This window comes from Saccoglossus kowalevskii, chromosome 17, assembly GCF_978046115.1.
Source record: "Saccoglossus kowalevskii chromosome 17, keSacKowa6.1, whole genome shotgun sequence".
NCBI lineage: Eukaryota > Metazoa > Hemichordata > Enteropneusta > Harrimaniidae > Saccoglossus > Saccoglossus kowalevskii.
This window is the reverse complement of record NC_140657.1, coordinates 1907729-2051907: the sequence shown is the minus strand read 5'-3', so window position 1 is coordinate 2051907 and position 144179 is coordinate 1907729. Positions and strand designations below refer to the sequence as shown.

Genomic DNA, 144179 nt, shown 5'->3' with positions numbered 1-144179 from the left:
TGGCAAAGTATTGCAAAGTATAGGAAAAGTACGGCAATGTAGTGGTAAAGGACGGCAAAGTAGTGGCTAAGTATGGCAAAGTAGTGGCAAAGTATAGCAAAGTAGTGGCAAAGTACGGCAAAGTAGTGGCAAAGTACGGCAAAGTAGTGGCAAATACTGAAAAGTAGTGGCAAACTGGTGGCAAAGTACTGCAAAGTAGTGGCAAAGTACGGCAGAGTACGGCAAAGTAGTGGCAAAGTACGGCAAAGTAGAGGCAAAGTAGTGGCAAAGTACGACAAAGTAGTGGCAAAGTACGACAAAGTAGTGGCAAAGTACGACAAAGTAGCGTCAAAGTACTGCAAAGTAGTGGCAAAGTCGTGGCAAAGTAGAGGCAAAGTACTGTAAAGTAGTGGCAAATTATTGGCAAAGTAGTGGCAAAGTAGGGCAAAGTAGTGGCAAAGTAGTGGCAAAGTATGGCAAAGTACGACAAAGTAGTGGCAAAGTACGACAAAGTAGTGGCAAAGTACGGCAAAGTATTGGCAAAGTACTGTAAAGTAGTGGCAAATTATTGGCAAAGTAGTGGCAAAGTACAGCAAAGTAGTGGCAAATACTGCTAAGTAGTGGCAAACTGGTGGCAAAGTACTGCAAAGAACTGGCAAAGTACGGCAGAGTACTGCAAAGTAGTGGCAAAGTACGGCAAAGTAGAGGCAAAGTAGTGGCAATGTACGGCAAAGCAGTGGCAAAGTACGGCAAAGTAGTGGCAAAGTACGGCAAAGTAGTGGCAAAGTACGGTAAAGTTGTGGCAAAGTACGGCAAAGTAGTGACAAAGTATGGCGAAGCAGTGGCAAAGTACGGCAAAGTAGTGGCAACGTACGGCAAAGTAGTGGCAAATACTGCAAAGTAGTGGCAAACTGGTGGCAAAGTAGTGGCAGAGTACGGCAGAGTACTGCAAAGTAGTGGCAAAGTACGGCAAAGTAGAGGCAAAGTAGTGGCAATGTACGGCAAAGTAGTGGCAAAGTACGGCAATGTAGAGGCAAAGTACGCAAAGTAGAGGCAAAGTAGTGGCAATGTACGGCAAAGTAGTGGCAAAGTACTGCAAAGTACGGCAAAGTAGTGGCAAAGTACTGCAAAGTCGTGGCAAAGTAGAGGCAAAGTACTGTAAAGTAGTGGCAAATTATTGGCAAAGTAGCGACAAAGTACTGCAAAGTAGTGGCAACGTGCTGCAAAGTAGTGGCAAGGTACGTCAAAGTAGTGGCAAAGTACTGTAAAGTAGTGGCAAAGTAGTGGCAAAGTACTGCAAAGTAGTGGCAAAGCACGGCAAAGTACGGCAAAGTGGTGGCAAAGCACGGCAAAGTAGTGGCAAAGTACATCGAAGTAGTGGCAAAGTACGGCAAAGTAGTGGCAAATACTGCAAAGTAGTGGCAAACTGGTGGCAAAGTAATGTAAAGTAGTGGAAAAGTACGGCAAAGTAGAGGCAAAGTAGTGGCAAAATACGGCAAAGTAGTGGCAAAGTACTGCAAAGTAGTGGCAAAGTCGTGGCAAAGTACTGCAAAGTAGTGGCAAAGCACGGCAAAGTACGGCAAAGTGGTGGCAAAGCACGGCAAAGTAGTGACAAAGTATATCGAAGTAGTGTCAAAGTACGGCAAAGTAGTGGCAAAGTACGACAAAGTAGTGGCAAAGTACGCAAAGTAGAGGCAAAGTAGTGGCAATGTACGGCAAAGTAGTGGCAAAGTACGGCAAAGTAGTGGCAAAGTACTGCAAAGCCATGGAAAAGTCTGGCAAAGTAGTGGCAAAGTACGGCAAAGTGGTGGCAATGTACGGCAAAGTAGTGGCAAAGTACGACAAAGTAGTGGCAAAGTACGACAAAGTAGTGGCAAAGTATGGCAAAGTAGTGGCAAAGTACTGCAATGTACGGCAAAGTAGTGGCAAAGTACTGTAAAGTAGTGGCAAATTATTGGCAAAGTAGTGGCAAAGTAGGGCAAAGTAGTATCAAATACTGCAAAGTAGTGGCAAACTGGTGGCAAAGTACTGCAAAGTAGTGGCAAAGTACGGCAGAGTACTGCAAAGTAGTGGCAAAGTACGGCAAAGTAGAGGCAAAGTAGTGGCAAAGTACGGCAAAGTAGTGGCAAAGTACTGCAAAGTAGTGGCAACGTGCTGCAAAGTAGTGGCAAGATACGTCAAAGTAGTGGCAAAGTACTGCAAAGTAGTGGCAAAGTCGTGGCAAAGTACTGCAAAGTAGTGGCAAAGCACGGCAAAGTACGGCAAAGTGGTGGCAAAGCACGGCAAAGTAGTGACAAAGTATATCGAAGTAGTGTCAAAGTACGGCAAAGTAGTGGCAAAGTATGACAAAGTAGTGGCAAAGTACGCAAAGTAGAGGCAAAGTAGTGGCAATGTACGGCAAAGTAGTGGCAAAGTACTGCAAAGTACGGCAAAGTAGTGGCAAAGTACTGCAAAGTCGTGGCAAAGTAGAGGCAAAGTACTGTAAAGTAGTGGCAAATTATTGGCAAAGTAGCGACAAAGTACTGCAAAGTAGTGGCAACGTGCTGCAAAGTAGTGGCAAGGTACGTCAAAGTAGTGGCAAAGTACTGTAAAGTAGTGGCAAAGTAGTGGCAAAGTACTGCAAAGTAGTGGCAAAGCACGGCAAAGTACGGCAAAGTGGTGGCAAAGCACGGCAAAGTAGTGGCAAAGTACATCGAAGTAGTGGCAAAGTACGGCAAAGTAGTGGCAAATACTGCAAAGTAGTGGCAAACTGGTGGCAAAGTAATGTAAAGTAGTGGAAAAGTACGGCAAAGTAGAGGCAAAGTAGTGGCAAAATACGGCAAAGTAGTGGCAAAGTACTGCAAAGTAGTGGCAAAGTCGTGGCAAAGTACTGCAAAGTAGTGGCAAAGCACGGCAAAGTACGGCAAAGTGGTGGCAAAGCACGGCAAAGTAGTGACAAAGTATATCGAAGTAGTGTCAAAGTACGGCAAAGTAGTGGCAAAGTACGACAAAGTAGTGGCAAAGTACGCAAAGTAGAGGCAAAGTAGTGGCAATGTACGGCAAAGTAGTGGCAAAGTACGGCAAAGTAGTGGCAAAGTACTGCAAAGCCATGGAAAAGTCTGGCAAAGTAGTGGCAAAGTACGGCAAAGTGGTGGCAATGTACGGCAAAGTAGTGGCAAAGTACGACAAAGTAGTGGCAAAGTACGACAAAGTAGTGGCAAAGTATGGCAAAGTAGTGGCAAAGTACTGCAATGTACGGCAAAGTAGTGGCAAAGTACTGTAAAGTAGTGGCAAATTATTGGCAAAGTAGTGGCAAAGTAGGGCAAAGTAGTATCAAATACTGCAAAGTAGTGGCAAACTGGTGGCAAAGTACTGCAAAGTAGTGGCAAAGTACGGCAGAGTACTGCAAAGTAGTGGCAAAGTACGGCAAAGTAGAGGCAAAGTAGTGGCAAAGTACGGCAAAGTAGTGGCAAAGTACTGCAAAGTAGTGGCAAAGTACGGCAAAGTAGTGGCAAAGTATGGCAAAGTAGTGGCAAAGTACAACAAAGTAGTGGCAAAGTACGACAAAGTAGTGGCAAAGTACGGCAAAGTAGGGTCAAAGTACTGCAAAGTAGTGGCAAAGTCGTGGCAAAGTACTGTAAAGTAGTGGCAAATTATTGGCAAAGTAGTGGCAAAGTAGGGCAAAGTAGTGGCAAAGTAGTGGCAAAGTACGGCAAAGTAGGGGCAAAGTACGGAAAAGTAGTGACAAAGTACGGCAGAGTACTGCAAACTAGTGGCAAAGTACGGCAAAGTAGTTGCAAAGTACGGCAAAGTAGTGGCAAAGTACAGCAAAGTACGGAATAGTAGTGGCAAAGAACGGTAAAGTAGTGGCAAAGTATGGCAAAGTAGTGGCAAAGTACGGTAAAGTAGCGGCAAGGTACGGCAAAGTAGCGGCAAATACTGCAAAGTAGTGGCATACTGGTGGCAAAGTAGTGGCAAAATACGGCAGAGTACTGCAAAGTAGTGGCAAAGTACGGCAAAGTAGAGGCAAAGTAGTGGCAATGTACGGCAAAGTACGGCAAAGTAGTGGCAAAGTACTGCAAAGTAGTGGCAAAGTATGGCAAAGTAGTGGCAAAGTACGGCAAAGTGGTGGCAAAGTACGGCAAAGTAGTGGCAAAGTACGACAAAGTAGTGGCAAAGTACGACAAAGTAGTGGCAAAGTACGTCAAAGTAGTGGCAAAGTACTGCAAAGTCGTGGCAAAGCAGCGACAAAGTACTGCAAAGTAGTGGCAACGTGCTGCAAAGTAGTGGCAAGGTATGTCAAGGTAGTGGCAAAGTACTGCAAAGTAGTGGTAAAGTCGTGGCAAAGTAGTGGCAAAGTACTGCAAAGTAGTGGCAAAGCACGGCAAAGTGGTGGCAAAGCATGGCAAAGTAGTGGCAAAGTATATCGAAGTAATGGCAAAGTACGGCAAAATAGTGGCAAAGTACGACAAAGTAGTGGCAAATACTGCAAAGTAGTGGCAAACTGGTGGCAAAGTGCAGCAAAGTAGTGGCAAAGTACGGCAAAGTAGAGGCAAAGTAGTGGCAATGTACGGCAAAGTAGTGGCAAAGTACTGCAAAGTAGTGGCAAAGTATGGCAAAGTAGTGGCAAAGTACGGCAAAGTGGTGGCAAAGTACGGCAAAGTAGTGGCAAAGTACGACAAAGTAATGGCTAAGTACGACAAAGTAGTGGCAAAGTACGGCAAAGTAGTGGCAAAGTACTGTAAAGTAGTGGCAAATTATTGGCAAAGTAGTGGCAAAATACGGCAAAGTAGTGGCAAATACTGCAAAGTAGTGGCAAACTGGTGGCAAAGTACTGCAAAGTACGGCAGAGTACTGCAAAGTAGTGGCAAAGTACGGCAAAGTAGAGGCAAAGTAGTGGCAATGTACGGCAAAGCAGTGGCAAAGTACGGCAAAGTAGTGGCAAAGTACGGCAAAGTAGTGGCAAAGTACGGCAAAGTGGTGGCAAAGTACGGCAAAGTAGTGGCAAAGTATGACAAAGTTGTGGCAAAGTACGACAAAGTAGTGGCATAGTACGGCAAAGTAGTGGCAAATACTGCAAAGTAGTGGCAAACTGGTGGCAAAGTAGTGGCAGAGTATGGCAGAGTACTGCAAAGTAGTGGCAAAGTACGGCAAAGTAGAGGCAAAGTAGTGGCAATGTACGGCAAAGTAGTAGCAAAGTACGGCAAAGTAGTGGCAAAGTACGGCAAAGTACTGGCAAAGTACGGCAAAGTGGTGGCAAAGTAGTGGCAAAGTATGACAAAGTAGTGGCAAAGTACGACAAAGTAGTGGCAAAGTACGACAAAGTAGTGGCAAAGTACTGCAATGTAGTGGCAAAGTACTGCAAAGTACAGCAAAGTAGTGGCAAAGTACTGCAAAGTAGTGGCAAAGTAATGCAAAGTACGGCAAAGCAGTGGCAAAGTACTGCAAAGTCGTGGCAAAGTAGTGGCAAAGTACTGTAAAGTAGTGGCAAATTATTGGCAAAGTACTGACAAAGTACTACAAAGTAGTGGCAACGTGCTGCAAAGTAGTGGCAAGATACGTCAAAGTAGTGGCAAAGTACTGCAAAGTAGTGGCAAAGTAGTGGCAAAGTAGTGGCAAAGTACTGCAAAGTAGTGGCAAAGCACAGCAAAGTACGGCAAAGTGGTGGCAAAGCACGGCAAAGTAGTGGCAAAGTACGGCAAAGTAGTGGCAAAGTACTGCAAAGTACGGCAAAGTAGTGTCAAAGTACTGCAAAGTAGTGGCAAATTCGTTGCAAAGTAGTGGAAAAGTAGTGGCAAAGTACTGTAAAGTACTGGCAAATTATTGGCAAAGTAGAGGCAAAGTGGGGCAAAGCAGTATCAAATACTGCAAAGTAGTGGCAAACTGGTGGCAAAGTACTGCAAAGTAGTGGCAAAGTACGGCAGAGTACTGCAAAGTAGTGGCAAAGTACGGCAAAGTAGAGGCAAAGTAGTGGCAAAGTACGGCAAAGTGGTGGCAAAGTGTGGCAAAGTAGTGGCAAAGTACGACAAAGTAGTGGCAAAGTACGACAAAGTAGTGGCAAAGTACGACAAAGTAGTGTCAAAGTACTGCAAAGTAGTGGCAAAGTCGTGGCAAAGTACTGTAAAGTAGAGGCAAATTATTGGCAAAGTAGTGGCAAAGTACGGCAAAGTAGTGGCAAAGTATGGCAAAGTAGTGGCAAAGTACAACAAAGTAGTGGCAAAGTACGACAAAGTAGTGGCAAAGTACGGCAAAGTAGTGTCAAAGTACTGCAAAGTAGTGGCAAAGTCGTGGCAAAGTACTGTAAAGTAGTGGCAAATTATTGGCAAAGTAGTGGCAAAGTAGGGCAAAGTAGTGGCAAAGTAGTGGCAAAGTACGGCAAAGTAGGGGCAAAGTACGGAAAAGTAGTGACAAAGTACGGCAGAGTACTGCAAACTAGTGGCAAAGTACGGCAAAGTAGTGTCAAAGTACGACAAAGTAGATGCAAAGTACGGCAAAGTAGTGGCAAAGTACAGCAAAGTACGGAAAAGTAGTGGCAAAGTACGGTAAAGTTGTTGCAAAGTATGGCAAAGTAGTGGCAAAGTACGGTAAAGTAGCGGCAAGGTACGGCAAAGTAGCGGCAAATACTGCAACGTAGAGGCATACTGGTGGCAAAGTAGTGGCAAAATACGGCAGAGTACTGCAAAGTAGTGGCAAAGTACGGCAAAGTAGAGGCAAAGTAGTGGCAATGTACGGCAAAGTACGGCAAAGTAGTGGCAAAGTACTGCAAAGTAGTGGCAAAGTATGGCAAAGTAGTGGCAAAGTACGGCAAAGTGGTGGCAAAGTACGGCAAAGTAGTGGCAAAGTATGACAAAGTAGTGGCAAAGTACGACAAAGTAGTGGCAAAGTACGGCAAAGTAGTGGCAAAGTACTGCAAAGTCGTGGCAAAGTAGCGACAAAGTACTGGCAACGTGCTGCAAAGTAGTGGCAAGGTATGTCAAGGTAGTGGCAAAGTACTGCAAAGTAGTGGTAAAGTCGTGGCAAAGTAGTGGCAAAGTACTGCAAAGTAGTGGCAAAGCACGGCAAAGTGGTGGCAAAGCATGGCAAAGTAGTGGCAAAGTATATCGAAGTAATGGCAAAGTACGGCAAAATAGTGGCAAAGTACGACAAAGTAGTGGCAAATACTGCAAAGTAGTGGCAAACTGGTGGCAAAGTGCAGCAAAGTAGTGGCAAAGTACGGCAAAGTAGAGGCAAAGTAGTGGCAATGTACGACAAAGTAGTGGCAAAGTATGACAAAGTAGTGGCAAAGTACGACAAAGTACTGTAAAGTAGAGGCAAATTATTGGCAAAGTAGTGGCAAAGTATGGCAAAGTAGTGGCAAAGTATGGCAAAGTAGTGGCAATGTACAACAAAGTAGTGGCAAAGTACGACAAAGTAGTGGCAAAGTACGGCAAAGTAGTGTCAAAGTACTGCAAAGTAGTGGCAAAGTCGTGGCAAAGTACTGTAAAGTAGTGGCAATTTATTGGCAAAGTAGTGGCAAAGTAGGGCAAAGTAGTGGCAAAGTAGTGGCAAAGTACGGCAAAATAGGGGCAAAGTACGGAAAAGTAGTGACAAAGTACGGCAGAGTACTGCAAACTAGTGGCAAAGTACGGCAAAGTAGTGTCAAAGTACGACAAAGTAGATGCAAAGTACGGCAAAGTAGTGGCAAAGTACAGCAAAGTACGGAAAAGTAGTGGCAAAGTACGGTAAAGTTGTTGCAAAGTATGGCAAAGTAGTGGCAAAGTACGGTAAAGTAGCGGCAAGGTACGGCAAAGTAGCGGCAAATACTGCAAAGTAGAGGCATACTGGTGGCAAAGTAGTGGCAAAATACGGCAGAGTACTGCAAAGTAGTGGCAAAGTACGGCAAAGTAGAGGCAAAGTAGTGGCAATGTACGGCAAAGTACGGCAAAGTAGTGGCAAAGTACTGCAAAGTAGTGGCAAAGTATGGCAAAGTAGTGGCAAAGTACGGCAAAGTGGTGGCAAAGTACGGCAAAGTAGTGGCAAAGTATGACAAAGTAGTGGCAAAGTACGACAAAGTAGTGGCAAAGTACGGCAAAGTAGTGGCAAAGTACTGCAAAGTCGTGGCAAAGTAGCGACAAAGTACTGCAAAGTAGTGGCAACGTGCTGCAAAGTAGTGGCAAGGTATGTCAAGGTAGTGGCAAAGTACTGCAAAGTAGTGGTAAAGTCGTGGCAAAGTAGTGGCAAAGTACTGCAAAGTAGTGGCAAAGCACGGCAAAGTGGTGGCAAAGCATGGCAAAGTAGTGGCAAAGTATATCGAAGTAATGGCAAAGTACGGCAAAATAGTGGCAAAGTACGACAAAGTAGTGGCAAATACTGCAAAGTAGTGGCAAACTGGTGGCAAAGTGCAGCAAAGTAGTGGCAAAGTACGGCAAAGTAGAGGCAAAGTAGTGGCAATGTACGACAAAGTAGTGGCAAAGTACGACAAAGTAGTGGCAAAGTACGACAAAGTAGTGTCAAAGTACTGCAAAGTAGTGGCAAAGTCGTGGCAAAGTACTGTAAAGTAGAGGCAAATTATTGGCAAAGTAGTGGCAAAGTACGGCAAAGTAGTGGCAAAGTATGGCAAAGTAGTGGCAAAGTACAACAAAGTAGTGGCAAAGTACGACAAAGTAGTGGCAAAGTACGGCAAAGTAGTGTCAAAGTAGTGCAAAGTAGTGGCAAAGTCGTGGCAAAGTACTGTAAAGTAGTGGCAATTTATTGGCAAAGTAGTGGCAAAGTAGGGCAAAGTAGTGGCAAAGTAGTGGCAAAGTACGGCAAAATAGGGGCAAAGTACGGAAAAGTAGTGACAAAGTACGGCAGAGTACTGCAAACTAGTGGCAAAGTACGGCAAAGTAGTGTCAAAGTACGACAAAGTAGATGCAAAGTACGGCAAAGTAGTGGCAAAGTACAGCAAAGTACGGAAAAGTAGTGGCAAAGTATGGTAAAGTAGTGGCAAAGTATGGCAAAGTAGTGGCAAAGTACGGTAAAGTAGCGGCAAGGTACGGCAAAGTAGCGGCAAATACTGCAAAGTAGAGGCATACTGGTGGCAAAGTAGTGGCAAAATACGGCAGAGTACTGCAAAGTAGTGGCAAAGTACGGCAAAGTAGAGGCAAAGTAGTGGCAATGTACGGCAAAGTACGGCAAAGTAGTGGCAAAGTACTGCAAAGTAGTGGCAAAGTATGGCAAAGTAGTGGCAAAGTACGGCAAAGTGTTGGCAAAGTACGGCAAAGTAGTGGCAAAGTATGACAAAGTAGTGGCAAAGTACGACAAAGTAGTGGCAAAGTACGGCAAAGTAGTGGCAAAGTACTGCAAAGTCGTGGCAAAGCACGGCAAAGTGGTGGCAAAGCATGGCAAAGTAGTGGCAAAGTATATCGAAGTAATGGCAAAGTACGGCAAAATAGTGGCAAAGTACGACAAAGTAGTGGCAAATACTGCAAAGTAGTGGCAAACTGTGGCAAAGTGCAGCAAAGTAGTGGCAAAGTACGGCAAAGTAGAGGCAAAGTAGTGGCAATGTACGGCAAAGTAGTGGCAAAGTACGGCAAAGTAGTGGCAAAGTACTGCAAAGTAGTGGCAAAGTATGGCAAAGTAGTGGCAAAGTACGGCAAAGTGGTGGCAAAGTACGGCAAAGTAGTGGCAAAGTACGACAAAGTAGTGGCAAAGTACGGCAAAGTAGTGGCGAAGAACTGTAAAGTAGTGGCAAATTATTGGCAAAGTAGTGGCAAAGTACGGCAAAGTAGTGGCAAATACTGCAAAGTAGTGGCAAACTGGTGGCAAAGTACTGCAAAGTACTGGCAAAGTACGACAGAATACTGCAAAGTAGTGGCAAAGTACGGCAAAGTAGAGGAAAAGTAGTGGCAATGTACGGCAAAGCAGTGGCAAAGTACGGCAAAGTAGTGGCAAAGTATGGCAAAGTAGTGGCAAAGTACGGCAAAGTGGTGGCAAAGTACGGCAAAGTAGTGGCAAAGTATGACAAAGTTGTGGCAAAGTACGACAAAGTAGTGGCAAAGTACGGCAAAGTAGTGGCAAATACTGCAAAGTAGTGGCAAACTGGTGGCAAAGTAGGGGCAGAGTACGGCAGAGTACTGCAAAGTAGTGGCAAAGTACGGCAAAGTAGAGGCAAAGTAGTGGCAATGTACGGCAAAGTAGTAGCAAAGTACGGCAAAGTAGTGGCAAAGTACAGCAAAGTAGTGGCAAAGTACGGCAAAGTGGTGGCAAAGTAGTGGCAAAGTATGACAAAGTAGTGGCAAAGTACGGCAAAATAGGGGCAAAGTACGGAAAAGTAGTGACAAAGTACGGCAGAGTACTGCAAACTAGTGGCAAAGTACGGCAAAGTAGTGTCAAAGTACGACAAAGTAGATGCAAAGTACGGCAAAGTAGTGGCAAAGTACAGCAAAGTACGGAAAAGTAGTGGCAAAGTACGGTAAAGTTGTTGCAAAGTATGGCAAAGTAGTGGCAAAGTACGGTAAAGTAGCGGCAAGGTACGGCAAAGTAGCGGCAAATACTGCAAAGTAGAGGCATACTGGTGGCAAAGTAGTGGCAAAATACGGCAGAGTACTGCAAAGTAGTGGCAAAGTACGGCAAAGTAGAGGCAAAGTAGTGGCAATGTACGGCAAAGTACGGCAAAGTAGTGGCAAAGTACTGCAAAGTAGTGGCAAAGTATGGCAAAGTAGTGGCAAAGTACGGCAAAGTGGTGGCAAAGTACGGCAAAGTAGTGGCAAAGTATGACAAAGTAGTGGCAAAGTACGACAAAGTAGTGGCAAAGTACGGCAAAGTAGTGGCAAAGTACTGCAAAGTCGTGGCAAAGTAGCGACAAAGTACTGCAAAGTAGTGGCAACGTGCTGCAAAGTAGTGGCAAGGTATGTCAAGGTAGTGGCAAAGTACTGCAAAGTAGTGGTAAAGTCGTGGCAAAGTAGTGGCAAAGTACTGCAAAGTAGTGGCAAAGAACGGCAAAGTGGTGGCAAAGCATGGCAAAGTAGTGGCAAAGTATATCGAAGTAATGGCAAAGTACGGCAAAATAGTGGCAAAGTACGACAAAGTAGTGGCAAATACTGCAAAGTAGTGGCAAACTGGTGGCAAAGTGCAGCAAAGTAGTGGCAAAGTACGGCAAAGTAGAGGCAAAGTAGTGGCAATGTACGACAAAGTAGTGGCAAAGTACGACAAAGTAGTGGCAAAGTACGACAAAGTAGTGTCAAAGTACTGCAAAGTAGTGGCAAAGTCGTGGCAAAGTACTGTAAAGTAGAGGCAAATTATTGGCAAAGTAGTGGCAAAGTACGGCAAAGTAGTGGCAAAGTATGGCAAAGTAGTGGCAAAGTACAACAAAGTAGTGGCAAAGTACGACAAAGTAGTGGCAAAGTACGGCAAAGTAGTGTCAAAGTACTGCAAAGTAGTGGCAAAGTCGTGGCAAAGTACTGTAAAGTAGTGGCAATTTATTGGCAAAGTAGTGGCAAAGTAGGGCAAAGTAGTGGCAAAGTAGTGGCAAAGTACGGCAAAATAGGGGCAAAGTACGGAAAAGTAGTGACAAAGTACGGCAGAGTACTGCAAACTAGTGGCAAAGTACGGCAAAGTAGTGTCAAAGTACGACAAAGTAGATGCAAAGTACGGCAAAGTAGTGGCAAAGTACAGCAAAGTACGGAAAAGTAGTGGCAAAGTATGGTAAAGTAGTGGCAAAGTATGGCAAAGTAGTGGCAAAGTACGGTAAAGTAGCGGCAAGGTACGGCAAAGTAGCGGCAAATACTGCAAAGTAGAGGCATACTGGTGGCAAAGTAGTGGCAAAATACGGCAGAGTACTGCAAAGTAGTGGCAAAGTACGGCAAAGTAGAGGCAAAGTAGTGGCAATGTACGGCAAAGTACGGCAAAGTAGTGGCAAAGTACTGCAAAGTAGTGGCAAAGTATGGCAAAGTAGTGGCAAAGTACGGCAAAGTGGTGGCAAAGTACGGCAAAGTAGTGGCAAAGTATGACAAAGTAGTGGCAAAGTACGACAAAGTAGTGGCAAAGTACGGCAAAGTAGTGGCAAAGTACTGCAAAGTCGTGGCAAAGCACGGCAAAGTGGTGGCAAAGCATGGCAAAGTAGTGGCAAAGTATATCGAAGTAATGGCAAAGTACGGCAAAATAGTGGCAAAGTACGACAAAGTAGTGGCAAATACTGCAAAGTAGTGGCAAACTGGTGGCAAAGTGCAGCAAAGTAGTGGCAAAGTACGGCAAAGTAGAGGCAAAGTAGTGGCAATGTACGGCAAAGTAGTGGCAAAGTACGGCAAAGTAGTGGCAAAGTACTGCAAAGTAGTGGCAAAGTATGGCAAAGTAGTGGCAAAGTACGGCAAAGTGGTGGCAAAGTACGGCAAAGTAGTGGCAAAGTACGACAAAGTAGTGGCAAAGTACGGCAAAGTAGTGGCGAAGTACTGTAAAGTAGTGGCAAATTATTGGCAAAGTAGTGGCAAAGTACGGCAAAGTAGTGGCAAATACTGCAAAGTAGTGGCAAACTGGTGGCAAAGTACTGCAAAGTACTGGCAAAGTACGACAGAATACTGCAAAGTAGTGGCAAAGTACGGCAAAGTAGAGGCAAAGTAGTGGCAATGTACGGCAAAGCAGTGGCAAAGTACGGCAAAGTAGTGGCAAAGTACGGCAAAGTAGTGGCAAAGTACGGCAAAGTGGTGGCAAAGTACGGCAAAGTAGTGGCAAAGTATGACAAAGTTGTGGCAAAGTACGACAAAGTAGTGGCAAAGTACGGCAAAGTAGTGGCAAATACTGCAAAGTAGTGGCAAACTGGTGGCAAAGTAGGGGCAGAGTACGGCAGAGTACTGCAAAGTAGTGGCAAAGTACGGCAAAGTAGAGGCAAAGTAGTGGCAATGTACGGCAAAGTAGTAGCAAAGTACGGCAAAGTAGTGGCAAAGTACAGCAAAGTAGTGGCAAAGTACGGCAAAGTGGTGGCAAAGTAGTGGCAAAGTATGACAAAGTAGTGGCAAAGTACGACAAAGTAGTGGCAAAGTACGACAAAGTAGTGGCAAAGTACTGCAATGTAGTGGCAAAGTACTGCAAAGTACAGCAAAGTAGTGGCAAAGTACTGCAAAGTAGTGGCAAAGTACTGCAACGTACGGCAAAGCAGTGGCAAAGTACTGCAAAGTAGTGGCAAAGTACTGTAAAGTAGTGGCAAATTATTGGCAAAGTACTGACAAAGTACTACAAAGTAGTGGCAACGTGCTGCAAAGTAGTGGCAAGATACGTCAAAGTAGTGGCAAAGTACTGCAAAGTAGTGGCAAAGTCGTGGCAAAGTAGTGGCAAAGTACTGCAAAGTAGTGGCAAAGCACAGCAAAGTACGGCAAAGTGGTGGCAAAGCACGGCAAAGTAGTGGCAAAGTACGGCAAAGTAGTGGCAAAGTACTGCAAAGTACGGCAAAGTAGTGTCAAAGTACTGCAAAGTAGTGGCAAAGTCGTGGCAAAGTAGTGGAAAAGTAGTGGCAAAGTACTGTAAAGTAGTGGCAAATTATTGGCAAAGTAGAGGCAAAGTGGGGCAAAGCAGTATCAAATACTGCAAAGTAGTGGCAAACTGGTGGCAAAGTACTGCAAAGTAGTGGCAAAGTACGGCAGAGTACTGCAAAGTAGTGGCAAAGTACGGCAAAGTAGAGGCAAAGTAGTGGCAAAGTACGGCAAAGTGGTGGCAAAGTGTGGCAAAGTAGTGGCAAAGTACGACAAAGTAGTGGCAAAGTACGACAAAGTAGTGGCAAAGTCGTGGCAAAGTACTGTAAAGTAGAGGCAAATTATTGGCAAAGTAGTGGCAAAGTAGGGGAAAGTAGTGGCAAAGTAGTGGCAAAGTACGGCAAAGTAGGGGCAAAGTACGGAAAAGTAGTGACAAATTACGGCAGAGTACTGCAAACCAGTGGCAAAGTACGGCAAAGTAGTGTCAAAGTACGACAAAGTAGTTGCAAAGTACGGCAAAGTAGTGGCAAAGTAGTGGCAAAGTACGGCAAAGTACGGAAAAGTAGTGGCAAAGTACGGTAAAGTAGTAGCAAAGTACGGCAAAGTAGTGGCAAAGTACCGTAAAATAGCGGCAAGGTACGGCAAAGTAGCGGCAAATACTGCAAAGTAGTGGCATTCTGGTGGCAAAGTACTGGCAAAATACGGCAGAGTACTGCAAAGTACTGGCAAAGTACGGCAAAGTAGAGGCAAAGTAGTGGCAATGTACGGCAAAGTACGGCAAAGTAGTGGCAAAGTACTGCAAAGTAGTGACAAAGTATGGCACAGTAGTGGCAAAGTACGGCAAAGTGGTGGCAAAGTACGGCAAAGTAGTGGCAAAGTACGACAAAGTAGTGGCAAAGTACTACAAAGTAGTGGCAAAGTACGGCAAAGTAGTGGCAAAGTACTGCAAAGTCGTGGCAAAGTAGTGGCAAAGTACTGTAAAGAGTGGCAAATTATTGGCAAAGTAGCGACAAAGTACTGCAAAGTAGTAGCAACGTGCTGCAAAGTAGTGGCAAGGTATGTCAAAGTAGTGGCAAAGTACTGCAAAGTAGTGGTAAAGTCGTGGCAAAGTAGTGGCAAAGTACTGCAAAGTAGTGGCAAAGCACGGCAAAGTGGTGGCAAAGCACGGCAAAGTAGTGGCAAAGTATATCGAAGTAATGGCAAAGTACGGCAAAATAGTGGCAAAATACGACAAATTAGTGGCAAATACTGCAAAGTAGTGGCAAACTGGTGGCAAAGAACAGCAAAGTAGTGGCAAAGTACGGCAAAGTAGAGGCAAAGTAGTGGCAATGTACGGCAAAGTAGTGGCAAAGTACGGCAAAGTAGTGGCAAAGTACTGCAAAGTAATGGCAAAGTATGGCAAAGTAGTGGCAAAGTACGGCAAAGTGGTGGCAAAGTATGGCAAAGTAGTGGCAATGTACGGCAAAGCAGTGCCAAAGTACGGCAAAGTGGTGGCAAAGTACTGCAAAGTACGGCAAAGTAGTGGCAAAGTAGTGGCAAAGTAGTGGCAAAGTAGTGGCAAAGTACGGTAAAGTAGTGGGAAAGTATGGCAAAGTAGTGACAAAGTATGGCGAAGCAGTGGCAAAGCACGGAAAAGTAGTGGCAATGTACAGCAAAGTAGTGGCAAATACTGCAAAGTAGTGGCAAACTGGTGGCAAAGTAGTGGCAGAGTACGGCAGAGTACTGCAAAGTAGTGGCAAAGTACGGCAAAGTAGAGGCAAAGTAGTGGCAATGTATGGCAAAGTAGTGGCAAAGTACGGCAAAGTAGTGGCAAAGTACGGCAAAGTAGTGGCAAAGTACGGCAAAGTGGTGGCAAAGTAGTGGCAAAGTATGACAAAGTAGTGGCAAAGTACGACAAAGTAGTGGCAAAGTACGACATAGTAGTGGCAAAGTACGGCAATGTAGTGGCAAAGTACTGCAAAGTACGGCAAATTAGTGGCAAAGTAGTGGCAAAGTACTGTAAAGTAGTGGCAAATTATTGGCAAAGTAGTGACAAAGTACTGCAAAGTAGTGGCAACGTGCTGCAAAGTAGTGGCAAGGTACGTCAAAGTAGTGGCAAAGTACTGCAAAGTAGTGGCAAAGCACGGCAAAGTAGTGGCAAAGTATTGCAAAGTAGTGGCAAAGTACGGCAAAGTGGTGGCAAAGTACGGCAAAGTAGTGGCAAAGTATGACAAAGTAGTGGCAAAGTACGACAAAGTAGTGGCAAAGTACGGCAAAGTAGTGGCAAAGTACTGCAAAGTCGTGGCAAAGCACGGCAAAGTGGTGGCAAAGCATGGCAAAGTAGTGGCAAAGTATATCGAAGTAATGGCAAAGTACGGCAAAATAGTGGCAAAGTACGACAAAGTAGTGGCAAATACTGCAAAGTAGTGGCAAACTGGTGGCAAAGTGCAGCAAAGTAGTGGCAAAGTACGGCAAAGTAGAGGCAAAGTAGTGGCAATGTACGGCAAAGTAGTGGCAAAGTACGGCAAAGTAGTGGCAAAGTACTGCAAAGTAGTGGCAAAGTATGGCAAAGTAGTGGCAAAGTACGGCAAAGTGGTGGCAAAGTACGGCAAAGTAGTGGCAAAGTACGACAAAGTAGTGGCAAAGTACGGCAAAGTAGTGGCGAAGTACTGTAAAGTAGTGGCAAATTATTGGCAAAGTAGTGGCAAAGTACGGCAAAGTAGTGGCAAATACTGCAAAGTAGTGGCAAACTGGTGGCAAAGTACTGCAAAGTACTGGCAAAGTACGACAGAATACTGCAAAGTAGTGGCAAAGTACGGCAAAGTAGAGGCAAAGTAGTGGCAATGTACGGCAAAGCAGTGGCAAAGTACGGCAAAGTAGTGGCAAAGTACGGCAAAGTAGTGGCAAAGTACGGCAAAGTGGTGGCAAAGTACGGCAAAGTAGTGGCAAAGTATGACAAAGTTGTGGCAAAGTACGACAAAGTAGTGGCAAAGTACGGCAAAGTAGTGGCAAATACTGCAAAGTAGTGGCAAACTGGTGGCAAAGTAGGGGCAGAGTACGGCAGAGTACTGCAAAGTAGTGGCAAAGTACGGCAAAGTAGAGGCAAAGTAGTGGCAATGTACGGCAAAGTAGTAGCAAAGTACGGCAAAGTAGTGGCAAAGTACAGCAAAGTAGTGGCAAAGTACGGCAAAGTGGTGGCAAAGTAGTGGCAAAGTATGACAAAGTAGTGGCAAAGTACGACAAAGTAGTGGCAAAGTACGACAAAGTAGTGGCAAAGTACTGCAATGTAGTGGCAAAGTACTGCAAAGTACAGCAAAGTAGTGGCAAAGTACTGCAAAGTAGTGGCAAAGTACTGCAACGTACGGCAAAGCAGTGGCAAAGTACTGCAAAGTAGTGGCAAAGTACTGTAAAGTAGTGGCAAATTATTGGCAAAGTACTGACAAAGTACTACAAAGTAGTGGCAACGTGCTGCAAAGTAGTGGCAAGATACGTCAAAGTAGTGGCAAAGTACTGCAAAGTAGTGGCAAAGTCGTGGCAAAGTAGTGGCAAAGTACTGCAAAGTAGTGGCAAAGCACAGCAAAGTACGGCAAAGTGGTGGCAAAGCACGGCAAAGTAGTGGCAAAGTACGGCAAAGTAGTGGCAAAGTACTGCAAAGTACGGCAAAGTAGTGTCAAAGTACTGCAAAGTAGTGGCAAAGTCGTGGCAAAGTAGTGGAAAAGTAGTGGCAAAGTACTGTAAAGTAGTGGCAAATTATTGGCAAAGTAGAGGCAAAGTGGGGCAAAGCAGTATCAAATACTGCAAAGTAGTGGCAAACTGGTGGCAAAGTACTGCAAAGTAGTGGCAAAGTACGGCAGAGTACTGCAAAGTAGTGGCAAAGTACGGCAAAGTAGAGGCAAAGTAGTGGCAAAGTACGGCAAAGTGGTGGCAAAGTGTGGCAAAGTAGTGGCAAAGTACGACAAAGTAGTGGCAAAGTACGACAAAGTAGTGGCAAAGTCGTGGCAAAGTACTGTAAAGTAGAGGCAAATTATTGGCAAAGTAGTGGCAAAGTAGGGGAAAGTAGTGGCAAAGTAGTGGCAAAGTACGGCAAAGTAGGGGCAAAGTACGGAAAAGTAGTGACAAATTACGGCAGAGTACTGCAAACCAGTGGCAAAGTACGGCAAAGTAGTGTCAAAGTACGACAAAGTAGTTGCAAAGTACGGCAAAGTAGTGGCAAAGTAGTGGCAAAGTACGGCAAAGTACGGAAAAGTAGTGGCAAAGTACGGTAAAGTAGTAGCAAAGTACGGCAAAGTAGTGGCAAAGTACCGTAAAATAGCGGCAAGGTACGGCAAAGTAGCGGCAAATACTGCAAAGTAGTGGCATTCTGGTGGCAAAGTACTGGCAAAATACGGCAGAGTACTGCAAAGTACTGGCAAAGTACGGCAAAGTAGAGGCAAAGTAGTGGCAATGTACGGCAAAGTACGGCAAAGTAGTGGCAAAGTACTGCAAAGTAGTGACAAAGTATGGCACAGTAGTGGCAAAGTACGGCAAAGTGGTGGCAAAGTACGGCAAAGTAGTGGCAAAGTACGACAAAGTAGTGGCAAAGTACTACAAAGTAGTGGCAAAGTACGGCAAAGTAGTGGCAAAGTACTGCAAAGTCGTGGCAAAGTAGTGGCAAAGTACTGTAAAGAGTGGCAAATTATTGGCAAAGTAGCGACAAAGTACTGCAAAGTAGTAGCAACGTGCTGCAAAGTAGTGGCAAGGTATGTCAAAGTAGTGGCAAAGTACTGCAAAGTAGTGGTAAAGTCGTGGCAAAGTAGTGGCAAAGTACTGCAAAGTAGTGGCAAAGCACGGCAAAGTGGTGGCAAAGCACGGCAAAGTAGTGGCAAAGTATATCGAAGTAATGGCAAAGTACGGCAAAATAGTGGCAAAATACGACAAATTAGTGGCAAATACTGCAAAGTAGTGGCAAACTGGTGGCAAAGAACAGCAAAGTAGTGGCAAAGTACGGCAAAGTAGAGGCAAAGTAGTGGCAATGTACGGCAAAGTAGTGGCAAAGTACGGCAAAGTAGTGGCAAAGTACTGCAAAGTAATGGCAAAGTATGGCAAAGTAGTGGCAAAGTACGGCAAAGTGGTGGCAAAGTATGGCAAAGTAGTGGCAATGTACGGCAAAGCAGTGCCAAAGTACGGCAAAGTGGTGGCAAAGTACTGCAAAGTACGGCAAAGTAGTGGCAAAGTAGTGGCAAAGTAGTGGCAAAGTAGTGGCAAAGTACGGTAAAGTAGTGGGAAAGTATGGCAAAGTAGTGACAAAGTATGGCGAAGCAGTGGCAAAGCACGGAAAAGTAGTGGCAATGTACAGCAAAGTAGTGGCAAATACTGCAAAGTAGTGGCAAACTGGTGGCAAAGTAGTGGCAGAGTACGGCAGAGTACTGCAAAGTAGTGGCAAAGTACGGCAAAGTAGAGGCAAAGTAGTGGCAATGTATGGCAAAGTAGTGGCAAAGTACGGCAAAGTAGTGGCAAAGTACGGCAAAGTAGTGGCAAAGTACGGCAAAGTGGTGGCAAAGTAGTGGCAAAGTATGACAAAGTAGTGGCAAAGTACGACAAAGTAGTGGCAAAGTACGACATAGTAGTGGCAAAGTACGGCAATGTAGTGGCAAAGTACTGCAAAGTACGGCAAATTAGTGGCAAAGTAGTGGCAAAGTACTGTAAAGTAGTGGCAAATTATTGGCAAAGTAGTGACAAAGTACTGCAAAGTAGTGGCAACGTGCTGCAAAGTAGTGGCAAGGTACGTCAAAGTAGTGGCAAAGTACTGCAAAGTAGTGGCAAAGCACGGCAAAGTAGTGGCAAAGTATTGCAAAGTATAGGAAAAGTACGGCAATGTAGTGGTAAAGGACGGCAAAGTAGTGGCTAAGTATGGCAAAGTAGTGGCAAAGTATAGCAAAGTAGTGGCAAAGTACGGCAAAGTAGTGGCAAAGTACGGCAAAGTAGTGGCAAATACTGAAAAGTAGTGGCAAACTGGTGGCAAAGTACTGCAAAGTAGTGGCAAAGTACGGCAGAGTACGGCAAAGTAGTGGCAAAGTACGGCAAAGTAGAGGCAAAGTAGTGGCAAAGTACGACAAAGTAGTGGCAAAGTACGACAAAGTAGTGACAAAGTACGGCAAAGTAGCGTCAAAGTACTGCAAAGTAGTGGCAAAGTCGTGGCAAAGTAGAGGCAAAGTACTGTAAAGTAGTGGCAAATTATTGGCAAAGTAGTGGCAAAGTAGGGCAAAGTAGTGGCAAAGTAGTGGCAAAGTATGGCAAAGTACGACAAAGTAGTGGCAAAGTACGACAAAGTAGTGGCAAAGTACGGCAAAGTATTGGCAAAGTACTGTAAAGTAGTGGCAAATTATTGGCAAAGTAGTGGCAAAGTACAGCAAAGTAGTGGCAAATACTGCTAAGTAGTGGCAAACTGGTGGCAAAGTACTGCAAAGAACTGGCAAAGTACGGCAGAGTACTGCAAAGTAGTGGCAAAGTACGGCAAAGTAGAGGCAAAGTAGTGGCAATGTACGGCAAAGCAGTGGCAAAGTACGGCAAAGTAGTGGCAAAGTACGGCAAAGTAGTGGCAAAGTACGGTAAAGTTGTGGCAAAGTACGGCAAAGTAGTGACAAAGTATGGCGAAGCAGTGGCAAAGTACGGCAAAGTAGTGGCAACGTACGGCAAAGTAGTGGCAAATACTGCAAAGTAGTGGCAAACTGGTGGCAAAGTAGTGGCAGAGTACGGCAGAGTACTGCAAAGTAGTGGCAAAGTACGGCAAAGTAGAGGCAAAGTAGTGGCAATGTACGGCAAAGTAGTGGCAAAGTACGGCAATGTAGAGGCAAAGTACGGCAAAGTAGTGGCAAAGTACGGCAAAGTGGTGGCAAAGTAGTGGCAAAGTATGACAAAGTAGTGGCAAAGTACGACAAAGTAGTGGCAAAGTCAGACAAAGTAGTGGCAAAGTACGGCAATGTAGTGGCAAAGTACTGCAAAGTATGGCAAGGTAGTGGCAAAGTAGTGGCAAAGTACGGTAAAGTAGTGGCAAGGTACGGCAAAGTAGCAGCAAATACTGCAAAGTAGTGGCAAAGTAGTGTCAAAGTACTGTAAAGTAGTGGCAAATTATTGGCAAAGTAGTGGCAAAGTAGTGGCAAAGTACGGCAAAGTAGGGGCAAAGTACGGCAAAGTAGTGACAAAGTACGGCAGAGTACTGCAAACTAGTGGCAAAGTACGGCAAAGTAGTGTCAAAGTACGACAAAGTAGTTGCAAAGTACGGCAAAGTAGTGGCAAAGTAGTGGCAAAGTACGGCAAAGTACGGAAAAGTAGTGGCAAAGTACGGTAAAGTAGTGGCAAGGTACGGCAAAGTAGCAGCAAATACTGCAAAGTAGTGGCATACTGGTGGCAAAGTACTGGCAAAATACGGCAAAGTACTGCAAAGTAGTGGCAAAGTACAGCAAAGTAGAGGCTATGTACGGCAAAGTATGGCAAAGTAGTGGCAAAGTACTGCAAAGTAGTGGCAAAGTATGGCAAAGTAGTGACAAAGTACGGCAAAGTGATGGAAAAGTACGGCAAAGTAGTGGCAAAGTACTGCAAAGTACGGCAAAGTAGTGGCAAAGTACTGCAAAGTCGTGGCAAAGTAGAGGCAAAGTACTGTAAAGTAGTGGCAAATTATTGGCAAAATAGCGACAAAGTACTGCAAAGTAGTGGCAACGTGCTGCAAAGTAGTGGCAAGGTACGTCAAAGTAGTGGCAAAGTACTGTAAAGTAGGTCAAAGTAGTGGCAAAGTAGTGGCAAAGTACTGCAAAGTAGTGGCAAAGCACGGCAAAGTACGGCAAAGTGGTGGCAAATCACGGCAAAGTAGTGGCAAAGTATATCGAAGTAGTGGCAAAGTACGGCAAAGTAGTGGCAAAGTACGACAAAGTAGTGGCAAAGTACGGCAAAGTAGAGGCAAAGTAGTGGCAATGTACGGCAAAGTAGTGGCAAAGTACGGCAAAGTAGTGGCAAATTATTGGCAAAGTAGTGACAAAGTACTGCAAAGTAGTGGCAACGTGCTGCAAAGTAGTGGCAAGGTACGTCAAAGTAGTGGCAAAGTACTGCAAAGTAGTGGCAAAGCACGGCAAAGTAGTGGCAAAGTATTGCAAAGTATAGGAAAAGTACGGCAATGTAGTGGTAAAGGACGGCAAAGTAGTGGCTAAGTATGGCAAAGTAGTGGCAAAGTATAGCAAAGTAGTGGCAAAGTACGGCAAAGTAGTGGCAAAGTACGGCAAAGTAGTGGCAAATACTGAAAAGTAGTGGCAAACTGGTGGCAAAGTACTGCAAAGTAGTGGCAAAGTACGGCAGAGTACGGCAAAGTAGTGGCAAAGTACGGCAAAGTAGAGGCAAAGTAGTGGCAAAGTACGACAAAGTAGTGGCAAAGTACGACAAAGTAGTGGCAAAGTACGGCAAAGTAGCGTCAAAGTACTGCAAAGTAGTGGCAAAGTCGTGGCAAAGTAGAGGCAAAGTACTGTAAAGTAGTGGCAAATTATTGGCAAAGTAGTGGCAAAGTAGGGCAAAGTAGTGGCAAAGTAGTGGCAAAGTATGGCAAAGTACGACAAAGTAGTGGCAAAGTACGACAAAGTAGTGGCAAAGTACGGCAAAGTATTGGCAAAGTACTGTAAAGTAGTGGCAAATTATTGGCAAAGTAGTGGCAAAGTACAGCAAAGTAGTGGCAAATACTGCTAAGTAGTGGCAAACTGGTGGCAAAGTACTGCAAAGAACTGGCAAAGTACGGCAGAGTACTGCAAAGTAGTGGCAAAGTACGGCAAAGTAGAGGCAAAGTAGTGGCAATGTACGGCAAAGCAGTGGCAAAGTACGGCAAAGTAGTGGCAAAGTACGGCAAAGTAGTGGCAAAGTACGGTAAAGTTGTGGCAAAGTACGGCAAAGTAGTGACAAAGTATGGCGAAGCAGTGGCAAAGTACGGCAAAGTAGTGGCAACGTACGGCAAAGTAGTGGCAAATACTGCAAAGTAGTGGCAAACTGGTGGCAAAGTAGTGGCAGAGTACGGCAGAGTACTGCAAAGTAGTGGCAAAGTACGGCAAAGTAGAGGCAAAGTAGTGGCAATGTACGGCAAAGTAGTGGCAAAGTACGGCAATGTAGAGGCAAAGTACGGCAAAGTAGTGGCAAAGTACGGCAAAGTGGTGGCAAAGTAGTGGCAAAGTATGACAAAGTAGTGGCAAAGTACGACAAAGTAGTGGCAAAGTCAGACAAAGTAGTGGCAAAGTACGGCAATGTAGTGGCAAAGTACTGCAAAGTATGGCAAGGTAGTGGCAAAGTACTGCAAAGTAGTGGCAAAGTATTGCAAGTAGTGGCAATGTACGGCAAAGTAGTGGCAAAGTATAGCAAAGTAGTGGAAGTAGTGGCAAACTGGAGGCAAAGTACTGCAAAGTAGTGGCAAAGTACGGCAGAGTACTGCAAAGTAGTGGCAAAGTATGGCAAAGTAGAGGCAAAGTAGTGGCAAAGTATGGCAAAGTAGTGGCAAAGTACGACAAAGTAGTGGCAAATACTGCAAAGTAGTGGCAAACTGGTGGCAAAGTACGGCAAAGTAGTGGCAAAGTACGACAAAGTAGTGGCAAAGTATGGCAAAGTAGTGTCAAAGTACTGTAAAGTAGTGGCAAATTATTGGCAAAGTAGTGGCAAAGTAGTGGCAAAGTACGGCAAAGTAGGGGCAAAGTACGGCAAAGTAGTGACAAAGTACGGCAGAGTACTGCAAACTAGTGGCAAAGTACGGCAAAGTAGTGTCAAAGTACGACAAAGTAGTTGCAAAGTACGGCAAAGTAGTGGCAAAGTAGTGGCAAAGTACGGCAAAGTACGGAAAAGTAGTGGCAAAGTACGGTAAAGTAGTGGCAAGGTACGGCAAAGTAGCAGCAAATACTGCAAAGTAGTGGCATACTGGTGGCAAAGTACTGGCAAAATACGGCAAAGTACTGCAAAGTAGTGGCAAAGTACAGCAAAGTAGAGGCTATGTACGGCAAAGTATGGCAAAGTAGTGGCAAAGTACTGCAAAGTAGTGGCAAAGTATGGCAAAGTAGTGACAAAGTACGGCAAAGTGATGGAAAAGTACGGCAAAGTAGTGGCAAAGTACTGCAAAGTACGGCAAAGTAGTGGCAAAGTACTGCAAAGTCGTGGCAAAGTAGAGGCAAAGTACTGTAAAGTAGTGGCAAATTATTGGCAAAATAGCGACAAAGTACTGCAAAGTAGTGGCAACGTGCTGCAAAGTAGTGGCAAGGTACGTCAAAGTAGTGGCAAAGTACTGTAAAGTAGGTCAAAGTAGTGGCAAAGTAGTGGCAAAGTACTGCAAAGTAGTGGCAAAGCACGGCAAAGTACGGCAAAGTGGTGGCAAATCACGGCAAAGTAGTGGCAAAGTATATCGAAGTAGTGGCAAAGTACGGCAAAGTAGTGGCAAAGTACGACAAAGTAGTGGCAAAGTACGGCAAAGTAGAGGCAAAGTAGTGGCAATGTACGGCAAAGTAGTGGCAAAGTACGGCAAAGTAGTGGCAAAGTACTGCAAAGCCATGGCAAGTATGGCAAAGTAGTGGCAAAGTACGGCAAAGTGGTGGCAAAGTATGGCAAAGTAGTGGCAAAGTACAACAAAGTAGTGGCAAAGTACGACAAAGAAGTGGCAAAGTACGGCAAAGTAGTGGCAAAGTACTGTAAAGTACGGCAAAGTAGTGTCAAAGTACTGCAAAGTAGTGGCAAAGTCGTGGCAAAGTAGTGGCCAAGTAGTGGCAAAGTACTGTAAAGTAGTGGCAAATTATTGGCAAAGTAGTGGCAAAGTAGGGCAAAGTAGTGGCAAAGTAGTGGCAAAGTACGGCAAAGTAGGGGCAAAGTACGGCAAAGTAGTGACAAAGTACGGCAGAGTACTGCAAACTAGTGGCAAAGTACGGCAAAGTAGTGGCAAAGTACGGCAAAGTAGGGGCAAAGTACGGCAAAGTAGTGACAAAGTACGGCAGAGTACTGCAAACTAGTGGCAAAGTACGGCAAAGTAGTGTCAAAGTACGACAAAGTAGTTGCAAAGTACGGCAAAGTAGTGGCAAAGTAGTGGCAAAGTACGGCAAAGTACGGAAAAGTAGTGGCAAAGTACGGTAAAGTAGTGGCAAGGTACGGCAAAGTAGCAGCAAATACTGCAAAGTAGTGGCATACTGGTGGCAAAGTACTGGCAAAATACGGCAAAGTACTGCAAAGTAGTGGCAAAGTACAGCAAAGTAGAGGCTATGTACGGCAAAGTATGGCAAAGTAGTGGCAAAGTACTGCAAAGTAGTGGCAAAGTATGGCAAAGTAGTGGCAAAGTACGGCAAAGTGATGGAAAAGTACGGCAAAGTAGTGGCAAAGTACTGCAAAGTACGGCAAAGTAGTGGCAAAGTACTGCAAAGTCGTGGCAAAGTAGAGGCAAAGTACTGTAAAGTAGTGGCAAATTATTGGCAAAATAGCGACAAAGTACTGCAAAGTAGTGGCAACGTGCTGCAAAGTAGTGGCAAGGTACGTCAAAGTAGTGGCAAAGTACTGTAAAGTAGGTCAAAGTAGTGGCAAAGTAGTGGCAAAGTACTGCAAAGTAGTGGCAAAGCACGGCAAAGTACGGCAAAGTGGTGGCAAATCACGGCAAAGTAGTGGCAAAGTATATCGAAGTAGTGGCAAAGTACGGCAAAGTAGTGACAAAGTACGACAAAGTAGTGGCAAAGTACGGCAAAGTAGAGGCAAAGTAGTGGCAATGTACGGCAAAGTAGTGGCAAAGTACGGCAAAGTAGTGGCAAAGTACTGCAAAGCCATGGCAAGTATGGCAAAGTAGTGGCAAAGTACGGCAAAGTGGTGGCAAAGTATGGCAAAGTAGTGGCAAAGTACAACAAAGTAGTGGCAAAGTACGACAAAGAAGTGGCAAAGTACGGCAAAGTAGTGGCAAAGTACTGTAAAGTACGGCAAAGTAGTGTCAAAGTACTGCAAAGTAGTGGCAAAGTCGTGGCAAAGTAGTGGCCAAGTAGTGGCAAAGTACTGTAAAGTAGTGGCAAATTATTGGCAAAGTAGTGGCAAAGTAGGGCAAAGTAGTGGCAAAGTAGTGGCAAAGTACGGCAAAGTAGGGGCAAAGTACGGAAAAGTAGTGACAAAGTACGGCAGAGTACTGCAAACTAGTGGCAAAGTACGGCAAAGTAGTGTCAAAGTACGACAAAGTAGTTGCAAAGTACGGCAAAGTAGTGGCAAGGTAGTGGCAAAGTACGGCAAAGTACGGAAAAGTAGTGGCAAAGTACGGTAAAGTAGTGGCAAAGTACGGCAAAATAGTGGAAAAGTACGGTAAAGTAGCAGCAATGTACGGCAAAGTAGCGGCAAATACTGCAAAGTAGTGGCATACTGGTGGCAAAGTACTGGCAAAATACGGCAGAGTACTGCAAAGTAGTGGCAACGTACGGCAAAGTAGAGGCAAAGTAGTGGCAATGTACGGCAAAGTACTGCAAAGTAGTGGCAAAGTATGGCAAAGTAGTGGCAAAGTACGGCAAAGTGGTGGCAAAGTACGGCAAAGTAGTGGCAAAGTACGACAAAGTAGTTGCAAAGTACGACAAAGTAGTGGCAAAGTACGGCAAAGTAGTGGCAAAGTACTGTAAAGAGTGGCAAATTATTGGCAAAGTAGCGACAAAGTACTGCAAAGTAGTGGCAACGTGCTGCAAAGTAGTGGCAAGGTATGTCAAAGTAGTGGCAAAGTACTGCAAAGTAGTGGTAAAGTCGTGGCAAAGTAGTGGCAAAGTACTGCAAAGGAGTGGCAAAGCACGGCAAAATACGGCAAAGTTGTGGCAAAGCACGGCAAAGTAGTGGCAAAGTATATCGAAGTAATGGCAAAGTACGGCAAAATAGTGGCAAAGTACGGCAAAGTAGAGGCAAAGTAGTGGCAATGTACGGCAAAGTAGTGGCAAGGTACGGCAAAGTAGTGGCAAAGTACTGCAAAGTAGTGGCAAAGTATGGCAAAGTAGTGGCAAAGTACGGCAAAGTGGTGGCAAAGTACGGCAAAGTAGTGGCAAAGTACGACAAAGTAGTGGCAAAGTACGACAAAGTAGTGGCAAAGTACGGCAAAGTACGGCAAAGTAGTGGCAAAGTACTGCAAAGTCGTGGCAAAGTAGTGGCAAAGTAGTGGCAAAGTACTGTAAAGTAGTGGCAAATTATTGGCAAAGTAGTGGCAAAGTACGGCAAAGTAGTGGCAAATACTGAAAAGTAGTGGCAAACTGGTGGCAAAATACTGCAAAGTAGTTGCAAAGTACGGCAAAGTAGTGGCAAAGTAGTGGCAAAGTACGGCAAAGTACGGAAAAGTAGTGGCAAAGTACGGTAAAGTAGTGGCAAGGTACGGCAAAGTAGCAGCAAATACTGCAAAGTAGTGGCATACTGGTGGCAAAGTACTGGCAAAATACGGCAAAGTACTGCAAAGTAGTGGCAAAGTACAGCAAAGTAGAGGCTATGTACGGCAAAGTATGGCAAAGTAGTGGCAAAGTACTGCAAAGTAGTGGCAAAGTATGGCAAAGTAGTGGCAAAGTACGGCAAAGTGATGGAAAAGTACGGCAAAGTAGTGGCAAAGTACTGCAAAGTACGGCAAAGTAGTGGCAAAGTACTGCAAAGTCGTGGCAAAGTAGAGGCAAAGTACTGTAAAGTAGTGGCAAATTATTGGCAAAATAGCGACAAAGTACTGCAAAGTAGTGGCAACGTGCTGCAAAGTAGTGGCAAGGTACGTCAAAGTAGTGGCAAAGTACTGTAAAGTAGGTCAAAGTAGTGGCAAAGTAGTGGCAAAGTACTGCAAAGTAGTGGCAAAGCACGGCAAAGTACGGCAAAGTGGTGGCAAATCACGGCAAAGTAGTGGCAAAGTATATCGAAGTAGTGGCAAAGTACGGCAAAGTAGTGACAAAGTACGACAAAGTAGTGGCAAAGTACGGCAAAGTAGAGGCAAAGTAGTGGCAATGTACGGCAAAGTAGTGGCAAAGTACGGCAAAGTAGTGGCAAAGTACTGCAAAGCCATGGCAAGTATGGCAAAGTAGTGGCAAAGTACGGCAAAGTGGTGGCAAAGTATGGCAAAGTAGTGGCAAAGTACAACAAAGTAGTGGCAAAGTACGACAAAGAAGTGGCAAAGTACGGCAAAGTAGTGGCAAAGTACTGTAAAGTACGGCAAAGTAGTGTCAAAGTACTGCAAAGTAGTGGCAAAGTCGTGGCAAAGTAGTGGCCAAGTAGTGGCAAAGTACTGTAAAGTAGTGGCAAATTATTGGCAAAGTAGTGGCAAAGTAGGGCAAAGTAGTGGCAAAGTAGTGGCAAAGTACGGCAAAGTAGGGGCAAAGTACGGAAAAGTAGTGACAAAGTACGGCAGAGTACTGCAAACTAGTGGCAAAGTACGGCAAAGTAGTGTCAAAGTACGACAAAGTAGTTGCAAAGTACGGCAAAGTAGTGGCAAGGTAGTGGCAAAGTACGGCAAAGTACGGAAAAGTAGTGGCAAAGTACGGTAAAGTAGTGGCAAAGTACGGCAAAATAGTGGAAAAGTACGGTAAAGTAGCAGCAATGTACGGCAAAGTAGCGGCAAATACTGCAAAGTAGTGGCATACTGGTGGCAAAGTACTGGCAAAATACGGCAGAGTACTGCAAAGTAGTGGCAACGTACGGCAAAGTAGAGGCAAAGTAGTGGCAATGTACGGCAAAGTACTGCAAAGTAGTGGCAAAGTATGGCAAAGTAGTGGCAAAGTACGGCAAAGTGGTGGCAAAGTACCGCAAAGTAGTGGCAAAGTACGACAAAGTAGTTGCAAAGTACGACAAAGTAGTGGCAAAGTACGGCAAAGTAGTGGCAAAGTACTGTAAAGAGTGGCAAATTATTGGCAAAGTAGCGACAAAGTACTGCAAAGTAGTGGCAACGTGCTGCAAAGTAGTGGCAAGGTATGTCAAAGTAGTGGCAAAGTACTGCAAAGTAGTGGTAAAGTCGTGGCAAAGTAGTGGCAAAGTACTGCAAAGGAGTGGCAAAGCACGGCAAAGTACGGCAAAGTTGTGGCAAAGCACGGCAAAGTAGTGGCAAAGTATATCGAAGTAATGGCAAAGTACGGCAAAATAGTGGCAAAGTACGGCAAAGTAGAGGCAAAGTAGTGGCAATGTACGGCAAAGTAGTGGCAAGGTACGGCAAAGTAGTGGCAAAGTACTGCAAAGTAGTGGCAAAGTATGGCAAAGTAGTGGCAAAGTACGGCAAAGTGGTGGCAAAGTACGGCAAAGTAGTGGCAAAGTACGACAAAGTAGTGGCAAAGTACGACAAAGTAGTGGCAAAGTACGGCAAAGTACTGCAAAGTACGGCAAAGTAGTGGCAAAGTACTGCAAAGTCGTGGCAAAGTAGTGGCAAAGTACTGTAAAGTAGTGGCAAATTATTGGCAAAGTAGCGACAAAGTACTGCAAAGTAGTGGCAACGTGCTGCAAATTAGTGGCAAGGTACGTCAAAGTAGTGGCAAAGTACTGCAAAGTGGTGGCAAAGTACGGCAAAGTAGTGGCAAAGTATGACAAAGTAGTGACAAAGTACGGCAGAGTAGGGGCAAAGTACGGCAAAGTAGTGACAAAGTACGGCAGAGTACTGCAAACTACTGGCAAAGTACGGCAAAGTAGTGTCAAAGTACGACAAAGTAGTTGCAAAGTACGGCAAAGTAGTGGCAAAGTAGTGGCAAAGTACGGCAAAGTACGGAAAAGTAGTGGCAAAGTACGGTAAAGTAGTGGCAAGGTACGGCAAAGTAGCAGCAAATACTGCAAAGTAGTGGCATACTGGTGGCAAAGTACTGGCAAAATACGGCAAAGTACTGCAAAGTAGTGGCAAAGTACAGCAAAGTAGAGGCTATGTACGGCAAAGTATGGCAAAGTAGTGGCAAAGTACTGCAAAGTAGTGGCAAAGTATGGCAAAGTAGTGGCAAAGTACGGCAAAGTGATGGAAAAGTACGGCAAAGTAGTTGCAAAGTACTGCAAAGTACGGCAAAGTAGTGGCAAAGTACTGCAAAGTCGTGGCAAAGTAGAGGCAAAGTACTGTAAAGTAGTGGCAAATTATTGGCAAAATAGCGACAAAGTACTGCAAAGTAGTGGCAACGTGCTGCAAAGTAGTGGCAAGGTACGTCAAAGTAGTGGCAAAGTACTGTAAAGTAGGTCAAAGTAGTGGCAAAGTAGTGGCAAAGTACTGCAAAGTAGTGGCAAAGCACGGCAAAGTACGGCAAAGTGGTGGCAAATCACGGCAAAGTAGTGGCAAAGTATATCGAAGTAGTGGCAAAGTACGGCAAAGTAGTGGCAAAGTACGACAAAGTAGTGGCAAAGTACGGCAAAGTAGAGGCAAAGTAGTGGCAATGTACGGCAAAGTAGTGGCAAAGTACGGCAAAGTAGTGGCAAAGTACTGCAAAGCCATGGCAAGTATGGCAAAGTAGTGGCAAAGTACGGCAAAGTGGTGGCAAAGTATGGCAAAGTAGTGGCAAAGTACAACAAAGTAGTGGCAAAGTACGACAAAGAAGTGGCAAAGTACGGCAAAGTAGTGGCAAAGTACTGTAAAGTACGGCAAAGTAGTGTCAAAGTACTGCAAAGTAGTGGCAAAGTCGTGGCAAAGTAGTGGCCAAGTAGTGGCAAAGTACTGTAAAGTAGTGGCAAATTATTGGCAAAGTAGTGGCAAAGTAGGGCAAAGTAGTGGCAAAGTAGTGGCAAAGTACGGCAAAGTAGGGGCAAAGTACGGAAAAGTAGTGACAAAGTACGGCAGAGTACTGCAAACTAGTGGCAAAGTACGGCAAAGTAGTGTCAAAGTACGACAAAGTAGTTGCAAAGTACGGCAAAGTAGTGGCAAGGTAGTGGCAAAGTACGGCAAAGTACGGAAAAGTAGTGGCAAAGTACGGTAAAGTAGTGGCAAAGTACGGCAAAATAGTGGAAAAGTACGGTAAAGTAGCAGCAATGTACGGCAAAGTAGCGGCAAATACTGCAAAGTAGTGGCATACTGGTGGCAAAGTACTGGCAAAATACGGCAGAGTACTGCAAAGTAGTGGCAACGTACGGCAAAGTAGAGGCAAAGTAGTGGCAATGTACGGCAAAGTACTGCAAAGTAGTGGCAAAGTATGGCAAAGTAGTGGCAAAGTACGGCAAAGTGGTGGCAAAGTACGGCAAAGTAGTGGCAAAGTACGACAAAGTAGTTGCAAAGTACGACAAAGTAGTGGCAAAGTACGGCAAAGTAGTGGCAAAGTACTGTAAAGAGTGGCAAATTATTGGCAAAGTAGCGACAAAGTACTGCAAAGTAGTGGCAACGTGCTGCAAAGTAGTGGCAAGGTATGTCAAAGTAGTGGCAAAGTACTGCAAAGTAGTGGTAAAGTCGTGGCAAAGTAGTGGCAAAGTACTGCAAAGGAGTGGCAAAGCACGGCAAAGTACGGCAAAGTTGTGGCAAAGCACGGCAAAGTAGTGGCAAAGTATATCGAAGTAATGGCAAAGTACGGCAAAATAGTGGCAAAGTACGGCAAAGTAGAGGCAAAGTAGTGGCAATGTACGGCAAAGTAGTGGCAAGGTACGGCAAAGTAGTGGCAAAGTACTGCAAAGTAGTGGAAAAGTATGGCAAAGTAGTGGCAAAGTACGGCAAAGTGGTGGCAAAGTACGGCAAAGTAGTGGCAAAGTACGACAAAGTAGTGGCAAAGTACGACAAAGTAGTGGCAAAGTACGGCAAAGTACTGCAAAGTACGGCAAAGTAGTGGCAAAGTACTGCAAAGTCGTGGCAAAGTAGTGGCAAAGTACTGTAAAGTAGTGGCAAATTATTGGCAAAGTAGCGACAAAGTACTGCAAAGTAGTGGCAACGTGCTGCAAATTAGTGGCAAGGTACGTCAAAGTAGTGGCAAAGTACTGCAAAGTGGTGGCAAAGTACGGCAAAGTAGTGGCAAAGTATGACAAAGTAGTGGCAAAGTACGACAAAGTAGTGGCAAAGTATGGCAAAGTAGTGGCAAAGTACTGCAAAGTACGGCAAAGTAGTGGCAAAGTACTGCAAAGTCGTGGCAAAGTAGTGGCAAAGTACTGTAAAGTAGTGGCAAATTATTGGCAAAGTAGCGACAAAGTACTGCAAAGTAGTGGCAACGTGCTTCAAAGTAGTGGCACGGTACGTCAAAGTAGTGGCAAAGTACTGCAAAGTAGTGGCAAAGTCGTGGCAAAGTATTGGCAAAGTACTGCAAAGTAGTGGTAAAGCACGGCAAAGTACGGCAAAGTGGTGACAAAGCACGGCAAAGTAGTGGCAAAGTATATCGAAGTAGTGGCAAAGTACGACAAAGTAGTGGCAAAGTACGACAAAGTAGTGGCAAATACTGCAAAGTAGTGGCAAACTGGTGGCAAAGTACTGCAAAGTAGTGGCAAAGTACGGCAAAGTAGAGGCAAAGTAGTGGCAATGTACGGCAAAGTAGTGGCAAAGTACGGCAAAGTAGTGGCAAAGAACGACAAAGTAGTGGCAAAGTACGACAAAGTAGTGGCAAAGTACGGCAAAGTAGTGTCAAAGTACTGCAAAGTTGTGGCAAAGTACTGTAAAGTAGTGGCAAATTATTGGCAAAGTAGTGGCAAAGTAGGGCAAAGTAGTATCAAATACTGCAAAGTAGTGGCAAACTGGTGGCAAAGTACTGCAAAGTAGTGGCGAAGTACGGCAGAGTACTGCAAAGTAGTGGCAAAGTACGGCAAAGTAGAGGCAAAGTAGTGGCAAAGTATGGCAAAGTAGTGGCAAAGTACTGTAAAGTAGTGGCAAAGTAGCGGCAAAGTACGGCAAAGTAGTGGCAAAGTACGACAAAGTAGTGGAAAAGTACAACAAAGTAGTGGCAAAGTACGGCAAAGTAGTGGCAAAGTACTGCAAAGTACGGCAAAGTAGTGTAAAATTACTGCAAAGTAGTGGCAAAGTCGTGGCAAAGTAGTGGCAAAGTACTGTAAAGTAGTGGCAAATTATTGGCAAAGTAGTGGCAAAGTACGGCAAAGTAGTGGCAAATACTGAAAAGTAGTGGCAAACTGGTGGCAAAATGCTGCAAAGTAGTGGCAAAGTACGGCTAAGTAGTGGCAAAGTATGACAAAGTAGTGGCAAAGTACGACAAAGTCGTGGCAAAGTACGGCAATGTAGTGGCAAAGTACTGCAAAGTACGGCAAAGTAGTGGCAAAGTACTGCAACGTAGTGGCTAAGTAGTTGCAATGTACGGCAAAGCAGTGGCAAAGTAGTGGCAAAGTACGGCAAAGTAGTGGCAAAGTACGGCAATGTGGTGGCAAAGTACAGCAAAGTAGTGGCAAAGTATGACAAAGTAGTGGCAAAGTATGACAAAGTAGTGGCAAAGTACGGCAAAGTAGTGGCAAAGTACGGCAAAGTAGTGGCAAAGTACGGCAAAGTAGTGGCAAATACTGCAAAGCAGTGGCAAACTGGTGGCAAAGTACTGCAAAGTAGTGGCAAAGTACGGCAGAGTACTGCAAAGTAGTGGCAAAGTACGGCAAAGTGGTGGCAAAGTACGGCAAAGTAGTGGCAAAGTATGACAAAGTAGTGGCAAAGTACGACAAAGTAGTGGCAAAGTACGGCAAAGTAGTGGCAAAGTACTGCAAAGTAAGGCAAAGTAGTGGCAAAGTACTGCAAAGTCGTGGCAAAGTAGTGGCAAAGTACTGTAAAGTAGTGGCAAATTATTGGCAAAGTAGCGACAAAGTACTGCAAAGTAGTGGCAACGTGCTGCAAAGTAGTGGCAAGGTACGTCAAAGTAGTGGCAAAGTACTGCAAAGTAGTAGCAAAGTCGTGGCAAAGTAGTGGCAAAGTACTGCAAAGTAGTGGTAAAGCACGGCAAAGTACGGCAAAGTGGTGACAAAGCACGGCAAAGTAGTGGCAAAGTATATCGAAGTAGTGGCAAAGTACGACAAAGTAGTGGCAAAGTACGACAAAGTAGTGGCAAATACTGCAAAGTAGTGGCAAACTGGTGGCAAAGTACTGCAAAGTAGTGGCAAAGTACGGCAAAGTAGAGGCAAAGTAGTGGCAATGTACGGCAAAGTAGTTGCAAAGTATGGCAAAGTAGTGGCAAAGTACTGCAAAGTAGTGGCAAAGTATGGCAAAGTACGGCAAAGTGGTGGCATAGTACGGCAAAGTAGTGGCAAAGTACGGCAAAGTAGTGTCAAAGTACTGCAAAGTTGTGGCAAAGTACTGTAAAGTAGTGGCAAATTATTGGCAAAGTAGTGGCAAAGTAGGGCAAAGTAGTATCAAATACTGCAAAGTAGTGGCAAACTGGTGGCAAAGTACTGCAAAGTAGTGGCGAAGTACGGCAGAGTACTGCAAAGTAGTGGCAAAGTACGGCAAAGTAGAGGCAAAGTAGTGGCAAAGTATGGCAAAGTAGTGGCAAAGTACTGTAAAGTAGTGGCAAAGTAGCGGCAAAGTACGGCAAAGTAGTGGCAAAGTACGACAAAGTAGTGGAAAAGTACAACAAAGTAGTGGCAAAGTACGGCAAAGTAGTGGCAAAGTACTGCAAAGTACGGCAAAGTAGTGTAAAATTACTGCAAAGTAGTGGCAAAGTCGTGGCAAAGTAGTGGCAAAGTACTGTAAAGTAGTGGCAAATTATTGGCAAAGTAGTGGCAAAGTACGGCAAAGTAGTGGCAAATACTGAAAAGTAGTGGCAAACTGGTGGCAAAATACTGCAAAGTAGTGGCAAAGTACGGCTAAGTAGTGGCAAAGTATGACAAAGTAGTGGCAAAGTACGACAAAGTCGTGGCAAAGTACGGCAATGTAGTGGCAAAGTACTGCAAAGTACGGCAAAGTAGTGGCAAAGTACTGCAACGTAGTGGCTAAGTAGTTGCAATGTACGGCAAAGCAGTGGCAAAGTAGTGGCAAAGTACGGCAAAGTAGTGGCAAAGTACGGCAATGTGGTGGCAAAGTACAGCAAAGTAGTGGCAAAGTATGACAAAGTAGTGGCAAAGTATGACAAAGTAGTGGCAAAGTACGGCAAAGTAGTGGCAAAGTACGGCAAAGTAGTGGCAAAGTACGGCAAAGTAGTGGCAAATACTGCAAAGCAGTGGCAAACTGGTGGCAAAGTACTGCAAAGTAGTGGCAAAGTACGGCAGAGTACTGCAAAGTAGTGGCAAAGTACGGCAAAGTGGTGGCAAAGTACGGCAAAGTAGTGGCAAAGTATGACAAAGTAGTGGCAAAGTACGACAAAGTAGTGGCAAAGTACGGCAAAGTAGTGGCAAAGTACTGCAAAGTAAGGCAAAGTAGTGGCAAAGTACTGCAAAGTCGTGGCAAAGTAGTGGCAAAGTACTGTAAAGTAGTGGCAAATTATTGGCAAAGTAGCGACAAAGTACTGCAAAGTAGTGGCAACGTGCTGCAAAGTAGTGGCAAGGTACGTCAAAGTAGTGGCAAAGTACTGCAAAGTAGTAGCAAAGTCGTGGCAAAGTAGTGGCAAAGTACTGCAAAGTAGTGGTAAAGCACGGCAAAGTACGGCAAAGTGGTGACAAAGCACGGCAAAGTAGTGGCAAAGTATATCGAAGTAGTGGCAAAGTACGACAAAGTAGTGGCAAAGTACGACAAAGTAGTGGCAAATACTGCAAAGTAGTGGCAAACTGGTGGCAAAGTACTGCAAAGTAGTGGCAAAGTACGGCAAAGTAGAGGCAAAGTAGTGGCAATGTACGGCAAAGTAGTTGCAAAGTATGGCAAAGTAGTGGCAAAGTACTGCAAAGTAGTGGCAAAGTATGGCAAAGTACGGCAAAGTGGTGGCATAGTACGGCAAAGTAGTGGCAAAGTACGACAAAGTAGTGGCAAAGTACGACAAAGTAGTGGCAAAGTACGGCAAAGTAGTGTCAAAGTACTGCAAAGTAGTGGCAAAGTATGGCAAAGTACGGCAAAGTGGTGGCATAGTACGGCAAAGTAGTGGCAAAGTACGACAAAGTAGTGGCAAAGTACGACAAAGTAGTGGCAAAGTACGGCAAAGTAGTGTCAAAGTACTGCAAAGTTGTGGCAAAGTCGTGGCAAAGTAGTGGCAAAGTACTGTAAAGTAGTGGCAAATTATTGGCAAAGTAGTGGCAAAGTAGGGCAAAGTAGTATCAAATACTGCAAAGTAGTGGTAAACTGGTGGCAAAGTACTGCAAAGTAGTGGCGAAGTACGGCAGAGTACTGCAAAGTAGTGGCAAAATACGGCAAAGTAGAGGCAAAGTAGTGGCAAAGTACGGCAAAGTAGTGGCAAAGTACTGTAAAGTAGTGGCAAAGTAGCGGCAAAGTACGGCAAAGTAGTGGCAAAGTACGACAAAGTAGTGGCAAAGTACAACAAAGTAGTGGGAAAGTACGGCAAAGTAGTGGCAAAGTACTGCAAAGTACGGCAAAGTAGTGGCAAATTACTGCAAAGTAGTGGCAAAGTCGTGGCAAAGTAGTGGCAAAGTACTGTAAAGTAGTGGCAAATTATTGGCAAAGTAGTGGCAAAGTACGGCAAAGTAGTGGCAAATACTGCAAAGTAGTGGCAAACTGGTGGCAAAATACTGCAAAGTAGTGGCAAAGTACGACAAAGTAGTGGCAAAGTATGACAAAGTAGTGGCAAAGTACGACAAAGTAGTGGCAAAGTACGGCAAAGTAGTGGCAAAGTACTGCAAAGTACGGCAAAGTAGTGGCAAAGTACTGCAACGTAGTGGCTAAGTAGTTGCAATGTACGGCAAAGCAGTGGCAAAGTAGTGGCAAAGTACGGCAAAGTAGTGGCAAAGAACGGCAAAGTAGTGGTAAAGTCGTGGCAAAGTAGTGGCAAAGTACTGCAAAGGAGTGGCAAAGCACGGCAAAGTACGGCAAAGTAGTGGCAAAGTACTGCAAAGTAGTGGCAAAGTCGTGGCAAAGTATTGGCAAAGTACTGCAAAGTAGTGGTAAAGCACGGCAAAGTACGGCAAAGTGGTGACAAAGCACGGCAAAGTAGTGGCAAAGTATATCGAAGTAGTGGCAAAGTACGACAAAGTAGTGGCAAAGTACGACAAAGTAGTGGCAAATACTGCAAAGTAGTGGCAAACTGGTGGCAAAGTACTGCAAAGTAGTGGCAAAGTACGGCAAAGTAGTGTCAAAGTACTGCAAAGTTGGGGCAAAGTACTGTAAAGTAGTGGCAAATTATTGGCAAAGTAGTGGCAAAGTAGGGCAAAGTAGTATCAAATACTGCAAAGTAGTGGCAAACTGGTGGCAAAGTACTGCAAAGTAGTGGCGAAGTACGGCAGAGTACTGCAAAGTAGTGGCAAAGTACGGCAAAGTAGAGGCAAAGTAGTGGCAAAGTATGGCAAAGTAGTGGCAAAGTACTGTAAAGTAGTGGCAAAGTAGCGGCAAAGTACGGCAAAGTAGTGGCAAAGTACGACAAAGTAGTGGAAAAGTACAACAAAGTAGTGGCAAAGTACGGCAAAGTAGTGGCAAAGTACTGCAAAGTACGGCAAAGTAGTGTAAAATTACTGCAAAGTAGTGGCAAAGTCGTGGCAAAGTAGTTGCAAAGTACTGTAAAGTAGTGGCAAATTATTGGCAAAGTAGTGGCAAAGTACGGCAAAGTAGTGGCAAATACTGAAAAGTAGTGGCAAACTGGTGGCAAAATACTGCAAAGTAGTGGCAAAGTACGGCTAAGTAGTGGCAAAGTATGACAAAGTAGTGGCAAAGTACGACAAAGTCGTGGCAAAGTACGGCAATGTAGTGGCAAAGTACGGCAAAGTAGTGGCAAAGTACTGCAACGTAGTGGCTAAGTAGTTGCAATGTACGGCAAAGCAGTGGCAAAGTAGTGGCAAAGTACGGCAAAGTAGTGGCAAAGTACGGCAATGTGGTGGCAAAGTACAGCAAAGTAGTGGCAAAGTATGACAAAGTAGTGGCAAAGTATGACAAAGTAGTGGCAAAGTACGGCAAAGTAGTGGCAAAGTACGGCAAAGTAGTGGCAAAGTACGACAAAGTAGTGGCAAATACTGCAAAGCAGTGGCAAACTGGTGGCAAAGTACTGCAAAGTAGTGGCAAAGTACGGCAGAGTACTGCAAAGTAGTGGCAAAGTACGGCAAAGTGGTGGCAAAGTACGGCAAAGTAGTGGCAAAGTATGACAAAGTAGTGGCAAAGTACGACAAAGTAGTGGCAAAGTACGGCAAAGTAGTGGCAAAGTACTGCAAAGTAAGGCAAAGTAGTGGCAAAGTACTGCAAAGTCGTGGCAAAGTAGTGGCAAAGTACTGTAAAGTAGTGGCAAATTATTGGCAAAGTAGCGACAAAGTACTGCAAAGTAGTGGCAACGTGCTGCAAAGTAGTGGCAAGGTACGTCAAAGTAGTGGCAAAGTACTGCAAAGTAGTAGCAAAGTCGTGGCAAAGTAGTGGCAAAGTACTGCAAAGTAGTGGTAAAGCACGGCAAAGTACGGCAAAGTGGTGACAAAGCACGGCAAAGTAGTGGCAAAGTATATCGAAGTAGTGGCAAAGTACGACAAAGTAGTGGCAAAGTACGACAAAGTAGTGGCAAATACTGCAAAGTAGTGGCAAACTGGTGGCAAAGTACTGCAAAGTAGTGGCAAAGTACGGCAAAGTAGAGGCAAAGTAGTGGCAATGTACGGCAAAGTAGTTGCAAAGTATGGCAAAGTAGTGGCAAAGTACTGCAAAGTAGTGGCAAAGTATGGCAAAGTACGGCAAAGTGGTGGCATAGTACGGCAAAGTAGTGGCAAAGTACGACAAAGTAGTGGCAAAGTACGACAAAGTAGTGGCAAAGTACGGCAAAGTAGTGTCAAAGTACTGCAAAGTTGTGGCAAAGTCGTGGCAAAGTAGTGGCAAAGTACTGTAAAGTAGTGGCAAATTATTGGCGAAGTAGTGGCAAAGTAGGGCAAAGTAGTATCAAATACTGCAAAGTAGTGGTAAACTGGTGGCAAAGTACTGCAAAGTAGTGGCGAAGTACGGCAGAGTACTGCAAAGTAGTGGCAAAATACGGCAAAGTAGAGGCAAAGTAGTGGCAAAGTACGGCAAAGTAGTGGCAAAGTACTGTAAAGTAGTGGCAAAGTAGCGGCAAAGTACGGCAAAGTAGTGGCAAAGTACGACAAAGTAGTGGCAAAGTACAACAAAGTAGTGGGAAAGTACGGCAAAGTAGTGGCAAAGTACTGCAAAGTACGGCAAAGTAGTGGCAAATTACTGCAAAGTAGTGGCAAAGTCGTGGCAAAGTAGTGGCAAAGTACTGTAAAGTAGTGGCAAATTATTGGCAAAGTAGTGGCAAAGTACGGCAAAGTAGTGGCAAATACTGCAAAGTAGTGGCAAACTGGTGGCAAAATACTGCAAAGTAGTGGCAAAGTACGACAAAGTAGTGGCAAAGTATGACAAAGTAGTGGCAAAGTACGACAAAGTAGTGGCAAAGTACGGCAAAGTAGTGGCAAAGTACTGCAAAGTACGGCAAAGTAGTGGCAAAGTACTGCAACGTAGTGGCTAAGTAGTTGCAATGTACGGCAAAGCAGTGGCAAAGTAGTGGCAAAGTACGGCAAAGTAGTGGCAAAGAACGGCAAAGTAGTGGTAAAGTCGTGGCAAAGTAGTGGCAAAGTACTGCAAAGGAGTGGCAAAGCACGGCAAAGTACGGCAAAGTAGTGGCAAAGTACTGCAAAGTAGTGGCAAAGTCGTGGCAAAGTATTGGCAAAGTACTGCAAAGTAGTGGTAAAGCACGGCAAAGTACGGCAAAGTGGTGAAAAAGCACGGCAAAGTAGTGGCAAAGTATATCGAAGTAGTGGCAAAGTACGACAAAGTAGTGGCAAAGTACGACAAAGTAGTGGCAAATACTGCAAAGTAGTGGCAAACTGGTGGCAAAGTACTGCAAAGTAGTGGCAAAGTACGGCAAAGTAGAGGCAAAGTAGTGGCAATGTACGGCAAAGTAGTGGCAAAGTACAACAAAGTAGTGGCAAAGTACGACAAAGTAGTGGCAAAGTACGGCAAAGTAGTGTCAAAGTACTGCAAAGTTGGGGCAAAGTACTGTAAAGTAGTGGCAAATTATTGGCAAAGTAGTGGCAAAGTAGGGCAAAGTAGTATCAAATACTGCAAAGTAGTGGCAAACTGGTGGCAAAGTACTGCAAAGTAGTGGCGAAGTACGGCAGAGTACTGCAAAGTAGTGGCAAAGTACGGCAAAGTAGAGGCAAAGTAGTGGCAAAGTATGGCAAAGTAGTGGCAAAGTACTGTAAAGTAGTGGCAAAGTAGCGGCAAAGTACGGCAAAGTAGTGGCAAAGTACGACAAAGTAGTGGAAAAGTACAACAAAGTAGTGGCAAAGTACGGCAAAGTAGTGGCAAAGTACTGCAAAGTACGGCAAAGTAGTGTAAAATTACTGCAAAGTAGTGGCAAAGTCGTGGCAAAGTAGTGGCAAAGTACTGTAAAGTAGTGGCAAATTATTGGCAAAGTAGTGGCAAAGTACGGCAAAGTAGTGGCAAATACTGAAAAGTAGTGGCAAACTGGTGGCAAAATACTGCAAAGTAGTGGCAAAGTACGGCTAAGTAGTGGCAAAGTATGACAAAGTAGTGGCAAAGTACGACAAAGTCGTGGCAAAGTACGGCAATGTAGTGGCAAAGTACGGCAAAGTAGTGGCAAAGTACTGCAACGTAGTGGCTAAGTAGTTGCAATGTACGGCAAAGCAGTGGCAAAGTAGTGGCAAAGTACGGCAAAGTAGTGGCAAAGTACGGCAATGTGGTGGCAAAGTACAGCAAAGTAGTGGCAAAGTATGACAAAGTAGTGGCAAAGTATGACAAAGTAGTGGCAAAGTACGGCAAAGTAGTGGCAAAGTACGGCAAAGTAGTGGCAAAGTACGGCAAAGTAGTGGCAAATACTGCAAAGCAGTGGCAAACTGGTGGCAAAGTACTGCAAAGTAGTGGCAAAGTACGGCAGAGTACTGCAAAGTAGTGGCAAAGTACGGCAAAGTGGTGGCAAAGTACGGCAAAGTAGTGGCAAAGTATGACAAAGTAGTGGCAAAGTACGACAAAGTAGTGGCAAAGTACGGCAAAGTAGTGGCAAAGTACTGCAAAGTAAGGCAAAGTAGTGGCAAAGTACTGCAAAGTCGTGGCAAAGTAGTGGCAAAGTACTGTAAAGTAGTGGCAAATTATTGGCAAAGTAGCGACAAAGTACTGCAAAGTAGTGGCAACGTGCTGCAAAGTAGTGGCAAGGTACGTCAAAGTAGTGGCAAAGTACTGCAAAGTAGTAGCAAAGTCGTGGCAAAGTAGTGGCAAAGTACTGCAAAGTAGTGGTAAAGCACGGCAAAGTACGGCAAAGTGGTGACAAAGCACGGCAAAGTAGTGGCAAAGTATATCGAAGTAGTGGCAAAGTACGACAAAGTAGTGGCAAAGTACGACAAAGTAGTGGCAAATACTGCAAAGTAGTGGCAAACTGGTGGCAAAGTACTGCAAAGTAGTGGCAAAGTACGGCAAAGTAGAGGCAAAGTAGTGGCAATGTACGGCAAAGTAGTTGCAAAGTATGGCAAAGTAGTGGCAAAGTACTGCAAAGTAGTGGCAAAGTATGGCAAAGTACGGCAAAGTGGTGGCATAGTACGGCAAAGTAGTGGCAAAGTACGACAAAGTAGTGGCAAAGTACGACAAAGTAGTGGCAAAGTACGGCAAAGTAGTGTCAAAGTACTGCAAAGTTGTGGCAAAGTCGTGGCAAAGTAGTGGCAAAGTACTGTAAAGTAGTGGCAAATTATTGGCAAAGTAGTGGCAAAGTAGGGCAAAGTAGTATCAAATACTGCAAAGTAGTGGTAAATTGGTGGCAAAGTACTGCAAAGTAGTGGTGAAGTACGGCAGAGTACTGCAAAGTAGTGGCAAAATACGGCAAAGTAGAGGCAAAGTAGTGGCAAAGTACGGCAAAGTAGTGGCAAAGTACTGTAAAGTAGTGGCAAAGTAGCGGCAAAGTACGGCAAAGTAGTGGCAAAGTACGACAAAGTAGTGGCAAAGTACAACAAAGTAGTGGGAAAGTACGGCAAAGTAGTGGCAAAGTACTGCAAAGTACGGCAAAGTAGTGGCAAATTACTGCAAAGTAGTGGCAAAGTCGTGGCAAAGTAGTGGCAAAGTACTGTAAAGTAGTGGCAAATTATTGGCAAAGTAGTGGCAAAGTACGGCAAAGTAGTGGCAAATACTGCAAAGTAGTGGCAAACTGGTGGCAAAATACTGCAAAGTAGTGGCAAAGTACGACAAAGTAGTGGCAAAGTATGACAAAGTAGTGGCAAAGTACGACAAAGTAGTGGCAAAGTACGGCAAAGTAGTGGCAAAGTACTGCAAAGTACGGCAAAGTAGTGGCAAAGTACTGCAACGTAGTGGCTAAGTAGTTGCAATGTACGGCAAAGCAGTGGCAAAGTAGTGGCAAAGTACGGCAAAGTAGTGGCAAAGAACGGCAAAGTAGTGGTAAAGTCGTGGCAAAGTAGTGGCAAAGTACTGCAAAGGAGTGGCAAAGCACGGCAAAGTACGGCAAAGTAGTGGCAAAGTACTGCAAAGTAGTGGCAAAGTCGTGGCAAAGTATTGGCAAAGTACTGCAAAGTAGTGGTAAAGCACGGCAAAGTACGGCAAAGTGGTGACAAAGCACGGCAAAGTAGTGGCAAAGTATATCGAAGTAGTGGCAAAGTACGACAAAGTAGTGGCAAAGTACGACAAAGTAGTGGCAAATACTGCAAAGTAGTGGCAAACTGGTGGCAAAGTACTGCAAAGTAGTGGCAAAGTACGGCAAAGTAGAGGCAAAGTAGTGGCAATGTACGGCAAAGTAGTGGCAAAGTACAACAAAGTAGTGGCAAAGTACGACAAAGTAGTGGCAAAGTACGGCAAAGTAGTGTCAAAGTACTGCAAAGTTGGGGCAAAGTACTGTAAAGTAGTGGCAAATTATTGGCAAAGTAGTGGCAAAGTAGGGCAAAGTAGTATCAAATACTGCAAAGTAGTGGCAAACTGGTGGCAAAGTACTGCAAAGTAGTGGCGAAGTACGGCAGAGTACTGCAAAGTAGTGGCAAAGTACGGCAAAGTAGAGGCAAAGTAGTGGCAAAGTATGGCAAAGTAGTGGCAAAGTACTGTAAAGTAGTGGCAAAGTAGCGGCAAAGTACGGCAAAGTAGTGGCAAAGTACGACAAAGTAGTGGAAAAGTACAACAAAGTAGTGGCAAAGTACGGCAAAGTAGTGGCAAAGTACTGCAAAGTACGGCAAAGTAGTGTAAAATTACTGCAAAGTAGTGGCAAAGTCGTGGCAAAGTAGTGGCAAAGTACTGTAAAGTAGTGGCAAATTATTGGCAAAGTAGTGGCAAAGTACGGCAAAGTAGTGGCATATACTGAAAAGTAGTGGCAAACTGGTGGCAAAATACTGCAAAGTAGTGGCAAAGTACGGCTAAGTAGTGGCAAAGTATGACAAAGTAGTGGCAAAGTACGACAAAGTCGTGGCAAAGTACGGCAATGTAGTGGCAAAGTACTGCAAAGTACGGCAAAGTAGTGGCAAAGTACTGCAACGCAGTGGCTAAGTAGTTGCAATGTACGGCAAAGCAGTGGCAAAGTAGTGGCAAAGTACGGCAAAGTAGTGGCAAAGTACGGCAATGTGGTGGCAAAGTACAGCAAAGTAGTGGCAAAGTATGACAAAGTAGTGGCAAAGTATGACAAAGTAGTGGCAAAGTACGGCAAAGTAGTGGCAAAGTACGGCAAAGTAGTGGCAAAGTATGGCAAAGTAGTGGCAAATACTGCAAAGCAGTGGCAAACTGGTGGCAAAGTACTGCAAAGTAGTGGCAAAGTACGGCAGAGTACTGCAAAGTAGTGGCAAAGTACGGCAAAGTGGTGGCAAAGTACGGCAAAGTAGTGGCAAAGTATGACAAAGTAGTGTCAAAGTACGACAAAGTAGTGGCAAAGTACGGCAAAGTAGTGGCAAAGTACTGCAAAGTACGGCAAAGTAGTGGCAAAGTACTGCAAAGTCGTGGCAAAGTAGTGGCAAAGTACTGTAAAGTAGTGGCAAATTATTGGCAAAGTAGCGACAATGTACTGCAAAGTAGTGGCAACGTGCTGCAAAGTAGTGGCAAGGTACGTCAAAGTAGTGGCAAAGTACTGCAAAGTAGTAGCAAAGTCGTGGCAAAGTAGTGGCAAAGTACTGCAAAGTAGTGGTAAAGCACGGCAAAGTACGGCAAAGTGGTGACAAAGCACGGCAAAGTAGTGGCAAAGTATATCGAAGTAGTGGCAAAGTACGACAAAGTAGTGGCAAAGTACGACAAAGTAGTGGCAAATACTGCAAAGTAGTGGCAAACTGGTGGCAAAGTACTGCAAAGTAGTGGCAAAGTACGGCAAAGTAGAGGCAAAGTAGTGGCAATGTACGGCAAAGTAGTTGCAAAGTATGGCAAAGTAGTGGCAAAGTACTGCAAAGTAGTGGCAAAGTATGGCAAAGTACGGCAAAGTGGTGGCATAGTACGGCAAAGTAGTGGCAAAGTACGACAAAGTAGTGGCAAAGTACGACAAAGTAGTGGCAAAGTACGGCAAAGTAGTGTCAAAGTACTGCAAAGTTGTGGCAAAGTCGTGGCAAAGTAGTGGCAAAGTACTGTAAAGTAGTGGCAAATTATTGGCAAAGTAGTGGCAAAGTAGGGCAAAGTAGTATCAAATACTGCAAAGTAGTGGTAAACTGGTGGCAAAGTACTGCAAAGTAGTGGCGAAGTACGGCAGAGTACTGCAAAGTAGTGGCAAAATACGGCAAAGTAGAGGCAAAGTAGTGGCAAAGTACGGCAAAGTAGTGGCAAAGTACTGTAAAGTAGTGGCAAAGTAGCGGCAAAGTACGGCAAAGTAGTGGCAAAGTACGACAAAGTAGTGGCAAAGTACAACAAAGTAGTGGGAAAGTACGGCAAAGTAGTGGCAAAGTACTGCAAAGTACGGCAAAGTAGTGGCAAATTACTGCAAAGTAGTGGCAAAGTCGTGGCAAAGTAGTGGCAAAGTACTGTAAAGTAGTGGCAAATTATTGGCAAAGTAGTGGCAAAGTACGGCAAAGTAGTGGCAAATACTGCAAAGTAGTGGCAAACTGGTGGCAAAATACTGCAAAGTAGTGGCAAAGTACGACAAAGTAGTGGCAAAGTATGACAAAGTAGTGGCAAAGTACGACAAAGTAGTGGCAAAGTACGGCAAAGTAGTGGCAAAGTACTGCAAAGTACGGCAAAGTAGTGGCAAAGTACTGCAACGTAGTGGCTAAGTAGTTGCAATGTACGGCAAAGCAGTGGCAAAGTAGTGGCAAAGTACGGCAAAGTAGTGGCAAAGTACGGCAAAGTAGTGGTAAAGTCGTAGCAAAGTAGTGGCAAAGTACTGCAAAGGAGTGGCAAAGCACGGCAAAGTACGGCAAAGTAGTGGCAAAGTACTGCAAAGTAGTGGCAAAGTCGTGGCAAAGTATTGGCAAAGTACTGCAAAGTAGTGGTAAAGCACGGCAAAGTACGGCAAAGTGGTGACAAAGCACGGCAAAGTAGTGGCAAAGTATATCGAAGTAGTGGCAAAGTACGACAAAGTAGTGGCAAAGTACGACAAAGTAGTGGCAAATACTGCAAAGTAGTGGCAAACTGGTGGCAAAGTACTGCAAAGTAGTGGCAAAGTACGGCAAAGTAGAGGCAAAGTAGTGGCAATGTACGGCAAAGTAGTGGCAAAGTACGGCAAAGTAGTGGCAAAGTACTGCAAAGTAGTGGTAAAGTGGTGGCATAGTACGGCAAAGTAGTGGCAAAGTACAACAAAGTAGTGGCAAAGTACGACAAAGTAGTGGCAAAGTACGGCAAAGTAGTGTCAAAGTACTGCAAAGTTGTGGCAAAGTACTGTAAAGTAGTGGCAAATTATTGGCAAAGTAGTGGCAAAGTAGGGCAAAGTAGTGTCAAAGTACTGCAAAGTTGTGGCAAAGTACTGTAAAGTAGTGGCAAATTATTGGCAAAGTAGTGGCAAAGTAGGGCAAAGTAGTGGCAAAGTACGGCAAAGTAGAGGCAAAGTAGTGGCAAAGTATGGCAAAGTAGTGGCAAAGTACTGTAAAGTAGTGGCAAAGTAGCGGCAAAGTACGGCAAAGTAGTGGCAAAGTACGACAAAGTAGTGGCAAAGTACAACAAAGTAGTGGCAAAGTACGGCAAAGTAGTGGCAAAGTACTGCAAAGTACGGCAAAGTAGTGTAAAATTACTACAAAGTAGTGGCAAAGTCGTGGCAAAGTAGTGGCAAAGTACTGTAAAGTAGTGGCAAATTATTGGCAAAGTAGTGGCAAATACTGCAAAGTAGTGGCAAACTGGTGGCAAAATACTGCAAAGTAGTGGCAAAGTACGGCAAAGTAGTGGCAAAGTATGACAAAGTAGTGGCAAAGTATATCGAAGTAGTGGCAAAGTACGACAAAGTAGTGGCAAAGTACGACAAAGTAGTGGCAAATACTGCAAAGTAGTGGCAAACTGGTGGCAAAGTACTGCAAAGTAGTGGCAAAGTACGGCAAAGTAGAGGCAAAGTAGTGGCAATGTACGGCAAAGTAGTTGCAAAGTACGGCAAAGTAGTGGCAAAGTACTGCAAAGTAGTGGCAAAGTATGGCAAAGTACGGCAAAGTGGTGGCATAGTACGGCAAAGTAGTGGCAAAGTACGACAAAGTAGTGGCAAAGTACGACAAAGTAGTGGCAAAGTACGGCAAAGTAGTGTCAAAGTACTGCAAAGTTGTGGCAAAGTCGTGGCAAAGTAGTGGCAAATTACTGTAAAGTAGTGGCAAATTATTGGCAAAGTAGTGGCAAAGTAGGGCAAAGTAGTATCAAATACTGCAAAGTAGTGGTAAACTGGTGGCAAAGTACTGCAAAGTAGTGGCGAAGTACGGCAGAGTACTGCAAAGTAGTGGCAAAATACGGCAAAGTAGAGGCAAAGTAGTGGCAAAGTACGGCAATGTAGTGGCAAAGTACTGTAAAGTAGTGGCAAAGTAGCGGCAAAGTACGGCAAAGTAGTGGCAAAGTACGACAAAGTAGTGGCAAAGTACAACAAAGTAGTGGGAAAGTACGGCAAAGTAGTGGCAAAGTACTGCAAAGTACGGCAAAGTAGTGGCAAATTACTGCAAAGTAGTGGCAAAGTCGTGGCAAAGTAGTGGCAAAGTACTGTAAAGTAGTGGCAAATTATTGGCAAAGTAGTGGCAAAGTACGGCAAAGTAGTGGCAAATACTGCAAAGTAGTGGCAAACTGGTGGCAAAATACTGCAAAGTAGTGGCAAAGTACGACAAAGTAGTGGCAAAGTATGACAAAGTAGTGGCAAAGTAGTGGCAAAGTACGGCAATGTAGTGGCAAAGTACTGCAAAGTACGGCAAAGTACTGGCAAAGTACTGCAACGTAGTGGCTAAGTAGTTGCAATGTACGGCAAAGCAGTGGCAAAGTAGTGGCAAAGTACGGCAAAGTAGTGGCAAAGTACGGCAAAGTAGTGGTCAAGTCGTGGCAAAGTAGTGGCAAAGTACTGCAAAGGAGTGGCAAAGCACGGCAAAGTACGGCAAAGTTGTGGCAAAGCACGGCAAAGTAGTGGCAAAGTATATCGAAGTAATGGCAAAGTACGGCAAAATAGTGGCAAAGTACGACAAAGTAGTGGCAAATACTGCAAAGTAGTGGCAAACTGGTGGCAAAGTACTGCAAAGTAGTGGCAAAGTACGGCAAAGTAGAGGCAAAGTAGTGGCAATGTACGGCAAAGTAGTGGCAAGGTACGGCAAAGTAGTGGCAAAGTAGTGGCAAAGTATGGCAAAGTAGTGGCAAAGTACGGCAAAGTGGTGGCAAAGTACGGCAAAGTAGTGGCAAAGTACGACAAAGTAGTGGCAAAGTACGACAAAGTAGTGGCAAAGTACGGCAAAGTACTGCAAAGTACGGCAAAGTAGTGGCAAAGTACGGCAAAGTAGTGGCAAAGTACTGCAAAGTCGTGGCAAAGTCGTGGCAAAGTAGTGGCAAAGTACTGTAAAGTAGTGGCAAATTATTGGCAAAGTAGCGACAAAGTACTGCAAAGTAGTGGCAACGTGCTTCAAAGTAGTGGCACGGTACGTCAAAGTAGTGGCAAAGTACTGCAAAGTAGTGGCAAAGTCGTGGCAAAGTATTGGCAAAGTACTGCAAAGTAGTGGTAAAGCACGGCAAAGTGCGGCAAAGTGGTGACAAAGCACGGCAAAGTAGTGGCAAAGTATATCGAAGTAGTGGCAAAGTACGACAAAGTAGTGGCAAAGTACGACAAAGTAGTGGCAAATACTGCAAAGTAGTGGCAAACTGGTGGCAAAGTACTGCAAAGTAGTGACAAAGTACGGCAAAGTAGAGGCAAAGTAGTGGCAATGTACGGCAAAGTAGTGGCAAAGTACGGCAAAGTAGTGGCAAAGTACTGCAAAGTAGTGGTAAAGTGGTGGCATAGTACGGCAAAGTAGTGGCAAAGTACAACAAAGTAGTGGCAAAGTACGACAAAGTAGTGGCAAAGTACGGCAAAGTAGTGTCAAAGTACTGCAAAGTTGTGGCAAAGTACTGTAAAGTAGTGGCAAATTATTGGCAAAGTAGTGGCAAAGTAGGGCAAAGTAGTATCAAATACTGCAAAGTAGTGGCAAACTGGTGGCAAAGTACTGCAAAGTAGTGGCGAAGTACGGCAGAGTACTGCAAAGTAGTGGCAAAGTACGGCAAAGTAGAGGCAAAGTAGTGGCAAAGTATGGCAAAGTAGTGGCAAAGTACTGTAAAGTAGTGGCAAAGTAGCGGCAAAGTACGGCAAAGTAGTGGCAAAGTACGACAAAGTAGTGGCAAAGTACAACAAAGTAGTGGCAAAGTACGGCAAAGTAGTGGCAAAGTACTGCAAAGTACGGCAAAGTAGTGTAAAATTACTACAAAGTAGTGGCAAAGTCGTGGCAAAGTAGTGGCAAAGAACTGTAAAGTAGTGGCAAATTATTGGCAAAGTAGTGGCAAATACTGCAAAGTAGTGGCAAACTGGTGGCAAAATACTGCAAAGTAGTGGCAAAGTACGGCAAAGTAGTGGCAAAGTATGACAAAGTAGTGGCAAAGTATATCGAAGTAGTGGCAAAGTACGACAAAGTAGTGGCAAAGTACGACAAAGTAGTGGCAAATACTGCAAAGTAGTGGCAAAGTAGTGGCAAACTGGTGGCAAAGTACTGCAAAGTAGTGGCAAAGTACGGCAAAGTAGAGGCAAAGTAGTGGCAATGTACGGCAAAGTAGTTGCAAAGTACGGCAAAGTAGTGGCAAAGTACTGCAAAGTAGTGGCAAAGTATGGCAAAGTACGGCAAAGTGGTGGCATAGTACGGCAAAGTAGTGGCAAATTACGACAAAGTAGTGGCAAAGTACGACAAAGTAGTGGCAAAGTACGGCAAAGTAGTGTCAAAGTACTGCAAAGTTGTGGCAAAGTCGTGGCAAAGTAGTGGCAAATTACTGTAAAGTAGTGGCAAATTATTGGCAAAGTAGTGGCAAAGTAGGGCAAAGTAGTATCAAATACTGCAAAGTAGTGGTAAACTGGTGGCAAAGTACTGCAAAGTAGTGGCGAAGTACGGCAGAGTACTGCAAAGTAGTGGCAAAATACGGCAAAGTAGAGGCAAAGTAGTGGCAAAGTACGGCAAAGTAGTGGCAAAGTACTGTAAAGTAGTGGCAAAGTAGCGGCAAAGTACGGCAAAGTAGTGGCAAAGTACGACAAAGTAGTGGCAAAGTACAACAAAGTAGTGGGAAAGTACGGCAAAGTAGTGGCAAAGTACTGCAAAGTACGGCAAAGTAGTGGCAAATTACTGCAAAGTAGTGGCAAACTCGTGGCAAAGTAGTGGCAAAGTAGTGGCAAAGTAGTGGCAAAGTAGTGGCAAAGTACTGTAAAGTAGTGGCAAATTATTGGCAAAGTAGTGGCAAAGTACGGCAAAGTAGTGGCAAATACTGCAAAGTAGTGGCAAACTGGTGGCAAAATACTGCAAAGTAGTGGCAAAGTACGACAAAGTAGTGGCAAAGTATGACAAAGTAGTGGCAAAGTATGACAAAGTAGTGGCAAAGTACGGCAATGTAGTGGCAAAGTACTGCAAAGTACGGCAAAGTACTGGCAAAGTACTGCAACGTAGTGGCTAAGTAGTTGCAATGTATGGCAAAGCAGTGGCAAAGTAGTGGCAAAGTACGGCAAAGTAGTGGCAAAGTACGGCAAAGTAGTGGTCAAGTCGTGGCAAAGTAGTGGCAAAGTACTGCAAAGGAGTGGCAAAGCACGGCAAAGTACGGCAAAGTTGTGGCAAAGCACGGCAAAGTAGTGGCAAAGTATATCGAAGTAATGGCAAAGTACGGCAAAATAGTGGCAAAGTACGACAAAGTAGTGGCAAATACTGCAAAGTAGTGGCAAACTGGTGGCAAAGTACTGCAAAGTAGTGGCAAAGTACGGCAAAGTAGAGGCAAAGTAGTGGCAATGTACGGCAAAGTAGTGGCAAGGTACGGCAAAGTAGTGGCAAAGTACTGCAAAGTAGTGGCAAAGTATGGCAAAGTAGTGGCAAAGTACGGCAAAGTGGTGGCAAAGTACGGCAAAGTAGTGGCAAAGTACGACAAAGTAGTGGCAAAGTACGACAAAGTAGTGGCAAAGTACGGCAAAGTACTGCAAAGTACGGCAAAGTAGTGGCAAAGTACTGCAAAGTACGGCAAAGTAGTGGCAAAGTACTGCAAAGTCGTGGCAAAGTAGTGGCAAAGTACTGTAAAGTAGTGGCAAATTATTGACAAAGTAGCGACAAAGTACTGCAAAGTAGTGGCAACGTGCTTCAAAGTAGTGGCACGGTACGTCAAAGTAGTGGCAAAGTACTGCAAAGTAGTGGCAAAGTCGTGGCAAAGTATTGGCAAAGTACTGCAAAGTAGTGGTAAAGCACGGCAAAGTGCGGCAAAGTGGTGACAAAGCACGGCAAAGTAGTGGCAAAGTATATCGAAGTAGTGGCAAAGTACGACAAAGTAGTGGCAAAGTACGACAAAGTAGTGGCAAATACTGCAAAGTAGTGGCAAACTGGTGGCAAAGTACTGCAAAGTAGTGGCAAAGTACGGCAAATTAGAGGCAAAGTAGTGGCAATGTACGGCAAAGTAGTGACAAAGTACGGCAAAGTAGTGGCAAAGTACTGCAAAGTAGTGGTAAAGTGGTGGCATAGTACGGCAAAGTAGTGGCAAAGTACGACAAAGTAGTGGCAAAGTACGACAAAGTAGTGGCAAAGTACGGCAAAGTAGTGTCAAAGTACTGCAAAGTTGTGGCAAAGTACTGTAAAGTAGTGGCAAATTATTGGCAAAGTAGTGGCAAAGTAGGGCAAAGTAGTATCAAATACTGCAAAGTAGTGGCAAACTGGTGGCAAAGTACTGCAAAGTAGTGGCGAAGTACGGCAGAGTACTGCAAAGTAGTGGCAAAGTACGGCAAAGTAGAGGCAAAGTAGTGGCAAAGTATGGCAAAGTAGTGGCAAAGTACTGTAAAGTAGTGGCAAAGTAGCGGCAAAGTACGGCAAAGTAGTGGTAAAGTACGACAAAGTAGTGGCAAAGTACAACAAAGTAGTGGCAAAGTACAGCAAAGTAGTGGCAAAGTACTGCAAAGTACGGCAATGTAGTGTAAAATTACTGCAAAGTAGTGGCAAAGTCGTGGCAAAGTAGTGGCAAAGTACTGTAAAGTAGTGGCAAATTATTGGCAAAGTAGTGGCAAATACAGCAAAGTAGCGGCAAACTGGTGGCAAAATACTGCAAAGTAGTGGCAAAGTACGGCAAAGTAGTGGCAAAGTATAACAAAGTAGTGGCAAAGTACGACAAAGTAGTGGCAAAGTACGGCAATGTAGTGGCAAAGTACTGCAAAGTACGGCAAAGTAGTGGCAAAGTACTGCAACGTAGTGGCTAAGTAGTTGCAATGTACGGTAAAGCAGTGACAAAGTAGTGGCAAAGTACGGCAAAGTAGTGGCAAAGTACGGCAAAGTGGTGGCAAAGTACAGCAAAGTAGTGGCAAAGTATGACAAAGTAGTGGCAAAGTATGACAAAGTAGTGGCAAAGTATGGCAAAGTAGTGGCAAAGTACGGCAAAGTAGTGGCAAAGTACGGCAAAGTAGTGGCAAATACTGCAAAGCAGTGGCAAACTGGTGGCAAAGTACTGCAAAGTAGTGGCAAAGTACGGCAGAGTACTGCAAAGTAGTGGCAAAGTACGGCAAAGTGGTGGCAAAGTACGGCAAAGTAGTGGCAAAGTACGACAAAGTAGTGGCAAAGTACGGCAAAGTAGTGGCAAAGTTCTGCAAAGTACGGCAAAGTAGTGGCAAAGTACTGCAAAGTCGTGGCAAAGTAGTGGCAAAGTACTGTAAAGTAGTGGCAAATTATTGGCAAAGTAGCGACAAAGTACTGCAAAGTAGTGGCAACGTTCTGCAAAGTAGTGGCAAGGTACGTCAAAGTAGTGGCAAAGTACTGCAAAGTAGTGGCAAAGTCGTGGCAAAGTAGTGGCAAAGTACTGCAAAGTAGTGGTAAAGCACGGCAAAGTACGGCAAAGTGGTGACAAAGCACGGCAAAGTAGTGGCAAAGTATATCGAAGTAGTGGCAAAGTACGACAAAGTAGTGGCAAAGTACGACAAAGTAGTGGCAAATACTGCAAAGTAGTGGCAAACTGGTGGCAAAGTACTGCAAAGTAGTGGCAAAGTACGGCAAAGTAGAGGCAAAGTAGTGGCAATGTACGGCAAAGTAGTTGCAAAGTACGGCAAAGTAGTGGCAAAGTACTGCAAAGTAGTGGCAAAGTATGGCAAAGTACGGCAAAGTGGTGGCATAGTACGGCAAAGTAGTGGCAAAGTACGACAAAGTAGTGGCAAAGTACGACAAAGTAGTTGCAAAGTACGGCAAAGTAGTGTCAAAGTACTGCAAAGTTGTGGCAAAGTCGTGGCAAAGTAGTGGCAAAGTACTGTAAAGTAGTGGCAAATTATTGGCAAAGTAGTGGCAAAGTAGGGCAAAGTAGTATCAAATACTGCAAAGTAGTGGTAAACTGGTGGCAAAGTACTGCAAAGTAGTGGCGAAGTACGGCAGAGTACTGCAAAGTAGTGGCAAAATACGGCAAAGTAGAGGCAAAGTAGTGGCAAAGTACGGCAAAGTAGTGGCAAAGTACTGTAAAGTAGTGGCAAAGTAGCGGCAAAGTACGGCAAAGTAGTGGCAAAGTACGACAAAGTAGTGGCAAAGTACTGCACAGTACGGCAAAGTAGTGGCAAATTACTGCAAAGTAGTGGCAAAGTCGTGGCAAAGTAGTGGCAAAGTACTGTAAAGTAGTGGCAAATTATTGGCAAAGTAGTGGCAAAGTACGGCAAAGTAGTGGCAAATACTGCAAAGTAGTGGCAAACTGGTGGCAAAATACTGCAAAGTAGTGGCAAAGTACGACAAAGTAGTGGCAAAGTATGACAAAGTAGTGGCAAAGTACGACAAAGTAGTGGCAAAGTACGGCAATGTAGTGGCAAAGTACTGCAAAGTACGGCAAAGTAGTGGCAAAGTACTGCAACGTAGTGGCTAAGTAGTTGCAATGTACGGCAAAGCAGTGGCAAAGTAGTGGCAAAGTATGGCAAAGTAGTGGCAAAGTACGGCAAAGTGGTGGCAAAGTACAGCAAAGTAGTGGCAAAGTATGACAAAGTAGTGGCAAAGTATGACAAAGTAGTGGCAAAGTACGGCAAAGTAGTGGCAAAGTACGGCAAAGTAGTGGCAAAGTACGGCAAAGTAGTGGCAAATACTGCAAAGCAGTGGCAAACTGGTGGCAAAGTACTGCAAAGTAGTGGCAAAGTACGGCAGAGTACTGCAAAGTAGTGGCAAAGTACGGCAAAGTGGTGGCAAAGTACGGCAAAGTAGTGGCAAAGTATGACAAAGTAGTGGCAAAGTACGGCAAAGTAGTGGCAAAGTACGGCAATGTAGTGGCAAAGTACTGCAAAGTGCGGCAAAGTAGTGGCAAAGTACTGCAACGTAGTGGCAAAGTACTGTAAAGTAGTGGCAAATTATTGGCAAAGTAGTGACAAAGTACTGCAAAGTAGTGGCAACGTGCTGCAAAGTAGTGGCAATGTACGTCAAAGTAGTGGCAAAGTACTGCAAAGTAGTGGCAAAGTAGTGGCAAAGTATTGCAAAGTATAGGGAAAGTACGGCAATGTAGTGGTAAAGCACGGCAAAGTAGTGGCTAAGTATGGCAGAGTAGTGGCAATGTACGGCAAATTAGTGGCAAAGTATAGCGAAGTAGTGGCAAAGTACGGCAAAGTAGTGGCAAAGTACGGCAAAGTAGTGGCAAATACTGAAACTTAGTGGCAAACTGGTGGCAAAGTACTGCAAAGTAGTGGCAAAGTACTGCAGAGTACTGCAAAGTAGTGCCAAATTACGGCAAAGTAGAGGCAAAGATGTGGCAAAGTACTGCAAAGTAGTGGCAAAGTACAGCAAAGTAGTGGCAAAGTACGGCAAAGTAGTGGCAAAGTACGGCAAAGTAGTGCAAATACTGAAAAGTAATGGCAAACTGGTGGCAAAGTACTGCAAAGTAGTGGCAAAGTACGGCAGAGTACTGCAAAGTAGTGGCAAAGTACGGCAAAGTAGAGGCAAAGTAGTGGCAAAGTACGGCAAAGTAGTGGCAAAGTACTGCAAAGTAGTGGCAAAGTACAGCAAAGTAGTTGCAAAGTACGGCAAAGTGGTGGCAAAGTACGGCAAAGTAGTTGCAATGTACGACAAAGTAGTGGCAAAGTACGACAAAGTAGTGGCAAAGTACGGCAAAGTAGTGTCAAAGTACTGCAAAGTAGTGGCAAAGTACGGCAAAGTAGTGGCAAAGTACGACAAAGTAGTGGCAAAGTACGACAGATGCTTACCCTTGACGTGCACCTGGTCTGGCTCCCGTGTAGGGGTTCGCAATGTTGTCCGAATATTTTTTTCCAGACTACTGATTTACTAAACAATGGCTAATTCGTATATACTATAATTACATGTGCAACAGATGATGTAATTAATGGCGGAGTCATATATGACTTTTTTTATTATTGTAAAATAGCATAATGGCTCATGAACAGGCTATTTTCCTATATTTAGCTCCTGCGTGTTAAGCAAAAAGGGGGTATGATGAGTACATGTACTGAAAAGATTTTAGTGCAATTTCATGCATATTAATTAGCTGATCATTAACACAACGTCTCTTTGTCCAATTCTATTGAAATTTGACACACATCTACTACATAAGCACTAGCTGTTTCTGGTGCAATGTCATGCGTATTAAAATAGGTGTTTGAACGATGTCAGTACTGGTTGTTTTTAATTTGTTGCTCTAATATCATGAGACCTGTTATCTAAATTATGAAATGTGCCATGTATCTACTATATGATGAATACATGTAATCAGTGGAACATGGTGTAATTCCTTGCATGATAGTGCAATATTTACATAAAGCCCACTAAGGAAATGGTGGTTCAAGGACCAGCTGTCTGTCATTTTGTCAATCACTGTCACATTTAGGAAACAGAGACAACGCACCATAAGTTATATATACATGTACACATAAATTTGTTTTGAGTTGCAACCGAATAAACAAGCTCATTTGCATATTTTTTTTATATTGCTGTCTACTTTGTTGAGTGGAGCTTATCATGTGAGTGAATGTCCGTCGTCGTCGTCGTCGTCCGTGTCAACTTTTCACTTTTTCGACTTCTTCTTGAAAACTACAAGTCTGAATGCTTTGATACTTTGTGTATATGTGCCTTGGTTAGACCTCTCTTAGATTTGTTTATTTCACGACGATATCTTCAATTATCTAATTTTGATGAATATTTTGTCATTTTTGGTAAAAAGTGATATTTTCGAATTCTTGTTGAAAACAGTCCGATTGCTTTAATACTATACATATTGCTCGTTTTCTAATGATATCTTCAGTTCTTTAATTGAAATGTGCACTGCTAACAGCAGAGCTATCGCAGTCGATAGACTGCTTGTTGACTAATATACTTGTGAACCCATTGGTCCAAATGCAACTAAACATGGTGTAGACATTAGCAACAACCATGTGTGAACTTTATTGACCAGCAAACGTGACAAAACATGATATTCACATGTTATGCAAACATTCATGAGCTCATTTGTATACTTGTTTGATTTAGAATTTGTGTTAATATATATCAGGTGTTCATTTGCGGGAACTGTACATGGACTGTGCATATTTAATTGATTTTCTGAGGACTTGGTTCACTTTGAAATTCTGAGCTGTGAGTTTCACAATGCTTTTACAATAGTTTCGTTTTAATTCAAAGTAATGTCTCAAATAATGTTCTTTTTTAGTGCTTCCAGTCATTTGGTGCCAGATTCTGATGTTCCACCCCATGTTACAAACCGCCGTCAAAGACTGCTTGAAATGTTGTGAAATAGTCAAAGCGAAAGTTCACCATCCATCCAAAGAAATAAACAACATCGAAGAGCTGGAAGACCCAAGAAACTATCAAGAATGATTACTGTGGGGATGAGGATTCTCACCTCAAAGAAAATTGACAAGGATGGATGTAGGATTGCACAAGCAGTTGAGGCTCCACTTGGTGACAAGAATTTTATTGCATTAGAATTTCAACTGAATTTGAACAGCTGAAGTCAAAGATAGAAAATGCACTATTTGTCAATGGTAGTAATCTCACAGATTTCCAATGCGAAGTTGTTAATGAACGTAATGAAAACGTGAGATCTGCTCTGTCATTTACTTTGGGTACTTACATCGACGAGAAGAAGATCCATACGCCTATACTTGCTTTGCGTACCTGAGGATATGGTCTTGTATTCAGTTGATGTTGATCGTGAATGTAATGTAAATGGTTAAATACGACTGAATACGATTTATATATGGCAGGATGTGCTCACGCTTTTCAAATACCTGACATAACTTCATGGCTGTATGCCTTTGAGTCATTCTTTCACTGACTTGTCTGTGTTTGTGATTTATTGTTTGTGTCTCTTGTACAGCGTTTTTTGTCCGTGAACTTGTACTTTGCCCTATGTGACACACGATTTCGATATTGGATTGGTATGATTGTTATTTATGTTATACAAGAATTTCTATAGTCCAACTTAACAATTAAATGTAACTTTCTTTTGAAGCAAAAAATTAATTTATTGATTTTATTATATCCCTGCCAATTTCCACACAAATTGGTTTTTTCAATGCTTCACTGATGAAAGTTTTGATTGACTCAGTAAATAATTATATGCTTCTTATACATTTATGACTTTTGTGATTCATGTTAAAATGGGGGATTGGTGCCATTTTTTAACATAAAACATGCTTTAATTACAACCAGGCTTAAAATAAATGGCCGATATGTTTATTCTGCTTAAAAAAAACATTATGCTCATACTGATTTCATTAAGACTGTATGTAAGACATAGTCAAAGTTTCAATACACATATGCACTCGTTGGTGATGTATGGTTGACTTCTAACTAACTCCTTGGATGAGCGGTTTTTGTGATGTAGCATCTGTTACACTCAAATTGGGGAATTATATGACCAATGTGGTATGCCTAACATAATAACATCTTCTGTGGTGATTGTTTGTTGATTTGCTATGTGTTTTAATTGTTTCTAGATACAGACTTCAGCTCTGACGAAGCATCATGTCAAAGTAAATATGAGGCTGCAACACCAAGTGGAGAGGTCCTCTTTCGACAGGTGGCACATTATCACCACCAAACAGGGCCAATAACATCAACACCAGAAATGGTTCCTACTACTGAACCACAACCTTCCATTAGCTTAGGGCATTCTGACCAACAAGCTTCTACGAGTGGCTCAGGATTATTTGACCCACAACGGTTAGTTAGTTAAATTAATATTGTCTCTGCACGTAAGGTTTCACTTCTCATAGATTAGGTTTTAGAAATCTGTCATACCAACATGAGCCCATTTTGTAGTCATCTATATGTACCTCTGTGCATGAAATCCCTAAAAGTATAGGGCCAGTTGGAATGATACTTGGTACACATACTACACTATGGAAGTACAAGTACAAGATCTGATTGGATATCTTAAGAATGTCTAATTTGCACCCTAGATGATATCTTGGTGCATACTTCGTGCATATTAATTAGCCAATTTGCATACTATGTGTTTTGTTGTTATGAAATAATTCATCTTGAGAACTCCTTGTTGGATTTGAATGATATGTCTGTTTTGACAGAGAATATGCTGAACTCATGCTATATTCCGATTCTGAAGAGGAACTTGAGGCAGCTATACGAGCAAGTATTTTAGAGAATTTTGCAGAACCTACTGTTATGTAAGTAAAACTTCAATAATAATGCACAAAGTTTAATTAATCTGTCCGTCAATAAGAATTGCAGTTTCCTTTCATAAAATCAACAGTCTTCATTAAATATCAAACTTTCTGAACGATGGCCTTGATGTAAGCTTTCAATTTTATCTTTGATTTCTTTTTAGGGATATCGGAGTTATTCCAAACATAATGTCATAAAGAAGCAGTACCTATTAATGTTATAAGAGGGAATGTTATTAAAGGAGCAAGAATGGCAATATGGAGATCAAGTTTCGAGCCAGATCTACCTCTATCAGTGAAATTTATGGATGATCAGGGTAAATCTGAAGGTGCCGTAGATGAAGGAGGCCCCACAAGAGAGTTCTTTACTTTAGCTTTTAGGGAGCTATACGATAGTGCCATGTTTATGGGGCCAACAGGAAACAAAATGATGGTTCCAAACCATTCAGGTATAGCAGATATATATTAATCAGTTTGAATCTGGTTACATTACACACATGCCAGTTTCATGAATATATCAAAGTAACCACCATGATGGTCTAGCAATAAACTATAAAGTAGTAATATTGTGCAGATTGGAAACTGGATCTCACACAGGATGACGAAATTAATTACTATATAGTTCATTAATGCATTTTATTTTACTAGTTCTGTTTAAGGGGTTGATATACATGAAGAAAAGGGAAAATGTTTTAAAACAATTCAATATAAGAGCAAAAGTGACATTTTCCAATGATGTTATACATTTTTTGAAAGCTTTAAATGTGTCAAACTCAAATTTTGCTCCCGAAAATGTCAAAACAAAATCATGTAATTTTTGGCGAATTTTGGGCAAAAGTTAGGTGAGTTATTTTCAGAAATTAAATACATCTGGTTGTTAATTTAAACTTTGACCGAAATATTGAGCTATTAGCAAGAAAATTTATTCCAGGAATAAATTTGGTATTACCCATTCTCGCAATTTCAGAAATTGACATTTCAAACCCTGGGATTGCACTTGATTTTTATCAGCAAGGGAGTGGCAGTCTTTTGTTTTCTATTGTAATTATAATCTTTTAGGCATATTTACTTCAAGATAAATCCAAATTAAAAACATGCCCCTTTAAGTAATTTCGTTTTTATTTTACTTAAATGCTCGTATTTGTATTAAGAAGACCTCAATGATCACACAACACGTTAAATACTTATCCAGAATGAATTTTGAAGAAATAAATGTAAACAAATATCTGTGAAAATTCCAAGGTAATTGGAGAAGTGGTTCAGAAATGAAATAGTGATAATTACTAATTTGCATAATTTAAGTTTAAGTTCCCCCTGGACTTTTACTTAGCAAGTGAACCGAATTACATTGAAATGTCTTTTTATATGGACCCATCTGTTTAGACTGACTCTGTGAGCCATACCATTATGGTGGTTTGGGACAGTTTTACATTTCCGCGTATTGGAAAATACGTTTTAGCTTTCCTAAGACAGATTCTAACAACCAGTTCCCTGAAATATAAATAGCACGTTACACATTTTAGACACTTAGACATTAAACATATATTTAAACCGTTTTCACCCCTTCCTTCTCCCCTCCCCTAGATGAGTGCATAAATTAGATGTCACATTCTCTTCAAAACCGTTGGACCAAATGCTTTCATATTTACAGGAAAGACACTTGGGATGGATATATGTCGGACCTGTTAAATTTGTGTCAAAATATCACTGGGTCTGATTTTTAAATAATTTTAAACCGTTGGTAAGACAAATGTTGTATGATTTTTAACAAACAACGAAGCTATTTTAGCCGACAGACTAAAGGAGGGTACATTCAAGTGCATGCTCAATCCTGCCACGATATATGAGAGTAACTAGGATGACATTTGTTCGGCATATGATGCCATTTGATCTTCTGTTCGTCTTGTGTTTGTACGTGTTTGTAATATTTGTTTGTTTACTGTGCCCAGTTGTATGTGAAATATTATTCATTCATTGAGTTTGTGACTGTTTGTGCTGGTTGACTATAGCTCCCCGAGGCCACTTTCCTCTCGGTTACTGTGCGTGTTGTGAACTGCATTACATAGTTGAAGTACGTCATTGAACCAGTCCTTTTTAGGAATGACGAGGTGGCGTGCCGATCTTGTCATCCAGTTCACAGCTATGCGCGCCATTGAGTAGCACAGTCATGGAGTTACATGTGATATACCAGGTTACCTGTGATATTTTTGCTTTTTTTCAGCTATGGAAATGGATATGTATTTCATCTGTGGCACAATTATAGCACTTGCAATAGCCAATGGTTGTGTTGGGCCCAGATTTGTCTCCAAATTAGTGTTCACATGGATCACAAAAGGCTACCAGTATGTCAAATCCACAGTGAAGCTGGAAGATGTGTTACCAGGAACTGAGCTCTATGATCAGCTTCATAGTGTAAATTTAAAACATTTTGTATATTGCGTTATATAATGCTGCTCGTCAAATTTGAAAGTCCTGTGCATGAGTTGCAGTAATTTGGTGTTAAGCCTTTCAATTTTGTTTTAGTTGGCGATACAATTATATGCAAAATCATATTTTTTTTTCAGTTGCAAGATTCTACTAATCTCACCGAAGCTCACCTTGCTCTAGATAAAAATGAGCATATTTCTCGATTTAGCTAGCTGCACATTTCTTCTCACTAATATAGAAGGGAAAGACCGGATCATTAATGCATGTGTGCAGTTTCATTTAATTGACAGGACTCGGTCAAATATGGAATGGTAGGTCTTTTCATTCATCAGTCTCTAACTTTAAAAATCTAATTTACAACATTATGAGTTAACCAAACACGCAATTCTCATTTGCATTGTGGCTATATATAGGAGTAATATTCCAATAACCTAAAGACATGTATGGCTATTAGATTTAAGATATTTTACAGATAGAAAAATAAAACATCATATGGTTTAAACGAAGTAAGAACAGTTGTTGTGGGTATAAAATATCGTGGTATTTCATATCTTTAGATTTTCTCCGCTGTTCTTACAATGACTTATTGCTTATTTCAGTTTCCTTGATGGATTATCCTCACCGGGCGTGTTGCATTCGGTTAGAGAGAACCCAGATGTCTTTGAAAGTGTTTTCTGTCAGGTAGGAGAAGAGTTGACGATGAATACGCTAGTAGGTTTATTTGTTCCACATCTAAGTCCAGAAGGTCATAATTACAGACCTAAAGAATTAACAACTCTTTCACACTGGAATGAATATTTAGTGGACATTAGAGGTAAGTTACGTACATGTTTATGAATTGTTTTACTGCCACTTAATTTCATACTACCATATTTATTTCATCTCAAATATGCATTTAAATTCTTTCTTCTTGTTCAAGTTTATGTGTGTGGTATTATAATTTATTACTATTTAGTAATGAGGCATATAATATTTTGTTTGGAAATACATCAACCTGGAATTAACAAAAATCCACAACAAAAACACTCATTTACTTGTTGTTCTTTCTATGTGTTTGGCGTTTTTCGCGCTAAGTTTATGTGTGTAGTATAATTAATATTATACTTAGTATAACTCACTATACTTAGTACGTCATGTCATTGGTATAATATAGGTTTAGGATTATTTAACCTGCTGACTGCCATTAATATATCTGAAGAGTACAGAGTTTCTTTATATGTTTATCCAAAATCATGAAACTGTTGCTAATAAACCCTCGCTTACATTTTTGCAGATGGAGAAGCAAGTCTGCAGTTTTCAGACATTTTGATGTTTACTACAGGAGCTGATTTTGTACCACCATGTGGATTTGAACCAGGTCCGAAGCTGGAGTTTATGGTTCCTGCAGAACAGTCAATATACCCAACAGCTAATACATGCAGTAATATACTGAGATTACCAATCATTTATGAAGAATACGAAGAATTTAAACAAAACTTTGAATTCGCAGTGTTAAATTCTGTGGGATTTGGAAAAGCATGAACCAGATCATGTCGAAATTATGCCAGTTATGTTTTAGCAAGCCTTTTAAAATAAGCAGCTTAACTTTCATACCTGTTTCTATAGCATGAAGAATGAATTCTTTGTTACACTTAATTGCTAGGCCATGTGGTACTGAGGTGTTCTGCATGTTATTCATTAACATATTGTGTTGTATTGTGTTATAATAAATGCTTGAACAACTACAGACACCATTCTCTTACTTTTTACTCTGACAATTCCTCCCCTGTGCACGACAGATGATCTAACCCCCCACCATCAATACAATACAAACAATTTGTGTAATTCAACTTAATGAAAAGGTCTCTTCTTACCAAACCTAGCTATCTTATATTAAATATATAAGATTTATTTATTTACGTAACAACGGGATAAATTTCAGAGACCGATCTGAAGTTCTAGTAACTAATGGAGAACAGAAATCAAAAGTAGTACAATGAAAAGTAAAATGTAGAACCAAACTACAAAACAAAAAGACTAGTTACAAATGCTAACCAATTGTATTAAAACTGCTAAAAAGATGTATACATTAAAGACTAGAATATTTTATATCAATTACATGTACATGATAAAAATGAGAATTTTCTTAGGGTCAAGCGGTAGTTTGTCAATATCTAAGTGCACTGAAAGGAAAGTAAAAAGGTATTTGAGAATTGGATCAAAGTAACTTTGATGTTGATAAGACGAAATGTCTGCTCTCAAAAAATTAAAAGGGAAAATATACCATGACAGGGTGACAAATTCCTAATAATATCATTAAAATTATGGCTGAAACGGCAAATTCTCATAAGTGGTCCTCCCTTCGAATGTATTGGTCCGCCGATTCCAAATACTGTAACTTTGTTTGTCAGAAAACTATCTTCATGTCTCAGGGATCCATTGTGTCTACTATCAAGTTAGAATAATATTTCGGTGGCAGAAGGGGGAATGTACCATCAGAAGAGGTAATTTAAGAAACCAGTTCGTTTAAGTCAATTTTGGGATGTAGAATTCGAATCCGGTGTGAAAATTCATGGGGCAAGATCTAGAGGTTCTCCACGGATGTTTCAACTTTATCAATATTCAGGGTATTTTACTGTGAACTTCAGCGTTTGGGCACGTACTATTTTAGGACTTTAGTTTTGAATTTGAAGTCAGCATTTTCATTTTTTGTAAATATATTTATTAGCACACTAGGGAATGACAACATGTACACCTGCTTAGGGGAAGATAGCTATATATTAGTACACAAGTTATTACTAATTATGACCCTCAGAAATCACACAACGTCTCCTTGCAGTACAATAGTACGTGACAAAATGGTTGCCATTGCTCCTAACAGGCGAGACATTATTTTGGCTAGTTGTTATCAAACTAAACACTGAAAATTCAGGTCTTAATCATAGAGTTATTTTTCTGTCCGTGTAAGGAAAATGCGCGTCCACGCTGTTGCGAAACAGCATGCACAAAGGGTATACGGTAAGCTGCAGTTCTGTAGCTCTGAGCTCTAGGGTTTCGCAATTACCAGTAGACTACCGAATCAAACTACCGATGCAACAACAACGCCATAAACGGACACCAGCGAAATCTAGAGCTACAGAACTGCAGCTAGTATACGGTGTGTTATGCCATTTGTAATATTGATTATTCGTTATTCATATGTGTTGACCGCGATTGGTCACGCAACGCTCTGGGTGTCCAAATACGTTCATAAACTAAATGATTACACCTTTACGTTGGTAATATAGCGCAATAGACAAGGGGAGTTCTAATTTTAATACGGAGAAGGCACAAACGTGTGAAGGCTGCTTATTGATATTTACAATGTTGAAAGACAACACGCACAAGAGGTTAAGGGTCTGTTATGCGATATGTAATATTGATTATTTAATGATTCACATGTGGTGAACGCGATTGGTCACTAACAGCCTTGCTCCATGCACATATCATTAAGGATTGTGTGGGTTTTTTTTATAAATTATACAAACAAATGTCATATATCGGTGTTATATTATTAACATGCAGGACGTTGAACGGGGTAAAAGTAGCATAATAATATTTACAATGTTGAAAGTCAAAACGCTCAAAGGGGTAAAGGCTGTGTTTTACAATATGTAATATTGATTATTTGTAGTACACATTTGGTGAACGCGATTAGTCACGGATTATAACAGTTATCGCACCGTTGTTTGGCGCTTAACTAGAGGTCATTGCCTCATTTCCATTAGCCATTGTGCAACTGGTCATGTTGCATTGATAGGGAGAAGACTAAAGCCAAGAAATCATTAATATAGAATACCAGGTAAAGTGTGGTACATGTGAAACTTTATTGATGAGATTTAGACGAAATATATTGTTATACTACAATGGTTAAACAAACTTAAAAAGTGCTTACTGACGTTCAGCCTGTCACCTGTTTGCATCAAAAGTATTTAAATAATGCACAAAGTATAAAACATTTTCATTAACTCTGATTTGTAACTTTAAATGTCTTGTAAACAACAAACATGTCTAATAAGTCAAAAAGAAAAGTATATAGTTTTCTCTTCCTATGATGCCCACTGTCATCCAAATGTTAAAGGAGCAAGTAGGAATAAGTTACGTCCTCATAGTTATTTTAATGTGCTGCATGAATATTACTAATTGTATCTAGTAGATAAACAAATAAGTCATCAGCTTCCTCCACATTTGTAGGCATTCGAAGATTTGCATCTTCCATAAGCGTTGAAAACAGTTCAAAAGCATGAGGTCTGCAATCAGGAACCTCTCGTGTCAAATCATCCACCAGATGAAACAAAGCGCCAGATGTGACATGTCGAAGGTAGTCGCATGTACCATATATTTCTGGGAAATGAAATATAACATCTGGCTTCCCTGGTGGGCACCTGACATTTCTTGTTTTCCTTATGTAGTGGGTATTCCATAGTTGCATAACCATTTGCATCTTTGACCTGATACATCCCATAAAACAAAATCGAGCACACTGGATATCTAGGTCTTTTGAATTGTCCATTATTCCACTATCTACTAATTCCTTGAAGTGATTTACCCAAAACTCGACTCCTTGCTGTTTAAACTTGCTCCAAAAACTTTCAATCCGTTGGTTATTGGTTAATTTGCCATATAAAAACTGCATTATTTCAATGTTGACATTTTCGGTACCCCTGTCTGATCTAATAACACAGGAAATGCCATTCAGCGATACAACAGCTTCTGTAAAGTTCGTACATACCGCATATGGATCATTGTTAGACGCAGACACATCAAGCCATACCAGTTTCCGAGAAAACCCGTCTATACACCCATGTATGCGGAAATCAAAAGGTTTTAGTTTATCCCATCCATCGATGTGCCATGGATAATTTGGACCTTTTACAGTATATTCCCTACGAAACATTCTTCTATTTCGTCGAAACAAAACAGCCAATGAGTCAATAGCCAGAAGTACTCGTCGGACAGTTTCTCTGTCGGTGACATTTTCGTGGACTTGAACTATTCGGCTATGCATCGCTCTGTATCCTAGAGTAGAACCAGTTCTGCTCAGTTCCAACTCAACAAACGCAGAAACAATCTCTATATCGTCTTTTCGCTTTCTTCGAAAAAGATTCTTTTCGCTAAGAATCATCTTTAATTGTCTAATGCTGAGACGGACATCATGGACAACATACAGAAAAATAATTATTTCTGAATACTTGAAACCACAATTGAAATAGTAATCGATGAGCTCATCTCTATTTGAAGTGTCTTGCATACTGGGTGAAATTACACCTCTTTCAATAGAAGTCATCTTTCTGAAAAGAAAAGAAAATAAGATGTCAGGTATAGTGCGGAATACATAGTATTCTTGATTACTATTAAATAATGCATCTCATTCATTGAGACTACAAAAGTCAAGTGATTAGTAATGTTAAATAATGCATCTCATTCATTGAGACTACAAAAGTCAAGTGAACAGTAAAGCTAAATAATGCATCTCATTCATTGAGATTACAAAAGTCAAGTGAACAGTAATGTTAAATAATGCATCTCATTCATTGAGACTGCAAAAGTCAAGTGATTAGTAATGTTAAATAATATATCTCATTCATTGAGACTACAAAAGTCAAGTGCACAGTACTGTTAAATAATGCATCTCATTCATTGAGACTACAAAAGTCATGTGAACAGTAATGTTAAATAATGCATCTCATTCATTGAGACTACAAAAGTCAAGTGCAGAGTTCTGTTAAATAATGCATCTCATTCATTGAGACTACAAAAGTCAAGTGATTAGTAATGTTAAATAATGCATCTCATTCATTGAGACTACAAAATTCAAGTGAACAGTAATGTTAAATAATGCATCTCATTCATTGAGACTACAAAAATCAAGTGAACAGTAATGTAAAATAATGCATCTCATTCATTGAGACTACAAAAGTTAAGTGAACAGTAATGTTAAATAATGCATCTCATTCATTGAGACTACAAAAGTCATGTGAATAGTAATGTTAAATAAAGCATCTCATTCATTGAGACTACAAAATTCAAGTGAACAGTAATGTTAAATAATGCATCTCATTCATTGAGACTACAAAAGTCAAGGGAACAGTAAAGCTAAATAATGCATCTCATTCATTGAGATTACAAAAGTCAAGTGAACAATAATGTTAAATAATGCATCTCATTCATTGACACTGCAAAATGTCAAGTGAACAGTAATGTTAAATAATGCATCTCATTCATTGAGACTACAAAAGTCAAGTGAGCAGTAATGTTAAATAATGCATTTCATTCATTGAGACTACAAAAGTCATGTGAACAGTAATGTTAAATAATGCATCTCATTCATTGAGACTACAAAAGTCAAGTGAACAGTAATGTTAAACAATGCATCTCATTCATTGAGACTACAAAAGTCAAGTGAACAGTAATGTTAAATAATGCATCTCATTCATTGAGGCTGCAAAAAGTCAAAGGAACTACAAAAGTCATGTGAACAGTAATGTTAAATAATGCATCTCATTCATTGAGACTACAAAAGTCAAGTGAACAGTAATGTTAAACAATGCATCTCATTCATTGAGACTACAAAAGTCAAGTGAACAGTAATGTTAAATAATGCATCTCATTCATTGAGGCTGCAAAAAGTCAAAGGAACAATAATGTTAAATACTGCATCTCATTCATTGAGATTACAAAAGTCAAGTGCACAGTACTGTTAAATAATGCATCTCATTCATTGAGACTACAAAAGTCAAGTGATTAGTAATGTTAAATAATGCATCTCATTCATTGAGACTACAAAATTCAAGTGAACAGTAATGTTAAATAATGCATCTCATTCAGACTACAAAAGCCAAGTGAACAGTAATGTTAAATAATGCATCTCATTCATTGACACTGCAAAAAGTCAAGTGAACAGTAATGTTAAATAATGCATCTCATTCATTGAGACTACAAAAGTCAAGTGAACAGTAATGTTAAATAATGCAACTCATTCATTGAGGCTGCAAAAAGTTAAAGGAACAATAATGTTAAATAATGCATCTCATTCATTGAGATTATAAAAGTCATGTGAACAGTAATGTAAAATAATGCATCTCATTCATTGAGATTACAAAAGTCAAGGGAACAATAATGTTAAATAATGCATCTCATTCATTGACACTGCAAAAAGTCAAGTGAACAGTAATGTTAAATAATGCATCTCATTCATTGAGACTACAAAAGTCAAGTGAACAGTAATGTTAAATAATGCAACTCATTCATTGAGGCTGCAAAAAGTTAAAGGAACAATAATGTTAAATAATGCATCTCATTCATTGAGATTACAAAAGTCATGTGAACAGTAATGTTAAATAATGCATCTCATTCATTGAGACTACAAAAGTCAATTGAACTGTAATGTTAAATAATGCATCTCATTCATTGAGGCTGCAAAAAAATCAAAGGAACAATAATGTTAAATAATGCATCTCATTCATTGAGGCTACAAAAAGTTAAAAGAACAATAATGTTAAATAATGCATCTCATTCATTGAGATTACAAAAGTCATGTGAACAGTAATGTTAAATAATGCATCTCATTCATTGAGACTACAAACGTCATGTGAACAGTAATGTTAAATAATGCATCTCATTCATTGAGGCTGCAAAAAATCAAATGAACAATAATGTTAAATAATACATATCATTCATTGAGACTACAAAAGTCATGTGAACAGTAATGTTAAATAATGCATCTCATTCATTGAGACTACAAAAGTCAATTGAACAGTAATGTTAAATAATGCATCTCATTCATTGAGGCTGCAAAAAATCAAATGAACAATAATGTTAAATAATACATCTCATTCATTGAGACTACAAAAGTCAAGTGAACAGTAATGTTAAATAATGCATCTCATTCATTGAGACTGCAAAAGTCAAGTGAACAGTAATGTTAAATAATGCATCTCATTCATTGAGACTACAAAAGTCAATTGAACAATAATGTTAAATAATGCATCTCATTCATTAAGATTACAAAAGTCAAGTGCACAACACAAATACCATTGTATTGTAATAACTAGACACCCCCGGTACCATAGTATTGTAATAACTAGACACCCCCGGTACCATTGTATTGTAATAACTAGACACCCCCGGTACCATAGTATTGTAATAACTAGACACCCCCGGTACCATTGTATTGTAATAACTAGACACCCCGGTACCATTGTATTGTAATAACTAGACACCCCCGGTACCATTGTATTGTAATAACTAGACACCCCCGGTACCATTGTATTGTAATAACTAAACACCCCAGGTACCATTGTATTGTAATAACTAGACACCCCTGGTAGCATTGTATTGTAATAACTAGACACCCCCGGTACAATTGTATTGTAATAACTATACACCCCCGGTACCATTGTATTGTAATAACTGGACACCCCCAGTACCATTGTATTGTAATAACTAGACACCCCCGGTACCATTGTATTGTAATAACTAGACACCCCCAGTGCCATTGCATTGTAATAACTAGCCACCCCCGGTACCATTGTATTGTAATAACTAGACACCCCCGGTACAATCGTATTGTAATAACTAGACACCCTCGGTACCATTGTATTGTAATAACTGGACACCCCGGTACCATTGCATTGTAATAACTAGACACCCCTGGTAGCATTGTATTGTAATAACTAGACACCCCAGGTACCATTGCATTGTAATAACTAGACACCCCCGGTAAAATTGTATTGTAATAACTAGACACCCCCTGTACCATTGTATTGTAATGTGAGACATGAAATTGAACACAGCGCCCTCTTGAGACGATTTTTGGTAATTTTGAGATTTTTCTGTGAAATGATTTTTCTGACATTGTAAAGTGCCCTATTGTTGTAATTTCATATCTTTGATAATGCAATGCTTGGATTTAATACTATTTTTATCGGAGAACAATTTCTTTATTTACTTTCTTTTGACCGGTCAAAGGTCATGTTTCAGCATCCGGCCATTTTTGAATGTTGTCTTCTGCTAGATTGGCAGAAGATTCTTCTTCTTTTCTGAGTTAATTTTGGCGATCAATCATTCATTTTGATGCCAATGTCACTGGTAAGCAATGTATTTTATATTGTATTTTCTTCAGCATTGTATTTCATGTTTTTTACGAGAAATTCACATTTCAAGTTTGTTGACAAATTTTATACATGGCGTCTATGGACAGTTATAGGCTGCAAGATTTATTGAAATTTGTTATTGTTCTTTATGATATAGAACAAGATACTTATGCACTCCTGATGACATTTGAGTGATACTTGATGCATTTTCTAACCACGCACTTTATGATTTCATATTTTATGACTGTTTTGATGTAAATTTGATTTAGTGTATAATTTATGCATTTCCATCTCGTGCCTAGACTGTTAGCTGAAACTGAACTACACCATTTGATTGAAGCTGTTTACAGTGGCGGTTGTCTAGACTGAGTCAGGGTATGTTTTGATTGTGTACTTTTTGTGGGATTATTTATATAAATGTTTACTTGTTTACTTTATTTACATATTTATAGTATTGTTAACCCTTGTGAACCATACAAAATATTTTCTAGTGAGGTTAATTACTTTATGTGTTATTCTGATGTTGTCAACAGCATATAAACACCTTGTTTATATTGTTGACAATATTGACAGCCTATTTGGCATAGCATTGAATGGTAATGTGCCTCTGAGATGTGTATATTTATGTATATTTATGTATTTATGTTGTGTACATTTATGAATATTTATGTATTTATGTTGTGTATACTGATTTGTATTATTTATTTATTATACAGGTTTTTTTGTTTTTGCTTTTGTTTACACTGGTCCAGAAATAAAAAGAACAGGACATTGCATTAAACTCTACCATCTTGTTTGTGTAATATTTTTGGCGTTACATCATGGCGTAGTCGGCAGGATTTCTGCACTGTGTTATTAAAAACCCTGACTGTTGACGTGAGGACTAACTGTGAAGATCGCAACTGTGTTTCTACTAATGTGAAGTAAGAAAATATACTTACCGTCCATTTCACCGTTGAGTACGGAAGATCAACATTGACACTTGTCAGAATTATTTTGTTTTAGTAACAGTGTGATACTCACATGCGTAGTTGTATATAGACAGGTCTTATATTTTATATTGTACATGTATTTCACTTGTATCTCTGTGATTTTTGTCTAAAATCATTTGCATGGTCCACATATTGAACTGTTATTGTATGATCAATTCTGAGTGTACAGCAATTTTCTTATTGATTGTATTGTATACTGATGCATGCTTGTAAACTGTGTTGATTATTATATGAATTAACATGTCTGACTCAGACACCGAGCAGGAGGTACAAGCTTTAAAGCTGAAGATCCAACAGCTAGAGTCAGTTGTGACGGAAAGAGATGAAGCAGCTGCCCGTGCGATTGCTGAAGCTGAAGTGTCAGATAGAGAAGTGAAACGTCTGGTTGCAGAACTGAGATTGAAACCCAATGTAGAGGTCAGTTCTCCCCTTGTGAATAGTAGTAGTACTGGTCGCATGGTGTATGTTGCCCCCAGCAGGAAACTTGACCGCTTCAGAGGCAAACCAGAAACAGATAGTGATCTGACGGTAAATGACTGGATCGAGGATGCCCAAGCTACTATTACATCCAGAGGTCTTAATGCAAGTGAAAGTGCGAGTTTCCTTATCGAACATCTAGGTGGTAAGGCCAGACACGAAATACTGGGAAGAAATGAAATACAGTACGATGCCCAAAAGATATTTGCTGTACTGTCAAGAGTCTTTGGTGATGGAGATAGTTTGCCCCAGCTTCAACAACGATTTTATTCTTACAAGCAAACCGATGGCGAAGATCTCATTTCCTGTTCCCTAGAATTGGTTAATTTGTATGACCGTATGGTACAACTTGATCCATCCTTTAAATTTGGCAGAGATATTCAGCTGAAAAACCGTCTGTCTGAAGCTGTGTCTGATGAGAGCCTGAAAATGGAGTTGCGTAGACTGAATAGTAACCAGCCTGAGCTTAGTTACTTTGACACACGTGACCGTGTTATGGAGCTGATGGGACAGCGAGGCAAATTTAAAGTAAAGCACAGTGCTGCTGTTCGAGAGGTCAAAGTTGAAGATGACTACCGTGAATTGATCTTGAAGCAGGGTGAACAAATAGCTGCATTACAGAAACAGTTAGAGTCACACATATCCTCGCAGACCAAGCCTGTAAATAGAAAACCTGTTGTTGCACCAGATGGTAAGAGGCACTGTTGGACTTGCGGATCCACACACCACTTACGCTGTGATTGTCCTGATAAGAAGCCACACCGCAGAGAGAATGTACCTAAGTCACCAAGTTTAAACTAGTTAAACCTACTGCTGAGAGCCGTGTGGTGGGTGAAACAATTGATGGAGGCTCAGTTATAAGCAAGATTGTTGGAGATTGTCCAGAAGTTGTTGCCAAGTTTGCAGGGACAGCAATAGCATGTTTGATTGACACTGGTGCTGAGGTGTCTACAGTGACTGAACAATTTTTCAGTGAGCACCTCGCTCACGGGGAAAAACTACAGGATGTCACTGCATACATCAAGATTACTGGTTCCCAGGGCCTGGAAATCCCCTACTCCGGCTATGTAGAACTTCCTGTGACATTGTTTAACCACACTTTCCATAAATTAGGTTTTTTAGTTGTGCGTGATCCAATAAATACTCCTATTGAATCACGCAAGCGCAGGATACCAGGTGTTTTAGGTTCTAATGTTTTCAGAGATATGAGAATGGTACTTGTAGATAAGCATGGTGAGCAGTTTGTTGAGAAATTAAGTGAGAAGCTGAGACCTGATGAAGTTAAACTTTTGCATATATTGGAGGCTTACAAAACTACAGTCGTGAATCAGGAGACTTGTGTTGTGGAGCCTGAAGTTAGACATGTCAGAGTTGCTGGAAAAAAGTTGGTGTTATTGCCTGCTAGATCATTAAACGTCATTGAAGGGTCAGTTCAACCCAGCCCAAAAGGTTGTGTGCATTATGCAATGATTGAGAGACATACAGCCCATGCTACAGAACTGCAAAATGGAGTGACTGTTGCTACAGCTTATGTCACAATTGATGATAGTGGTAGAATTCCCATGCAGGTAGCAAATTTCAGCGATAATGATGTTTACTTACTCCCTCGTACTCCAGTTGGTGTGATTGAAACTGCTTCTGTGGAACCATCTATACAATTTCATACAGTAAATGTGAATGAAGTTCAAGTGTCAGAAGCTAATGTGAACACATCATTAGTGAACGAACTTGTTTCCAGAATGAAGGTTGACAAGATTAGTGATGCTGAACAGGTCAGATTAAACAGTCTAATTGTCAAACACTATGACAAATTTAGTAAGGATGAAGATGATATCGGTTACTGTGACCTGGTGAAACACAGAATAATAACCACTGACAACATACCAGTAAAGGTGCCGCATCGCAGAGTATCTCCACATCATTGGGAGGAAGTTCGCGAATACATACGCAAGTCATTGGACAGAGGCATCATACGTGAATCGTGCAGTCCCTATGCTTCACCAATAGTTCTTGTGAGGAAAAAGAATGGTAAGATGAGACTCTGTGTCGATTACCGTTCTTTAAATATGAAGACACACAAGGATGCATATCCACTCCCCAGAATAGAAGAGGCATTAGAGGCTCTAGGTGGTGCGAAGTATTTCTGCAGTTTAGATCTTGCCCATGGATTCAACCAACTTCCTGTTGCAGAAGAAGACATTGAAAAAACTGCTTTCCGTACTGGTACAGGTGGTTTATACGAGTATACTAGAATGCCCTTTGGCTTATGCAATGCCCCTGCCACCTTCATGAGACTAATGGACAAGGCTTTTGGTGACCTAAACTTTCAAACTCTTCTGGTGTACTTGGACGATATTCTTGTATTTGGGTCAACGTTCGATGAAACTCTTACCAGACTAGATACTGTGCTCACTCGTTTAGGTGAACTGAATCTTAAGGTTAAACCAGAGAAGTGCCATCTCTTTGGTACTAAAGTTCATTACTTGGGTCACATGGTTTCCAGTGAAGGTGTAGCCCCAGATCCTGAGAAGATCCGTGCTGTTCAAGAGTGGTCTAGACCTGAAACTGAACGAGAACTGAGAGGATTCCTTGGACTGAGTGGTTACTATCGAAGGTTTGTTCCAGGGTATGCCAAAATAGCTGCCCCGCTTCATAACTTACTGAAGAAGCCCGATGAATCTGAGAAAGTCTCAAAGACAAAAAGAAAGAGAAAGAAAAGTGCCAAGAACCATTTGTCAGTTGATGTCAAACAACATTGGGATGAATCCTGTGATGTAGCTTTCAATAATTTGAAAAAAGCACTAATTTCCCCTCCAATCTTAGGTTATCCAGATTTCACTCTACCTTTGATACTTGAGACTGATGCAAGTTTCTTGGGCCTAGGCGCTGTACTTTCACAAAAACAAGGTGACCAGATAGTTGTACTGGCCTACGCTAGTAGAAGTCTAAAGCCAAATGAGAGGAATATGCAGAACTATTCAAGCATGAAGCTTGAATTGTTAGCACTTAAATGGGCAGTGACAGAAAAATTTAGGGACCTGTTGATTGGTGCAGAGTTTGTGATTTATACGGATAACAATCCCCTGAGTTACTTACAAACAACTGCTAGGTTGGGAGCGACTGAGACGCGTTGGGCAGCAGAACTTGCACAGTTCCGGTTTACTACAAAATACCGCTCTGGTAAAAGTAACCAGAATGCTGATTCCCTGAGTAGAAAAACTAGCCATGGTAGCGAACCTCATACAATGTCTGTTAGACTGGAAGAGGTGAGAAGTAGCTGTTTTGCTGAATGTGCTCCAGACGTTAGTTTATCTACTGCACTACCTAACTCTCTCCGTATGAAGATTCAAAGTATGACTGCTACTGTGTTGCTCAATGAAATACGTGTGAAATCCAAGAAGGTCGAACCAAAAACCATCTCCACTTTACCATCCATATCAAAGGTCGACTTAGCCCAGATGCAGAAAGCAGATAATAACATCTCTAGATTGTGGTTTTATTGGCAGTCAAAACATCCACCCACAACACGTCAGCTGATGAAAGAGTCCAAACCAGTGAGAAAACTACTACGTTCTTGGAAACGCATCAGAGAAGACAATGGTGTACTCTATCGTATAGTACATGCTGATGGCACAGAAGTTAAACAACTGGTTTTGCCAGAGACTCTCCAGGACAAAGTGTTAAGTACAATCCATGATGAGGCTGGACATCAGGCAGCTGAGAAAACAACAGCTTTAGCACGAACTAGATGTTATTGGCCAGAAATGGTTGTTCAAATTGCAGAGTATTGTCGTAAATGCTCACGATGTACTTTTGCCAAAGCAGGGAAGAGCCTTCACCCCACAATGGGATCCCTGACTGCAACTAAACCGCTAGAGGTACTTGCTATGGATTATACCGTCTTGGAGCCAAGTTCCACAGGTATCGAGAATGTACTTGTACTCACAGATGTATTCACTAAGTTTACACAAGCTATACCAACGCGAGACCAGAAAGCTACAACTGTGGCACGAGTGTTAGTTCGTGATTGGTTTGTCAGATTCGGTGTCCCACGAAGACTACACAGTGACCAAGGACGTAATTTTGAAAGTCAAATAGTGAGAGAGCTTTGCAAGGTATATGGCATTACTAAAAGTCGAACCACTGCAGACCACCCAGAAGGAAACGGCCAATGTAAGCGCTTTAATCGGACCCTACACGATCGTTTACGTACCCTCTCTCCTGCCAAGAAACGCAAATGGCCAGATCAGTTACCTGAATTAGTCTATGCATATAACAGCACTCCTCATTCGTCTACTGGTTATACACCTCACTACTTGTTCTTTGGTAGGGAACCAGTACTCCCTATTGATTACCTACTCGGTAATGACACTGTAACGGAAGGTGATGCACAGATGGATGAATGGATTTCTGACCATCATAAGAAATTGACTGAAGCTTTCAAAATGGCCTCACTGAAGACAGAGAAGGAAGCTCTCAGAAGAAGAGTAGCAAATGACCGTAAAGCTGATAAAACTGATCTACAGCTTGGTGCCCGTGTATTCCTGAAGAATAGAAGTGTGAAAGGCCGTAACAAAATCCAGGACAAATGGGACCCAGAACCGTACAGAGTGGTTGATCGGCTTGACACTGGAGGAAACACGTATGTAGTTGAACCTGTTAATGGAGACCTGCCAAGGAAGACGGTACATCGAGCAGAATTGTTAGACTCCAGAATCCTTGCAAAAGGCATGGAGATCAACGATGTTCCTGACAATATTGAGTCTTATGAGCTGTCTAGCAATAACTCTGATGACGAAGAGTACGATATTGGTGTGGATAGTAGGCAGTGGAACGAAATGTGCACCCTAAGTCCACAAGCTGTGTCCTTTACACCAAGGGAATCCACAGGAAATAGACAGGAACCTAGCGATTCAGAAAATGATCAACTGAGGTCTTCAGACAAAGCAGGGAAGCATCCATTTGAACAAACTGCAGGACATACCCATCCTGTAGAAACTCCTGTAGATTCACAACCATTGGTGACAGACGATGCTCCTGTCGTCCCCAGACGCACTACTCGTGCAGCTGCAGGACAACATTCTAACCCCCACCATTTGCCAAAATCTGCCATACAGGAAGCTACTGCCAACATACAACTTGACCCGACAGTGTTAGCTAGCCTTATACAGAGTAACAATAATATTACTCAGACTAATCTTTTGATGATGCAACTGTTTGCCCGAGATACCTAGTTCACTGATAGGCCCAAACATTGTATTTGTGATCTTTTGAATATTGTATTTGATAGTATTCAAACATTGTATTTGTGATCTTTTGAATATTGTATTTGATAGTATTCAAACATTGTATTTGTGATCTTTTGAATATTGTATTTGATAGTATTCAAACATTGTATTTGTGATCTTACAAGTGTTGTATTTTGAGTTCATTTTTCTGTCGTATGACACCGTTTGTATTTTAAGATTGTATTTTGTTTTCATTTGCATAGTTGTTGAGACAACAACTTTAAGCAGGGAAGTGTGTGAGACATGAAATTGAACACAGCGCCCTCTTGAGACGATTTTTGGTAATTTTGAGATTTTTCTGTGAAATGATTTTTCTGACATTGTAAAGTGCCCTATTGTTGTAATTTCATATCTTTGATAATGCAATGCTTGGATTTAATACTATTTTTATCGGAGAACAATTTCTTTATTTACTTTCTTTTGACCGGTCAAAGGTCATGTTTCAGCATCCGGCCATTTTTGAATGTTGTCTTCTGCTAGATTGGCAGAAGATTCTTCTTCTTTTCTGAGTTAATTTTGGCGATCAATCATTCATTTTGATGCCAATGTCACTGGTAAGCAATGTATTTTATATTGTATTTTCTTCAGCATTGTATTTCATGTTTTTTACGAGAAATTCACATTTCAAGTTTGTTGACAAATTTTATACATGGCGTCTATGGACAGTTATAGGCTGCAAGATTTATTGAAATTTGTTATTGTTCTTTATGATATAGAACAAGATACTTATGCACTCCTGATGACATTTGAGTGATACTTGATGCATTTTCTAACCACGCACTTTATGATTTCATATTTTATGACTGTTTTGATGTAAATTTGATTTAGTGTATAATTTATGCATTTCCATCTCGTGCCTAGACTGTTAGCTGAAACTGAACTACACTATTTGATTGAAGCTGTTTACAGTGGCGGTTGTCTAGACTGAGTCAGGGTATGTTTTGATTGTGTACTTTTTGTGGGATTATTTATATAAATGTTTACTTGTTTACTTTATTTACATATTTATAGTATTGTTAACCCTTGTGAACCATACAATATATTTTCTAGTGAGGTTAATTACTTTATGTGTTATTCTGATGTTGTCAACAGCATATAAACACCTTGTTTATATTGTTGACAATATTGACAGCCTATTTGGCATAGCATTGAATGGTAATGTGCCTCTGAGATGTGTATATTTATGTATATTTATGTATTTATGTTGTGTACATTTATGAATATTTATGTATTTATGTTGTGTATACTGATTTGTATTATTTATTTATTATACAGGTTTTTTTGTTTTTGCTTTTGTTTACACTGGTCCAGAAATAAAAAGAACAGGACATTGCATTAAACTCTACCATCTTGTTTGTGTAATATTTTTGGCGTTACAGTAATAACTAGACACCCCCGGTACTATTGTATTGTAATAACTAGACACCCCCGGTACCATTGTATTGTAATAACTAGACACCCCTGGTACCATTGTATTGTAATAACTAGACACCCCAGGTACCATTGTATTGTAATAACTAGACACCCCCGGTACCATTGTATTGTAATAACTAGACACCCCCGGTACCATTGTATTGTAATAACTAGACACCCCCGGTACCATTGTATTGTAATAACTAGACACCCCTGGTAGCATTGTATTGTAATAACTAGACACCCCTGGTACCATTGTATTGTAATAACTAGACACCCCCGGTACCATTGTATTGTAATAACTAGACACCCCCTGTACCATTGTATTGTAATAACTAGACACCCCCGGTACTATTGTATTGTAATAACTAGACACCCCCGGTACCATTGTATTGTAATAACTAGACACCCCTGGTAGCATTGTATTGTAATAACTAGACACCCCCGGTACCATTGTATTGTAATAACTAGACACCCCCGGTACCATTGTATTGTAATAACTGGACACCCCCGGTACCATTGTATTGTAATAACTAGACACCCCCGGTACAATTGTATTGTAATAACTAGACACCCCGGTACCATAGTATTGTAATAACTTGACACCCCCCGGTACCATTGTATTGTAATAACTGGACACCCTCGGTACCATTGTATTGTAATAACTAGCCACCCCCGGTACCATTGTATTGTAATAACTACACACCCCGGTACCATTGTATTGTAATAAAAGGACAGCCCATGACCATTGCAGTACAAAGGGATTGTACAGGGTAATCTATGGTCATGCATCGATAAAGCCCGGATTGTTTTATTAATTATCAGACTAATTACGCTGCCTAAATGTGAAACTGTAATAGCGGATTTAAATTTCACACTGAAAAAAATGAACATGCATATTAGAAAATTTACGGTGCCGATCCAGATGGATAAAATCGTCTCCTGCGATACGGTACAACGTACAATTTAGAAAACCTTGAAAAATATCACCACCGGAAGGTGCAAGTTTTGTTAGGAAACTAATTCAAGAACAGGATTGAATTACAGATATGTTTGATTTTATTTTGAACATGATTTTATAGAACCTAATAATCAACACTTCATACAAGTGTGTGGCACAGCCATGGGATTGGGGAGTAAGGTGGCCCTTACCTATGCTAATATCACTAGTACAATGACTGAGATTGAGAAATAAATGTTATCCAATTACATGCCAAAACCTGCGAACCGGTAAAGGCACATTGGTTACATAAGATTTCTTTTGGCCACAAAGGCAATGAACAACTTACTAAATTCCACGAATAATACAATTTTGTTCACCCCACATTAAAATGTGTATTGTCTCCTATATTTAGTTGAAAGCCCTTCGTAAATAGGTTCATTTGGCTCCTTAACTAAATCCAGCAATTGACCCATTTGCGACAAATATATCGGTTTTGCCTAAATTTATTCTCGAGATTTAAGTGGGTAGCCAAGTTGCACATTAAAAGTACAAACTAACGGGAAACCATGTAATAACACATTAGCAAAAACACATTGTGATAGCAGTGGATAATTGCCAGCATTACAACAGTTCGTAGTTTGTCAGTATTTAGAAAGATTATTGGAGATTCTCGACGTAGTTGATAACCCAGTCTTTTAAAACCAATTGATTTCGGGCGTTATACTGCCCGCAGTATAGTATAACATACATTTATGAAAAATGGAGGAGACTAACCTATTTTAAAAAAATATTGAAGACAATACAACTCAAACTGAATTACCATTTCTTGATACAACAATGATTCTGACGAGTACAGAAGGTGTACCAGTCCTACTTGATACTTGCCGACATGCTGCCGAACAGTGCGTCGCCGTGTTGTCTGACAGTACCATGACTAACAGAAAGTGTCAGGCACATGTTATCTATCAACTTGTTACAACGAACATGTCATTTTCAAGGAAATGGGTGAGTTTACTAGAGGAAAAATAAAATAATTAGAAAATTTACCTCTAAATGAACGGGTCACTCAAGCTAGATGCCCACAATAAAATGGTGGAGAAATAAAAGAGAGGCTATAGAAAAAACGTATTTCACCATGGTTTAAATATTCTCACCGCGGTTTAAATATTCTCACCGCGGTTTAAATATTCCCACCGCGGTTTAAATATTCCCACGCGGTTTGAATATTCCCACTGCGGTGTAAATATTCTCAACGCGGTTTAAATATTTTCACCGCGGTTTAAATATTCTCACCGCGGTTTAAATATTCCCACCGCGGTTTGAATATTCCCACTGCGGTGTAAATATTCTCACCGCGGTTTAAATATTTTCACCGCGGTGTAAATATTCTCACCGCGGTGTAAATACTGGTGAAAATGTCAAAAATTCGAAATAAAAGCAGAAAATTCACAATAAAAGCAGAAAACTACTGGAGAAAATTTCGAAAATAGGAAAAAAAGTAGGAAAATACAAGTGAAAATGTCAGAAATTAAAAAAATTATCAATGGCCCTAATAAGTCACCGTAGTTAACGGAATGCGTGACAACAATATGACACATTACGGCATCGCTTCCCTTCATGAACATAATTTACCGACACCTGTAGGTGCCTCGCATACTCTTTGGTAGATTTCTACCAGTACCCTCCCCCAGACTACTACCATTTATCATTTTAAAGTTTACCATGGATGTCTTGCTTTTACACGAAGAGTTTTACTGTGAATCGCCGTATATATATGGGAGAGCTCGGCATCCACTTGAAAACTGGACCGAAAAAAAAAATCGATGTTGAGGTCGATTTTTGCTAAAAAAAAATCGGCCCGACCGTAAAAATAAAGGTTAAAAAAGTGTCGCACACCCGTATATTAAACCACGGTCCCTCTATCTCTCTAGAGGGACTGTGATTAAACTATCCCCCGACAAAGCGAAATGACGTGTTGGTTGCTGCAGTAAATACATGGATGTCTATATATGGGCTAGAACGAATATGCTCCGATAGAGAGCCAAATTTTTGCTCAAAATAATGCAAATTATAAAAATTAAACACTTTAATAATCAAATGCAAACATGTATATTTTAATTTATTCATCCACGACCCGAAACCCTCAAATCAATTATTTCTTCGTGTTGTCGCTGGTGGCGCAGTTTCAATTGACGTCAGTCACGTGGTGTTCGTAAATCTCAAAATGGCCGCACAGACGACAGGAATACAACAACTTCTTCAAGCCGAAAAACGCGCCGCGGAAAAGGTTGGAGAGGCTCGTAAAAGTAAGTAACCTTATTTTCCGACAGAAGAAATGTCACACTTTGTTTCTGTTAAATGTTTTTGACGAAATACGTAATTTTACTATAACATTTATAAATGTTAGTTAGAGTCCACTTAAATCTTGATTACAACGTAAATTGATGATAATCGTCACGGTATAACATTTCTGACTGAACGATGGAAATTCACGGCAGCTGTAATAAGTCGTGAAGCCATTTAATTTATCAGTTACCTTTATACCAAATATAAGATTTCATTTGACAATGGCATTTCAGCTGTATTAAATGTGTATTTTATGGTGTCTAATTTTGTATCTCCTCGAGTCGTCTTTTCTTTCACACACTCAATCATTCATTCACAGTGATAGTGCTTTTAAATTGTCTATATAATCGGATTAAATGAAAATTTAAGACGTTTGAATAAATATATAATAAATGTCTGTTTACTTTTGTGATTTATCTTCAGTGTTTCACGCCAGTTCTTCATGCACAATGTACTGGCGGCCATTGTGGCACATAATGTTACAGCATATACATGTACTTGGAAATGCAGGTGCCGTGTTTACTATATTTACAGTGTATAATTAATTTGCCAGTAAGTGTACACCTCATCCGCTGATGATGTGGAGATAGGGACATACTAGGAACGTTGAGGATATACAATCTAGAACCATCATTCATGATCATAAATACACAATTATTCTGTTTCTGCACTGATGAACTGGATATGTATTATAGCACAGTCCTCCTGTGATTATTACGTGTGAAATATACTGTACCCCTGGTACTCAATTAACTTGCCACCCAATCTTTACTAAGTCTCTCCAACTGTTGAGAGATTTCTATTTTTGGGGATTCTCTTTTTTGGGTCAAATTCAACTTTGCACCCAAACTTGTGAAACATAATACTAGTATGACTGTCAAGTCATAAAACTTGGTCATAATGATGAAGATCTTGGCTCTGACTGTTTTACAACATACCCTCATAATTTTCACAGTGTAAATTCTGATGGTATGTGAATAATATTGTAATAAAATGTGCATATTTTTTGTGAACATATCTGTTTTTTCATTGTAAAAATGTTGTATAAATCAATGATGATGCAAATCATTTGGAACTAAGCATCAAGGGTACCCTCTAAAAAAATTTGTTCGGGCTGAGTGCCTTCGGCACATTAAATTTGTTATTGAGATATTTGTTAGAGCAATATTGAAATTAAAATTTAAATTGGTAGCGATATTCTTTGTATGCACTATGTGATGTCACAATGGAAAAAATTGAATTGATGGTGGCTCGCCCTTTTTGGCTGATACGTTTTGGGGGATCAGTGATGTTGCATGCATTCATTACAATGTTTGACCATTGATTGAAGTCTATGGGGTGATTATAAAATCATGATAAAAATCACTGATGAAATCATGAAACACAAGTAAATAATTTACTTTTCTCAGACTCCGCTAACATCTTCAGATCTCAATGTATGAACTCAGACATTTGCTTACAGTCCTGGCAATTTCACAGAAATTTAATATTTATCCTTGCATATGAATTTGTTATTAAATAAATTGCTATTATTATACATCTGTCACCATAACTTCGTGCTGTAATTTTGCGGTATTTTACAGGGTATTTTCATCCTACCATGTTAGGAACTGCAAATTCCAAATATGGAACAATTACTCGCATAAGCGTTCAAATATGGCAGTCCCCAGGGTTTGACCGGACCCCCCCCCCTACAAAGAAGTTCGCTCAATTTGATCTAAACTTTTTGTATTTGTGCATTCCCATGATGTATCCTTGGGAAGAAAAAGTGTATAATAATAATAAGGTTATTATGAGGATACCGAAAGTATGCACTCAGTCAGTACGTGGTCGTGTCAGTCAATACTCCCACTGTACTGTCTTCATGCATACTTTTCAGTATCCTCGTAATAACCTCTCATTATCACATGAGCTACTGTGATATTCCTGGTATCCTATTGTTTTAGCAGTGGCACTATTTTGCATTAATCGACCCGATGTATAAAGTTACAAAATCATTGTTGACAACAGAACTATTCCAACTGGGGATATTTTACTATTTTTTTGACATTGAACCAATGCTGAAAATTTAGTATGCATAGGGCCTTTTTTTTTACATTAACATTTTCTTATACAACACATTTGGGAGATTCCATTCCAAAATGTGGTAAGACTAGTGCACAACTGCGAATTTAAGATTAAATATTAAATATACTAAAAATTCTGGTCATGGTACGTTCCTACAGGGAAAGCAAGAAGGTTGAAGCAAGCTAAAGAAGAAGCGCAATCTGAAATTGAAGCATATAGAGCTGAACGAGAGAAACTTTTTATTGAACATCAACAAAAGGTTAGTTTTGATCATCAACTAATGTGTGAATGAGTTATCAAGTTTTCTAGTTTCTAGGTATTCGTCACATAGTAGTAGATTTTCAGTTCTCATCAGACCAGCTTGTAGATTTGTTGGCAACAAGGTTTAATTATAGTTTGAATAACTAATATCCAAGTTCTCTTTAAAAATAGAAAGTTCCAACATTCAGGTAGTTCCCAAAAATCACTAATTTGGCAAAAATAAATAGAAAATTCAAAACCTGAAATTATTTTTAAAAAGTGATCAATTAACACCTATTTTGTGAGAAAATAGATGCTTTTCCATTTACTATGTACAAGATTTTGCATGTTGTGTGAAAGGCGTTAACCTAACATCTGTCAGTAAAATTGAATAATTTAAATTTTGAATATTTTTTTATAGCTCAATGTCAAAATGTTGATATTTCAGAGGAGAATATTCTTAGTTTAGTCATAATTGACCATCATCAAATGTGTATAGTACATTATTAAGTGTGAAAATATTCAAAAACTACTGACACATTTGTCTAATCCCATCTATGTTTTGATGCTATTACAATACTATATCCTTTGTTTGTCCTGATGTACGTTTGATTCAGCACATAATTCACAATCTTGCCATAAACAGAAATTGGTCTATTAGTTGTAATGCTCAACCCCATTTTTTGCTGGGGAAATATATTATTATTGTGTGTCAACAAACTTGTTTTTCTCTTTGTTACTGAAAGTACAATGCATATACATATAGCACTTCTCTTCAGGGACATGTGTTTATAAAACCTGGAATGTATCAGCTTTGGCTAAATACATTTTCCTCACATACCGTCAGCAAGGGTAACGTGACCTCTGACAATATCTAGTTAAAGTGTACATGTATAACATGATAAGATAAGACTCCATAATCTGGCAGACTGCAGAAAAGTAGTACATTTCTATTTACATACTTAAACTGTACCAAAAGAAGGATAGCTCTTAACCCTTGAAATTTTGTACTCTTGTTTTTCACTGTAACTTCTTTTTTAATTTTGAACCAATACTCATAATTCAGAATCTCTTAATTTATTTTGAAAAATACGAAAAAAAATGATGCAAGTTAATTGTAGGTAACAAAAGTTTACTTAATTCTGCAATTTTAGTTTTAAGATAAAAAAAGAGTTAAAGCAGTAGATTGAAATGTGAATTATGTGTTATCATTTACCCCTCCTTCTCTTCCCTGAAACATACCGGTACTGCTGAGTTATCAGTCCATTTGTAGAGTGAGTCATAGTGGTGTCTTTATCCACCATTTCAATGATGTTAACCACATTTTAACAATTTGCTGGTATTTTTTTTTAAATGTCCTAATTTTGTTCAATCATTTTGGATTCTAAAGTCCTAAATTAACTGTTAAATTTACTGTTTTGCATGCAAAATATGGCAAATAATTAGAAAGTTCCCATAACGCTAGTTGCCATTTTGGACAAAATGTCCTACGGTAATTTTGAGATAACCGAACCCATGCATTTAAATGATGTTATATTTAGTATTGACATGTGTTTACGACTAGCACAGTAATGATGGTAGAATGAAAAACAGTTCATTGCTAGTATGGTTATTGATTACCAATATAATATAAAGATCAGAGGGATGAGGGTCCATTCAACATACACCCATAATACATAATTGCTTATAGCTAACTAGATACATTTGTTAAATGATTTTATTTAAAGCTAGCTAAATGTCACTACCATAGTGTAGGGTAGGGTGACTTGTCTGGAAGAACAATCTGCAATGTTTTTGAATCTGACATATCCAAATGTTCTTTATTTCAGTATGTAAATATGTTATACATATAATTACATGAAATATTTTTGATTGTCTGGAAAAAACAGGTAAAGGGAGTCTGAAAATAGTGGTAATCTACCATTAATTAATAGTCTGAACTCTGGTTTTATTAAAATATATATATGAATATAAGATGTAATGCACTTCTATATATAGATAATTTTTACATTTTCTGACTTTTACAAAAAAGTGTGGATGTCTACTTAAGATTGTGTCTACATTGAAATCATGCTGTCACTTCCTAAAGAGATTAGCATAAAACATTTCAGTTTCTAAAGATACAAATTCTGTATCATTTCAGGGATTTTTTTAAACAAGGGAACAGGGGCGCAGCGCCCTCATGCCATGGCCATGCGCCCCCTTACCCTGGGGCGCAGATTCTATGCCAATCATAAAATTCGGATTGACCAGGGGCCACATGTGGCCACAGTCTTCAACTGTGACCTGTCTAATAGTAATTTTGGCCCTACGGAAGCCATAGAATGCTCCATTTTAACTTAGAATAGGGAGAAACCTATCTCCCCCACTTGGTGGCGCTGCTGAATTGCAGTGCTCCCTCTTGCAGCTTTTTTCTAGAAAAACCCTGCATTTATTTAATGATCATGTTTTTGCTGAGTAAAAATACATTAGTTCTTCTTGCATCTTGAAAAGATGTGATTAGTGATAATAATATTAAGAGCACATTGATTTACATACATATTATTCTTGTCTGACTAATGTTACAAATTATAGGGCGATGATCGTCACGTCACGTCGCGCATGTATGACATTTGTGTTGATAAACATTTTCCTACAATCCATTGTACTCTTCTAATGAAAATCACAAGTACGAGTTTTGACCTGGGTGCAACGTACATTAATTACCTCCGACGACTCTTTCGATAATTTCCAATCACCGAAGAAATTACCTAGTGAAAGCTTAGTAACGCTTCAGTTTGTAATTGCTGGTTTCCACAAAGGTCAAAGTCGCCATGTTTGTTCATATTTTTGCCATATCTCGCGCATACGTGGTGCATGCATTGTACATAATGATATTTTAAAGTCACATTAGCTATTTGAAATTAATTTATTATTCACTCTGTCTGACTGATTCATTCTATTACAGCACTTAGGTTCCAAAGATGACAAAGCCAGGGAAGTTGAAGTCCAGACTAAACAGAAGATAGCAGAAGTAAATAAAAATGTAGAGGTCACTAAAGAAGAAGTCTTATCTAAATTATTAGGACTTGTGTATGATATTACTCCTGAATTGCACCAGAACCTCCGTGATTAGTGTGCATCTGTATTTTCAACGTTGTAGACATGGTTTCTTTCTTCTCATTATTACTTATAGGACTTCTGAAACACTACTGTATTCATGTACTATTTCCAGTTATTGTATTATATTATGTGACTTAGCTTATGTATTTCACTGGGTATGAAATAATTTATATAAAATCATTCAGTTACAACTGAATGCGGTGCGCTGTAACAGAATAATTAATATATTTTTACTTTAAAGCGAAAAAAGGGCTTTTCTATTGCTGCATTGGTTGGAAACCTATGTTTTTTAATATGCAATTTAGTGTCCCAGTGAAGTATGCCATGTATGGTAGAATGGGTAAAATTGTCAATGCTTATTCAAAGGACATGTTATTTCTCTTTTAAGAGGATGCTTCAATCAATCTCAATCAATCAGGATAAATATGTTACTTCTTTAATGCATTAATTTTAAAAGAATACATCTAATAAAGGTTATGCATTGAAAATATATTTTGTTATTGAGGTAATAATCTTTGGAAAAAAATTCCATTCTCCTTGGGACCAAAAAAAAAAAGCAAAACCTTTTTTTTGTTGAGGACATCATCATTCAGAAGTTTGAATTCCCATGTCTTTACGGATGCTGATGTTTTAAAGATAGAATAATAAAATAAGAATAATATATACTTTTTTCAGATACACAAATGTTCATGTTGAACAAAACCACAAAGTTATTTGAAGCAGACATGTATTTTGGGATTTTTACATGCAAGACAGTAAATGAAAGTGACATGAAAATTCATCTCCGCACCAGTGCGCTCATATTATTTAATCACAAAAAATTGAAAGAACTAATAATAAAACTGTTTATATTATCTGGTGAAGTTCCTTAGCTATTGTATGATGCAATATTCATTCATATTTTATGATACAGAAGAAATATCATAAATAATGTAGATATTCACAAAAAGCTGATTTTTGAGTTCTTAACTAATGTGTGTTTCGATGTTCAATATGTTTAGGGTTAGATATACTGTAAAACGTGACTTTTTAGCAAGCATGTTATTTTAGCTAATTTAGCAAATCCATAGTTCTCGCTGATTAAAGATGTTGGTCATTTAAAATACATTGTATTCTCACAATGAGATTGTTGGGAATTTAGCTAAATTAGGATTTTGTTAATTGAGTCAAATCTGCTAAAATGACATGTAGCTATTTCAACGTATTTAATTTTTTGTATTTAAGTGGATATCTTGTTATGCCTGTCTATTAAGCAATATGTTTTACTGTTTGTTTGCGATGACATGTTTTTGAATGGTGACTATTGTGTCAGAATATTTCATGGTTTGAAATCAAAGTGATATAAGTTTGTTGTAGCATAATCTAGAAGTAATTTTCAACTGGTAAAGGGTTGGAGGAATCCCAGCAATAGCCTTATTTTTTTCCTCACATACATTGAGGGCATGTCTGAAATATTGTTTTCTGGTGGCTATGTGATAATTGTTGTAATAAAATTGACTAACTGTATAAAAAAAAAATTAGCGTTTCTCTTTTTATCCTTTTCATGATGTATAGATATGCAAGAATTGCAGACTGAATAATCTTTGTCATCAAATAAACATTGATGTCAGTAACATACTGTAAAAATACTTTATTTCTGCTTGGATTTACTTTCACTGGAGGAATGTTTCAGTGAAAATAAAATCCAGTGAATATATTTATATTTTACATTCAACTTCTCAAAATCAGTGAAAATAAACTCCATACAAAACGCCCAAAAAAGTCTTATGACTGAAAATTAATTCAAGCTAAAATAAAGTATTTCCCAGTAGATTCATGGTGATTGATGTCTGGCTGGAGGAATGTGGTACAAACCACTAATTGATTGACAGCACTACTTACTGTATGGTTGAAAATAACTAGTTCTAAACATTCATTTAACCAAATGATTGTTGGTTACCTGTACTCCAGATTTTTACACACAATTCATAATGATAGTGTTCATTATAAATGACATTTCATCTCATTTAATGGTAACTACTACTTAAAGTATAATACTAACTGGATGGATGCATGGTCTGAAGCTGAATCACGTGTTCATGATCACAGAGGAATAAAAAACATTCTCAGGAGCAAACTACATTTTTCCCAAATTTGTACAAATTGGCTTCAAGTCATCTAAAGGGAATTAGGAGTAGAGAAGAAGCAGTCACTTGAAGTTTGTGGTCTGTTTCTTTTTCTCCTTGTGTGAATTTTTGCCTAAATGAACCAGTTGCTTGATTTTGGTGGCATAATCTTTTTGCTAGTGGCATAAATTTTTGTAGGATTGGTCAAAGTTTGTGAGTGATGTAATTGTTTGATGCATTCCCAAATTGTCACCAAATGACTACTGCATTTTCAGGATTAGCCTGGAATCCAGCCATTCTAAATACACTCAAAAAGGTAGATTACTGTGTAACTAAGTAGTCTGCACAGGATTCTTTGTTATCATTGATTGGCTGTCCCCAGGACTTCAGTATATTACCATGGGAACACATACATGTATATGCAGACTAACTTGTATGTAAGCTCCGCCCACATCACTTCACCAGTCTGTTGTTCATTGATTTTTCAACATCTTGTGGTCATAAATTGCATCTAGTCTAGGTTTTTGCTCTACTCTAATTTAAATTTTGGCCTAACAGGTTAGCTATGATGTACACATATTTGCATATTATAAATTACTCACTATGAACAAGACTGCATGAAACAGAAGGTTTGAGATGTGCTGTCATTGTAACATAAACATGCACAACATCTATTGAAATTGTTTAGAAAGCTGATGGTAATGTTTTCTCAGAAATAACAGACTTCTGTGATCACAATGTAAGCCTAAACAAGTGTTGGTGATCTTAAAGTCATTGTATTTCTATCCCCATAGGTCCTTTCCTGAAGAATACTTTTTTATCCATGGGTTGATTGTATATCTGGTGAAGATATATTTTTAATCAATATTCCCCAATATTTAAACAAACTATTCTTCATAGTAATCCACATTTTGTTGTTGTTAAATTAATCTCAGCCAATAATTAGTTTATAAGACAGGAAACTGTAAATTTACAGCACACATGTGAGTAAATGGATCTTGGTATCTGCATGGTGGAAATATAATTTAATTTGTTAATGTATGCGTAAAGTACATAATATATTTCTGGTGTGTAGGTTGGTATAACTAGTGAAAGTGAATTGGAGGGGAAACAAATTATTGCTTAAATGATTGTGTTAGGTATGAAATGTGTGTGGAACACTTGTTGCATGATGACTTTGCCGGATACTTGTAAAACACATGAACTTCTTGTTTGTCGCTAATTATTGTTAAAGCTGAAATTTTTTCTTGAGATGTGGAATCTTTAGTTTTTGTTGTTGTTGTTGATTAGTCGGATGTGAGACTGTCACACACTGGATACATTTTCATAGGTAGATTTAAAAAATATATGGTAAATAACTGGCCAGAGTATTTCTTGTATACAAATAATTAAGTGAGGTTTGTCATAGTTCTTAGATAACAATGTCTGGTTACATGAAAGCAATACCAAAACATTGTATTGTGTTTGAAAACAAGTAATTATACAGGTGGAATGATGTGAATTGATTTTCAGCTTATGGAGTTTTAACTTTGATTCCCTGTTCCTATCGCGGCAAAGAGGTATTATTTCTCTACTGGTGTAATTTAGTAAACGAATCATACATGGTGATAATAAGCCCGGGGGCAGTTGATACATAGCTGGGTAGGAAGGTGCACCTGAGTGCTCGAAAGTGTGACCATTTTTATACCTGGATAGTGGCAAAATCTCTACCCATATTTATACCAAAGTACCATTTCTGTCGTCACTGTTTATTCCAAATAAAACAGTTACCGTATTTGCTCTATTAGAAGAGCATCTCCAATAGAAGCACATGTAAGCCAACAGTTGCATAAGATATTATTAACACAATGTTCAGGTTATTTATACCTAATCGAAAAAATATTACCGATAATTATACCTATCTTGACCAGAAATAAGACCGATACTTATACGTTAAATCCATTTCAGAGACACGTCTCCATATGCAAGTTTTTGTCCAAACGACCTTTTTGTATCGGGTAAAAATAACAAAACTCGATGTCCTAATTAAAATTTCTATGTATCTGATAAAAACATTGTGATAACCCCCATGATCAACTTCGGAAGGGCACATCCAGATAATTCTAATCTGTTATTCACTGCATTACTATTCAAAACAAGACATTTAAAATGCAATATGGGTAACATATGTTTATGAATACATCGGATTATGATTTATTATGAAATATGAACCGTTCTCTCTGCACATTCCTAGCTGTCCAATTGAAGAAACAATGATATTCTCTAATAATCATGTACGCTTGTTGTTTCGGTACATCCAAGAATAGTCACTGCACAGGCGTATTAGTACGAATGCTGCAAAACAAAACTTTTCGTTTTACGAAAAATTATAACTCAATTTGGTCCTCAATATGTCATACGAAACAACAATATTGAACAAACCATTTCGCCAATATTGCATCTTAAATAGCGTAAACAACGATGTCATACAATTCATTTGTGCGATCCCCTGGATTGACAGCTCCCCCTTCAACTTAAAATGACAATTTGCTCTGATCCTTATCTCGCTACAAATTGCAGGATTATATATGATGTAAAACTACAAAGACAGACAAAACCCAAATAGATAGTGGTATCATTATTTTGTGGCGAAATCCCAGTAACCGAGTAGAAGACACACTGTATCATAATAGTCTGCCTGCACGATGTTGTTCCGTTCGGACAGCCCCCCCCCCACCCCCCCGGGCTTTGCCGGAACATTTATCTTGAAAATTCAAAATGTGTACCATCGGTATATCATGTTATGTGGCTAGGCGAATTGATATCGTCGGTGTGCCACGATTCGAGTCAGGCATACAATACAGCAAATTGAAAAAAAATCACGAATCAATGGTTGAGTAACCGAGTATTTATCTGGCGTCATAATTACATGAGATCATGATAAATGACCTCGTACCCACAAATATTAATTAACACTCCAGACAATTATCTCATGGTTGCTTTCGGAATCAGAAAGGGGTTTGCAGGCCTGTCTTGATCCGGAGGTCACTTGTATTGATTACATACGGGTATGCGATGCACCAACTTTTGATGAAAATTCTTTGAAACAATTTAAAAAAAATACCACCCCTTGAAACAAATTTACACGAAAAAAACAAACCCCTTATTCATACTCACCTGTTCAAACTCTTGATAAAAAAAAGATCTATATTTGCTAAATGTCAAATACTAGTATTATGCCAACACAATAAAAATACGATCCATTTGATTCCTGGAAATGTCAAAATGGAATTCTTTGACCATTGAACATGTCAAAAAGGACCCCTTGTTCATTTGAAACGTGATGTATAGACGCCTGTCGGGTGCCTCGTATACTCGTTACTTTGCAAAAGTGAAAACCAAACCAGTTGCTTCAGGAATTACAAATTAACCGGGTTTTTTTTTCAGAAATTTGTCCTTGTTGTATTTTTATCAAGACCTCATATATGAGGTACAATGACAATGACAATGAAGATTATATTCTATTTTCGTTGGTAAGCTTCGACTTGTAGGCTCTTGGCTGGTCAAGGGGTATACGCGCATCTCATGAACTTCGCGGTTGACATTTCGAAGTTCGAAAGTCTGTGAAAACAGAAAAAGGAACATTTTAAAACAAGTTTTGACAGTGAAAAATCTTATTGGTACAGTTACACTTGAACCACAGCTACTAAAACTAGAGACGAATCCCTGTACTGAAGTTATCTTACCCGGTACTAGTAGTTCAAAGTCAGTGTTTTCTCTAAAATATGTTTTGATTTGTCCGAAAGCTCACATTTTATCAAGGGCGGTGTTATGTAAAACAGTGGTTGTTTTTGATTTTGCAGAACCATTCATATGTCCTACCGATACCAGTAAAGTGCCCCTCCCCCTCCCCATCCGGGTCGCCCACTTTTTAAGCTCGCGGCATTCGTATGACAATGGCGTTCTTTTGGGTGGGATTATGGCATAGGATGACATTGCTGCTTTAGTTTCCTAAGCCTCATTTCCTCATTTCACAGAAAATGATAATGTGAAATAAATACATGAAACGACGCTAAAGTTACCAAGAAGGTTGATTATTATAGTACTAACATCAAATTGTAAATTTAAAGAAGCAATATAAAATTTAAACTATAGAGGAAAGGGGAAAGAAACCTCGGCTCTCACTGAAAGATAAGCAGTCAATTAAATAAGACGCAAACAAAAAACATGACTCCGTTCTTTCATGACTATTAAGTGATACGTCTTACACTGCACTGGTATATGGTAGTGATATTATGTGAAAGGGGTGAAAGTTCATATATGTCACTATATAGTCGTGAAACACCAGATAAGCTTGCGTCTTTTTTTGACATCATGTCTATTATATTGTCATTATTCATTAATTTGGCTTTTGTTATTTCCATTTTTAGGTTGCTATTTTTAGGTCATTGTTCGGTTATTTGGTCCTCATTATTCTTCAAGTTATGGTTTTCTGAGGCACTAGAGAAGATTGTAATGTGCCACTGAATTTTAGTTTACAAATCCACACCAATCACTGTCGCCAAGATGTATGTTGACGCTCGGACCACTTAGTGGTGTGAAGTTGACGATACCGTTCAGTGGTGGCCGCACCGGGCCGCCGGCGGGAGGGGGTCGCAGAGGGAAAATGTTGGGGGGAGGGGTCGCCCCAAAATCAAGCTGAAACACTTTGTATCAGCAAAATTTGACCCTCAAAATGCGAAAATAGCGTTTCAGAGGGTATAGATTTCAGATGTCGCCCTCATGCAATTTCGTGCCACCGCCTCTGCCCCCGGCCTGGAACTCTACTCCGTCACGGTGAATTCTGGAACTACTACCACTGATTTTCGTGAGTTCCTTGTCGGCCGTGTTTACTTACTTAAAAACATCTGACTGGCATACACAAAATGCAACCTGGCCAGCGAAAGGAATACCATTCCCGTATCGCACAGTGGAAGTACAAGAGCTTCATTGGCTGGTGAAATTGGCTGAATGCATACAACAATGCCAACTCAGATTTTGCAAATGTTTGTGTGACTCAATGTGACATGCCGAAAGTAATTCACAGTACTAGTACCTTGTTGAGGGACTGTGCAATAACCCATGATAGTTAGTGCTGTATGGTACACAAGCTTTTTTTTTTAAATCGTGATTTTCATGGTTATTGTTATTTTTTTAAAATTTTTATTTTATTTAGCTGGTACTTATTTCCAAGGACGCCGAGGCTGAAAAAATACGTGACAACATTTATTTACAAAAATCTCAAACATATTATATCAATACAATTAAAATACACTGATTACACCTTATAATTGTTTCTTATTCTTTAACCGCTATTGTACTAAAAACTACATGTTACAAAACATTACAAAGTAATAGAATTACTTAATTGAAAACCCAATACAGTAAGTAACCATATGCATGTCTTTACTGGCATCGAAAAGCACTAAGTGCTTATTCGGTGACTATTGGAGCAGTTTTTTCTGTATCAGTCGGTGGCTTAAAAAAATCTTCTAACAACCGCTTAGACTTTCTCTACAGGGATTCAAAATATACATCAGTATCCCCCATTCTACCCGCTCTCACCCTTACCCCAATGTTAACCGGGTGTATAATTACTTAAAACCATTCTCAAGTGTCAAGTATCAATAGTCTGCTACAGGATACTTAGCTTTCCGGTGCAAAGGAGAAGTAATGTTGTATTTGAATTAAAATAACAATGTTAGGCGTGTTTTTTACTTTTATCGGCGATACAATAAAGCTCCATAAAAACAGAGAGATTGAACAATTACAAGCTGAACATAAACATAATCAAGAAAAGCCAAATATTGGACAAAATGAAGTAGAAGACATGACTACAACAATAACAAAATCTATAGCAAACGAGTTCCAACAAATTAATGAAAAGATAGACGTATTGGGAATAAATAACACACAAGAACAGGAATGGTCATTGGTATCAAACCGGAAAAACAAAGAAGTCCCACCAAGAGACCCACTTCAAAATAAAACCAAATATAGTGATATTGTAAAGGGAAAATCAGAGAAGCAAAATAACAAGGCTACAAGTAATTCTAGTGAAAAAGGACACATTCTTAAACAACGTAGTATACCACAACAACTAGAGCATTTGATAATCAGTGACTCTCAATCTAAACACATCTATAACAGTGATCTTGCAAAGAACCAGATGGTTTTTACTTATAGTGGTGCAAAGATTGAAACATTCCAACAAGTTATTAACAATAATCATTTCCCACAAAGTCTAAAAAGTATAACAATGAATATTGGTGGAAATGACATAGATGAAAAGACAGACTCTGAATCAATCAAGAATGAACTCAATGTACTGATAAATATAACACACAAGGAATATCAGTCAACAGGCATTTTTCTGTGTGAAATGATACCACGTCAACACTTGAAGCTAAAGAGATCAAATATAATGGACAAAATAAACTCTTACATTAGAAGTAAAGAAATTAAAGATATACATGTTATACCAATGGGCAATATCACAACACAGTTATTAAGCAGAGATGGAATACACATCAATAAATATAACGGAACCACCATGTTTATTACAAATATAAACAATGAGGTAAATAAATACACCTTTCTAGAAGCTAGACCAAGAAGTGTACACTATCACCAACAAAGATACAAAGAAGAATATAAAAAACAGAATTATCAACCAAGATTTAATGATAAATATCTAGAGATGCATTCTTCTACATACAGAAGCCATACAACACCATGGAAGAGCTACTATGATACTAAATGGCAAACATCACAGAATTACAGACACGGTCAGGACAGCAACAAAAACAACGAAAATATAAATAATTAACAGTAATGACAGTGACGATAAAGAAAAAAAAGAGACAATGTATATACAATGAAATGACACCAAATTACATCAATATTGGTCACTGGAATACAGCAGGCCTAAGATATAACTACAAACCAACTCACCAAACATTGGATAGCAAAACGGAAAGCACATTAGACATAGAACATCACATCAAAAACTACCACTTTTATGCAATGACTGAGACCTGGCTTGACAAGGAAAGTAAAGGACTGATACCAAAACCAATGGGATATTATGTGTATCACAAAATTATAACAAAGATTAAGAAAGCATGGAGGTCATTAGGTGGTAACAGAATTTTTATCAGAAATAGTATAAAAGAAGGAATTCAGATCATACCAACAAGAAATAGCTATACAATATGGTGTAAATTAAGAAAAGAGTTTTTCCATTTAGAAAAAGATGTTTACATTGGGACAACATACATACCACCAAAAAATTCAAGTTATAACAACCAAAATAACAATGACCCATATGAAGAACTGCACAATGAAATACAAGAATTCAAAATGAAAGGAAATATAATCATACAGGGTGACTTCAATGCAAGAACCAAAGAACTTGAAGATATTATTATAGATGATGAAGACAAGTTACAAACAAACCTCCCAATACCAGATACATACATTTATGATACAAACATCAAGAAAAGGAGAAACGCAGACACATGGAAAAATTAATTTGGAGAAGATCTTGTTAGATTATGTAAGACAAACCACTTGAGAATAGTAAATGGAAGAACTCCCGGTGACTGGTCAGGAAAACTGACATGCTATAGTTACCATGGTGCAAGTACTGTTGATTACAGCATACCTAGTGAAGAACTTCCTAAGAGTATCATTCATTTTGAAGTAAAAGAACTACATACAACCAGTGACCACTGCCCAATCAGAACAATTCTAAAAACACAAAGTAGTTATAAAGAGAACATGGATATAAATAAAAACCTACAGGCGCAGGCACCATCAAAATACCAATGGAACACAATAAATAAAGAACTGTATAAAATCTACATGAAAACAAAGGAGAGCGAAGACATTGCAAATACATTCTGAAAATAAATACAATAACAGCAAAGAAAGTGATGAGATCGCTCATGAATTTCAAACATTAATGGACAAATTTGCAAATAAATGCTCCATACATAAGAAAGTAAAGAAGAAAACACAACAAAACAAAGTAAAATTCACTGATAGACAATGTAATATGATGACACTTTCAAAAATGTTACAAAAAATCCAACAGATAGTAAACTAAGAATAATGTACTACACTAAGAAGAATAAATTCAAAAAATATGTAAAGAAACTACAGAAAGAGAAACAACAAAAATTATTATCAAACATTGAACAAGCAGATGAGAACGATGAAGTACAATTTTTTGGAAGAAGGTAAACAAAAGAAAACAATTCAATCAAAGAAATTCCATATACAGCATGGATTGAACATTTTCAGAAAATCAGTAGAAATGATACAACTCCCATTGAGAGAATAAAAGAAATTGAAGACAGGCTGTTGCAGCGAGAGAAAGAAATGCACAACAATCATGAACTAAACAAACCTATAACATTACAGGAAATTATTCATGCAACAAGAAAACTGAAAAAAATAAAGCAACTGGACCAGACGGAATACCAGGAGAACTGTTGAAATATAGCAACAAACTAGTGGAACAAGCTTTACAACAAATGTATAACCACATCTTGGAAACTGGTATTTATCCACAGTCATGGAACACAAATGTTATAACACCAGTACACAAAACAGGTGGATGTTAATAACTACCGTGGAATATCTGTTAACAACATCATTGCTAAAATATTCAGTATTATTGTTAACAAAAGAATATCCAGCTATTTAGAAAGTAACTTCACCATACATCCAAGCCAAGCAGGTTTTCGTAACAAACATCGCACTACTGACCATATATTGACACTCCATACCATTATTAAAAAATATCAATTAAGAAAGGAAAAAATATTCTGCTGCTTTGTGGATTTAAGAAAATGCTTTGATACAGTGTGCAGAACAACACTGCAATATAAACTACTGAAAAATAACATTAACGGACAAGTATATAACATTATAAAAATGATGTACTGAAATATGGACTTTGTTATAAAATTAGGAGATGTTATAACACCACATTTCAAGCTAGATAATGGTGTTAAACAGGGCTGTATTTTAAGCCCAACATTGTTTAACATCTTTATGAATGACTTTATTGAAGGACTGTCAAATATTGAAATGCCAGCACCAGACTTAGATGGTAAACATATTAACTGTCTACAATATGCAGATGACATTGCATTATTGTCTACTACAAACGTAGGGCTACAAAATGTACTAAATTACCTTCATACATATACAGTTAGTTGGGGGTTACAAGTCAACACATCAAAAACAAAAATTGTCATATTTAGAAAAAAACTGGTGTACAATATTATCACAAAAACTCACCTATGGAAAAGAAGAAATAGAAGTCAAAGAACAATACACATACCTAAGAGTAATTTTTAAATCAAAAAGTAATATTGTAACTACAGCTGATAGACTGGTAGACAAGGCATACAAAGCACAATGTATACAATCACAACTATATTTACATAATACAAATAATATTAATATTAAATTAAAGCTGTTAAATATGACCCAATTACCAATCCTAACATATGCAGGAGAAATTTGGGGTGTCCTTCTCAAACCTACCACATGGGATAAGACAGAAACTGAAAAGTATCACATCCGTTTCTGCAGACAAATTTTAAATTTAAATAATAAGACAAACAAAATAGCCTGTAGGATGGAAATGGGACGGGAACCCCTTATCTCTAAAATATACTGCCAAGCAGTTAGGTATTATAAACACCTAATAACTCTTGACTACAACAACTTGGCATACTATGCACTGAAAGAAATGAAGAAAAATAATTACCCGGGGTCATGGTTGAAGTCATTAGAAGACAACTTAGAAATATACACTAAATGTAATATAGATAATATAACAATACAAGAACTGATAATTTCAATCAGAGAATATTACACTAACGCATGGAACAATGACAATAAAAGAGATGATGCAAAACTGCGCACTTACAGTACATACAAAACCACACTAGACATGGAACATTACATAAAACACATAGATAACAGACATTACATCAAAATACTAGCACAATTTAGAACAAGTAGTCACAAACTAGCTATAGAAACAGGAAGGTACACAAAACCAAAAACACTGATAAAAGACAGATTATGCACCCACTGTAAAGAGATAGAAGATGAATTACATCATTTACTAGAATGTAAACTGTACACAGAACACAGAGATGACATACATGTATATAATATCCTTAAAGAAATTAACAGTCATTACCAAAACTTGAACAAAAAAGAACAATTTAAACTTTTTACTACAGTCCCCAAATACAAACCATCTTATCACTCTTTGCAAATATTTAGTTAAATATAAACAAGACTAATTATTTTATTTTGTCAGGTTCTTTTATATTTTATACATATTCTGTGATGCATACAGATATACTTACATATCACAGTATTTTAATATTTCTTATATTATTATTAATAATAGTCTGTAGTATTTTTGTCGTTCATCAATTTTGAGTTCTTTTTTAAATCAATTTTTACATTTCATGTACTTTTATTATTTACTTTATTAATCTGAAAACCTAAAAGGAAATGTTAACTCTTTCTTTACGGTATTAATAAAGCATTATTCTATTCTATTCTAATGCGATGGATGAGTTACAGTTTTTCATGGTCCGTGATATGTTTGTGTTCATCTATATTTCAATAGGTGTTACGCACACATTTGGAATCTCTTTAAAGCATGGCGATTGGCCAAAAGTTGAAACCAAGGCCAGAAAAGGTATTGGTGATAGGTTTTAAAAAAAACACCTTGCAGTCGTACCATGCACGCATCAAATGTAATATTTATTTTTGGATGAATTACTTCGTCCTTATACTTCGCAAAAAAACTCTTTATAATGAATGGCGAGTCATGGTCACACTCAAAATGAATCATTTCTGATTACGGAACTAGTGGGGATGAAGTCATGCTATACGCATGCGTATTGTTATATATATACAAATGTACTCAATGCACTGCGCATGTACAACTGATCAGCCATTTTGATTTTTTTCTTGCTCTTGTTTCCTTCCTACAATTCGAATCGAAGATTCCGTGAGAACGTATTATTATCTGCTGCAGTGTTGTAACTAAATGTCTTGACAGCCGCAATCAATATGGGGAACCGTGGAATGGAAGATCTTATCCCCCTTGTAAATAAACTACAAGATGCATTTGCAATGGTGGGAGTTTCATCGGCCTTTGATTTGCCGCAGATCGCTGTGGTCGGCGGCCAAAGCGCTGGCAAGAGCAGCGTTCTTGAGAATTTCGTCGGAAGGTGAGCTTCATTGTTCTATGTCGCATGTTTGTTTTATATACAGCCCCCTTCCCCTGTGGAACAGACTGTAACTATGCATTAATCGCGCAGCTAAAATAAAACAGGATATGTTAAAATTCGTTGAATGAAATATTTAATGTTTCTCGAGTCATCTCACTTTTGACCAAATCATTACAAATTAATATTAACATGGATCTGATATTAACTAAATACCTGATATATCGTAGTGAGTTGTGTTCATTTGTAAACAGGGTAGTGCTTCATGTTTGCTTTAAGGCCGAGGCAAATAATGTACCGTTGGCGTTTTGTGGGCAGTTCCTCATCATATGATATCGTTCAATTAATAAAGGAGGCGTTACTCGGTTCTGATGACGTTATATTATAACTAACATTCTGCAGCATTTGCATTTTCTATTTAAATTCACTGTCGTTGAAATGGCTGACACGTAATTATAAAAACAACATACGTTGTCCATCCACCAAGAAGGGTTGTCCCAGACGTATAATGGAATTACTGCGTTATTGGTCTGTTTTAATTGCGTCACATTGATTTATTGTTGTCTCCTTCATTACAACCTTTGGTTTTTGTGAATGACAATACAAACGTTACACAATTATAATTCTTCATTTATCAATATGGTTTGCAAACGTAGACTTCATATCAACTTAACTACTCACACCATCCTTAGTAATTCTGGAATTCTTCATGAAATACAAATTTGGATAGTAAAGGCCTGCACGATTTATTTATGTATAAAGTTCAGAATGTCAGAGAAGTTTATATTCACCTGGTCACTGGTAGTAACCGCAGCTGACACTGGGGGTGCTTTTCTTCCGGGTCAAGAAAGTGACCTGAAAAGGCATTTTTTCGGGAAGTCGTGTTCTTGATGCGGTAAGTTTTGCTTCGTACTTTTGACCCTAGCATTTAGAATGTTCTATTAGGCCATGGTATATCGCCTCAAAGTGTTGGTATAAGTTACCATACTCGAATAAATGACATAGCAAGTTTTGATAGTGAAAACTTGGGAGAAAAATCGATATACCTTTGTCTAACCTATGAACAATCAATTGCGTGTATACAAAAAATGAGGTCTGATCCTTTTCCAGATTGCAAGAAATTCATCCAAAATTGGAATTTGATTTTGCCCCCAAATTGGGCAAAACTTGTAATATAACCAACTAAAATCAATGTCAGCTTGTTAGCTCCACTGTTGACCTCGTAATTATAAAAACAACATACGTTGTCCATCCACCTAGAAGGGTTATCCCAGGCGTATAATGGAATTACTGCATTATTGGTCTGTTTATTTATTGTCTCCTTCATTACAACCTTTGGTTTTTGTGAATTGTTTATTGTCCCAAATAATGTTTTACATTAACTCAGTTCTCCAAATAGCAGTATTTATTAGCTTTTTTCTAAATTGTCGTATCATCACAAGCTTACATGTTATTCATGTATTGGTTATATTGTATCATTTTATCTCTGACCCACTTTATAAAATATGTGGTCCATAGCAATGTTCCTGTGTTATCAACTTTTCAAATGGCTATAAATGTGCAGAATTGTTATTCAGAAAGAGCTCTGGTACTATGTTGGTTACTATGACAACACAAATGTTACACAATTATAATTCTTTATTTATCAATATAGTTTACAAACGTAGACTTCATATCAACTTAACTACTTACACCATCCTTAGTAATTCTGGAATTCTTCATGAAATACAAATTTAGATAGTGAAGGCCTGCACAATTTATTTATGTATAAAGTTCAGAATGTCAGAGAAGTTTGTATTCACTTGGTTGCTTCAATGACATAATATACTCATTGACTTCTTCAGATGTTCAGATTTTTAGAAAGATAGATTGTCTACAGTACAGTCCAAGTGTAAGTTAATTCCCAGACTGGCTCTTAGCAAGCTTTGCATTTTCACAAAAACTTTAAATTTTTAAAGTGAGTATTATTGTCATTAATAAATGTAATTTCAAATTATTTTTATATGAGACATATTTATACAGTTTTGTTTGGTCTGTTCTGTATATACACATGATTGAAACTAACACTTTGAATCTTTCTTTGATTTAGTATGGTATCCTATTTAAAGCGCGACGGTCGTCACGCAGCACGTGTTTAAATTTTATGTAAATAAACAATGTATTTTACACACGTTGTGCACGTCGCTACGAATTGAACAGGAGGCGGCGTGACAACTGCCGCCCTTCAAAAAAAAATATACACTGCTGCATAAAATTCAGGGTTTTCGTTAACCCCAATTTCTGCCTCAATCTCCCCCAACTTACCCAAAATTAAATGATGTTTGTTTTTAGGCAAGTTAAGGGTGCCTCTTCTTGCATACAATAGTGCTGGGGTTACCATTTCAATTCCCATAGAGTAATTGCAAGTGCATTATCTGTGTGTCTAATCTTAAGATGCCTACATAATTGACATGCATAGCAATGTTTCTCCTCGTGATACCTTGGCTGCTTTGGTATTACAGGGTTTGACATTTGTGCTAGTCGTGTAGTCTTATTAATTATTAATAGTTAATTATTAGCAGGACTAGTTGAATGAACCTGGCTGCTAGCCTGACTAGCTTGTAACATAATCATTATTTACTAGTAAAGGTTACATAAATCGTGTATTCTGTTTTGAATTACCGGTAACCTTGAAAATTCAAGAGGCCTGATATTTGTGACATCCATGGCAACCCAATTTGATAGCAGTCACTTAATAGACAAATATTAAAACTTCTATGACAAATATACATGTATCTACAATTTTTATAAAATTTATTTGATAAGTTTAGAAGTGAAGCAAATATAACTGTTGTTTGATGTACCTGTATATTGATACAAGTTGTGTCTGTTTTTTTTCCAGAGATTTCCTTCCTCGTGGCAGTGGTATTGTTACCAGGAGACCTCTAGTGTTACAGTTGAACTATGCTAAAGCAGGTAAGAAAAGAATGACAAACAAAGCAAAATATTTCTTGCTTACAAGCAAATACCATCATCTTACACCCTACATTAGTCAGAGCTATATTGTAAATATTTGTGAATTTATTCAACAGGTAATACATAAAGTATACAGTTGTAGAACTTTATAGACTAGGATTGTTGTGTGGAGGTAGCCTACTGTAAAATACTTTATTTTTGCTATTTTCACTGAAGGAATGATTCAGTGAAAATAAAAGCATGTTTTAAATTAAACTCGTCAGAAATCAGTAAAAATATATTCCATACAAAACACTGAAAGTCTTTTCAGCGAAAATTAATTCCAACTAGATTAAAGCATTTTACGATAATTTAAAACTGATGTCCATATGCATGCCTATTATATTTTAACTTAATTGCACATTAGGCCCAAAAAAAAAACACAACAAAAATAAATTTATTTCTTTTTTGGAGAAACTTTGAACCCAAAACAGATCATACAACTATCAAAATAGGAACAATCAATAAAACAGTTTTTCAGTTGCAAACTGTTAAACTAATGTTGACTTAAATAATTTGAATACTTAGTGTATTTGCTGTTTTAGGATTATTATTGTATGTGCTTGTGTAAAGACCAGGAATGTCTATGGCCAAAAACGTTGAATTTTAAAAGGGCGGTGGTCGTCACGTGTGTTCATGTAAACAAATGAGGTATTTTACATGCGTTGTGTAAGTTGGAATAAGTCCCATATCGTGCAGGACGTGGTGCGACGACTACCGCCCTTTAATAATGTACTTCAAGAGAAACCAAAAGAAAAAAAATCGTGTAGTTTCTATAACCCGACCTAGTCTATTTTTACTGCCTCACACTTAACTTTTTTTTCAATAATTTTAGCAGCCTCCCTCTACCCCGATAAACCAAAGGACAATTTTTGAACACCATGTGCAAGACCAGAGAAAATATTACATCTTTGTGGAGAAAAATAAAATTGCAAAATAAGTTGCATTGTCATTGATTTTTAAAATGACAAACAGAAGTGATCACAAAAAATGTTCAAAAAAAGGGCCATCTGGTGGCAATCTCTTACATGCATTAACCAATTACATTCAAACTATAGATACATCGTACATAATGTCGCACATAAGTACATATTTGTTTGTTTGATAATCTGACTCAAGATGGCCAAATGGCAACCATTTTAATGTTGAGAAATTAACAAAATCAAGAAATCAAGCATTTCGGACTTTCCAAAACCGGATCTTGGTATGGATGAATGGATTTATTTCATTTAAACTAAGTACCAATACATACATTAAAAATAGGACCTTGATGCATGTCATTTAATTTTTCAAATTGGATTTAAAATGGCTGAATGGCAGCTATTTCCTTTCAATGAAACCTGTTCCACTGTTCCAATGGCCGACTGGCAGCCATTTCCTTTCAATGAAACCTGTTCCACTGTTCCAATGGTCGACTGGCAGCTATTTCCTTTCAATGAAACCTGTTCCACTGTTTCAATGGCCGACTGGCAGCCATTTCCTTTCAATGAAACCTGTTCCACTGTTCCAATGGCCGACTGGCAGCCATTTCCTTTCAATGAAATCTGTTCCACTGTTCCAATGGACGACTGGCAGCTATTTCCTTTCAAGGAAACCTGTTCCAGAGTTATATCTCTGACTTGACATACATGTACATAATGCATAATGTCACGCATATGGCGACCATTTTAATGTAAAAAAAATCATCAAAATCAATCATTTCAGCCTTTCCGTTAGAGGAGTTAGAGGAGAGTACGGTACACCGGGGAGAGCCGCGGACTGCTTATAATTAGGGGTCTCTACCGCGGTACCAGTAAGTACCAGTTGTAACCGCGGTCGTAGGAAAGGTGTGAAATATGTACTTAACAGTTTCCTTTGTGATTCCACGAGCCTTTGTTTCAAATAGCTGTTTTTAAATAGAGCAGGTTACGAGCATCGCTGGCATGGAAATACTAAACATATGGTAATATTATCGGCCCACGTATTTTATTAATATAAAAATCCATAAGTCCAATGCTGTATACGAATTGTTGTTGCGTGAAACAATGGTATTTGTTGTATTTTATGCATGTATTTATCACCAATTCCAAGAGTAAAACTCGTAACTTTCGAAGGTACGAGTATTATGACTTGTCCATACATTTCACTTAACGTTTGTTACACTGGAATAAAGTCTACCACTTGAAAAGAATGTTATTTACCAAGTTTTAAATAGCCGAGCCTTCTTGATTCGAGCCTCTTGTTGATTTGACAACGGTGGGTATCATTAATGTTTATTCTTTGCCTGTATTGCATTCCAGACAAAAAGTTCAAGAATGGTAAACAAGAAATGAACGAACTAAAATGTCTCCTGTGTTTCACGTGCAACATGATTATTAAAAAAAACAGAGTTAAGCGGTCATGTACATTCTATAAATCTAACCTTGCACACATAATCTTGTATTGATAGTTTTTTTTTTGTCAAAAACGACGTTGCCTTTCAGTTAACTTTTCGCGTCATTGGTATTTGTGAGAGTTTACAGATTTATTGAACAAATGTTAAGTAACTATATCGTTTTGCGTCAAACTGGGTGGCCCGAATTTAAATGTCAGTGCGTGAACTCATTGAGGTCATTGCCCTTTGCCGCACGTATTTCAAACACGTGGTTATTAGAGTTCAGTCGAAATGTACGCGAATAATGCGATCGAAGTGCGCTGCGAGTTTATTATAGAAAAAATTAACATTACGCATGATATTGTATGTTATTGTATGGTTAATGTTACATGTTCACTTTATTCCGAATAAAAGTATGTAAAATATTTTCTCGACTTTCGTTAGACACCTGGCTCCGGGACCTGACTATTTTTTTCAATGATTTAAATGCGCCCATGTTTATATTTGCGTAATAATTACGAATGCACCGCATTATCAAGTAGGTAATATTGAAATATTCACAGACCCAATAGCCCCGGTTAGTGTCCCAACAATAATAAAAATAACTTAGTTTGCGTAATTATTATAAAAGCAATACATTGCAAAGTTGAAATATTTAGAGCCTGTGCAATACTGTAAACATATTTGCATTATTAGAAAAGCAGCACATTAAGTAAACGATGTTGAAATATTCAAAGCCAATACAGAGTTGGGTACAAGTTGTGTTATTACAGTACCGCCGGATATAATAACAATTTTACTAGATTGACGCGCGGACCAAGAAAGAAAAAGGGTTGCTAAGGTAACGCGCCAGTTCAGTGCGTGACTTGGGGTCAAACTTCGATCAACACACACTTGATGTCAGCATCGTCGCGTAGGAAGTTTTGCCAAGTACTTGAAGTTCAATTGTGCCCCAAAATGATATTGACGATCACTCAACTGTCGCAGCGCATGTTGTACCAAGTCCATGATACACCCCATTTTGACTTTGGCTTGCTTTTCCTTCTTAGTGCATGTTCTTGTATTAAAACACTTTGAATTTATACTTATGCATGATTATATTTGGTCTACGCGAAATATTAATCTTTCTAAACATTTTCTGAGACCATGCATGATATATATTCACAAAATAATGCGATCATATTTTATATTATGTTGATCTCTACGTCTTTCTGGATCGTTTTGTGATTTTATTCCAAGGCTCAGGCAAATAAAATAATGTCAACTATTATAGACAAATTGGTTTAATTTTTCATTGGAACTTAATCTTCCAGTTCTTTGTGTTCATTAATGGTCTTGACAATAAGTGTGAATTGCTGTGCGAGCCTACCGCAGACTACCACGGTCAGTCGGCGTCATGGAATCTATGCATAAATTTGCATAAAATGCGGTCGACCGGCTAGCACCCACCACCACCGTGATAATGACCACGGTGCACCGCCCGTTTGATTTCCTACTCTTCCCTTATAGTTACGTGAACAACTATTGTCCATCTTGATACATACAATAAACATGTATATTTATAATGCTATCATGTTTTTTCAGATCGGATTAAAAATTGCTGAATGCGGATGTTTTACAAGTACATTATACATTATTACATGTAATTTGTTTCATGTTCTGATTTATTTTCTATTACTATTTACTATTACTATCGTACTTCCCCGATCATAAACCCAGGGGTCAGAAAAGGACCACTTGAGAAAAGATGATTTATGTCTTTTTGAAGAAAAACGAGTTATTGACATAGTGAAGAAACAAAAATGTTCATAAAAATACACACATTTATTACAATACAATTTACATACTGTTTGAATTTACAGTGAAATAATGGGTAGGTTCTGTGAGAAAACAGTCGAAGGCAAGATCTTTATCATTATCTTAGTTGTGGGATGTTTTTGATCATACGCAAACTCTTGATTCAAAGCAATTTCCAGCAATTTTCAGCATGATTTGACCTGAAACTACGTCCTTTGACCTAACACGTCAAGTCTTTCATTAACCAATTAAAATGTTGTGTCATTCTACCCAAGTTTTTCGATTATTGACGATGTATTTTTAGCTCCGCTGTCGACTTTGTCGAGCGGAGCTTATCATATGAGTGATTGTCCGTCGTCGTCGTCGCCGTCGTCCGTGTCAATGTTTTACTTTTTCGACTTCTTCTTGAAAACTACAAGCCTGAATGCTTTGATACTTGGTGTATATGTACCTTGGGTAGACCTCTCTCAGATTTGTTCATTTCATGATGATATCTTCAATTCTCTAATTTTGGTGAATATTTTTGTCATTTTTAGTAAAAAGTGATATTTTTGACTTCTTGTTGAAAACCGCAAGTCCAATTGCTTTGATATTACATATATAAGTACTACATGTGGACTTCTCTCAGATTTGTTCATTTTGTAATGATATCTTCAATTCTCTAATTTTGGTGAATATTTTTGTAATTTTTGGTAAAAAGTGATATTTTCGACTTCTTGTTGAAAACCGCAAGTCCAATTGCTTTGATATTACATATATAGGTACTACATGTGGACCTCTCTCAGATTTGTTCATTTTGTAATGATATCTTTAATTCTCTAATTTTGGTGAATATTTTTGTAATTTTTGGTAAAAAGTGATATTTTCGACTTCTTGTTGAAAACCGCAAGTCCAATTGCTTTGATATTACATATATAGGTACTACATGTGGACCTCTCTCAGATTTGTTCATTTTGTAATGATATCTTTAATTCTCTAATTTCGGTGAATATTTTTGTAATTTTTGGTAAAAAGTGATATTTTCGACTTCTTGTTGAAAACCGCAAGTCCAATTGCTTTGATATATTATACATATAGGTACTACATGTGGACCTCTCTCAGATTTGTTCATTTTCTAATGATATCTTCTGTTCTTTAATTGCCATGTGCATTGCTAACAGCGGAGCTATCTCAGCCGACAGGCTGCTTGTTTTTAATGTGATGCGGAAGTGAATTTCTGCTATGTTAAAATGCGATCTGATTTCGCCCTAAAATCTGGTGATTCGCAAGTGTGGATGTATTTAAACACCTTCACGGACGCCAACAGGCACGTTTACTCACATTTACTCGAATAGTTTACCTGTTCACACCCTATTCACAATATTCTCAATGGACACGGAAATGTAAAATGATGTCCAATGATCAGGTTTCATGACCCAAACTGCTGTACCAAGCACAATTTTCATGCAATGAAGCACATTTTTTACATGCATATTTAATAAATGTTGTTGATGCCCCGTAAACACACCTTGGGTTGATAATAGGGGATGCCCTCAACTTGTTAAATCTCCAAAAATAGAGGGGAGGGGTTATGATCGGGGAAGTATGGTAATATGGACTATGTCATGACATGACTATCAGTCATAACTTTATTTTGGGGGATTTTATTTTGACTGAATATCCCTACAAAATCAGTCATGCTTGAGAGGACAGTCTTTGTGTTCTACATTTTTATTTCTACATTGTAGAGAGGAATGGAACAGATCTACTGTTAATTACAATAACTGAATGAAACATTTTGTACATATGATTTATTTTATCTGATTTCATGCAAAATATGGAATCTGTGAATTTGTATGCATAGTATTTGTAACTGTTTTTTTTATCCTAAAAAGGAATAATCTGCAAGAAAGCAGGCCAATTGTAATCCAAGTAGAGACTGAATTGGTACATTGGTGTACTTGTACATGTATTATAGAACTCAAGCTGGGCAATTAAATTTCATAAGAGAACTCTGTATTATCATGGGTTTTGTACTCTGAGATTAATGTTAGCACTTAATACAATTTGTTCATTAAGATGTAATGTTCAAATGTCGCATTCTATTCTGTCCTGTCTAGCAATTTGGCAGTCTCATCAATAATGAAACTGTCTTTGATGATAAATTGACTGTATGTTATTGTGTAAATGTACTTTTGTCCATCTTAAGAGCATTAGAACATATCGTAACTAACTACACTGTGTTTGTGGGAAAAATCAGTGTAGGATAATGTGTGACTCGTATTCTTTCCGAATTTTGATGTAATATTTTGCTTTAGCAGTTTATTTCTGTTGAGGTGTTTATCTGTTTGTCATTATGGCAACTGTTGATTTTATAGTCGACCGAGCAGAGTTGTTCATATTATTGATTATCTTTCGTTTGTGTTCGTCATCTTTACTTAGTATATACATATACGTATCTTGGGTGGACCTCCCTCAGATTTGTCATTTTTCGTAAAATTGCTACTTTCTTTAAAATAGCAAGCCCAGTTGCTTTGATGTAGACACCTTGGTGGACCTCTGCCATATTTGTTCATTTTGCATTTTGTGACAATATGTTTAATTTTTTTTATTCTAGTGAATATTTTTGTTGTTTTTAATAAAAAAATCTATTTTTAACTGTCTAACTATCCAGCAGTGCTATATCAGACTGCTTGTCAGAACATTTGTGTGAATAACCTACTTAAAATTTAGCCTGAAGGTTTTCACATAATTTGAGTCAAGATAAAATCTCTCACAATTACTTCTAATTGATCAAAAGCTAGCTGATGAAATGTTTCCACTAAAATCTATGCAAATTTATCATTTTATGTTTGTCTCATTTCATTGATTACTTCACAGAAGTAATTTGTATAGAATTTTTCTTTTTATATTAAAAAATAATTAAAAAATACATAGGATTGTCCTATTCAATTATGTCACTCACGATAGAGTGTATACTAGTACCGTATTTATTAGTCCCCATTCGGTCTCCGTCTGTGCGTCCGTGCGTCTGTCCGGAGTCGTATCTCAGAATCCCTTGGACCGATTCCGTTCATTCTTTGCATGTGCCTAGTACTTTATGTGGGACATATGCACATCCAGTGGTTTAGCGATTCGATTCAAAATGGCTGACTGGCAGCCATCTTGTTTTTTGAAAATGTTGTGTTTTGGACATGCTTTGTCAGTTTTCATTCAAACTTGGTACATAGATTATACATGTTAGGATACATGTCCATGCCGATTTATTTCACAATTGGATCAAAGATGGCCGACTGGCAGCCATCTTATTTTTTGAAAATGTTGTATTTTGGACATGCTTTGTCAGTTTTCATTCAAACTTAGTACATAGATTATACATGTTAGGATACATGTCCATGACGATTTATTTCACAATTGGATCAAAGATGGCCGACTGGCAGCCATCTTGTTTTTTGAAAATGTTGTATTTTGGACATGCTTTGTCAGTTTTCATTCAAACTTGGTACATAGATTATACATGTTAGGATACATGTCCATGACGATTTATTTCACAATTGGATCAAAGATGGCCGACTGGCAGCCATCTTGTTTTTATGAAAATGTTGTATTTTGGACATGCTTTGTCAGTTTTTATTCAAATTTAGTACATACTAGATCATACATGTTAGGATACATGTCCCCCGACCATCCGTGATTTCCTGAGTCTGTCCGTGTGTCCGTCCGTCGGTGCGTCACTCTGTCCAGAGTCATATTTCAGAATCCTGTGGACCGATTCCGTTCATTCTTTGCATGTGCCTAGTACCTTATGTGGGACATATGCACATGCAGTGGTTTAGGTGATTTGATTCAAAATGGCCGACTGGCAGCCACCTTGTTTTTTGAAAATGTTGTATTTTGGACATGCTTTGTCAATTGTCATTCAAACTTGGTACATAGATTATACATGTTAGGATACATGTCTATGACGATTTATTTCACAATTGGATCAAAGATGGTCGACTGGCAGGCATCTTGTATTTTAGTTTTTTTTTATGCGGTATCTTGGACGTGCTCTGTCAGTTTTCATTCAAATTTGGCACATACATGTACTTTATGCATGTTAGAATGCATGTCCATGACAATTTGTTTCAAAATCTGGTCAAGGATGGCCGATTGACAGCCATCTGACTTTTTGGCCTTACTGCTATATTTCCACAATTTATGTACCATTTTCATTCATATTTGGCACATACATCCTACACATCAGTGTGTTTCATAATCAGATCAAAGATGGCCGAATAACGTTTTTTTTTTATTTTTGGCTATATTACTACTACAAGGAACACGTGTTTTGATGTAAATAAACATTCTGTTGTATACGCCACTTGGAACTCAAGTTTCAAGGACACGCTCGCAACAACTTCTTCGCTTTAATATGACGAGCACAAAGAGAACTTTTAAAAATTTAACGGGAACTGTGTCATTTTCAATGACTTGTTTTATTAGAAACACATCTCCAATAGAAGTGAGCATTTTGACCATATCTATTCCACTGACATCTGTGTAAGCATGTGTTCACTAATACAAATAGGGTATGCACATACTGTAAAAACAATTATTTTCACTGGTATTTAATTTTAATATTTTTAGCATATTCACTGGGTTTTAAGTTTTTAAATTTACATGTGAATCAATGAGTTTTATTCTTATTAGCTCCGCTGCTGCTGTCGAGCGGAGCTTATCATATGAGTGATTGTCCGTCGTCAGCGTCCGTCGTCGTCCGTGTCAATGTTCTACTTTTTCGACTTCTTCTTGAAAACTACAAGCCTGAATGCTTTGATACTTGGTGTGTATGTACCTGGGGTGGACCTCTCTTAGATTTGTTCATTTCATGATGATATCTTCAATTCTCTAATTTTGTTGAATATTTTTGTAATTTTTAGTAAAAAGTGATATTTTCGACTTCTTGATAAAAACCACAAGTCCAATTGCTTTGATATTGCATATATAGATGCAACATGTGGACCTTTCTCAGATTTGTTCATTTCGTGATGATATCTTCAATTCTCTAATTTTGGTGAATATTTTTGTCATTTTTGGTAAAAAGTGATATTTTCGACTTCTTGTTAAAAACTGCAAGTCCAATTGCTTTGATATTGCATATACAGATACTACATGTGGACCTTTCTCAGATTTGTTCATTTTGTGATGATATCCTCAATTCTCTCATTTTGGTGAATATTTTTGTTATTTTTGGTAAAAAGTGATATTTTTGACTTCTTGTTAAAAATCGCAAGTCCGATTGTTTTGATATTACATATATAGGTCCAATTGCTATACATATTTATACATAATGTTCATTTTCTAATGATATCTTCTTTAATTGAAATGTGCCTTGCTAACAGCGGAGCTATATCAGCCGAGAGGCTGCTTGTTTTACATGCTCACTTTAATTTCAAGGATTTTACGAATCAGCAAAAAAAAACAAAATTAAAACCCATTGAATAATTAATGCATTTACAGTACTCACTTCATTGTATTCAAACTTTACATGAAAAATCAGTATTTATTTAAGTCTGAAAATGCATATGTAATTCATATATTAAAAATACAGTAAATGTCACACCAGAATCGTGTCTGAACCATAATTTCCTTCACACATATTTTCTCATACATTGTATTAGCTTATATAAACCCAAGATACTATTTGTTATAAGCTGAGAAACATTCACTTATTTTTTCAACCATATAATAATTGGTAATTTCCTGAACACATGTACTACTAATAGAACAAATATGGTATTGTAATCTTGGTTTATATAAACCAAATAATTGTGTCAGTCGTTGATGTGTTCCAATTTACCCCGGTAGACAAATTATTACAGTAAAATTGTCATTTTGGAGTGTAATTCAACAAGCACAAATTATTTTTATCACGACAAAACTCAACATCATGCAGGGTGGTCAAAGGTTAAATCTTGCCATATTGCTGGAATTAGAATTGGTGTATATGTGTGGGCGAATGGTCTTATCATATGGTTGTTATAAACTATTTATTCTTGCATGTATAGAGGTAACCACTGCCTCTGCTTTGTGATTAATGAAGGCTAAGACGTTAAAAGTTAATAAATCGTAACTATACCTGCAAGTTAATTTATTTATTTTTAGTACATAAGAGTAAAAATATCCTGTCCGTAGTGTTGGTGGTTATTCAATAGAGAATATATTGCATGGTTGCTGCTGTATTCCTAAATCAGTTGAATGAGTATTGTAATGCATATATCTTCAATTTCGTTTTTAATATATGTGAAATCAACACTACCGAGGAACATGTATAAATAATACCGGTTTTTCTCATGATTGATTTAATACTTAGGTTCAATGCGATTGTTAAAATCCATTTCTTATTATTTGAGGTGTAATTGGTTTAAGTGTGTAGATGCAACCTTTTGACCTTTGCAACCTACATGATTATAATGAATATCAGAGAGTATTGGTACATTTCATGTGTGTTTTTAATTTAAAATAAGAATTCAAGATATCCAGCTTGATTGTAATAAAACAACCAAATCTGAAATATTGATACTGTAAAATACTTCATTTTAGCTGGAATTAATTTTCGCTGAAAAGGCTATTTAGGTGTTTTATATGGAATTTATTTGCACTGATTTTTGGTGAATTGAATGTGAAATATAGAAAAAAAGGTATATTCACTGGATTTTATTTTCACTGAATCATCCCTTCAGCTAAAATAGCGTTAATAAATTTCAAGCGAAAATAAAATATTTTACAGTATTCAGGGCTGGTTTAACATAAGATTGGAAAATAAATTTGATTATTTTTTGACTCCTGTGTGCGAAGCACAAAAGGGAGTCTTTGCAGTTACCCTGTCTGTATGTATTGTATGTATGTATGTATGTATGTATGTATGTATGTATGTACATGTATGTATGTATGTATGTCACTTTTTTGTTCCACCGTTATCTCAAGAACCACGAATCAAATTTTGGTGAAACTTGGTACATAGATGCTCTGGGATAATGCGCAGAGTTGATTAGGTTTTGGTAAAAATCTATGAATATTAATTACCTAATTTGCATGATAATTAGCTGATTTTTAGCTGTTCTATGACTGTTCCACTGATTTTTGAAGAACCACTCATTGGATTTCAATGAAACTTGGCACATAGATGCTCTGAACTAATGCGCATATTTGATTAGTTTTGAGTAAAAATCTGTTAATATTATTAATTACCTAATTTACATAATGATTAATCAATTTTCGGCTTTTTCACTGATATCTCAAGTACTAATCATAACATTTCAATAAAACTTGGTACATAGATGTCATATGATACTGCACATACCTGATAGTTTTAGGGTAATTAATTTTCAGTATTTGATATTTCGAGTAGTAATGATCACATTTCAATGAAACTTGGTACATTGTTACTTGAGGACTATGCAGAGACCTAATTAGTTTTTGGCTAAATATTTGTGCATATTAATCACCTTATTAGCATAATTAGTTAATTTTCAGCTTTTCACCTGATATCTCAAGTACAAATGTACTAATCGCGACATAGATTTTCTAGGACTATGCAGAGACCTGATTAATTTTGGGATAAATAATTTTACCTATTAATTACCTAATTTGCATAATTAGTTATTATTTTGCTGTTCTATGGCTGTTGCACTGATGTCTAAAAACCACTCATTGGATTTCAATGAAACTTTTAAAGAGTACTCATCACATTTCAATGAACCTAGGACTATACCCCATATTAGTTTTTGGTAAATATTTATGCTTCATAATTAACATAATTAATTAATACTGATATCTCAAGTATTGATCATCACATTTGAATAAAACTTACATAAATGCTCAAGGACAATAGACAGCCTGATTAATTTTGGGTTAAAATCTGTTCATATTAATTCTCTAATTATCATAATAATTAATATTTTCTTGGTTCTAATCACATTTCAATGAAACTTGGTACATTGTGCAGACCTTATTAGTTTTACACTTAAATCTGTTCATAATAGTTACCTTATTTGCATAATTAGTTTTCTACGTTTCCTTCAACATCTCAAGTTCAAGTAATTTGAATTAATTTTTAATGTGTCTCCAATACTCTCAGCACACGGGAGTTCTTTCTAAGCTTTCTTTGATTATTTTGTAAATTGATGTTTACTATGAAGAAATAGTGTATGTCACAAATAACCCTTCCTCCCCTGTCACTATATCTGAATATTTATATTTTTTTTATGATACTAGTACGATCCTCATTGCTTAGACTGATATTGTTGTTAATAATTTTATGGTTTTCAATATTACAAGTTTTAGCTTCAAGCAATCACGTAAAAATGAACTAAATTGAAGATGTTGATGACTACGATCATTAGTTCAGTTTATGAATAATATGGAACGCTTTAAATTGTCCCCAAGGTTATCAAATAAAGGTCACTTATATATCCAGAAAAATATTTTCTTTAATTGTAAACTAAATAGTAAAAAATTTTATTTATTATATAAAATAATTAATCCATTATAATAATATGAAAACAAGGGCAATTAATTTTCAGAAAGTGGATTTCATCCTTATCAATGTTAAGTGTGCTATTTTAGTTTTAATAATTCAATCGTTTTATCTTTTGAATAATACATTGCAATTTTCGCTTGATTGATGCATTCCTTTATATAAAAAGCTTTTACTTGGTGCTTTCAAAAGAAAGTGGCCTCTGTACATGTGTATGTGTATGTACGGTGCTTTGGCAGCTGTGATTTTACACCGGAGATAAATAATGAACACAGTTTGTGTATCACTAAATTTTGAGAAATAAAGCTAGGAAAATAGCTGTTAAGCTGTATATCTGTCTATCGTATTTGCTCTATTAGTAGTACATGTGTTTACGTAAATTTTAGAGATTTTCCTATTCAATAATTGTCGAAATAAGTCATATTTTAATTATTCAGTATGCAAAAATTGTGATGTTTGTTTTATTTGCACTTCTAATAGAACAATTACGGTATTAGAAATAAATGTGATTGACACGCACATGTACTCTGTTATTGAAGGTTTATTTAGTCATCATATTTCATAATCATGTAGAAAAATACTTTTCCATAACTTGTATACCTACATTGTATTTCAGGGTTCCTTGTGTATACCAAACTCAAACTAAAACGCCATCAATTCCAATGATGGTGGAACACCATTACTAATTTTGCAATGGAGGACTGTCTGCGTATTTATATCTGACTTTATCCATCCCAGTCTGCAATTAGTTACGTCACTCCATACCCTAAACATGATAATTTAGCGATCACATTGGCATTGTTGGTTTGTTGTATTACCAGTAATTACTTGTTTTGAATGATCATTGTTTATTTTCTCTTCAGAATGGGGTGAGTTCCTCCACTGTAAAGGAAAAAAATTCACCAATTTTGATGAAATTCGTATGGAGATTGAAGCGGAAACAGACAGATTAACCGGTAAAAATAAAGGCATATCACCGATCCCAATCAATCTTCGAGTTTATTCTCCACATGGTAAGTGTGCCCATGTTGTTTTACTCCACAAGCTTTGCTATGCGATGTATCTGGTGTACATAATGAAACATGTTGTGTGTGACTAATGTATCTAGCAAGAGTAACAATAATAGTATTTGAATGCATTTAAACATCTGGATTTGCAGTATTCAAATAGAAATATGTATGACTTTGTAGTGTTTTGAATTCTATTTCATTTGTTCATAAGAAACTATGTTTTCATCAAATTAGTGAACAAACACTTTTGAAATAGTAATTTGTGCAATATGTCCTCCACTAAAATGCAGTACACAAAATGGCAGCCGTGACTCACTATTATTATTTAAATTATTATCTTCCTAAATTTTTGCTTTCTAAAACTAGAAATTTGTAGACATTAGAATTTCTGGAAGCATGTGATTTCTATTGAATCAATCAGGCTTTATGTTTGAAATATGAATTTATCACGATAATACAGCAAAATATGTATGAAGGCAGTTTAGTGATAGTATTGACCAAGACATAGGAGGGAGGTATGTATGGGGGTCTAAAAACTAACTCTGCGACGCGATTGTGCGATTATTGCACTCTGCGACAGGATCGCAGTGTCACTCTGCGAAGAGCACGATTCACATTGGTTGGTTGGTCGAAAAGCGCAAATCTCAATGGTCGATCGATGTAAGGGTACACAGCATGCCTTATAGAAATGTTTAGTTTTAAATGGTTATTTCGCCGACTGCTCGCGAACTACAATAAACAAGTATTTTCCGACGACATGCCGCACGGTTCGATAATCAGCAAGTATTTAACATTGATTAATTAACATATAACATCCCCCAGAGGGGATGAAAGGGGTTACAAAACGCATGCACGTTGGTGTTGGCTGCCTTATTACGGTGTAACATCAGGGAGCTGGTAACATTAACGCCATCTTGAAGTTGTAAGGTCTTTCGCAACTACGCTCATTAGCATAGGCGGCAGCTTTTAAAGCGAGTAGAGCGCGAAGTACGTTTCACACGATGTTTTTTTCATCAGCAAGTATAATTTATTATGAGTGTATTCATCACTTTAAATTCTCAAATAAAGCGTGTAGCAGGTCAAACTGTTTCTAGGCAATCAATATCGTTTTATAAAGAATATTAAGAGAAAAAAAACATAAAGCTATTTGAATGGATTGAAACTACTGCTGAAGATAGAAAACTAAAACGACAGTGTCAACGGAAAATTAGATGGGTGCACGCTCTCTGCATAAACGGAAACGATGGCTTTGTTATTTGGCCGATGTCGAGGAGCAACAGATTTCCTGTACTCACTTTCCCGTCTGATCACCGACCCTCAATTGTAACTCAATAATAGAATATGTTGTATTTCTATATATATATATACACACTATATAGTCTTATCAAATGCAAACACATCCAGTCAATCAATTGTGGTCTTGTGGTTCAGTTGTCTACACAGTGATCAGGAGGATCGGGTTCAATTCCCATGCCTGCCAGTCTTTTTTCGCAAACACTGATTTGCAATAAAGCTAAATATGAAAACAAATCATTCATTTGCATGACTACCCATATGGTTCAGTGGGTATGTACAACGTAGGCAATGTGAGAGATCGCAGGTTTGAATCCAGTACGGTTAGTATGATTTAGTACGAAGTACGAACGCAGTTGACAGCTGCAGGTTACGTGCAACAACAGACACGAGGATCAATGCTGCTCTCCAAATGGGTCCCTTCTTTTGTATTGACCCCCCTAAAGATTGCTAATCCCCCTTTCTAACTCTTCCCCCCAAAATAATATATCGCCCCTTTTAGAATGTATTGATCCACAAATCAATGAATATTCATGACACAGAAACTGCTACGTCATGAATAAATTAGCATAATTAAAAAAAAAATTGCGTAAAGTGTAGGTACTCTTTCTGGAGTCCTGCCATAAATTCTAGTATGTGAATAAATTTCATAATAAAATTGATAAATTTATTGAGCAAGGATTAATAGATTATTAATTACCTTATTATTAATTAAGTGTTTAACAATGCTCTGGTGGCCATTTGGAATTAAAGTTGGATTCCTGCTTGTACATGTATATATAGGACCTCTCACTGACTTTTGTAAGCATCATTTGGATTTAGTACAGTTGTTGGAAAATGTTAGGAAATGTCTGTGTGGTGTTCTCCCCAGAGCATTATAGAGTAGGAGCTCTCTACTAAACAATAGTTTAGCATTAATGCATTCTATTGGTATGCAAATTATTGTAAAATCTGTATAAGAAGTTGGACACATTCTTTTTGAACAATTGAAAACCAAAAATTCACAATTTCTCATGTGTGTAGATGCTCTAATAGAAGCCACCTCACTTCTGTTGTATTGTATCATTTTAATACAAGCCACATTTTTTAATTCAGATTTTACAGTAGCTATGATGCTAAGCTAATTGTTTTTGGCAATTCTATCATAAGTATAAAAAAAATAGTGCAGTAACAGTGGTGGTCTAATATAGTGTAACAATGTTATATATTTGATTTTGTTCTCAGTGTTGAATCTGACCTTAATTGATCTTCCCGGTATGACTAAAGTACCGGTCGGTGACCAGCCTGCCGATATTGAACAGCAAATCCGATCGATGCTGATGGAATTTATCACAAAACCTAGTTGCTTAATTCTAGCAGTCACGCCAGGCAACTCTGACTTGGCAAACTCAGATGCTCTAAAAGTTGCCAAAGAGGTGGATCCGCAAGGTACCTGTGTTTTCTTTCCCAGTATTACAACTAATTATTATGTAGATTTATTTTTGAGTCAAAGTACATCCAAAACTCTACTGAAAACTCTTTCAATTTTGAGTAACTTGGCCACAAGTCAAATCTGAAAGTTATTCTGATTGAAAACTATGTATTGTACCTTTATTATTTGTCTTTACAAAATAAATCCTGTTTTGGGTGTGCTAAACACAAATAATCAGTAAGTATGTGAAATTTGAAGTTTGATTGGATGCAGTGGGTATAATAGTTGTCCCATAAATTCAATAGGGGGGGGGGCTTAATGGATATACAGGTAACAAGACTCAGACATAATTTCTATGAAATATGCTTCACAATGAATATTGATTTTTATCAGTCCATCTTCTGTCAACTTGATGACTCTGGGTTATGTTCAGCTATATGCAAGAAACTTCTGATGTTGATGTCTTACAAATACTGTTCAAAACTAGACTGAAATACAACTTGAAAGTGAAAAAATAATGATCAAGACATACAGTATAGACAATGTTTACAGAATTAACAATTGAATTATAGAAGTATTCATTACACAACATTTACAAAATGTTGGTGGGAAAATGTGTCTTGTTCAAAGGGTAAATGCAAGTTTGCACTTTCCACATTTTTTTAATAATACTGATTGGATCAAATTGAATAAAAGAGATGTCTAGAAAATGAGAATGATGGAAATGATAGGAAATACGTATTGCATGTTACAATTATTTTCGGTACATGCTTCATTTCATCCTGAAATTGTACATCTTTTTTTTTGCAGGCTTACGTACTATTGGGGTGATCACAAAATTAGATTTACTTGATGATGGTACAGATGCACGGGAAATATTAGAAAATAAACTTCTGCCTTTGAGAAGGGGTAAGTCATCCCACCATCATATGGCTGGTAATTACAGTCTTGTGTATTTTGTATTTGATGTGTTCGGTACACTTTACAACAATCTGACAAAATTCATATATCTTCAGGATATATTGGTGTTGTGAACAGAGGTCAGAAAGATATTGAAGGCCGAAAAGACATTAAATCTGCACTGGCATCCGAGAGGAAGTTCTTCCTCAGTCATCCATCCTATAGGCACATGGCTGATAGGTTAGGAACACCATATCTACAGAAAGCTTTGAATCAGGTTTGTTACAAAATGAACTTTGAACTCTGAATGATGAAACTTACATTGAATATTTGCACTTATTTTTACTATAAATGTATGTCCATTATCTTTGTCAGCAACTGACCAATCACATTAGAGACACGTTGCCGCAGCTACGCAGCAAACTCCAAGCACAGATGTTGTCGATGGAGAAAGAAGTTGCAGAGTTTAAAAATTTTCGTCCGGATGATCCATCACGTAAAACTAAAGCCATGCTGCAGTAAGTATCTACCTGTATATACATGTACATACCATTCCAGCATAAAGATATCCTATTATTGACTGATGCACTGGTATTTCAAAGGAAAACCTTTTTTTTTTATGCAGTTGCGGCTATTTATTGCAATTTGAATGTGAAGGACTTGAAATAAAATTTTAATCTCACTGAAAATTATGTTACCTATGTATTTACTATTATAGTTACCAAGTTAACGGTCATTTTACTTGTACCAGGTTATAAGACAACCAATAGTGTCAACCCACTGATGTTGATGTCCCACAATGCCATGGTGCATTCTCCAGGGATTGATACGTTTTCTTTTAAATTTTAGCCAATCTTCATGTCTCTTCTAAAAATCCAGCGTGTGTTATGCATTTCCACTTCGTATGATCTGTAGAAAACATCTAACTGACCACTGTAAGCATCATAAGGGCTTTTGATTTCTGAAACGTCCAACTATTGTAAATGAGGTGTGAATAGGTAAACTGCAAGACAACATGACCTGTTCACAGTTGTGAATGATGCTAAATACTTTTTCCAGCCTCAATTTACCGTTCAACAAGTTTAAAAAAAAAAATTATTGCTGTTTTTTTTGTCAAATCACTGCCAACAGAGATTATATTTAAACATCTGTAATGTATTATCGTGTTGCATTATGCAAATGCTATCATCAGCATTCGGGAAAATTGTTTTGACCTCATTCTCAAACTTTTTATTTGCAACATGTTAGGATGGTACAACAGTTTGGTGTTGACTTTGAAAAGCGTATTGAAGGTTCCGGTGACGAGATTGACACGCTGGAATTATCAGGTGGTGCAAAGATTAACCGAATATTCCATGAAAGGTTTCCATTTGAGCTAGTTAAGATGGAGTATGACGAGAAAGAACTCAGAAGAGAAATAAGCTATGCTATCAAGAATATCCATGGTGTTCGGTGAGTGGTAATAATGTGTGCTGCAAGTGCAACAGTTGGCATATTGCTAGTGTTTGGTGTATGCAATATATGGCACATGGGACCCATACTGAATATAGAGCAATGTGACAACCGTGTTACTGTAAATTCGTGTGCAAGTCCCGTACTGAGTCTGGTTTGTCCACATGTCACTCATTTTGTTCAGACCTGAGCAATTGTACTGTGGTTAGAGTGTTCGTCTTGTCTTGTATCATCTAATGGAGTTTGTCGGTTTGATTCCCAGAGCCGATTCTCTAATTAGTAGTATAGTCTGTTGTACCTTCCAAACACGCTTCATTCGGGTTGGTGCACTTGCATTTTACATCAAGTTAAAACGTTCAGAAATGTTGCCTGGCACCCATAAATACTTCGGACACTTTACACACTGTTTCTGTGCATTGATCTTAGCATCTTATCAATCACGCTTGTTGTATTACAGAGTGGGTCTGTTCACTCCAGATATGGCTTTTGAGACTATTGTGAAGCGACAAATTGCCAGACTCAAAGAACCTGCACTGAAATGTGTTGACATGGTCGTTTCAGAATTGACGAACGTTGTGCGAAAGTGTGGGGAGAAGGTATGTAAACTAAATTTTTGCTGTTCTGTGACTCAACCCTTGACATTCCATGTTCTACTTTACTTTTAGAGAAACGGGAAGATACCTTCATCTTCCAAAACCAAAACCAAAACAGCAAATTTCATAAATAAACTTTGTAGGTTGCACAGCCTAGAATTAGCAAATATTTTTGTACTATGCCTCCTGTATCTGAGGATTACATAGTCTAGATTTGATTCTATGGAGGTATATTGTAAAGATGTGATTAGGGAATTTTGCCAAAAATACATCTAAGGTATGATAGCAATTTTTAGTAACAGACTACCTGCATTATGTGATGAAACCAGCTACTCTTACATCGGTGTGCCTGATTTACCCAGTGCATGTTATTTGTATTTTTAGATGGCCCGCTATCCAAGGCTGCGAGATGAAACAGAACGTATCGTGACAACGCACATCAGGGAAACAGAACAAAAGACAAAAGAACAGGTAGGGGAATAGAATTAGAGGATTATCCAGGAATGTCGCGATCTTTGTGGATTGGAAATCGATTCTTTGCATTTTGATCACTGATGGGACTACTCTCATATAAATGAGAGGTCAATAAACATGTAAAAAAATAAGACTGGAGTTTTTTCTAAAATCAAGGTCTCTATTGGAGAACTGCGACTATCCCAAAATACAGTTTTCAGCTTTTGTTTTTATCGTGATGGTTGCCAGGCGATGAAAATACCGGAATGTTCGATCTAAGAATATGCATGAGATAGTGTACAGATACTAATGGTGTACTTGTTATTACAGGTTTTAATGTTAGTTGATATCCAGTTAGCTTACATGAACACTAATCATGAAGACTTTATAGGCTTTGCTAAGTAAGTATAGTATTGCTATTCTTATCCACACACTTCCCTATATGCCTATACACACTTGCATCTTTGGTGCATCTATTTGACTCGCTGTACATTTAAAGCGTGCATTAAGACAACAGTTGCATAAGAAATACCCAGTACTACTTATTAATTTATGGGATAACTATTAAGTTAAACTTGAATCATTTTGTCTTTTATTTAAAAAAAATGGAACTTTTCTAAATCACTGTCCTAGTGTATTTATGCTTGAATTTTTCAAACAACTTTCTACAGACATTGACCCACTTTTAAACTGTGATTTAGTCTTATTAATCTAAATATAAATCCTGTGTTCCTATCCTGTTCTAAATTTCCGTAACTTAGCTTTTCAATAATTGTGTTCATTGCAGTGAGCAAAGATACATGAGTAAATTATTTGAAAAATAGTTTAGGATTCCAAGCCAGCAACTATGGCTACTGATTGAATTTTGCATTACCACCCCAACCATAACACTATGAATATGATATGATCATTATCCATGTGAAGGATATCAACTTCATTCACTGGTTCATTGCCATGCTAGTAATATAATATTTGCCCTGCACTATATTGTTCATTGATATTACATTTTTGTTATCATGTCAACTGTATTTCCATGCCTTGATATGTCTTGCCTTCATGTACTGTTTATGCTTTATTAGTAGCACATTTGCTTATATAAATGATTTGATGGTCAAAATAACTTGTATTGCAACATGCGATGTATTGAGATGCTTTTAATAAAACAACTACAGTACATGTTTCTCTGCATGTTTCAATGTTTGTTTGACACAGTCCTCTGTGTAATGTCCACCTTGCCAACAGATTCCTCTGACATTTCTGACTGTTAACATTCCAACTGCTTACTAGTGTAACTATCTCACTGTACATCAGAATCATTTCCACAATATCATTGTTAAACACATATCTTGTGTGTATTATTTCTTATATACAGTACAGTTCTCGCGAAAGCTTTGGCTTTTGTGACATCGTTGTCGCCTACGCATGGCTTCATTGTCGCCTCAGCATCGCATCATTGTGGCATCAGCTTCGCGTCATTGAAAATTGAAGCTGTGTTCGCCTCTCTTATTTTGTGGCATCATCGTGGCCTCAGCTACGCAGTCTCATGGCATCAACATGGCATCAACTTCAAAATATTGTGACATGAGTATGACCTCATTATTTTCACACAAAAAGGCAGTAGAGAAAAAAACATGTACAGAAGTTCGATATGTAATCGTTTTGAAATTCAAGGCGGTAAGGGGAATAAAATCACACGATACAATCGTCGTTCGGATACAACACAATTTGCTATATACGATATGAAACTGTTCTTGTTATAAAATTACCTTATTTTCGGTCATTTTATTTGCTGGTAAGAGAAGAGATTCAGATTCCTCATTTCATTGGTATTTTTCTGTGTTTCGATTAGTTTTAGCCGAGTCCGATCCCATGCCAGGACTACTGATACATGCAAAACACACGTATGCCCCCTGGTGCGTTGTCGCCAGTCATATTGATACAAAGTTTCAAAACAAGTGCGTACATTCCCAACTATGATTGGATGGTTGTGGTGGCATCGGTCTGGTAAAATTTGACATCCAATTTTCAAAATTAAGTCACGATCAGTGATTTATACCTACTTTAAATGTATTTTCATAAAAAATATTTTCGAATAAAAAGAGCCACATGCCCTGTAAAAAATCGAATAGCGCTTGACATGCAGAAATAATTTATTGGTCTTCAGAAAAAAACGCGTCCATTTAGTTGTAGCCGTTAATATTTGGTGACCAGTCGATGAACAATTTGAAAATCATGATTCACACGGAAGTTCTTCGATACTGAAAATCATCTACCCCTGTCTGGCTTACCTTATTTCCCAACTTGCAAATCTGATTTGTATCTCAGCCCAGTTTTTTTTCTTTTTTTTGAATTGAGGTCATATCCCGTCCATTTCTCAAAATATACTGATGTTTTTCAGTGAATAATTGTGAAGTCTGTCACATCACAAAACTATGTAAATTGACGCCAGAGATTGGATGGTACGACGACCCTTCAATTTGCGTCAAATATGCTTTGTTACAACATCATTGATTGGCTGAGAGTCACCTGATCGAAGCACGACCTGGGTCACAGAACCATATTTGTTCGTATTATCAACAGGACTTTGTGAGAGAACCACACCCACATTTTCAACCATTTTTAGCGCGGAAGTTGCCAACAAATGTCGAATAAAATAAAGCTAGCGATTGCTAAGACTGGTTAATAATATATCCCCGATGCTCTTTGATTTTTTTTTTTATTTCAAGATGAGAAATGGATCGTTGAAGTTCCATTGATTTTAAGGCGACTGTTTCACCGCGATAACTCTACACTCTGTTGTAGTTTTGTGAGGTAAAACAAATATATAATAAATAAATAGTACTTGTTTAATTTTTGGTTTTACATCCCGCAAATTACGGGACATGACCTGCATGAATTACAATAAATAAATGCTGATCGTGTTGAATGACGGATGTCAGGACCGTTTGGAGAAACCAACGGGGATCGATATTCTAAACAAAGTATTGGGACATGGTTGGTAGACATTTCAAACAAGTGAAATTATTAACGAAAGATTTTTCTAGATATTTATGAACATACTGTCATACCAAAAATATGTAAAATTGACAAATACACAAAGAGAATGTAACGGTAATATTAGGTTTTATTTTAGCTTTAGAAATATTTTCTTTCACTCAGTTCATGCGTGGGACTTCTATTTAGCTTCATGGTCCTTCGGCTTGTCTCTCCTTGGGGGAAAAACAATAATAATTATACAAATCGTAATTCAACACAATCAAGAAAAGAAACCCAGACAACCATGTCGTACTTCTGTTGAAATACATTTTGTTGCAGTGCGTCACGTCAGAATATTGTCTAAATAAAATATCCAATTCCAGCCAAATCTAGATCAAAGGGTCAGATTGCATGCATATAATTACAGATAGTTAAAACAAAAAGTATTTGAATTTTGACGACTGTTCAACATCTATGCACGGTTACTAAACTAGAACCGTGATCTATGAAAACCAGAAAATTTTTAGTAGTCCGAATTTTTGCACAGTCGAAAATAAAGTGAAAATTTGTCTGGTCAAATTCAACAAGCGGTCGCAAAATCGAGCGATTGAAAAGCGGAAGCGGGTGAGAGGTTGGGCAAAATGAGTACTGTACATGTACTTCTTTGTTTGATAAGCAATGCTGATGCCACATTGTCGCCATAATAAGGCCACAATGAAGCGAATCGATAACTGCCTAACTTTTTAATGTCGCGACAATGATGCAACGATGAAGCTATAACAATGCCACAATGATGCGATGCTGAAGCGAAGCTGATGCTGAAGTGAAACCAAAGCTTACGCGAGAACTGTACTGTAATACTTCAATTCTTGCTTACTTTTTCACCACCAGACTTTCTCACCCAAATTTGTCTGTCATTTTTTCTTATATTGTTCAATACCAGTATTTCTTGAAATGAACCCTGATTTTGGAGCCAACAGACAAAATTTTAGTCAATTTTCAGTTTTCATACAAAAAATTTGGCTATTTTTGTCCCTAACTTCTGAAAGAAAGTGCAGACGATAAACATGACTATTTTGTGAATGTGATGAAAATTGAGAACTGTTGGTGAAAAAGTTAATGTATCTTCAATCGTGTGTCTTATGTCATGCTTGTGTATTGCTACGTGTCGTATAAATGACTTTTAAGATTAGGATATATGTCCGTCTTGTATGTGATGAAGATTACGGTATAGCCACAAAATAAAAAAATAAATCCTGCGTTTCTAGAATTCCAATTGAAATTTTTGGAAGTGCCATTGATATTTACGAATTGTGTAATATATACGTTTTGCACTTTGGATGCGGTAATAATGTTGCTCACTACTTTTCACACAATTGAATATTTCCCAGTGTTCACTGCATTCTGTGTCGCTATTGGTTAGAACTAAGTTTGATAAGCTTGCACAAAATGGGATTGCTTTTAAATTCTCGCAAATTGCAAGAATTCGTTTCTGGTAAAAGCTTCATCACATATCACGGTACATGAAATTTATCTTGTTAATCCTTGGTTACGTACATGTTTAGTGTTTAAAATCAGCAACTATAACAAAGTCAAACAAAGACATCTAAGGGGTATAACATAAGATTGATATATTTTCGATAACCATGCAGAAAATGTGTACATTCTATACTTACAATGTATATATTGACTGAATATCTATGACTAAATTTTTCTCACCTACAAAAATATGTGTACTAGCATGTGATTTATCAAAGTCACAAATTATGTTTTTTGTAAGCAGATGTAGCATGAAAAGTGAAAATTTCAAAAATTGTGATTTCTGGTACAATCTTTGATGTTGTGAAATTTTGTTTTAAACTGATCATAATACATCTGTCCAGTTTAACAACCTGGTTTATATTTAGTCCCTGTTCGGACACAGTCCGAAAACGGGGACTTATGTTTCGACCTCCGTGTGTTCGTGCGTGCGTGGTCCAGACCTGTATCTTAGAAATGCCTAGACCAATCACAATCAAACTTCACACATACATCATACATGATATCATACGTATGCACATCAATTTGTTTCACGATCTGATTCAAGATTGCCGAATAGCGGCCATTTTTGTGCTAAAAATCATCAAAATCAAGCATTTCCCGGCTGTTTACAGATGGATTTTGTTCAAACCTTGTATATACGTTGGACATTATAGGACGTTGATGAACATCATTTTGTTTTACGATCTGATTCAAGATGGCCGAATGGCAGCCATTTTTGTGCTAAAAAATCATAAAAATTAAACATTTCTCGGCTGTTTACAGATGGATTTTGTTCAAACTTGATATATACTTTGAACATTATGGAACCTTGATGCAAATAATTTTGTTTTTCAGATAACATTTCATTGTTTTAATGAATGGGCTTCTAGACCCATATCTTCAACTTGTTTTCACTGATTATGTTCAAATTTTAAATATTCATCATATATCATGTCATAGATAGACAGATATATTGGTTTGTCGATCCTATTAAAAATGACCGAATGGTTGTAATTTTTGTGCTAAAAAATCATCAAATATGAAGCATTTCTGGCATTTATGAATGGATTTTCGTTCAAACTTGGTACATACATTAGACATTACGGGTTCCTGATGCACGTCATTATATTTTTCAGATCAGATTCAAAATGGCTGTCTGGTGGCCTTTTTGTTTTAATGAATGGGTTTCCAGACCCATATGTCTGACTTGTTTTGACTGATTTGTGTTCAAATTTTTTATATTCATTATACATCATGTCACAGATATACGGATATATTAGTTTGACAATCCTTTTCAAGGTGGTCTAATTTTATTTTTCAGATCAGATTCAAAATGGCTGACGGGCGGCCATTTTGTTTTAATGATTGGGCTTCTAGAGCCATATCTCTTAAATGCTTTGACTGATTATATTCAAATTTTATATTTTCGTTATACATCATGTTATATATATATACCGGTACATGTATTCAAAATGGCTGTTCCATAGCAATATCTCTCAATATGGACAAGTACTTGTTTGACGACCAGATACAGATGTCAATCATTTTAATGTTTAAAATATCATATTTCTGACATGGTTATATTCCAGCTATATTACTATAAACAAAACTATATATCTTAAATTTGATAACCAACAGCGACTGTGCCATGCATGGCTTGTTTATTATAATAATCCTGAAATTTCACATCTATGATAATTATATTATATCTTGTCAAATATTAAAATCACTGTATGGCATTACAACCTCAATCTGTATGCGTTGATATGCTTTGTATGCCTTAACTTTTTCACCACCAGTTCCTTCTTTTCATCAAAAATTCACAAAATAGTCATGTTTGTAGTCTGCACTTTTCTTCAGTAGATTTGGACAAAAGTAACTGAAAATTGATTAAAATTTTGTCAAATATAAAAAAATAAAATAAAGTGTTGAAAAATTTGGGCATGAAAGTCTGGTGGTGAAAAGGTTAAATAACCCAGTTTCCATAGTTGGAATTCTGTACGGTAATTCTCATGCAAGCATGATTTGATTTGTTGAAAGAGTAAACAAGCTGCTTTCTGACTGGCTTGACTGTTAGGTATTGGGTTGCCAGTGAGGCACACTCTTGCAAGTCGCTTCCACGTAACTCCATATATGTACTAAGCATACAGATATGTTTTTGATACTGTGTTCATTTATCGTTCACGTCCTCCATCGTACACAGTATGTACACATTCACATGCTACATTATCAGCCGCCAAATACACTGCTGCTGGTGACATCATAAAATGTGATATCTGGCGTTGATATCTTCATGTTTTCTCCGCTCTCTCTCTCTCTCGCTAATTCATCTTGTTCCCATGCATCAACAGTGCACAAAGCAAATGTGAAAGCTCATTGGTCAAGAAGAATAAATCACTTGGCAACCAGGTAAACAAGCCGTAGTCAACATTGCAAAAGTCACCCCCTCCCCCAAACCCACCCGACACACTGAATCTCATTAACCTACAAGTCTCTGCATACGCTTTAATTTCTATACTTTATTAATCCCTCGCATGACAAGTAACGGCATGGGACTTTTGATTTTCCTTTTTTTGTTTTGTGTGTGTATATAGTGCTGAACATGCAGCCATGAGGTCCTCTACAGGAGGTAATGACAAACGTTCACGACAGGCCAGAATAGGACATCAGGTATTATTTTGCTTAGCTTGCCCATCAAGTGCTGTACCTATCATCCCTCCATGTATAGTGATGTATCCTAACTGTTGCACTCTATCAATACCATTTGATGACAATGAGGTCCACCATTAATCCCACTTTGAAAACAGTCTAAAAATGGAGACTTGCGTAGTTTTGGGTTGCATATTATTATTACAGTTATTTTAAGTCACTTGCTTTGCTTCCAGTTTTCTCTGATTTCAAACACAATTAATGTGTCTTCTGGTAATTGCTGTTAGTTTGTTTCATTGAACACCTTCATTACTTTTCACCAACTCTCAGTAAATTTCTTAATTTTGTCAGTGATCCTAACCTTTTTACCACCCGTTCTAGCTTTTTATCACAAATTCACAAAAATAGTCCTGTTTATAGTCTGCATTTTCCTTCAGAAGATTGGGACTGGAAAAAGCAAAATTTTTGGGGTGAAAACTGAAACTTGACTCAAATTTTGTCTGCTGGCATCAAAATTAGGGATCATTTCTCAAAATATTGAAGAATATGACAAAAAAGTGCAGAACGTTTTAGGCGAGAATGTCTGGTGGTGAAAAGGCTAAACTGATGTAGGGAAATTCAATAATGAATAGACTCATTGTGGAATCTTATAAATATATATCATAAACATTATTGTGTGTGACCTTGTAGATAAGTCTGTCTAGTCTGTTAAATTCTGTAGCTCGAGCGGCAATTTTAGATTTTGTGATGTGGAAAGTCACTATATGATATATGTATCAATAGTGAGAATTTAGTTCAGTGAATTTAAATCTTTTGACGCTAACATTTTCTTCAATAAATATTTTGTGCAACATTTTGCACATTTTAATGATTTTTCTACAACTTTCAAGATCTAATTTCTTGGTCTTGATTAACATTTATTCTGGTTAATTTTTGTGAAATTGGCATAAACTTGTATTTCAGTTTTCCCTCAGCAATGATTGAGATAGACGTAGATTTGTCAACCAATCTTTTTAATAAGACTGTGAAGCTGATATGTCATCTTGGTGTAGTTTCCTTGCATTTATAAAATTTGATAACAGATGTATTTTTTCAATTTTGATTTTGATATAAATTATTTTTTAAAAACAAGATAAAAGTGCATGAAAATTTAATAATTATGGTGGCTTTCATGCACCTATGATAATTTTATACTAAACCTTTTCACAAGTCATATGTTCATCATTTTATGTGCTTGCTAGATGCATATAATTCTGAATTTAAAAAAATGTTGCGTAATTCATTAAAATTCATGCCACAGAAGATTGGTCTCCAATAATGATGACCGACAGCCAATAACATGCTGCGTATTACCTGGTAGAATAAACACCATTCCCAAATTCCTACCATATCCTTATTCATGATTGGTTGAAATCATCACTTTGATTGTTTGAATTCATTACATTAAAATCAGCATTACATGTAATACTGTCATGAATGTGATTTCAGGTTATCCGTAAAGGCTGGTTAACGATACAGAATATCAGTTTTATCAAAGGTGGCTCCAAAGATTACTGGTTCACGCTCACTGCTGAGAATTTTTCATGGTTCAAAGATGAAGAGGTAAGCAAAGGCTTTGAATAAAAACCACAGACTCAAATGCCTTTACAGATGTCATTGACAGTAAAAAACCACCAAAACTTGTAATTGCCCTTTAAATTGTGTTTCATTCCATACTTTCATCACTATTGGGGGGGGGGGGACAAGTCTTGTGACCTTCAAAAAGATATCGCAGCCATTTTGCCCAAGATCAGTTTCTTATAGGATGATCACGATCAGTTTTTAGGGGAAGTTGCTTATGAAAAATGTTAAATTTTTTTTTTATTTGTGCTGCAGGTGTGTGTCTATGGATGAATTAAGTAGTATTTTGATAATGTAATGTATAATAAATGCGATTTTTTTTCACATGTGTCTCTTTTATTGATGGGCTTCTAATAAGGGGAATACTGTTACAGTGTTTCTTCAGAATCTTGAAATATTGGATACCATTACCGTATTTGTTCTGTTCTGAGCGTCAGAGCTAAGTCTCTGGTCAAAATATGACTTAATGCAATGTTCTAGCATTTAATATAGTTTTTGCTTTATGCAGTATTTATTGTTGTTACAATAATTTGGTTTCAATGGAACTTTGATCATTCCATACAAGGTAGGTAATTATTCACATTTCTGTATTACAGGAAAAAGACAAGAAGTACATGTTGATGTTGGATGGTCTCAAACTCAGGGATTTGGAATCAGGTTTCATGTCTAAGAAACACATGTTTGCATTATTCAACCCTGATCAAAGGTAAAAACTGACATTCTGGTCTTAGCAGTGTCTCCTTCAGTGTAATCAGACATACCAGTACTTTGTAAGATTATCTGGATGCAGTTACAATTGCTGAACACCACAAAGTGCATCCCCATCCCCATCTTCTATTTTTTTTTTAAGTAAACATTTGGCATTATTGTAAATTTTTTCCATCATTTTGTTAATAGTTGTTAAGAAACCTAAATTTCCCAAATGTTGCTTAGCTGTTTGTATTTAAAACTTGTGACTAAAGTTGGTGATATTGTCATATTCTTGTAATATCACTTACTGATATGGTTTCTTAGGTTACATCGAAACTCTCTCTCTTCAGTTGTTGTCAATTCCATTTGCTTATAATAATCCAGATGATAAAATCCTTAATTTGTTTTGATTTGAATTCAGGAATGTGTACAAAGACTATAAACAGTTGGAATTGTCAGCAGATTCTGCTGAGACAGTGGACAGTTGGAAAGCATCCTTCCTACGAGCCGGAGTGTATCCGGAGAGACCACAAGATGAAGATGGGAGAAATGAGGATGGGGTAAGACTTACATGTCATTGATATAATCTATGCATGTTTGAATTTATCATTAACACTTGTAATAACACAAACCTTAGGTAACATAACTTTTGTAAATAACAGATTACAAGATATAAAGACTATTACTGGTTTCCAAGTCTATGTGAAGCACTTATATTAACACTATATCTGTAATTATATTGTAGGTGATTTTTCATTTACTGTGAGATTTTGCGTAATGAGTGAAAGACATGCCTGCCGCAAAAATAAAATGATTTAATTTTGAACTTGAATTTCTCTTCTCTGTAGTTCGTGATTCCCTTCCTTCAGTGAGGAATATAGCATTGAGATACCCTTACTTCATCAAAATTGACCATTATCAAAATTGACCATTATCAAAATTGACCATTATTAAAACCTATAACAAAATATTCACATTTGTTGACTCCCACGTGATGTTTCCATACCACCATGGTGATATAATCTTTGTTTGTTCCTCTTTTACGTTCGATTTCATGCGTAACGTGGATTTCACATTGAACGAAAAATGGTCTTTTGGGAAGGAAAATTAGAAGTGACAAATTCAGTGAAGTATATGTTTCTCAGTTTTGGTCATAAAAAATTGAGGAGACTTGGATTGGATAGATTATCCTATTACTGGATCACTAGTTTATCCTTTGTTATGAATTTGTTCTGGCCTTTGAAGGGAAGCTACCAATATCTGGATTTGCACCATGGAATGTTGGGAAACTATTGCTTGCCTCACACAAAATCAATTTGAGATTAGACTTGTATCCCAATGTCAGTCTTAAGTACTGTGAACCATTGAAAGAGTTTATCAATTACAGATTCACTGCATTTTTTACATTACTCCATGCATCAGTCTGGAGATATCAAAACCTATATCAATCATAACATGAAGTAAATTTTGTGTGTCCTCTAATGTGTTTACAATAAAATACTAATACAGTACAGTTAATGAGTTTTTTATTTTAGCAAATCTGGTGCCAATCTTAATTTAATTAGTTAACACGTAATCTCATAATTGATATAATTATGGTAAACATAATGAATTATGGGATAGGATATGTTTGCTATCAAGCTAAACATTTTATCTTGCACTGTTCATATTATAAGATGCATGTAATTGTCCGCTGCTGTCTTTGCTTTCAAATGTTGTCTCATCTAAGCACTGCATGTCTTTTTTTTTTATTATCACATATAGTTTTACTAACACTGTATGTCTGCGATGCCCATCAATGACTGTATAACAATGCGTCAATCAATCCAAACAATGTGGTTTCAATAGTTTTTTCAATATTTCAAATGTCACTACCAAATGTAGCTGATCAGTTTTGTTTGTCAGAATTGTATAGAATCTTGAATAATTATTTCTAAGAAGAATTAATTCTCATTTTAAACCGCTATTTTAAAGCTATTAATTTTTGTGTTTTGATTAAATGGTGTTCATAGACGGGGAATAATTTTGTGCAAGTCGCTGAGACTGCATGAACAGCAAACTTTTCACTGTTATGACACAACATCACTGAATTTTCACTAAATCTGCAATAAAAATTCTCCCACAAAATTAAAGCATTTTACAATATTTCAGGCATGGGTTTCAAAGCAAGGTTTGGAAAATTACTTATTTGTGTGTATGTAGTAAAAATTGCAGGTACCATATTTTGACCTCCAGGGGGCGCTGTAATTGCCAGTCACACCTGTATTGGCTGATAGACATACTAGACAAACTTATAATTCTCTGTAATGCTTCTGTGCATTTCTTGTCTTCATAATATTCAGTGGATTTTATCTTCATAATGCTTTTATTTTCTTTGACATGACTAATTACTACCAATCCACCTCCGAACTTTGACTGTGTAAATCGTCTTAGTCGCTAAGATCACCCAAGGTACAGTAACTAAGCTCTTGAATAAAAAGAAAAAAATAGTGTCCATTATAGATTTGTCATGCTATCTCTGTCCAACCCATGCTTGCTACATTTGAACTTGAACATCACTATAATATTGCTTTGCATAATTTGGTCTTCAGATAATTCCTTTTATTCATTTTATTCATGATCAGTTTTGATCTTGGTTCAAATACCAACAATATAAATCTGTTTTAAAATGACACTGTACAATATGGCAGATATTGTAGCATGTGTACCTAGCATTTTTTACAAAGCTGTGCTCATTGGAAGCCTGCTTTGTATTTGTTTTCCGTGAATATTGATTGCAGAAGTGTGTGGCTTTGTATAATAGGAGTACTACAAAGTATACAGAAAGGTTGTACAGTGATTGTATTGACTAATGCATGGTGATGGTCAAAAATCCTGTACAGCTTAATATGCGGACTCGTCATAGCTGTATTATTATACATTTTGCTTATAGCAATCATTTAGTGAGAGATAAAGCATAAAATATCAAAGAAATATACTTATGTCAGTGTGACCATCTGTGTGCAGTGAGAGGATTCTATTTCTGTCATACGTGTATGCCATATGTTTGCACTATTTGATATCAACAACTGTCTGAAAAATGTTTAATGTTTGTTACATACCCCATAAATGGGAAATTTTGACTGTTGTAAATATGGCTATTGACGAAACGCTAAATTATATACATTCAATATATTTCATACAAATCAGTTTTGAAATAATGGGTAACTGCAAAGATTGTATAAATCGTATATAATGAGTAATATTTGTTGTCCACATATCAGTAATCAAATGGCCTGTTATCAATAGTATCTTGATAGATGGGAATATAATGCAACAAATTAGTTTTTCACCTTCTTTGCTTCACTCGCAACATGCACTGCATGCGCCATAATGCTTGTACTGTGTTCTTAGGAAAAACAGAAATCTGTCATATTTTGAGTCGAGTCAAGTGTTGTATCGTATCCTGACATCCAGAATACAATGATGAACGCATTCCTCATTCTGTAAAACTTGTTTAGCTAGCGTGTCATTTAGCTAATCTTTTATTTTGCTAATTTAAGGTAGAGATGCAGGTTCGTGGGCACTTGGGAGTGAATTTTTTTTTTTTGCTTTTTATTATCCAAAAAGTCTTGGCTATGGACTGTTGAAATTGTGTAGAATTGTGAATAGTGGAACATACTAAAAAACGATTTTAAAATATAGATAACTGGTGCAAAATTATCTCTTTTGAATGCTTAGCAAGATTTACCAAGGCTGTACATAAAACATGGTGGGAAAAAAGAAATGACGGGATCTCCATATTATGCACTGTATTTAACTTTTTACAAAACGATAATACATTTAAATTTGAAACTGTAACAGCCATTTTAATTATGAGCATAAGCAAACTTCTTACTGAGTGAATTGTTATGCAAATTGGCAATTATCTCAGCTTCTTTTTAGTGCACATTCCAAAACTTAAAAAAAAATAGCTCGTAGACGCTTTGATCTTTTGTTTTGAAATTTTCACAAATGATTGACAATGTGTTTATCTTCAAAACGCCGTTGAGGCATTGTATTTAGTTGAATAGTGTTACAGCAATCGTACAGACAACTAGCCTGGGTGTTAATTTATGCATAAACTTGAAGTAGTGAAATTTGAGCTGCTGCCCTACAAAATTGACAACTGGTAGACAGTTTTCAAGACGGCGTTTTCTTCATAGTAAACAGATGTACACATAAACCAATTTTGACAGGAAACAGAAGCATGGTTTAGAAGCTAATTTTTTTAAATCACTTTTGACCAAAAAAGCACATTTTTGTGCATATTTCAAACTACAGTGTCCATAAAAATAAAATACTAACAAAACTTTAAAATTCATACAATAAGCTTTCCGAAAATATATAGTTTTGTGGACAAGATAGGTCATCTTGGTTTCCTAATTAACCAATTAAAATACCTGTCAGGTAAACTGCATCTCTACCTTAAAGTACCGGTAGATAAGATTGTTGGGAATTAGCAAAATTAGGATTTTGTTAATTCTTGCATTAAGTCAAATCTGCTGAAATTGCAAGTAGCTATTTCAACATGTTTTACAGTTAGTTATACTCCAAATAGAAAATTGTCCCTGATTGGCTACCCAATTCAAACCGTGAACCAATCAGAGAGCAGCTTTTTTGATGACAGGTTTTTTCAGCGTATCAATTCTGCCTTGTATGCATGCTTTGACCTGACTGCAGTCATTCTGTACTGTACTGATAATCAAACATACATATGTGTGTACCACATATGTAATGAACAATCTATCATGTGTCTCTCCATGACAACCTTGTCTCATGTGCATTGTCTTTTTGATACATGTATTATCACATTGTATTTTGTACTTGTGTAGATGTGAACAGGTAATGATCATGACAGGGAACCTTTCCTGAACAGATCATGTGTCTGCACATAGTCAAAATGTCATTCAGTTTCAGCTCTGTAGTTGCGTAATAGATAACGGTGGTGATACATAACAGTTTGTTACTGAAATGGTCTAGATCATGCTAGTTTTTGCCAGTCACATGTCGAAATTCACCACCAATCTTGTCCATGACTTTTGTACTGTTAGTGATTCTGAGTATGTCCTAACCATTTCCTCACAGATATTCTTTCTGTCCTTCTCTGTTTCTTATGTTGACTGTTGAAATGCATCTTTATTTTACTTCACATGCCTTCACTTCTGTAGCCTGGTGATTTTGGATCCATGGACCCACAACTGGAGCGTCAAGTTGAAACCATCCGCAACTTGGTGGATTCATACATGAGTATCATCAGCAGCCAAATACGTGACCTGATTCCGAAAACATGCATGTGTCTTGTCCTCAATGATGTAAGTTTTCTTCAACTTATCCATGTTTCATTCACGGTGTTGTTTTTATTCTTTTTGCGTGATACAGCATGGTCACGGTTCGTTTGAGCCACAACTAGAGAGACAAGTAGAGACAGTTCGTAATCTGGTCGACTCCTACAATAGAATTGTCAGTAAACAGATCCGTGATCTCGTCCCTAAAACCTGTATGCATCTGATGATCAACGATGTAAGTTCGTACGGTAGCCATTCTTGATACATTCTTCCTTAAGGCTCTATCGTAATGCACTCCAATAACAGTTATTTCTCTTTACCAGCTATGTTCTAAAATCTGTTGTTGTTTTTTTAAATACAGTTTTAAGAATTACTACTCAATTGTGAGCTCTACCTATGTTTTGCAACCACAGATTTAGCACAAGGATTTTGTTTTCCTTTGTTTGTTACACTCTAACCTGTACATTATTACCGCAATCATAGAATAGTGTTCTTTATGTGGAGGATGATAATAAATAATTAATAATAATAAATAAATATTAAAAATACAGTCAAACCTGTGTTAGTTGTCCACCTTTATATATAAACCACCTGTCCATATTGACTACCAATGACCAGTATTAAAAGACATCTGTCTAATGTGACAGATGAACCTGCCTATAAAGGCCAACATGACAGAATGTATGTTTGGTGTTTTATCTTCACATTGACATTTAATTATAACAAATGAATGCATTTTTGTTTATTCCCCGTAAAATCTGTTGAAAAATTTTCCCCTTAATCATAGCCATATTTTCAATCACAATTAAATTTCATCAACCTCCATATAAAGACCATCTGTCTATAAAGGACAACTTGTATTGGGTAGTCATTATACACAGGTTTTACTGTATAGGAATGTAAAGAGATACAAGATGAAAATTCTGTGTAAAACACTAAAATTCAAATCTTCATCCGCCATTTTAGAATTTCAACAAGCAATTTTATGAGCAAACCATAGTGTGATTACTGTAATGCTGTACTTGAAACAGACAATATTCTTGTCTATTTCTCTACTTTATAATTTTGATTGACCTTCCGTGGATTTTATGTTGAAAGCTTTCTCTGTGAATTGCAATGCATAAAGGAGTCGTTCTTCAATACTAACTTGGTGTTTGGGCTTTTATTAGTGTTATGGCTTTAGCAGCGGTGTTTGGAATGTAATCTCTATGGTGATTGGCTTGTGAAAAAGCAAGGCTTTTTTCTATTGGTGGATGCTAATCTCTATTGATTGGCTCATATACCTAAACTGAAGAATGCATATGGATTGGCTAATTCAAACACGGCTGATTCATTTATTACGTAATGTATTTCACCCACCCATTAGTCAGATGTTTAGCCAGTTGAACTTTGAAATTCAGAAGCCAGTTGCTGTGTGTGATTAAGATTCAATTCTGAACTCAACTCTATCTTTTACTTTCAGCACTTATTGTTTCAGTTTCATCGTACCTCCAGCTTGATAAACTCACTTTGTTCAATGCACCCACCTTATATAACCTTTGTACTCCCCCACTATGTAAAATGGTCTCGTCCAAGTACATATTACATTTGGACTATTCCATTATACATGTACTTAAGGGTTATAGGGGTTGAAGGTATGGAAATTGCAATGGTATTTTTATGAATAGTTCTCTCATTGTATTCATTAACACTTTGAGCGTCATATTTTTTCAGACAAACATTTTGGTGTGTAATTTTGTGATTGTTGATTTTCGACTACAGGACAGGACTAGAAAAAATATACTGTTTAGAATTGTAAAAGAGTTAATGAAAGCAACCCATAATACAAATGTAAAGCCAGGAAATCAGCCAATTTTCACAAATGACTTGAAAATGTTCATTTCACCAGGAGCGAATTTTTCAGATGAAATGTTAATTCATACAGTGCATGTGTCAGTGAGGAGTGAATCAAAAACTTGTCACTGCATCAAACACTTATTTCCATGGTAACCAAACTTATCAAATCCAGTACAATTACCAGATTTCCTAGGTGAGCACTAATAAACTGATGGTTGCCATGGTAATGTTATTACAGGGTAAAGACTTCATCACAGCGGAGTTGCTGGCACATCTGTATTCCAGTGGTGACCAGGTAAGAGTGTTACGTTGAAATGTCTTATGGAGTAAAAGTATAATGAATTAAGTTACTGATTCCTAGATGCCTGTATTGGTCCTATTTGTGGGGGCAAAGTGATGTCACATAACGTTCCACGTTGCTAAGACACGCACTACTGTACCATGTATTTATATTGGCTATGTGTGAGCTGCTGTGGAAGAGCCTACAGCTGAAGTGAAGAAAACGACACAAGCCCAATTTTGAGACAATCCTAAGTAACCAAATTTATATTTGTCACACGTGTGGGGGGGAATCTTGTTACACTGTTCAGGAGAGTCTCAACAATTACCTCAAATTACAGACAGTTTTTGACTGTTTTAACCAGTTGTGTTGATGTTTTCTCCAAAGAATACTAAGCTACATTGTATTGACTAGTCCTTTAAGTCACGATGACCCGACCCGACCCGACCTGATATTAATAGTTGTGTTTAGCATACATGTACCTATAATTTAAATCAGCAATGCATGATGGGATTTATTGAGATAAAGACAATCGATGAACTACAAAATACTTTTATAGTGCAAATTTGTAGAGTATCTCATGAAATTCACAACTTTTAGATTTGTTTTTTGGCCAAAATTACTAAAGATTTAAAGGGTTCTTGCCAAAATGTTGCAAACAACTTTAAGTAATTACCAGGTTGTACAGGTTAAGCCATGACACAAAGCAATACAAAGTGTTGCTATGGATGAAGTATCCTTGCTGTCCATGATTACTATAATACAAGATCTATTGTTTATTTATCACTAGTCTACACTAATGGAAGAATCGGCAGAGGAGGTCCAAAGACGAGATGAATTATTAAACATGTACCACGCTACTAAAGATGCACTTAAGATCATTGGTGACATCAATGCTACAACATCGTCCACTCCGGTACCACCGCCGGTTAATAATGAGTGGCTCAGACCGGAAGCGCGAGGATCATCGTAAGTTTCCTTCATTTTGTCCTTCTAAGAATTGGCTCATCAGCGTCAATTTCTTTCTATGTTGGTAAAACGTTACTCTCATACATTTCTAGGCCACCGTCTCCCATCCCGTCTCGCCACCGAGGTTCAGCACCCCGGCCAACTTCCAATGCAATAAATAACACTGGACATGCAGGAGTTCCAAGGCCGAGCAGTGTACCTCTTATTCCTTCTAGGCCTGATGTGCCGAATAGACCTGGTCCTGGTACAGCTCCTTCCATTCCAAGGTGAGTTCTCTTTCAGACACTATGCTTGCTTTGTTACACTGTATGATATATTTTCACTTGATGTATTAGCAGCTATGTTGGGATATATTTTTTGGGCAAGGAGGTGCAGCTCCATATCCATAATAAACCTGGTTTGCTAGTACCTATATGTACTGTCAAATAAAATGGCACTTGCATACACATTTATCATCCAAAACTAATAAGTGAACACAACTTGTAGATTACATGTGAAAGTACATTACAGCTAACGTAGCAGAGATCACTTTAACAATAGTGTTACATCAATGCTACGGTCTAAGTACAGTATATCACTTAAACATTGGAAATTGACTCTCACACATAGCCAGTGGTGGAGAAAAATATGTTGGTATTTATGCATGTTTTGAAAGCATAACATGTTTAGATCGTTCAGAAACGGCCTGAATATCAAACACCACAGATTTAGAGGTGCCAAACTGTGCGCTTACTCTATGCATGAACCTGTCCAACAAATGTAGCACAACATAGACCATTCAAAGATGCTAAAACTGCAGCAATACTATTAATTATCAAAATATTTGTTTGTTTACAGGCGTCCTGAAGCACCTGGCAGATCTGCTCCCCCAATACCTGGTCGTCCTGGTGTCCCTTCAAGGCCCACGTAGATAGTTAGATTTTGATGGTGTGATTGTTTTGAAACACGACAACGCCTGTTGTTACCAGAATTAATATCTTTGTGATTGTATGTTTGTTGATCACTCAGTATGAACCTGTCCACCCCTACGTCATTCACTGGTTTGGTAGACCCCAGTAAATTATCAGTAAGGAGTTGTCAACCCCAATTCTGTGAAGTGGTATGACCCAGTAAATTACCAACACCAAGAATTGTCTCATAGAATATGAACAAGCTAAAACACCCCTACATGACTTGTATTTGGAATATTCCTCCTATACAGAGTTTAAGACTAAACCACTATATCCTGTTTGTACAGGGTGTTCATTTTTGGTAATTTTGCATGTACATAGCAATAAGTAGCTTCTATTTGAGATCAGGACTCGTCATCAAGTTTTTAAAAGTGTTTTGTAGTAAAATATAGAATTTTCTGACTCAAGGTGTTATTAGTGTCACAGGGTCATGTATTTCTCAAGGAATTTCATTTTTTTAGGGAAATAATAATTTTCAAAATGTTTATTTGCATATATTTTCACTAGTTGGCCTAACAAAATCAATCCAGTAAAATGTCACATGTTCGAATTTCACGTAAACACTGTATATTAAACAAGATGTATACGTCACTGTGGGTCCCATATTGAACAGGACGTTGTGTGACGACCACTACCCTTTAATAGTAAAAAAAATAAGTCAATTGTTATACATGTAATATCATTTATTGTATAAAAAAAAAGTTTGGTGCAAACTGGCAACAACAAAACCAAAAATGTATTTTCTTTTATTCAATGCCACGTTACTGCACGTATTCTCATGTACTAGATAAATACTATTGGCTCCTATTAATAATATAAGATCAAGTTATTTTGAACTATTAAAGTTATTTATGTGCTGTTTGAAACAAAGCAGTATGTTGTTATATTCACTGTTTCTGAACCCACATGTGGTTTTTACATTGTCTACCATGATGGTTGATGTCACTTTACCATCGCAGTGGTCAACTGTGTCTTGATTTTGCCAGAGAAAAATGTTTATGAATCAGTGGAGAATTATAAAATTTTGTTGCAGTGAATATTTCATTAGGTTTTTTTTTTTCATAACCCTTTGTGTAAAAGGTTGTTTATTATGTCATCATTATGGTTACAGCATCAGTTTACTCATTGGTATATGCATGTACATTATGGTAGTGAGAGAAACTAATTCTGTTACACACTATTGACTGGTATTACCAACATTTTTGACAACGAAACCTGACAAATTTTGGCAATTTTTTTTTCAGCAGTGTACTTTAAATGGATTCTGTCATCCCACATAAATGATATACATTTTCCAAACATAATGGATTTTCCTAAAATAACATTAATGCTGTAAATAATATTTGCAAAATTGCATACAGATTGCTCTCATGTTGACAACTTCAGTGATAAATATTTAGCGGTTTGTTTTGTAGTATGTACAAATCACCATGACGACCACAAAGCAGTCTTTCCCCTACTAATTGTGGTCATGTTAGAACCATCAAATACATACATGGCATTCCCAACATGAGATTTTATAATTATGGTTAAATAGCTATTAATGGCTTCCTTTATTTGTTGTTGTTGGTATAATACAATGATGGTTGTGTTATGTGAGGATCTTTTAAATGATGTACATTTTGGTGAAACTTTCCCTGAGTTAGACTTTAACTCCATCGATTGTTTTGAGGAAAATGCAGTTGAGTTTTTGTATACTTATTTTTACATGTATAATATAATGATAATGGTGTACTAGGAATAACTGACAATGCAGACACTATCTAAACAAATAATACTGTATTTGCTCTAATAGAAGCATAAAAAATGTGTTTCCTGTACTGGATTATAAAAATGTGACATTTTGACTATGGATTTGTCTCTCATGGGGCCTCTAAATTTTCTTAGTGTAGAGTTTAAGTTCAGTCTGAGAAATTTTCATTCATTTCACAACATTTCTCAGTGGGAAATTTGTTTTATAAGGAGAACACTACAAACCTTCTGAGAATGAGTGTACCTATATGTATAGTAGAGCAAATACAGTATTGATTCAAAAATGTCTTTAGAGCTACCATGATGAATTGGTCTGCATTTGTCCTGATTGAAAGATTTCTCATAGAAATGTTAAAATTCTGTGTCTAGATAGATTGTCTAATATTCTAACAATGGTTTTTACTGGAGATACAATTTTGAATTAGGACTACAGTTGTGACACATTAATAAATAGGCTTATAAAAGCATCCCCTCTGATATTCGATGTAATATTGTCCCAACTTGTCCCTCTCTGTGTTTGTATTAAAAGTGGACCTAACTATAGGACAACTCACACTGTGATGGCGTTTGTGTACATTTTTGCCAACAAGTTGTTTTATTAAAAGAGACATTTCATAGTATATTTAATGACAGAAGTGAACAATGACATGACTGGTAAAACGAGTGTGAACTTATAACTATTGTATTGTGCTTTTATCGTACGTAGAACGAGCCAGTTGTCAATTTCAGATAACTCAGATGTCTGCATTGTAGAGATTAACGAACGGCACATGCAGAAATAATGCATGCTGCTCATTCAGATTGTATTTAATTTATTATAGATAATGATTAACACAGATTTCTATCACAATGCTGCTTTATCTAGTGCCCTCTGTGGTGAGTAATTTCAGAACAATACAGAATAATGATTGCTACTGTAGCTGAAATTAAATTGCAAAATTGAGAAACAATTTAATTTTCAAGAAATGTAATGTATGATCATCTTATTCATATCATGCTCAGCTAGTTAATCCAGGGTGTATTAAAATGTACTGTTTTTAATTTCCATGACATTTTTCAGAAATTCCTCAAAGGTATATAGAAATGTGATGTGCATTCAAATGCAAGATGTTCGTTTAATCCAAACACAAAATTTGATATTGTACCATTGCTGAGTAAGATTGGTTTTATTTTTTTCTGGAGAGTATTTTATTGATTAGATTTGACAAGGAAGTCACCTATGGTGTGTATTTGTACATTGTTGTTTATGTATCCATGAATATGAGAGCAATAAAATAAGTCTGACGTTACAAAGTTTTGGGATTTAGTTGTAATTTTGTTGACTCGTACTAGTATTAGAAGAAATAACTGTTTAAAATAAGGCTGGCCCTGGCCCTTTTTTACCTTGCCCGTACCATCAAAGATGGAAGGGAAAGGTATATTAAGGGAAAAATTTTGTCCGGCGGCGTCGTCGTCGTCGTCGTTGTTGTTGTTGTTGTCGTCGTCGTTAATAATTGTTATTGTGTGCATAATAACTTTACTAATTCTATTCCAAACTTTATCAAACTTGGTCATCTTATTAATCAGTATAAAGTCTTCCCTGAGTTTGAACAACAGATGTCCTGTATGAAAATATCATGCAAAAA

The 144179-nt window shown here is 38.4% G+C and overlaps 3 protein-coding genes and 2 long non-coding RNA genes across 11 annotated transcripts; all 5 read left to right on the top strand.

Annotated features, from left to right (window-relative positions):
- The first annotated feature begins 57692 nt into the window (after nucleotides 1-57692).
- LOC146732321 (G2/M phase-specific E3 ubiquitin-protein ligase-like) lies at nucleotides 57693-61390 on the top strand. Its single transcript, XM_085492363.1, has 4 exons — nucleotides 57693-57891; nucleotides 59664-59784; nucleotides 60469-60683; nucleotides 61143-61390. The coding sequence occupies exons 1-4, from the start codon at nucleotides 57693-57695 to the stop codon at nucleotides 61388-61390; spliced, it is 783 nt and encodes a 260-aa protein (XP_085348489.1).
- Nucleotides 61391-69313: 7923 nt separating this feature from the next.
- Nucleotides 69314-69766, top strand: LOC144360473 (uncharacterized). Its single transcript, XR_013422260.2, has 2 exons — nucleotides 69314-69357; nucleotides 69699-69766. It is a non-coding gene; the product is annotated as an uncharacterized LOC144360473 (long non-coding RNA).
- Nucleotides 69767-76279: 6513 nt separating this feature from the next.
- LOC144356689 (uncharacterized) lies at nucleotides 76280-77082 on the top strand. The gene is made up of 2 exons (XR_014926838.1): nucleotides 76280-76673; nucleotides 77015-77082. It is a non-coding gene; the product is annotated as an uncharacterized LOC144356689 (long non-coding RNA).
- A 3201-nt stretch (nucleotides 77083-80283) lies between these two features.
- On the top strand, nucleotides 80284-86340 carry LOC100369854 (V-type proton ATPase subunit G-like). The gene is made up of 3 exons (XM_002730955.3): nucleotides 80284-80401; nucleotides 82667-82767; nucleotides 85696-86340. Exons 1-3 carry the CDS (start codon nucleotides 80320-80322, stop codon nucleotides 85861-85863), a joined length of 351 nt encoding a protein of 116 aa, XP_002731001.1. The 5' UTR covers nucleotides 80284-80319; the 3' UTR covers nucleotides 85864-86340.
- Nucleotides 86341-98963: 12623 nt separating this feature from the next.
- LOC100369408 (dynamin-1-like) lies at nucleotides 98964-143847 on the top strand. Of its 7 annotated transcripts, none has more exons than XM_085492222.1 (21): nucleotides 98964-99252; nucleotides 102131-102204; nucleotides 115757-115906; nucleotides 118421-118624; nucleotides 119418-119516; nucleotides 119624-119784; nucleotides 119883-120025; nucleotides 120756-120959; nucleotides 121417-121555; nucleotides 121937-122023; nucleotides 122336-122406; nucleotides 129097-129172; nucleotides 130640-130753; nucleotides 131368-131477; nucleotides 131883-132021; nucleotides 133895-133912; nucleotides 136862-137002; nucleotides 138842-138898; nucleotides 139674-139852; nucleotides 139945-140118; nucleotides 140690-143847. In XM_085492222.1, exons 1-21 carry the CDS (start codon nucleotides 99092-99094, stop codon nucleotides 140760-140762), a joined length of 2574 nt encoding a protein of 857 aa, XP_085348348.1. In that variant the 5' UTR covers nucleotides 98964-99091; the 3' UTR covers nucleotides 140763-143847. The 7 variants fall into 7 exon arrangements, with proteins under 7 accessions (XP_085348348.1, XP_085348347.1, XP_085348350.1 ...); XM_085492221.1 differs by lacking the exon at nucleotides 136862-137002 and adding an exon at nucleotides 136651-136794; XM_085492224.1 differs by lacking the exons at nucleotides 129097-129172; nucleotides 136862-137002 and adding exons at nucleotides 128854-128911; nucleotides 136651-136794.
- Nucleotides 143848-144179: the final 332 nt, after the last annotated feature.

Coding starts and splice junctions, on each gene's coding strand:
- LOC146732321 (XM_085492363.1), top strand. CDS start 57,693: ATGGCAATATGGAGATCAAGTTTCGAGCCAGATCTACCTCTATCAGTG. Junction 57,892..59,663: donor GATGGTTCCAAACCATTCAG/GTATAGCAGATA, acceptor GCTTTTTTTCAG/CTATGGAAATGGATATGTAT. Junction 60,684..61,142: donor ATATTTAGTGGACATTAGAG/GTAAGTTACGTA, acceptor ACATTTTTGCAG/ATGGAGAAGCAAGTCTGCAG.
- LOC100369854 (XM_002730955.3), top strand. CDS start 80,320: ATGGCCGCACAGACGACAGGAATACAACAACTTCTTCAAGCCGAAAAA. Junction 80,402..82,666: donor GGTTGGAGAGGCTCGTAAAA/GTAAGTAACCTT, acceptor ACGTTCCTACAG/GGAAAGCAAGAAGGTTGAAG. Junction 82,768..85,695: donor TTATTGAACATCAACAAAAG/GTTAGTTTTGAT, acceptor ATTCTATTACAG/CACTTAGGTTCCAAAGATGA.
- LOC100369408 (XM_085492221.1), top strand. CDS start 99,092: ATGGGGAACCGTGGAATGGAAGATCTTATCCCCCTTGTAAATAAACTA. Junction 119,517..119,623: donor ACTTCTGCCTTTGAGAAGGG/GTAAGTCATCCC, acceptor ATATATCTTCAG/GATATATTGGTGTTGTGAAC. Junction 129,173..130,639: donor AGGCCAGAATAGGACATCAG/GTATTATTTTGC, acceptor ATGTGATTTCAG/GTTATCCGTAAAGGCTGGTT.